This window comes from Elgaria multicarinata, chromosome 7 (assembly GCF_023053635.1).
Source record: "Elgaria multicarinata webbii isolate HBS135686 ecotype San Diego chromosome 7, rElgMul1.1.pri, whole genome shotgun sequence".
Lineage (NCBI taxonomy): Eukaryota > Metazoa > Chordata > Lepidosauria > Squamata > Anguidae > Elgaria > Elgaria multicarinata.
Window position 1 is genome coordinate 82,590,668 of NC_086177.1, and position 125,048 is coordinate 82,715,715.

Consider the following 125,048-nt stretch of genomic DNA (forward strand, 5'->3'; position numbering starts at 1 on the left):
CCGGAAAGCATGTCATTCCCACTCGCCATGCTAATGGCAGCTGCCATCAGCATGGTGGGGGGAACGATGCACTTTCTGGAGGCCCCAGAAAACATGCTTCCCCTGCACTGATCCAATCAGGGCCTTTATGGCCCCAATTGGAGCAATGGGGGCGGGAATGACACATTCCCCTCCTCCACTCCAATCAGGGCCTTTAAGGTGGTGGTGGTGTGGAATGCCATGCTTTTCGGAGGCCCCAGAAAGCTATTCATCCACCACCATTGGGTGTCCTCTTTTTTGGTTTCCCAAATATGGTTAACGTAGATGTACAAAATTATGCATTAGTGTGGATAATGTTGAAAGGGGGACATTTTTCTCCCTCTCTCATAATACTAGCACTCAAGGTCATTGTGTGAAGCAGATTAGTGGAAGATTCAGGACAGATAAAAAGAAGCATTTCTTCACACAGTGCATAGTTCAGCTATGGAATTCACTACCACACGATGTAGTAATGACCAGCAGATTGGATGGCTTTAAAGGTTGTTGAATAAATTCCTGGAGGAGAAGACTATCTATAGCTACTAGTCCTGATGGCTATATGCTACCTCCAGTGTCAGAGGTAATAAGCCTATATACACCAGTTGTTGGGAAACATGGACAGGAGGGTGCTGTTGCACCTGTGTCATGCTTGTGGGTCCCTTGTCAACAACTGGTTGGCCACTGTGTGAACAGAGGCCAGGACCAGATGGACCCTTGGTCTGATTCAGCACAGTTCTTCTTATGCTATTCTTATGTTCAAACCCAGTGCAGGTCAATCTGGGAGAACAGAAACTGCTAGTGAAAAGCATGACACATCTCAGGTGGCTTTGTCCTTTCAGGGGAGCGTGTTGTTCTTAGGAAATTTCAGGACCGCTTACTTGATGGAATAGACTAACCTTCTCCAATGTGGCACCCTCCAGACATTTTGGACTACAATTCCCAGCATTCCTGACCATTGCCATGCTGGCTGGGACACACGGCTGAATGAAGCACCTGGAAAGTACACTTGGTGGCCCTACTAATTTTTTCTGAATCATGAGCAATTAATTCATGGAACTAATAGTGCAACCCTATGAAACTAGCTCCCAGGAAAGTGTGCATAAGATTACAGACTATGCTCCAATGATTTCGATGGGGCTTTCCATGTACTTCTTTTGGAATCAGGATGTCACACACCCACTGCAGTCTTACCCTGTGATCTCTGATTATGTCATGATGTTGACCTCTCCCTGTAGCTTGACTGATTCCAGTCTGAATTAGTAACTCATGAGTGAATTCTTTTCTGTCTTTGCATTTTGCTCACACTTAGCTCTGGCCCCAGGGCCAAAACAGCTGTGTCTAGTAGCTATGTCTCCTCTAGAGTTGATGTAGGGGGCTGATCCAGATCTTACAATCCCCTCTACCCTTAAAAGCTTCTGTTTTGGTCTTAACTTCTGTTCATCGCTCTGAAAACTGATCCGGATTGGGGGCCCTAACTTACATCTTGAGTAAAAATGAAGGGAAAAACAATTTAAAGTAATGTCTGTTTGTGGCCAAAAATTCTACTACTGGCTCTGAAAACAGACTGGTTTTCTTTCCAGCACTCTCTATAAACGATGCCATTGCAAGCATTTCAGGAGCGAGGCGTGTCACGTTAATCTCAATGGTGGTCATGAAAAATCCTTGGAATTTAAAAATAAACCCTGAACAGACTAGGCAGTTTCCTTTGATTTTAGCAAACAAGAGTGCATTTCTAAGAAATCCTGAAAGCAAGGGGCATGACTGTAGCCCTGACCATTTGCTGATGATTAGTAAATTTGAGCTGTTTGGGCGGGGAGGGGGGATGATTTGCTCTGTGGGTTGCTGCTGCTGCTGTTGTGGCTGATTTTGGTTTCTCTGCTATGGGGACAGAAATAGCACACACAGAGAGAGAGAGAGAGAGAGAGGCCATTCATATTCATATCACTTACCATTCCTCATCAGACAGCTGCCTGCTTAGTGTCTGAGCTCACTGTTCCATTCCTGGAGTTACAGCAGTTTTCGCCCTTAAACGAAGCAGGACATCGGTGATATCAGGGTAAGCCTTAGCAGGTCCCTTTTCAATGTTTATTTACTGGTTGCAGGTATGAGTAAAATCCTCCTTTTGATATTCTCAAAGATGGTGGGTTATCTGAAGGATAGACCATGCGTTGATTTTCTTTTCTTTTTTTAATAGGAACTTTCTGAATGTTGTCAACAAGCAAAAAAGCATAAGAACTTTGTTTTTACGTCATTTTTAGGGGTGATGGTTATGCTTATTATACACTGGACAATGAACATAGATTAACATGTTTTGTGGATGAAGTTTTGGGGGCTTGGCTTAGTACAATGCCTTTTGGAGGAAGTATTTCCTCATAACGTCAAACTTTGTTTTGTACATTTGGCTCGTACCTGATTTGGCATGTGTTCATCTAATAAACACTCCTCTTCCAGCTTGTGTTTGGGCATGCTCAATAGCTGTGTTTTGAAGTTTGATACAAGCAATAGGGTGACCATATGAAAAGGAGGACAGGGCTCCTGTATCTTTAACAGTTGTATAGAAAAAGGAATTTCAGCAGGCGTTGTATATATGGAGAAACTGGTGAAATTGCCTCTTCGTCGCAACAGTTAAAGCTGCAGGAGCTATACTAGAGTGACCAGATTTAAAAGAGGGCAGGGCACCTGCAGCTTTCACTGTTGTGATGAAAAGGAAATTTCACCAGGTTCTCCATATATACAAATGACACCAGTTGAAATTTCCTTTTCAATACAACTGTTAAAGATACAGGAGCCCTGTACTCCTTTTCATATGGTCACCCTACAAGCAAACACGACCGAATTTCCAGTACTATAGCTGATGCCATGCCTAATTTAATATAGCTGTTTTGGAAAATATTTACCAGTCAACTATTGCATCAACCATTAAGGGCAGGTGGGTTGTGTTTGGTGTGTGTGTGTGTGTGTGTTACTAGATAAATTATTTTACAGTACTCTCTTCTGATTTATATTCATGGCCGTTTTTTAATTCATCAAACTGAATCATATCAAAAGGAGGAAGAGATCCCAGAGTTGATGATTTACTTCCATTCACTCTTGGAGCAAATGGCTATTTTAAGTGGTGGTTACCTCAGACAAACTTCTCATGGGTGCCAATGCAAATTTACAAGAAGTGTACAGTGAGTGAACTGAAGCAGCCAGCAAACGTTTGTGACTACAGCACCCATTAACTTACCTACCTATTTGATCGAAACAAGAAGATTGATTCAGAGAAACAATCAACTTCTTTGGTACCAATGGAAGCTTTTTAAGAAACCGGATTCCTAGGGATAAGGGAGTGTTGGGGGACACTGAAGCTTCACCCCAAAGAGGAAATACATAATCAAAAAAGAGGACAAAATAGGTTACAGATTTGCATTGAAAAGGCATATGCTAATTTTATGTGTACATATATGTCTAGAAAGAATTACTGTAATTTAAATACATATTCAATATATCACAGCATAGTGGAGAAGATTGTCCAGAGGCTAATAATTGATGGGCAACGTCAAGGGCCCTGCTGTTTTTGCTTCTTATGTGTGTGTTTTTATCTTTAAACCAGATTTGGACTGGACAGCCTTTCAGACAGAGTTAGGCTTCATGCCGAGGCCTGTCGTTTGACATCTCTTCAGTGGAGGATTAACCTCTGTAAAGTAGGACACCTGGCCACCCTTGGGTGTGGGGGATGCAGGTCCCATTGGGAGGCCCCACACCCTGAAGGTCCCCACCACTGGGCTGGATGGAGGGCTTGGTATCTGAGTGGTATAATAAGACTTTTTAAAATACTGGCACTTGCAGGGTTGTGATGATGATGATGATGATGATGATGATGATGATGATGATGATAGTTCTTGCAATTTGGGCTCCACTTTGGCCAGGTGTTCTATTTACAGATGATAGTCCTCTATTTGCAGATGTCCTTTATTTGATGGGCTGTCCAGTCTAAGTGTAGTTTAAAGTCAAAAACCATATGGAGGAAGAGCAGGGACCTTGAGGTTACCCATAGACACTTAGCACCCGGATGACAGCTTGAGCAGGCACACGTCACTTGGTGACAATCTTCTCTACTATGGAGAGATCTATTATGCCTCTATTTAAATTATTTCTAAATGGATTTATTATTAATATTGCATGTGTATCCTGCCTTCTTTTTTCCTCTTGCAAGGAATCCAAGACAGCTCACATGGTCCTCCTCCTCTCCATTTTATCCTCACAACAACCCTTTGAGGTAGGTTAGGCTGAGGCCATGGCTAGATGAGGGGGGTAAAAGGGCTACAATCTCACAATATTTTGATCGCAAGATTGTCGCCCTCATTTACACGCGGCGTGTGACATTGCAACCACCTTTTTGTTTATATCAGAGAGGGAGTACACAAGTGCTCATGCGCAGAAGGTTTTTTTTTTAAAAAAAATTCCCCACTCCCCACCCCCACCCCACTCCCGATGGGCATAGAGCTCCTGAGAAGCTCTGTGCCCCATGCCCGACTCCCAGCTCCTCGCGGTTACTTGTGAGGAGCCGGTACAAACTGCAACGGTGGGCCACACTTTCCATGGTCTCGGGATCATCCTGAGACCGCGGAAAAACCATGAAAAAATGTCCCAGGGCATGGGCAGGAGCAGCGGCTCATGGGGTTCAGGGGGAGAGCAGCGGTGTGAGTGGAGTCACACCAAGGAAACCACAATATCTCACCTGCTTTGGATGTGTGGATTTCACTTTGGATCTTGATCCGAATTGGGTTGGCCATGGTAGATCAGGCCTAATTCAGGAGCTTAGAAGCGGCCTCTGAAGTGTGTGTGTGGGGTGTCCCTACACAGCCCTACTAAAAACAATTTCAGGAAACAATTTTGCCATAGTAGACCTGTTCAAAACAGCAGACAGAGATCCCCCCCAAACAACTCTGGAGCAGCGACAGATGGCAGATACGCCATCGTAGCTTAGCCCCAGAGAAAAAGTCGGGGTAAGTCCACAACTTTTTTTATTTCGGAGCTCCGGGGGAAAGCCCTGGGATGGCTCCACAGTGGCTTCTGCATTGTATAAGCATCACAGCGCCACTGCAGAGCCATCCCGGGGCTTTCGCCATGTATAGACATGCCCTAGCTTTCATCCCAAAGGTATCTTGGACAGCAGAAAGGGAACCAATCTAGGCTCCCTTGTCAGGGAGTTCCACGGCATAGTCGCAGCCATCAAGAATACCCTCTCTTGCATCACCATCAAACATGTCTCTGAAGGCAGAGGCACTGAAAGGAAGGCCTCTCTCAAAGATCTTAAAACTTGGGCAGGCTCATATGAGAAAAGGCAATCTTTCAGGTAGCCTGGTCCCAAGTCATATAGTGTTTTATGGGTCATAACTAGCACTTTGAATTGTGGATGTAAACAGACTGGTAGTCAGTGAGGACGTTATAACAAGGAAGTTGCATGTAAACAGCTCTGATCAATAATCAACAGTCTGGATTAGTTGATGTTTACGAACACTTTTCAAAGGCAGCCCTAGTGTTACAGTAGGTCCAAAGAAGTTGGAACTAGGGTAAGCATGACTGTGGCCAGATCAGACATGGGTGCAGGAATGAATTCAGTTGGCGCATAGCCGTAGCTGTGCAAATGCACTCCTGGCTACTGTGGAAACCCTGGCAACATTCAGGGGGAATATTTAGACACCCTCAGCCTTCTTCAAGGGGGGGAGTGTAAAAATTACCAATTAGTACATACCGTTTTTCATTTTTCATCTAACAAATATTCCTCACATTTTTGGCAGGGTCACCCTGATCCAGGTTATTCTCCACCCTTCTAAAGTATCAAAACAGCTGTCAAATATTTTATCCTAGTAAAATGGTCAGAGAATCCATTTCTGTCCATGTCAGTGTAACATTGTAGAGGCCGAAGCTCTATATATCTGAATATTTTGACAGTGTTGCTTAACTCTTTTGAGTAGTGTCCAAGAAACATGGGCAAACAAGGTTGTGCCATCAATGATCCAGTTACTCATTTGCATTCTTTGGCTTGTTTGCCTACCTCCCATAAGAAGGCAATGATCCTTGAAGACTTTAATTGCATGATTTGAGCAACAAAATGTCCTCTCTTCACACTTTTTTCATGTCGATAAAGCAAACTTGGTTATAAAGGTCAATCCTTGGATTCCCTTTGGTTTCAAAGGGCTTCAGGATGACACCCAGAGAGGGGAAAATGCGTAAAACAGAAGACAACAATAAACTTCATTTTAGCACACAGAAATATTTACTGCAAATAGACTAGCTGCAGTTCCTTCAAAGTATCAACCTTAAAGAAGTTGAAAAAGATGCCACCTTGATCCTGTCCTTTGCTTCTTCCATGCCAACAAACTGTAAGAGAAGCTCCTATTTGCAAGTCTTCTGACAACCAAGTTCTATAGATTTGACCTGATCTAGAATTTAATGTAAACTGTGATGCAAAACTTACATTGGAATGACTTCAAACTTACATTGGAAGTCATTCCAATGTAAGTTGTAGATTCACAAAGGTGTCCTTTTACTCACATGTCTCTAGCTTTGTCATTAAAACAAATGAAGAAGCCTTTACAGGTGAAGGATCAGAACTACCCATGCAAAACAGAAGTCTCACGCCAGCAGTAGAGCACTAAATTGGGGTGATTATGTGGTGCGTTACGTTGGTACTGAGCTACATCAAGTAGTTGCCCTCTACCACTATGGTTCAACAGTAGTAGGCTACAAGTTGAACTTTGCTTATCTATTCTCCAGTTAAGTATCTTTGTTTAGGGATAGACTTGTAGCCTCTTGAGTTAAGGGAAAATGGAGTCCATGTGCACAAACCCTGAATGTTCATAGATGGCAATGCTCAAGAGCAATTTGTAAACAAACATTGAAAACGTGGAGTTTGTAGAATCTGTAAGTGGCTGGGACTGGGAGAATGAGATACTTCATGACAACCAGCTCTTATACCAGGCAGATCATAGGGAATGAGAGGGAGAGCAGAGCCATTCCACCAGCCCTGCTAAAAGTGTGCGCCCCCCTCTTCCCTCCCCTTTTCCTTGTGTGTAGTGCATTTTTAGATTGTGACTTGATTATATGCAAGTCACTCAGCTTTTTTGACTGGGAAGTGGCATAAAAATACTTCAAATAAAATACATAAATAAAGTTAAGTCAGCTCTGTACTAAAAGATAACATGAACGTTGTGTGATATGAAGAGAGAATGAAAAGCGGGACTGGGGAAAACTACGGGCAGCCCGTTCTACAGACATTTGTTCAGAACTAACTGTATTATACAATAGACAGTAATAGCTAAACCACACAGATTATCCATTATTGTTCAGGGTACAAGAATAATTAATCATGAACAGCAAAGAAGTTTTTCGTTTCAAGCCAAATCCCACAAAGCGTTTTCTCTGTCTAGGAAAAAACCCACCCAGCAAAATACAACACAAGAGGAAAGCCTGAAACGGGTAGTAAATTAGAAGAGGTTCTTTTCGTGCAGAATAAAAATCATAATTTTTACTCGGAAATTTATTCTGCAATGAAAAACAGGTCTTCCAATACTGAGCTTCAGGCTTGCCTCCTTTCATAATTTTTCTCCGTTTCATTTTCTGGGTAATCCCCTTCACTTATTTCACTTCAAAAATAAGCCTTTTTTCACCCTGCCATTGCTCATTCCAAGGATTTCTCTGCACCAGGCTTTTTTCCTGCGATCAAGTTTGGTTTATCACGGAAGTTTGTATGTCCTTTACATGACATCATCAACCTCCAGGGCCTCTCCTTTGCTTTGTGATTATTTCCTCAACTATATTTGTAATGGAGAAAATGCAGTATTTTTTTAAAAAAGGCACTTTGAATACTTCTATGTAATTATGGAGTTGTGCTATAACCACAATGCCATCTAGTGGATGTATAATGGAAGGTATGGGGGGAGTTCGTGTGAAGGGCCGAGCTGAATCCCACAAAGAATCCAGAAGAAGAAGCCCTGATAAAGTTGTGAGATAAAAAGGCTGGTGTAGAGAAGCCCCAAGTCCTCTTCAATGGGGGATATAGGTATTTTAGACCCTTGACTAATTTATAGACTGAGCCTTTTAGATGACTGTGTGTATTACTTCAGAGAAGCACGTAACTAACATTTCACTTCTCACCCCACTTGCCACCATCTGCACACCATTCCATGTTTTACAACTGCTTCTATATTCCTGATACGTTGGAACAAAGCAAAAACCTATTTGTGAGCCTTGATTTTTTTAAAAAGCGAAATACTCTGAGCACGTACAATTTCATATTTTAAACTCCGTAAAACCATTGCACTATCATGCCTTCAGGAATATAATGGCGCTTGCTTCTGCTGTCCTGATGTTAGGGATGTACACATTTTGTTAAATCCATTCCGTCTGTTTGATGGATTGTCAGACATCTTTCATTCCATTGTCTCCTCATGGATGGAATCAGATTTTTTTAAAAAAACACACACAAAATTTTGTTCTACATGCACAAATGTGCTAATGTGAATTAGTTAATGTGTATTACAACATACAAATTAGTGCAGATCCTACCACCACTAAAAAACTGAACAATCAGCCTGAATTGGGGTGGGGGAAAGCCAGTCCGCTGCAGAATCCATAGATTGGACTCATAGAAATCCGAACTCAACCAAATCCATTGTGGATTTCTCCAACATCGCTAATCGATATTACACACATTTACTTGGGAATAAGCACTATTTTGTTGTGGGAAAGGATGATATCATGTTAAAGAAAAGTAATAATAAAATGAGCCTCTGTAAACATGGCTGCCCCATGACCATAAAAAAATAATATTAAAAAAGAAGAAAGGATTCTGCAATAAGTAGCATTTGCCCCAGTAGGTCCCGCTTTGCCTGTACCAGCCCGGATCACAGAATCATAGAATAGCAGAGTTGGAAGGGGCTTACAAGGCCATCGAGTCCAACCCCCTGCTCAATGCAGGAATCCACCCTAAAGCATCCCTGACAGATGGTTGTCCAGCTGCCTCTTGAATGCCTCTAGTGTGGGAGAGCCCACAACCTCCCTAGGATGTTGACGCAGGCCCTATTTGCTGCTGCCCTCATAACTTGCCACTGTCTCAGAGGAAATTTGAGGGGAGGCTGGTCTGGGGGCAACCATTGAAAAGAGGGACCTTTTGGAAAGACCAGAATGCAAGTTCTGACTGTATGCTTTACCTCCCCACAAGGGGAATATTTAACCTTTCGCATCCCCTGTTCAACACTGTTGCCACCATTGCATGTGTTTCCAGTTATGAGACGGGCAGGAAGTGCTGGCCGGTGAGGAAACCAAGGGAAAAGTAAGTTGTTTCATGCTCCCCTGCTAGCCAATTGAATGGGAGGAATGTTGCACTAACTGAAACATGGACAGATGGGGAATATGGGTTGCCAGGCAATTACAGAGTGACTTCTCTTTCTCTGGGTGCATTCCCCATCCACCCCACTTTTATCTAATAAACGGAGTTGCTTCTAATATAGCCAAAATGGGATGTTGCACAAATTTGAAATTTGGTAAAGTCTCAGAATTTGAATGACTTTAGAATCAACTTTCTAAATGTGAGGTAGGGAAAACTTGCTTGGCAATTGCTCTCCACACATCTAATTCATTCTAATAATAGCTCCTGTTCCTGTTCCTGTACACTCACCTGCCAGATTACCTGTGTAAATATAGAAAGCCACTTTAAAGATCATAATCATTACAGTTGTTGATGTCTAAGTGCTCACTCATTGTTTGGGATGCAAACACTCGTCATTGGCTGTGAATCTAGGTGGCAGCTGTTCGCTCATCTCATCCTCAAGGTGGAAACAGACACTAAGAATCTCACAAGAGTTCAGCCTTCGCCAACCTACTGATCTACAGATGTGTTGGACTACAACTCCCATCTCACCCAGTCAGCATGGCCTGGCTGTAGGTGATGGGACTTGTAGTCCAATGCATCCGGAGGGCACCAGGTTGGGGAAGGCTGCAGTAGTTGCTTACTGTTTAGCAACGCCAACCGCATGAAGAGGTAGTTGCATATAGCCTCTGGCTGCTTGGAAAATCCTGCAATAGCTCCTTGGCATACGTGGTGCAGCCAGAGACTACGCAGACGACATCTCTTCACATTGCTGCTGTGCAGTTAAAGAGCTACAACAGGCTTCCTGATTGTCTACTTCTACCTCTGTCCTTTGTGACTGTGCCATTCGCTTTTGCGGACGAAATATTCTCTCCTTGTCATTTACAGGTAATGATTAACTGAAGATGACAGGCCCTTGGACAGCATGTTGCAATGAAAGGATCACACCCAAGAATGGATTACATGAATTGGACTCAATGGCAGAGAACAAGAAGGAAAAAATGCAGATGAAACAAGAAATCACCTTGCTGAATGGCATTTCTTTAATAGTAGGGAACATGATTGGTTCTGGGATATTTGTTTCTCCCAAGGGTGTTCTGATGTACAGCGGTTCATACGGACTGTCGCTCCTTCTCTGGGCCCTTGGCGGGATCTTTTCATTGTTCGGAGCGTTGTGCTACGCTGAACTGGGGACATCCATCATTAAATCAGGAGCAAGCTATGCTTATATTCTAGAAGCTTTCGGAGGCTTTATAGCCTTTATCAGACTATGGTCTTCTTTGCTCATCATCGAGCCAACAACTCAGGCGGTCATAGCCATCACTTTTGCTAATTATATTGTTCAGCCGATATTTCCATTCTGTGAACCGCCCTACGGAGCCGTTAGGTTGATTGCGGCTGCCTGCATCTGTAAGTAAAGCTACAGTCAGTCAATGCAACAATTTTAATTGGATTGCCCAGGTTTTCACAACCCAAACCACAGTTTTATTCATTTCCTGGGGAAAAGGTGGGCAGAAAAAGTGTAGGCTCCTGCATTTTATTTATTCATTTGATTTGATTTTTATCCTGCCTTTCTACCAACAATGTGGTACTTCATCAGAGAAAGCATTAGATTCCCATTAGTCCAGGGGTGGGCAGCTTGTGGTTCTCCAGATGTTTTGGCCTACAACTCCCATCAGCCCAAACTGGCATAACCAGTGATGAGGTATCATGGGGGTTGTAGGCCAAAACATCTGGAGTCCCATATGTTGCCCACACTGCATTAGCTCAACAGACTTGGCATGAGGATAAAAAACTTAAATATTAAGGTATTTCTGGCATACTTTGTTAATTACCTGGCTGGGAAAGAAAAAGAAAAGAAAGAGCTGATAACTCACCTGGTGCAATTAGATAATTTTAGACTCTGGCCTTAATGGTTCCTGTAGAGGGTAATTGTTTTACTGTCTTCAAAATGTGGTAAGTCAGCCTTGCTGTATTTGGGGGCACTCTGGCTCATCCTGCTGAATAGGGCCCGGGAATTCTGCTAGAGACCTTCCTGAGACCCTGGGAAGTTAAAACACTGTAGGCAGCATGGACTAGATAACTCCTTAGATTGTAGAGCAGTGGGGTGGTAAATCCACTCCGGGTTTCAGTTGGACTCAGTAAGAACTCTAAAGGAGCTATCCAAGGTGCTTCACGGATTCACCGCCCCAGTGACATCAGAGCCACCAGCTTCCACTGGAGCAAGGGGGACAACAATTGCCTATGAGCTGCGTACAACCCCCCCCCTTTTTTTTACAGCTCCCACCAGCAGCAGCAAAAGAAACAATGATTTTGTTTCAAAACAAGGCATGGGGGAGATCACACCTTATCTGGGAGCAAAGTCATGCTTCTGGGACTTTCCCAGGAGTACAAATTTGCTTCCAAGCAAAGTGCTTCCCATCCATGTTGTTTAGAAGCAAAATTGCTGGGTTTTGCCAGCGGCATGTTGCCAAAAAAAATGGGTGGGTGGGTGGGCAAATTTGGCAGTGGCTGCAATGCAGCCCCCAGAGGTTGCTGGGGAACATGGGCTGCGTATTGATTTCCTGAGGAAGTTGGTTGGCCACTGTGTGAACAGACTGCTGGACTAGATGGGCCTTTGGTCTGATCCAGCAGGGCTCTTCTTATGTCCTAAGGTTGTCCACTCCTGTTGTAGAGTTAAGCTTCTTCTCTCTCCATTGATTAAATTGTATGTTTTTGATTAAATTGTATGATTTTAAATTGTATGTTTTTGTGATTTTAAATTTTTGTATATTATTTTAAAGTGTTTTTATCCTATGTAAACCGCTCAGAGCGGTTATAATAATAATAATAATAATAATAATAATAATAATAATAATAATAATAATAACCCCAGTGGAGACTTGTGGCTCTGATTTTGGTGGGGCTGTGAATTCATTCTGGGTTTCAGTCAGGACCAGCCAGAACTCTAAAGGATTTGGGGATATGGTTTAGCACCTTGGATAACTCTTTTAGAGTTTTAGCTGGTTCTGACTAAAACCCAGAATCGATTCACAGCCCCACATTTGGTGCCACCAGCTTCCACTGTGATTACCAGGTATTGGAGATAAACAACAACAGCAGATCCTGCTTGCAAGCTTCCAGACTTATTAGCATCTACTGTTCATAGCAGACTGCTGGAATAGATAGGCATTGGTCTGATCCAGCAAGGCAACTTCTATGTTCTTAGTTGGAGTTGGGGGGATTCTACTTTTGTACGTAGCCCAATTGCTCACACACATTTCTTAGCATGAAGTATACATACCTCAGTGGTTTCTGAGATATGCAAGTACATTTCAGTTATAAACCCTCAAGTTATATCATGTTGAATTACCAAAATCAAGAGAAAGTTTGTTGGCCCAGTGTAACACCACTTTATCACCTATGATGAGATCAATGTTTCCTCCCGCCTTATTTTACAGAATAACAAATTAGGCTGGGAGGTTGTGTCTTTCCAAAGATCACATAATACGAAGTTTAGCCTTGAGACTGCATCCCTCTAAACCAAATCCAACTCTCCATCCACTGGATCCAAATGGCATTTTAATTTTCTATTTTGTGAGCAATCATTTCCATCATAAAACCTTAAAGGTCTACTGGGATCTCCGTTACAAAATGCTAGTTTTTAAAAGCACTTCCTCTAACTGCTCTGTCTAATCTCAATGGATGATAGTTTTAAGAAAGCCAACTGCACATTCACTGAAGCATCTGTTCAATCTTATACTCTGTAGGTAAATGAAGCACATATGATTTTCAGCACTGAGTATGTTGCTTATCCGTAAAAGCCAAGCTATTTCATAGCAAATTGTAACGTTACCTCTGAATGCTAGAGGGCACTGAAAGAATGAGCATCTATTGACTTTTGTTTTGATCTTTGGAATTACAACAACAACAACCACCTCAAATATCTCCCCCCAAATACCCAGTTTTATTTCATTTGTTCTGCACTACTGTTTGAAAGCATACTTTAGTATTTACCAATTCTACATGGATTTTTTTTAAAAAAATACTGATCCTCTGAGTGTAGCCATGGGTCAGTGACAAGACAGTTGAAACTAGGGTGAAACCTATTGAATTAGGGGTGGATCCTCAAGGAATCTAGAAGGTTCGTACAAACCAAAGTCTGGTTCCTTGGCATCTGTCAGAATCTGGTGTTTTATTGACGGGGCCTGTCAGAATCTCGTTTTACAGCTCCCAGCACTCTGCTGTACAGAATATGGTTTACTGATATAATCCATAAAACACTGGCTGTTTGGCAATCCCAGTATGACCCTAGATTTGTAAATAATAACATGTATGCGCCTGTAGTGCTGCTATAAAGCTGCATTACAGGTGGTTGATACTGATAGATGCATCACAGCTAGGGATGTTCTTCTGTGGGAAATATGGGCTGGCCAGAATTCCGCAGTGTGCTTGACTCAGCTTGCATTCTCCCCAAACTCCAGGGACTTTTTGCGCGCACACACACACATATATATGGTATTGGCCGTAATTTGTACAAACAGATTTGAGCAAATTGCAGCCACAATCTGCAGAAATTTGCATAATTTGCACAGGTGTAATTTGTGCAAATTATGTAAATATGTGCAAATTTAAAACCACCAAAAGTCTGCCAGCTGGCCCAATTCATTGCAGACCGAGTTGGGCCAGCTAATGGAAGAAGAGCCAAATTTCGGGGGCCTGAGCTGATGAAAGCTTGTCGAACTCCACCCCACAAACAAATTCCTCTGACATCCCTAATCACAGCTACATCTTTTTTGGGCTGTGTGAGAGAGGGGGGTAAGCTGAGTGTAACCATCTTGCTCATTTGCCATTTGCTAGGCAAACCCCTCTTCCTGCAGTAAACTAGGCCTCGGCTTGCTCCAATTGTTAGGCCTTTGAGGACACTCAAGTGCCCATTAGGAATTTAAGATGATCTACAAGAGAGTTGTTGGTGAAGGTAATAGAAAGCCAAAAAGTATTGCAATCAAAGACTTGGAGGATTGTGTTTGTGTTTTGTGTTCTTCTTCTGTGGATTGTCCTATGTTCGTTTAGCCTGTGTCAGTCATAGAAGAGAGTAAACATTTTAGACAAGCATACTAATTCAGATTACCTCTATTCCTTAGAGCAGCCTTCCTCAACCTGGGGCACTCCAGATGTGTTGGACTACAACTCCCAGAATGCCCCAGCCAGCTCGGCTGGCTGGGGCATTCTAGGAGGTGCAGTCCAACACATCTGGAGCACCCCAGGTTGAGGAAGGCTGCCTTAGAGTGACTTATAACGCTCTCATAGCTATATCGACAGGAAGAAAGCTTTGTAATAGTGAAATAATTTCAATATGATTATTTTTTATTCATATACTTGATAAAATAACACTAAAATCTCTCCCTTTTTTGTCTGTTTTCTAATATGCAAACCATTTCTGGTAGTTTAGACGTAAGAGCTTTATGTGAAACATTGTTCAACCGTTCTTCTTTTGGTAGTATAGTTGACCTTCAGTTTGCCACAGTTAGGATTTTCGGAGCCGTTATTAAATGTCCTACTAAGTTCATATGCCTTAGACGTACTGCATTCTTAAAAAAAACCAAAACATTGATAGGATATCTGAACCAATCATCTGATTTATGAGAGAGATAATCATTTCTCTTCAAACTGTTAATTGTTTTGTAGTTTTCATCTGCCAGGTGTGAGATCTGCTATAGGATTATCACATTTCCTAATTTTAAGTGTTCTTCCCCTCTAAAATTGGTGAGTCTGTTCAGGCATGCTTAGAAAGTAGGGATCTAGAATAGTTTGTTTTAAATGGATATTGTTGTTTTTATGCTTTTGATGGTTTTAAATTTTTATATTTGTTTTTAACTGTTGTAAACCACCCAGAGAGCATCGGCTATGGCAGCGGTTCTCAACCTGTGGGTCGCGACCCCTTTGGGGGTCGAACGACCCTTTCACAGGGGTTGCCTAAGACCATCGGAAAACACATATTTCCGATGGTCTTAGGAACCGAGCTACATAATTTTGCTACATAACAGTAGAAAAATTAAAGTAGCAACGAAAATAATTTTATGGTTGGGGGTCACCACAACACGAGGAACTGTATTAAAGGGTCGCGGCATTAGGAAGGTTGAGAACCACTGGGCTATGGGGTGGTATATAAATGTAATAAATAAATAAATAAATAAGTACAAATGATCCAGAAAGCAGATAACCTACAAATCAATTATTTGCTTACTGTAGAACCTCCTTTTTTCCAACAGTTCTTCATTCCTGCTTTCCATCAGGAGGCAGCATCATACATGAAATAGGAATGCCTCACTTTTGTTTAAATGGTTGCCTTCCTTGCAAAATCATTTATTTATTTTTTTGGTGTGCATTTGGATAACTCTGATTCTGCCAACCCCTTTAAGTCCTTATCACATTCCATTGATTTTGTAACAAAAGAAAAGAAAAAAAGTAAAGTAACCTGTATTCTAATGAAGTACAGCTAACTGTGCTTATCTTGTTTGTATCCTATTTTCTTATTAGGCTTCCTGACATTTATTAACTGTGTCAATGTGAAATGGGGAACCAGAGTTCAAGATCTTTTCACATATGCAAAAGTTATGGCCCTTATTATGGTAATAGCTGTGGGTCTTTATAAAATTAGCCAAGGTAAGAACATACTTACTATGCGTAAATGATAACAAAACTGAACAGCATATAGAGGAGACCAGATCATTGTCCAGATCATTCCATGATCTTTGGCTGGGTTTTTTTCCATGCGAACCAACATTGGATATGTTATGTCAAAAATATAACATGAACCACCTGCAACACTTTTTACAGTTATGGATATCTGTGCATGGTATATTATGAACAGCCCTTTCCCATTATATGGTTCTCTACATGGTTGTTGTCTTGGGCATGCATTCCTATGGCTGTTCAAGTAGAGAACAAATAGTGACCAAAATAATAATGTGAACGAGCCCTATGGCTGCAGTGCGTAAAACACTTGCTCCAAAACAATTCTATTGATGAACAAATTATACTATATATGGATCTATATCGGCATCCAGTTCTTCCTGGAATCAAAGCTTCATACAATATACCAAATCTTTGGTCATCTCTATTTCCTAAGACATCATTCAGAAATGGCTTTTTGGCAAAAAACTTTGCTGGAGCCACTTTCTGTACTAAATTAGATTACAGTAATGATCCTAGAAAATCCAAGTCCTTTCTAAATCCAGATTCTCATGTGCATTTTTATATGGTGCCACCAGTCCATGTGTTATCTTTGCTGGTTGCACATTTAACTTCTGATGGGAGTGGTCTACTTGTGTAAGCAGTGTAACTCCGTAAGAGAAACCTCATGGAAGCTTGCAGGTCTACTTTAACAAATAGAAGGTGCTCCAAAACTGAATATCTCTGTTCACAGATACTGAACTGTAATCTTCTGTGTCTTTCCTTCTCTGACATTATGCTGTTCATGTGAGCAGACCATTTGCCTGAAGAGTTTAATGTGCAAGAGATGCAATGGAGCTAAGCTATGAATCGACTCATGGTAAAGGCAATATGAACGAATTTTATGCATCATCTTCACACACTGAACATTCTGATTGTGCCCCTAGTTCATATAACCCACATGTAGATTGTCTGGGTGCATAGATGTCAATAACCACAGGCTTCTGACATTTCCACAGGAAAAACAGAAAACCTCAAGGAGCCATTTGAAGGTTCAACTACTGATGCCGGATTAATTGCACTTGCTCTTTATTCGGCCCTCTTTTCCTATTCTGGATGGGATACGTTGAATTTTGTCACTGAAGAAATGAAAAACCCAGAAAGGTATATGCATGTCTCATGTAAGATAATTCTTTATTAGGCACTTACTTTTTATGTAGATATTAGTAGCTCATTTCCAAAATACACGTGAAGAGCTGCATGTACAAATGGCTGTAATATATATATTTCCCCCTTTTCATTTACCATTCACTCTGTTGCAAATTATGTGTTAATTTGTTTGATTTCCTTCTGCAGGAACTTGCCACTTTCCATTGCAGTTTCAATGCCTATAGTGACTATCATTTACCTGCTGACGAATGTAGCCTACTATGTCGTGTTGGACGTGCCTGCTCTGTTAGCAAGTGATGCTGTGGCAGTGGTACGTTGCAAATCATAAGTAGTTAGTGGCATCTGATATCTACTACTAGGGAAAGCTCCCCATGAATCAATCAAAACCACCAATTGATCAGGGTTCTCAAACCATCTTCCAGTAAACTTCCTTAAGACAAGAAGAAGGCAATATTTATTTATTTATTAGATCCCTGACTTTTTTCCCCTTTTGCAAGGAACCCAAGGTGGTTTAAACAGTCTTCCTTCTCTCAATGTTACAACCCTATGAGGTAGGTTAGGCTGAGAGTTAGTGACTGGCTCAAAATCAGCCAGGGAGCTTCATGACTTTTTGTGAACCACCCAAAGAGCTCCGGCTATTGGGCGGTATAGAAATGTAATAATAAATAAATAAATGACTGAGTGGGGACTAGAACCTGGATCTGCCAAGTCCAAGTCTAACACTCTTAACCATTACACAGCATTGTTAAATTCTCCAGAAGAGCAGATTAACGATATAAAAAGCAGGCAGCTTGGCTGCTGGTACTCACACTCATCTAGAGCCTTGGTGAAGGTGATTTAAATTAAAATGATGTGTGAGGAGAACTGGAAAAGTTACAAGCCAAATAAGGAAGAAGGGCAGGAGCTGCAATTGGCTGGTGTGTATATGGGTGTAGGTTGCATCTCCTCTGGTGCCCCAACCTTCTTAAAGCGCCTAAAAATCAATGGGTGCTTCCAGATGAAGAGTTTATTGCACCATTACCCTATCTCATTCACAGAATTTTACAGGGGATCTAGGTAACATGATCTTCCACTCGTAATCTTCCAGGGTTTTTCCACTGCTGCTTCTGCCATTTTTCTTACCAAAGAATATCTGTTAAGGAAAAAATAATTGCAGTGCCCTCCAAGTGGTAGCACTAGGTGCCCTCCGTCTGGAAGAACCCAATGGCATCCCCTTGTTGGCTATAGTAAAAGCTAACAATGCTTCTATCCTGGCTCCATCTAAGTAGTAAGTATATTGGGTAGTATCCAATGCTGCCATTCTGCAATTGATATAATGTGAACATAAGTGACTTCTAGTGCAATACCAATAGCATATGCTGATGCGACAGGTTTTCCAAGGAAATCCGTCGTGCCAGCAAACGCTATTGGAATTGTACTAGAGGTCACTTAAACTAGCACTAACACAGTGGTGTAAATGGAGTGGCAGAGTTGGATACTGCTCATTGTACACTCTCACATATTATGCTTGCTTAGAACTTAGCCTTCATGCACCCACACTTACTAATATAATCTTAGGTCTCCCACTGTTTCAAGAAAATGAACATATGTTGGCAATGGAATCCAGAATATTAGGTAGCAGCTGAATATGATGGACTTGTGATAGTTTTTTGGGGGCAACCACTGAACATAAAGGAATGAATTGTCAGTTGGCCCTCAGTTAATAGTTTAGATCTGGAGCCAGTATTGAGAACTAAATGTCAAATTGAGGATCACCCAGTTTGATTAGCAGACAATCTAGGATGCTGTGGTGAGACACCTGGAATGGCAATTTACGCGTTAGCAACACATGATTTCAAATCACGTAATTTGTGATGAATATAATTTTGCACTAAAATTACCAGTTAGCACATATAGAGTCAATTATGCAAAAAGGACATATTTGCATGCTTCTTTTGGCTTCTGAATCTTTAGTATTGGGGGTGAGAAATTGACATTTTTGTCAGGTATAGCCAGGAGATATGTATGCACAGGAGCAGTGGTCAGGAACTGACGAACTGGGAACTAGACAAGTTCAATGCCCAGTATCTTTGCTAAATATCCATTAAAAAAAAAAAGCTAACAAATTAACACAAGGCCTTTTTGTTTACGTACATGTAAAAATACACATGCTCTAATGTTGAAAGAGGTAAAAAGTGGGTGAATTGGGGGCATGGCATGTGTGGATTGAGGGAGGCTTTGGGACTGCAGGATCCAAAGCCCCAAACGCTCACTGTCCACCCACCCACCCACCCACAAATGCCCCAAACATGGGCAGGGGAGGGGAGAGATTTCCCCCAGCCCTGGAGCTGGTGCAAATAATTTCCGTCCCCATGGCTTGTATCCTGTTCATGCTGGCAGGATGGAGGATGTGGTGGGGATGTGGCATAGACTGATACCCTGCACTCTTCCCTCACTTTCATTCTGCCAGCATGAGCCTGGAAGGGCTTTGGATTTGGTGGTTTATCCACCTTGGGAGCGTCTTTGGCACTCTGTTAAATTGCTCTGCCTGTTTACTAAATGGTGAAGTCTCCTTGTCATTGACCCGCCTACAGGCCCCTTTTCCATCCCTCCCTAGCACCTGTTCCCTGGCAATTTAGCTGTATTGTGATGGATAACTAAAATATCACTTGCTTGGCTTTTCAAAATCTTTTTTTTTTCAAGTTGATGGTGATCATTGTTGTCAAAAACTGGCCTAAAATGACTTTGTGCTTGAGCTGTAAATTTCTGTGACAGTTGGCTGACGTTGTGAAATGAGCTAAATGAGCCTTCCCTTTCTTTCTTTCTTTCTTTCTTTCTTTCTTTCTTTCTTTCTTTTCTTTCTTTCTTTCTTTTCTTTCTTTCTTTCTTTCTTTTTTCTCCTATTGCAGACGTTTGGTAATGAAACTCTTGGCCACGCTAAGTGGATCATTCCTATTGCAGTGGCTATGTCTTGTTTTGGAGGATTAAACTCGTCAATTATCCCAGCTTCCAGGTATGAGACGTTAAGAAGCTCACACTGTGGGGATGAAGTCGGTAGTATTTTGTAATAAGTAATTTCATCACACTGGTATTTAGTGAAGCTTATTTTGGCACTCTTTCCCTTCTAAGTTAAATGGTTAGAAGATTTTGCTGCCCTGCCCCCGTGACCACATCAACAAACTTTTTAAAAATGGCAGCAAAATACAATATAATACAACTTAAGGGCTGTTAGCAGGGGGCATATCAGGACAGAGGGCTCCTAAAGCTAACACTAAAAAGGCCTTGATGGGTTTTTTTTTTCCTGGTAAGAAAAAAGATGGAAGAAGTGGTGGAAAAACACAGGAGGGCTACAAATGGAAGACACTCACTGTCATCTGAACTTCCTGTAAACTTCTGTGAATGAGACTTGGCACAGTAAAAGCCAAGTCTGGAAGCATCCTCGGTCAACTGCTACATCTTAGATTTTATGATGACCCTAGCTAATTTTAGGCATTTTTAATTGGGGTGGGCAGATGGTAAATTAGGATGTATTGGTAGATCTCTGGGTGATTCTGTTGCAGATTGGCAAGAATTTCTGACTCGCAGTAGTCTGAAATAGCAGCAGCAGCAGCAGCAGCAGCAACTCCTTCTAAATTAGGTTGCCGGAAAAAGAAGGCTTGGGTGGTGGGTGGTGGTGGGAACCAGGAGTTGATTTGTGAGTGTAAGGACTTGAGAGCTTGATTCCAGCACTGATCACACATTTCTGGGATGAGTGTGGGCTCAGACGTACCCAGTTCTTGAGCTACTAGGGGGGATTCCACACGTCGTACGGAGGGCGCTTCCATGCGCCCCCAGTGCGCCCCCAAAGCGATCGTGTAGCTTGCCTGTTCGAAGAGACGAGGAAGAGGCGTCCTTGCTGCCACCCACCTATCTCCTCACCGGCCGGGTCGGAGAGCTCGGACGAAGAAGGCAGGGTGGAGAGCTTCCGCTCTCCACCCCGCCTTCTTCCGCCGAGCTCTCCGACCCGGCCGGCGAGGAGATAGGTGGGTGGCGGCGGCAGCAAGGACGCCTCTTCCTCATCTCTTCCGGGCAAGCTACACAGCTTTGGGGGCGCACTGGGGGCGCATGGAAGCGCCCTCCGTACGACGTGTGGAATTCCCCTAGTTTGCACCTGACTCTGGTTGATGGATCTGAGGGTTCTAGTAAAAATAATTAATTAATAGATCCTTGAAGTCTGACTGCTGCCTGCTCCTGCTTTATAATGAAGATGATGATGATAGTAGTTTTGATTTATTGGCACATGTGTACAAAAATACATTTTGTGAAGATGCAGTGCATATTAGTGTTATCTTGTTGGATTCCAAAGTATGAGTTACCAATGTCCATAGCTCTGGGTGCTTCCAGACAAGGCTTGTAGAGTGCCATTGGCCATCTTCATTCGTGGAATTTTATGGGTAGGTGTCCAGACGATGACATCCTACACTCAAAACCGTCCCGTGTTTTCCCAGCATTTCTTTCATCTTTTCTTTTGCTATGGAAAATCCATTAATGTTAAGTGTTGGTGGGGAGACAGAATTCCTATACCATGCCTTCTGGGTGGTAGCTTTAACAGGGTGACCATATGAAAAGGAGGACAGGGCTCCTGTATCTTTAACAGTTGTATTGAAAAGGGAATTTCAGCAGAAGAACCTGGGGAAATTTCCTCTTCATCACCACAGTTAAAGCTGCAGGTGCCCTGCCCTCTTTTAAATCTGGTCACTCTAGTATAGCTCCTGCAGCTTTAACTGTAAAGCAGCAGTTTCTGCAGCTGAAACTCTCCCCATGGCCTGAGTTCGATCCCAGCGGAAGCTGGTTTCAGGCAGCCGGCGCGGGTCGACTCAGCCTTCCATCATCCCGAGGTTGGTAAAATGAGTACCCAGTTAACTGGGGGAAAGGTAATAACGCCCGGGGAAGGCAACGGCAAACCACCCCACTATAAAGCCTGCCAAGTAAATGTCAGCGATGGCTGGCGTCCCTCCAAGAGTCAGTAATGACTCAGTGCTTGCACAAGAGGTTCCTTTCCTTTCTTTCCTTCTCCATATATACTAATGACACCTGCTGAAATTCCCTTTTCTATGCAACTGTTAAAGATACAGGAGCCCTGTCCTCCTTTTCATATGGTCACCCTCAGCTTTAAGAAGAGAGCTTCGGCTATTGGGCGGTATAAAAATGTAATAAATAAATAAATAAATAAATAAGAAGCCCTTCACCCAGAAGCATCTTATTTTTTCAAAAGTATTGCTCCTTAGCAGTTCTGCTTTATTGGAAAGAAACCCCCAAATGAATATAAATATAGTTTAGAGGCAGTATGATTCTAAATGCCTATTCCTGGCTGGCAACAGTGATTGGGTTTGTATGATCACAGAGGGAAAATAAGAGGAATATGAGAACACAGAAGGCAGCCTTATACCAAGTCAGACCATGGATCCACCTAGCCCAGTATTATTGACACTGGCAGTGGCTATGCAAGATTTCAGGCAGGATTCTTTCCTGATCTTTCCTGAAGATGCCAGGGATTGAACCTGATCCTTCTGCACGCAAAGCATGGGTTCTGTCACATGAAGCCAGGGCTCCTCCTTGTGCGCAGCATGTGTGCACTAAAGCGAACCAGTTGTGAACACTGGCACTCTCCACACACCTAGCACAGAATTTGAAACCAAGTTGCTTTTTAATGACACTTAGCCACCAGGGCTATGCGGAACTTCCATGTTCAGAGGCAGTATGATGCTAAATGCCAATTCCTGGAAGGCAACAGTGACTGATCAGGGCGTGATCACAGTGGAAAAAATAAGCCATGGTGGCTTATTCTATCTGCCCATGAGTGCCAGTCGTGAGCCACCTAATTAGCATAACTGCTCTCAGGTGTAGGTTATCATGACATCCAAACCCGGCATCTGAAACCAGCAAACCTGGGGAAGGAAAATAAGCCATGGAGATTCCATGATCATGCAAACCCATCCAGTGTGTGTGTGGGGTGTGTGTGTGTGCTACTGCCTTCCTGCCCTGATGGTGGACTTTGAGGAGGCATTTGCTTGGTCCTTACACCAGATGGATTTTTGGTCTGATCCAGCGTTTGTTCTTATGACAACCAATTCACACAATCTGAACTTCTCCCAGAGAGGCTAATTGCATACCAAAAGCCGTCCAGCCCTACTCTCAGGCAAAGTGAAGCAGCCACATCAGGTGGTAAATGCCAGAGGGGCAGACGTGAAGTGTTGGAGGCCAGAGCTATATATACCATACAATCTACCTTGAGCCTCTAAAGCTAGCCTTCTAGAGGGAATCTACACTAGTATATGAAACGTTGTTTTCACAGGCGTTTTATTTATGACCGATTTAAAACGTAGCTACACTAGTATATGAAACGTTGTTTTCACAGGCTTTGAACGTTTTATTTATGACCGATTTAAAACGGAGCTGGTTTTAAAACATTTACTTGCGTTTTCTGCATGTGTGTGTGTGTGTGTGTGTGAGAGAGAGAGAGAGAGAGAGAGAGAGAACGCTAGTGAGTGAGGGAGAGCGAGAGAGAGCGTGGGGAAGGCTGGTGCTGCTTTCGCAGTTCTCATTCTCTCCCCATTTACTAGTCAGTGTCTGTGGTGCGCTGCCGGGAGTTGCTCGCTTAGCCGCTTCTCCTCTCTCCCTACCTCTCCTCCCCACCACCTCGCTCTCCTCCTTCCTTCCCTCCCTCCATCCCGAGAGAACGCTAGTGAGTGAGGGAGAGCAAGAGAGAGCGGGATGGAAGGAGGGAAGGAAGGAGGAGAGCGAGGTGGTGGGGAGGAGAGGTAGTGTAGCTACGTTTTAAATCGGTCATAAATAAAACGCCTGTGAAAAAACGTTTCATATACTACTGTAGATTCCCTCCTACTCTCAGGTGAAGTGGAGGAGGATGGTCCTTCACTAGTGTCAATTCAATTGCTAGGCTGGTCAGCTTCCAAAAATGGAATTGGGTTGGTGGGGTGGCATTTTGTACTTTCCCTGAAGCAGAACAGCACTGAACAAAAAGGATTGTATGAATAATTTGCTTTGAGCCACTTTTAAGCAGAAAACATAACAATTCTTTTAATGCACTGAAAAGTGTCTCTGGCTGTATGACACCATAGTTTGACACCTGTAACATCCTATGATTTTTTCTACATACACTCAAAGCCAATTTGGGCAATATTAATTGACCATGCATCCTAGTCAAAAGTATATCTCCTGGTCCTTTCAGGCTGATGTTTATCTTTTGGCATGATAGCAACAAATTACACTGGAAGCTTTTCAGGGTTATCATCAATTTATTCATGCTTGTTGCTTGGATCTTCTTTTAATCTGGCATAAAAAGTATCTGGCATGCTGAGGCCTTTTCTTGCCAAGCCCCCATGACAGGGGCCATAGAAAGACTGGATTTCCATCTTGAATATCTTGCCTATTGGTGCTAGTGTTAACACATGTAGCATCACTTAAAAATGGATCCTAACTGTTTTTGTTTTGTGTTTTTGAGCTTAAGTGTTGCAGCAACCTATTACGTAAGTGAGACATTCAAGATGACACTTTCCATAGGGTCCGTGTGCCACTTGGTCCGAAGAGGAGCTAGAACCCCAATTTGGCTAGATGAGCTCAGGATTATACAGAAGGCGGTTGCATCCTTAGTCCAGGGGCTATGTGGAACTGTGTGGAAATGAATTTAGAACTTTTCAGTCACTCATACCAATGGAGGTTTCTGACGCAGTGAAGAAATATGGCAAAGAGCCTTAGATATTTTTAGTGGTGAATACGCTGTTGCAAATTTTTAATAAAACGGTGGTCGTGGAATCGTGGCTGGTCAGCAGCAGATTGGAAAGTACTCAAAGCCACAGAGCCACCTGGTGGTCTGTTTTAGCCATTGACATTCAAAAATCTTTCACTGCCATGTCTAACTCCACTTATACCAAGCATACTGGTCTGAGCAAATTGTGTCCAGTATAATAAGGCTGAATGGTATAAGCAATTGCCTTTTCATCACTATCTATCATGAAGTCTTCCACTGAACAGGGGGTTGGACTCGATGGCCTTGTAGGCCCCTTCCAACTCTGCTATTCTATGATTCTCTGATTCTCTGCACCAGATAGTGCAGAGATAGTGGGCCTTTGCTCTGCTGGTGTAATAAATTGTGGAATGAAAAGGGATGCCCCTCAGCGTACAATGGGCTATATCCAATGTTATTTCTACTTTGAGTAAACTCATTGAAATAAATGGGATATCAGTTAGACTACCACTGGATGTTGTTGTTTATTCGTTCAGTCGCTTCCGACTCTTCATGACTTCATGGACCAGCCCACGCCAGAGCTTTCTGTCGGCCGTTGCCACCCTTAGCTCCCCCAAGGTCAAGTCTGTCACCTCCAGAATATCATCCATCCATCTTGCCCTTGGTCGGCCCCTCTTCCTTTTGCCTTCCACTTTCCCTAGCATCAGCCTCTTCTCCAGGATATCCTGTCTTCTCATTATGTGGCCAAAGTACTTCAGTTTTGCCTTTAATACCATTCCCTCAAGTGAGCAGTCTGGCTTTATTTTCTGGAGTATGGACTGGTTTATTCTTCTTGCAGTCCAAGGCACTCTCAGAATTTTCCTCCAACACCACAGTTCAAAAGCATCTATCTTCCTTCGCTCAGCTTTCCTTATGGTCCAGCTCTCGCAGCCATAGGTTACAACAGGGAATAACATTGCTTTAACTATGCGGACCTTTGTTGTCAGTGTGGTGTCTCTACTCTTAACTATTTTATCAAGATTTGTCATTGCTCTCCTCCCAAGAAGTAAACGTCTTCTGATTTCCTGGCTGCAGTCAGCGTCTGCAGTAATCTTTGAGCCCAGAAATACAAAGTCTGTCACTGCCTCCACGTTTTCTCCCTCTATTTGCCAGTTGTCAATCAAGCTGGTTGCCATAATCTTGGTTTTTTTGAGGTTTAACTGCAACCCAGCTTTTGCACTTTCTTCTTTCACCTTCATCATAAGGCTCCTCAGCTCCTCCTCGCTTTCAGCCATCAAAGTGGTGTCATCTGCATATCTGAGATGGTTAATGTTTCTTCCTGCGATTTTAACTCCAGCCTTGGATTCGTCAAGCCCAGCACGTCTCATGATGTGTTCTGCATACAAGTTGAATAGATAAGGTGAGAGTATACATCCCTGCCGTACTCCTTTCCCAATCTTAAACCAGTCCGTTGTTCCGTGGTCTGTTCTTACCGTTGCTACTTGTTCTTTATACAGATTCCTCAGGAGGCAGACAAGATGACTTGGTATCCCCATACCACCAAGAACTTGCCACAGTTTGTTATGATCCACACAGTCAAAGGCTTTAGAATAGTCGATAAAACAGAAATAGATGTTTTTTCTGGAACTCCCTGGCTTTCTCCATTATCCAGCAGATATTGGCAATTTGGTCTCTAGTTCCTCTGCCTTTTCTAAACCAACTTGTACATCTGGCAATTCTCGCTCCATGAATTGCTGGAGTCTACCTTGCAGGATCTTGAGCATTACCTTACTGGCATGTGAAATAAGTGCCACTGTCCGATAGTTTGAACATTCTTTAGTGTTTCCCTTTTTTGGTATGGGGATATAAGTTGATTTTTTCCAGTCTGATGGCCATTCTTGTGTTTTTCAAATTTGCCGGCATATGGCATGCATCACCTTGACCTGATATTGTAAAGTTGAGAGAGGGGCATGTTCTCTTATTCCTCCATCCCACCCATGTAACACTGGCACAATTAAGCTTATTCCTACATCATGCATAAACAGTGGAAGCTATTTCTTATGAATAGACATTGCTATCTATAGGGAATGACTATAGTGTGGTTCTTGTAAGCAGCTAGTACTTTTCCATCTGCACTAGCTACCAGTTGTTTCCCTGGCCCAATGGAAAGCACTAGTATTAATGTTTAAAGCCCTAAGTGGCTTGGGGCCAGGTTACCAGAAGAATAGCCTCCTCCCACATATTTATTTGATTGTTTTATTTTGTTTATATCTTGCCTTTTATAATAAAAGAATCCTAGGGGGTAATAATATAACACTATATCCACTCAGACCATATGATTATCTCTACTTTAGTTTCCTCTATCAAATGAGGTGCAATGGGTGGCTAAGAGAGAGAGAGAGAGAGAGACTTTTTGGTGGCAGCACCCAAGTTGTGGAATACCCTATGCTATGGCATTTTCAGCACCAGATAAGGACCTTATTATTTACCTGGGAATTTTAAACTTCAGACTTTTCAAAGCCTTTTTCTCTTTTGCATTAATGTTTTGCTACTGGTGGTTTTATTTAATAGTTCATCATGTTGTCACTTTAGGATGTAATTGGATTGTGCACTGATAGACTTTGTTCACATTGTGCTTAGGCTTTTTTACGTTGGAGCCAGAGAAGGACACCTCCCTAATAGCCTGAGTTTGATTCATGTAAAATGTTTCACACCTGTTCCTGCTCTTCTTTTTAATGTAAGTAATTGCAAGGCATAAGACTATCACATGAATACATTTCTATTTCTATAAACACATCTATATATTTTTTGTTTTGAAATGTACATGAATTAGATGCACTCTCCTGGCTAATGCTTCATAGGGCTTTTCTACATGACGCTTTGAACCTGCCGCTTTACCAAGGCTTCTGCTGCCTTCAGATTCTTTGTGGGATTAAGATTGGCTCCTTTACACATGTTGGTTTCCCCCCCCCCCCCGGGAGAGGGTTGTATGTTCCATTAGACAACCATTGGGTGGCACTGTGGTATAGTGAAATCACACAATTATGCTAGAGTTTCATACTGCCATTTAGGGATATACCAGTCTTTCCTCAATAGGAAAAAAAAGCCCTGCTAAAATGGTTGCGAAGCACGGGAGATACCCTGGAGAGTGGCGATATCATGTAAAGCATGCACGAACTATGATGAGTGAGGAATTACGAGCACACAGTAAATGCCTCATGTAGAAAGGCTCATAAACTGAGCCAAGCAAATAAAACCTGCCCTTACTAAGCCTAATATTTAATCAGTTAGTTACAGCACAATTCTCTGCATAGCTACTCAGATGTGAGCCCCACTGAATTCAATGGGAATTACTCCCAGGTAAGTGTGTATAAGTAGCATTGTAGTCTAAGTTAGTTAGTTAGTAAGTTGATAGTTAGTTAGAAGTACAATATAAAAGCACAACCAGTATAAAACCAAGCCGCAATGCAGAGATTTGTACAGATTTAAAATACAGATTTAAAATAGCAAAGTTAAAAACTGAAAATACAAATTTTATTCATGGCTACCCTGAATGGGTTTTAGCCGAACACATATTATCACACATTATTACATAAAAATTTTAAATGAGCCGGACTCTGCACAGCAATTACTCCCATCAGCACACATCTTCTACAGTAAACACATCCTAATTTCTCATTGTACTCTGTATATCTATGGTATATCTATTATTTACAATCATCCACCTGTACGTGTTCCTTCCTAATTTTTGCAGCTCTTACTACAAAATAGGCCAAATTCAGTAGGGTCGATTTCTCTGCCGTTAGTAGGTAGCCTAATTTCGCTTAGTTAAAAACTAAGATGATAAGCTGTTAAAATACTGGGGAAATAAAAAGGTCTTTACCTGGCATCAAAAAGAGTATAACATAGGGAGCTCATTCCACAGCCAGGGTGCCATAGCAGAGAAGGCCCTCCTCCTTAATTCCTTCAGCAGGGGCTCATGGAGAAGGACCCCTGAAGATGACCTTAGCATTCCTTTAAAACATTTACTTAGGTTTTCCCACCTTGCCTTTACATTTCTCTTTTTTGTTTTGTTTTTATCTCTCTATAGGGTTTGATGACTTTGATTTATCTCCTTGTGGAAGATGTCTTTCTCCTGATTAATTACTATTGCTTCAGCTACTGGTTCTTTGTTGGGTTATCCATTGCAGGACTTATATACTTAAGATATACCCAGCCAGATATGCCAAGGCCCATTAAAGTAAGTAAATAACAGAATTAAAGCTTAAAATTAGTATGCATGCATATGTTGTAGCTTTGTCGTTAAGAATGTATAGAAAGTTCTACTGTAAAGTCACATTTTCTCCTGAAGAGGAAACTAAATGGATCTTTCCTGTTATCCATCATCTGCCCTACAGAACACAGTTTAGGACTGGGGTTAGAGTCACATTTCCTGGAGAGTGCCTGTTCATGCCCTAGAAATACTCTGAGTCATAAGTGTAGTTATTCATCTTTTGGAAGCTGCTCTGAAATTAGTGCTTCTGCCATCTCTGAGCTTCCTGGCACTGTTGGAATGCTGTGGTGATTGCTAGTGAACCAATCACTGAATGTTTTTTTTTAATTTCCTCTCCTTAGAATTTAGATAAGTTAAGGAGGGGCTTGACTTTGGCTAGGCAGTGTGGCAGCAGCAAGGAATCAACATTTTCAAGGGAATTATGAGGCAGGAACAGATCTTGTGTCCTCTCAGTTAGGGATGGGCGTACTAGGCTTGCAGAATCTACTTGGAGTTTTTTCACTAGAACGCTGAAGTCTGCTAGCTGGAGAAAAGAGCGAAATAGTGGTTTAGGTAGGTGCACATGGAATTATGGAACAAGAGTGCCAGTACCAGAACGGGAGCTCACACACAAAGCCTTTCATGTACAAATCGACTTCCATTTCTCCCCCAAGCTTTCTTGAATCCAGCAGCCTAATTTTGGAAGGAAATGAGGCTTTCTGTTGTTGCTATTTTTGAACTATGGATAGTTGGAAACCCTTGTTAATTTACTGCAGATCACCTGGAGATCTATCAGTAGACCCTGATCTACTTTCTGCCAACTTCTGCTCTAAACAAAAAAAACAGCAGCCCAAATGACAAAGGGTGTCTCTACATTAAAGAAAAACCCAGTACCCTTACCAGGATTTCTTCTTTCAGAGTGTTTCTGGGTTTCCAATGGGCTGTTTTAGATGGTGACCACTAGGGTTGTTCACGCCTCCCTGATTTGCCTCAGAGGCTGTTTCGAAGCCTCCGAAATGGCCCCGATTCAACTCGGGGTGCTTCGGGGGGTGCCTGTCTCACCTCAGCACCTTGCCTCAGTGAGATTCACCCCCCAAGGCAACCTGGCCTTGTGGGTCCCTGGGTGCCAGCCGTGCAGCCAGCACCCAGGAAAGAGGGGAGCAAGGCTGACCAGGAGTCCTTTGGACTCCCAACTCCCTGCTACTCCCTTCACCATCCCTTACCCCCCCCCCAACCCAGAGCCACCGGGATTTACCTGGAAACGCATCGTTCTCCTGAGAGCCAGGCTGTGATTTCAAGGTATCACAGGGGCTCTGCTTTAGTATATCTATGGCCGCAAACTACGACGGCCACAAAGGGCCATTTTCCCTTTATGACCACCGGAGTTTTCAGCCATAGATATACAAAAAACAGAGCCTCTGCAATATTTTAGCCCGCCTCACCTTGGTTTCAGGGATTCGGCCCAAGGCAGTGCACAGCTCTAGCAACCACATCCCCTATTGGCAATGTTCTATTATGTTTAATGAAACAGCACCATCTAGTGGTTGTATTACAGCAAAATGCCAACTTTACATACTGTGGCTATCCCACAATAATTTTAATTACTGCATTATCTCCAATCTTTTTAAAAACAAGATTACAGGGTGGGGGAAGCATGGGAAATGTCCTGGAGGTTGATGACATCATCTAAAGGACCCGCAAACCTCTGTGAGCGGCCAATCACAGCCATAAATTGCTCATGTAGAGAAGCACTCCATCAGAGCCCACCATCCATCCAAAGGTGTCCAGGCTCTTTCCAACAGGGTAGGAGGCGCTATGGAGGCTTTTTTTTACCTCTCCATCAAAGAACTTTTTGTTAGGCCCAGAGGCCCATCTAACTTGTTTGCTCTTCTGAGGATGGAGGGCACATTCTCTCCCTTGCCCACCCTCTGGCCTACCCCCAGCACACCCATTTCCGTGCATCTCCAAGGTCAGGGTCACAACCTCAGGAAATGGAGCCACTGCTCATTTCCAGAATAGAACAGGTCAGTAGAGCTTGAAAAAAGGAACTCCACTGACTTGTCCCGATCTGGAAATGAAAGTTTCCCATCATTTCTGTGCTTGCTTTAGGCAGCGCTAGTTCCTCATTGTGCTAGTAGTAGGTCCTACTGGTGCAATGGAATGAGTGGAAGTGAAGCAACAATATTGGAATGCAGTTCAGTGTATTTCAGACATTGAAAAATCTAAGTAGTTATCCACTTAGAAAATTTCATTAGATTGTCCTCTGCAATGTATATAACACACACACACACCCTATGTTTATCATTGTGACATAAAAACAAGGCATGATGGCCTCTTGAACATTTATCCTCAGCATTTTGTGATCGGATATATGTAGGTTCTGTTTTTAGGTATCATGAATGCTAGTCACTGACTATATTCATACACTAGATAGGTACATATTTAAAAGAGCAATCGTATGGATCCTGAAACAGAAAAACTCCTAGCAACTCCACTTGCAAAGCTGGCTGGGAAATGCTGGGAGTTGTAGGACTTTTTCTAGCTAAAATCACATAGGATTGCACCCCAAATCAATACTTTACTGGAAGCTAGCATACTGCAAAGCAAGTTAGCAACTGTAGGAATGTTTGCATAAAATAGTGGGGTTTGGGGTGTGATTTCATACAACAATTTCTCTGCAATGTTTCCTTTCATATGAATTCATCTTTTTTTATTTGCAGCTCAGCCTCTTCTTTCCCATTGTATATTGCATATGCAGCGTTTTCCTAATCATAATTCCACTCTACAGTGATACAATCAATTCCCTTATTGGAATTGGCATAGCACTCTCTGGAATTCCTGCTTATTTTTTGGGAGTCTACTTACCAGTTGAAAAAAGACCCTTTTATCTTCAGTGGCTTTCTGGTAAGAAACACAGATTTTATTTATTTATTTTTAAAAAAAACCGTATATAGTCTCCTGTCATTTAATTAGTGTTTTATAATATTCCTGTATACCAGCCTTCCCCAACCTGGTGACCTCCAGATGTGTTGTGTTGGATCACAACTCCCATCATAGCCAGGAGGGCACCAAGTTAGCAACGGTTGCCCTATACATATGCTGTATGTGAAACTGATTTAAACAACAAAATACTTTGTGTTTTAGTGTGTTTTTTAAGATTAAAAATATTTATTCCAACTGTTATTAGTCACCTAATGATGCTGGTATTTCTCATTATACCAGGGGTGAGGGCCCTGCGGCTCTTGGGCCGCATGTAGCCCTCAGCCTCATTCCAAAAGTGCTCTGCATGTGTTCAGTTCAGACCTTTAGAAAGAGTGACTAGACCTTCCTGGCAGGACCTGGGTGGGAGGGGAAAGAGAGAAGAGTGGTAGAAAGAGAGAGAAAAGGGGGTGGTAAAGGAGGTGGGAGAAATAGCAAAAGGGATGGCCCACGTACTTTTGACTCTTGTCCTGCCCATTACTCATTTCTGCCCCACATGCTGTCAAGATACAGGCCTCTGAGAGATTACCCAGGAAGAAACTTATTTATTTATTATTTACAATATTTATGTACCACGTCCCATTCAAGGATTTTAGAGTGGTGAACAAATGCAATAAAAAGAATAAAACAGAATAAAAACACATTAAGGGAAGTCTTCCTGGAACGTTTTCAGGAGGTGGCGGAAGGAATACAAAGCTGGTGCCTGCCTGACCTCTAGAAGCAGGGAATTCCATAGGAAGGGGCCATCACACTAAAGGCTCTTCTCCTGGTGGATTCTAATCGGACCATAGGTCCATGTGCAACCACCAGGAGCATGCCCTCAGATGACCTCAGTGACTGGGCAGGTGGTCAGGTACCCTGGTCCCAAGCTGATTAGGGCTTTGTACACTAGCAGTGAATAGGCAGCCAGTGCAGTTCCCTCTGCAAGGGAGTTGCATGCTGGAAAGGGGACGCTCCAGACAACACAAAAATGGTTGCCCACTGGAGGCAAAGGCTATCACTGGGTACTAGCCCTGATGGTTGTGTGCTATCTCCAGTATTCGAGGCAATAAACCTGTGTGCACCAGTTGCTGGGAAACATGGGTGGGAAGGTGCTGTTGCACCATGTCCTGCTTGTTCATCCCTGGCTGATAGCCACTGTGTGAACAGAGTGCTGGACTAGATGGACCCTTGGTCTGATCCAGCATGGTACTTCTTATGTTCTTATACCAACACTCTTTACAATAGCCAAATTGTTCTGATAACCAGTAGGAATGCCATGATAATGAGGCTTTTAATATTATGCTGAAGTGCCAGGGAAAACAAGGGAGTTATCACCTGATGTCATCACTTTGTCTATTTTATCTTGCAGCTACAACCACAAAGTATGCTCAGATGGTGCTTTGCTGCTGTCTGACAGACCTGGACACTGAAACAGAAACGTCAGAAACCAAAGCCAAGTAGAGTCATGTTGGCAGTCTCTGCACTTGAAGCATCCATGTAGCTGGAACTACTGCTTTGTGCTCTTGGGCCATATACCAAGCCATGCACAACTGTGCTGTGCGTCATTCTGATGTTTCTTACTCTGTGCTACATCATTAGCCTTTCCTTTGCCTGATTACCAGTTTGGGAGGACTTCTTCATGCTGATTCAATAGCTGGTAATTATACGCTGTTTGAAAGAATACAAAGTGCATTATATAGAAACCAGCACTTAATAAGTGCTATGGGTTTTTTTTTTTAAAAAAAAGCTAATTATAAAAGTGACTCAATGTTACCAAGTGAAAGTAGAAGGAAGGAAAATGTAAAACAATGTCAAGAGGAACAACCAAAAAACCTCAAGCCCTTTCCCCTAAGGGTACATGGAAATGCTTCCATTATATACTTTAATTCAAAGGTGCTCTGTGGCTGCAATCCTATACTCACTTGCCTGGAGTGAGCCCCATTTAATTCAATAGGGCTTACTTCTCAGGAGACACAGGGCCCGATCCAATGCTGCCCCTGCACATTCTATTGTGTTGCAGCTACGGCACCCACCACCAGCATGACAGGAAGCTACTGCTCGTTGGAGCAACCCCAGAAACAAGCCAAAATATTTGTTTCCAAAAAGGATCAGGTCTGCAATCTCTGCTCATCTGTTCTGTTCCGGAAGGAAGCATTTTGTCTCATTTCCAGTTGCTTTTGGAAGTACTAGCTGGTACACAGACATCATTGGATATTGCTCGTGTTTAGGATTATGCTGTAAGGGCTGGTTCCTGGTTTAGTCATATCTAGATTAGACCCATTGAAATCAACGGGACTCAAATTAGCCACGATTAACTTCAATCCCACTGATTTCCATAGATCTGCTCTAAAATTTGACTTAAGTCTGGATCCAACCCTAATTCTTTCAGAGAGGGTGCAAAATTGTTTTATTAAGTGGATCACAGTCTGAATCTATGGGGTACAGTATTGTATTGTATTGTATTGTATTGTATTGTATTGTATTGTATTGTATTGTATTGTATTATGGCAATGGGTCACAGAAATCAGTGGAAGGATACCGGTCGTATAGTGAGGAGACATCCTATACTCTTGCACTGGCACTTATACCTAAACCTCTACCTTGCCTTATTCCCTTGCAGAGCAGGATTGAGCTATAAAAAGGGGCACATGTAGTGGACAGACAGGCTGTTACCAGCTCCTTCGACAGAGTTGCAGGAGCTGTTGAAGTAACACAGGAGTTCTGGAATAGATGCAATTCTAAAACATACTTCTGATGTTTTATTGTAGAACTTCTGACTTACATGCCAGGCACAAGATACCTTTTTAGCTACACAGGGTCTACACAACCTCTATACTACCACAGATAAAGGAGCTCATAAGACTGTAAGTGATAACTATCTATGCCAAATTACTACCAGTTTCTCTTCTGAATAAACAACTGTGGGTAGTAAGCACACTAAACATAAAGCACTCAACATTTTTTGCATTCCAGTCAAATGATTTTATATTACAAACAGATACATACTGTTTTACAGTGGGAGGGTGGCAGTCTGTTAAACATTCTTCACTTTAAATGAACCTGGGGGTCTAAGATAAATGGTATTTCTTTTGCCAGTTTTGCCCCAAAACATCAGAAACAGGTGTGCCAAAGCATACACAACGCAAGGATCACATCCTTTTCTCTCTCTCATCAAAGAGCCATTATGAATTGGCCTCCAAAAATTCTCTTCAAAATTCAGCTTTATAAATTTGTTAGTGAATATTCCCTGAATATTTGCATGTTCAGCGAATATATGTTATTTGACAACAATATGGCATCCAGTGGTATTTCATACCGTTGGACCTCCAGCTCAGCTTCAGAAGAGAGCTTTGGTACCTGGCTTCACAGATTAGATTAGATATGGGGAAATAACAAAATGGAAGATGCAGTGCTTTAAAGTAAATCCCTTTCACATCTCCCAGCCAGAAGGTGAAAGAAATCAGTGGCGTAAGTAAATAGTATGTACTCCCAGAGTACCTAAATTAGTCCAGATATGAACCTAGTTAAAATAATCACAGCACTCCCAGATACTGTACCAATCGCCTCAGAAACAATTTAAGCTGTACATTAGCCCTTTATCTCCAGCATCTTGATTTGGCCTGTTAAGGAAACTTCTTGCTTGATGGCAGGACCTCATGCTGGATGTAGGCAGCTGGAGAATTAGGGTTTCTTATTGTCTACTTGCAGGGAGTTTGTGCTCTTGTGTAATCCTCAGTCTTTCTGGGCAGGTATCTGAGTATGCCTTTTCTTCCTCAGGCCAAGGTCCCCTCACGACACAACTCATTTTCTCCTCAGTGCCCTATGAATACACCTCTATGACAAAAATATTCCTTCAATCCATTGAAGGGTTAGATCTGATTCAGGGTTGGTAAACAGGTGTTGGGGGGTTGTTGTTGTTGTTTTATTTTGGGGTGGTTTTTTTTTTACCATTAATAACAATGTATATTAATTGTGGGGTATGGTCCAGTTACAATTCAGCACTTTTCAATCCAATTAGTTTCACTGGGGAAGATTTAAGCATATGCTTAAAGATGCTTCCAGATGGATGGCTCCTAGCCCTAGCAATCAAAAGACATTATGTAGCTATCCCGTGTTTCACTCCTTAATGGATAATTTGCAGTAAGAAAAAAGACAGACATAATGGGAAAACATGGGCAGGTTACAAATGGAAGACGACACCGTCTGGGTCCTCATGAAGGAGACAAGATGATTACACAATAAAAGCCTCGAAGGGCGAACCCACACCCACTGAGATGAATATGAACTGACAGTGCTTAATTTTGCTAGATCGTTTCTCCTTCGTTTTTAAAGGTGTGAGGATGTGCAGCCAATCTTATTCAGAGTTAGTTGAAATCAGTGACTATACTGTTACATTAGTATTGTGGTTAGACCTGGGCACATCTATCTTAATCAAAAAACACCTGCAGAGGGCCCTGATCTGGATCAGGACCAGTGTGCAGGAGGAGGAGGGCTTAACCTCCTCCCCCTACACCCACTGCATGCTGTTTTCCTGTCAAAAATCTCCCCTGAAGCGTTTTGCACTTTGGAGGCACTATTTGTACACTTAACTCTATGCAGTCCTTACTTGGATTAATCTGTTATTACTGTACCAACTGTACGTCCTGAAGCTATTCCTCAACTCCCTTCCCCTTCCTCTGTCAGGCATACTGAGGGGAGTTGACGCAGATTTGTTTGTTCTATGTCCCCATGTTTTGAAGATCAGAGAGCCCTGCTGGGTAGAGAGGCTAGGGAATATGTTAAACCTAGCTAAAGTAAACCTGCTATTGTTTACCTAGAACCAAAAATTATACAATGGGGAAAAGATATAAGAAAGCTGATGAAAAGTTTATTTTAGTTGTTTTCAGAGTCACACTGGAGTGTGGGAATAGAGAATTTTGTGTAATTCTTTGAGAATGGCCTTCCTCAAAAACCTGGCAAGTGGTGAACATTTCCTTTGTAATACAGGATAAGTAGGCTTCTGGGCAGAGATGAAAGACAAATGTTGGCAGAGTGAGAACTGGGAAAATTCCAGATACTGATAAAAACAATTGTTGAGTGGCACTGTAATAACAAATTATAATTCGTGATATTCTGTGGAGGAACTGGGAGGCCATTGTATTGCAAAACAGAGCATTCGGAAAAGGCTTGCATCCAATGGTGATTGAGATTTATAGATCATTTGTATATTAGTACTCAGAAAAATCTAGTTAGCATTTTAAGAAAGATACTGGCAGGTTAAACGAACATGTGAATTCAGAAAATAAAGGGCACTTTCTCACCTTGAAACTCTCCAGTTGCTGTTGTTTTTTGTGTGTATCTTACGTGTTAATGGCAATAAAAATAACCTGAGTCACGTCAGCTTGAGAAAATGTTGATACTGCTTATTTATTTATTTATTTATTTATTACATTTCTATACCGCCCAATAGCTGGAGCTCTCTGGGCTGTTCACAAAAATTAAAAACATTCAAAGTATAAAACAACAGTATAAAATCATACTATAAAATACAATATAAAAGCTCAACCAGATAAAAAAAGCAGCAATGCAAAATTACAAATTTAAAACACCAAGTTAAAATTTATTTATAGACTGTTAAAATGCTGGGAAAATAAAAAGTTCTTCACCTGGCATCTAAAAGCATATAATGTAGGTGCCAAGCGAACCTCCTTAGGGAGCTCATTCCACAGCTGGGATGCCACAGCAGAGAAGGCCCTCCTCCTGGTAGCCACCTGCCTCACTTCCTTTGGCAGGGGCTCGTGGAGAAGGACCCCTGAGCATGACCTTAGGGTCTGGGCAGGTACATACGGGAGGAGGCTTTCCTTCAGATAGCCTGGCCCCAAGCCGTTTAGGGCTTTAAATGTTAATACCAGCACTTTGAATCAGGCCCGGACCTGGACTGGCGTGATGTGGTCTCATTGAGATACCATTCTCAAATCATATTTCCGGTGGGATTTTTAGAGCTGCAATAGATTCAGTATTCCGATTGATTTCCCCTTCTAACATTTTGATGCTATGCACATTTACTCAGGAATAGGTTCCACTGTGTTCAATGCTGTGTACTCTCTATTAAGTGTGGTTAAAATTGCAGCATTATAGTCTATGATTCCATAAGATGTTATATAATGCTGAATATAGTATTATGTGGAGATAATACTGACCTTCCTTATAGTGCTGTAAGGATCCCCAAGTACTTGACATTAAAAATAAACAAACAATAATTTCAGTGGGGCTACATCTATCTCTTCCAACACCAAGCATTGCTCTAGGATAGCATATCCCTCTACCCAAATCCAGTTCCCATTAGGTCATTACAGCTGTCCCCACTGATGTCCACCCCATCATATTCTTCAATGTAATGACAATTCAATGGTCCTTTGCCTGGCTGCATTCCCTGAGTCACGTGGAGCTGATGTGTCTTTGGTTTTACTATCCTTCTCTCTTAGAATCCTCATTCTTCTATTTTCTTTACAAAGTACGTGGTTTTATTTTGTAACAAAACAATTTGAATCCTTTCTTCTTTATTTACCATTGTGGAGATAGTTTACAACTGTGTCTGTTAACAACAAACAGATCTTTTTTCAAATGACAGAAAAGTAGCAGGATAGTGGTACTACTCACCCTCTTTGATTCTAAATGCACTTTTTCAGAGGTCAATTGCAGATGTGAAAATGTCTTACTATTCATTTCCACCAATTTCCCTCTTGTAATAAAAAGTCAATTTGTTAAAGTCAAGCGTGCTTCTGCAGCAATCAGCCTGCTTCTAGTTGAGTCACTATGGTCAGAAGACACAACTGAAAACAACTACAGGACTCTTTAGTAAGTAAACCTGGGTTCTGTCTAAACGTAGTCTTTGCCCTGTTGTGGCTCTGAATTGGCACTGTGTCAGTTATATGATGCAGCCACCGATTCACTGCCACTGTAGGGCAAAGAGATGATGATGCACAGCGGAAAAAGGCAGGGACTTTTCCTGGTGAAGCAAGGTCAGCACGGCTCTTCTGCTGTTTGTCCTCACTCTGGTGCTGCACCAGGAGGCATTCCTGGTGAAAAGCAACCTCCTAATGATTGCTGGAAGCTGGGGAAGGGATGGGCCTGGCATGCCAAACTTGGGACCAGGATACCTGAGAGAGCGCCTTCTCCCCCACCAACCTGCCCGGTCACTGAGGTCATCCAAGGGCATGCTCCTGGCGGTTCCACATAGACCCATCCTCCGATTGGAGTCCACCAGGGGAAGAGCCTTCAGCATGGTAGCCCCCCTCCTATGGAATTCCCTGCCTTTGGATAACTTTTGGGGCCTCCTGAAAACGTCATTATTCCAGGAAGCCTTTCCTTAATGACCAGCCATGGTTCACTGTACATTTTGCGTCTTTTAAAGTCTATTTTAAAGTGTTTTATTCTGTTTTTATTTTATTTTATCTACACCACTCCTAAATTTTTTGGGGGGGGGAGTCCTCAGCAGCAAAGGAAATTCGCTGAAGTTGCTGGGTGGAGAAGTTTTAGGATGAACATCTGGCAATGTCTGGGTTCAAATAGCAGGACCTAGAGGACAGCTGAGACAAGAGGACCTTAGTACAGTCACTGGATATCTATCGATCGACGTCTGGATGGAAGCTGTGGTTGCTGGGAATCAAGTGGGTTCTAGAGCCCGGACTTGCAGGAGATCAGCTAGGTTTTTCATAGCAGACCAGATAGCCGCTTTGGTGGGGCAATTTAAGACAGGGAATTGACAAGGGGGCAAAGGATTAAACCCTCGCCCAAAAGGCCCAATCCAAATCATCCCCCTTCCTTCATCAGTAGCTTGTTTTCTGAAACTATCAGTGACTGCCAGAGCTAGAGAATTGTACCACTGGTGCAACATTCAGCTCACTTCTGAAGCCTTAAATAGCTGACAGCCAGGCCACGCTGCTATATCCTGTTACCAGTTCCTGACCATAGGTTTCTTGAAGGATAGCATATATGCAGTCAACTGTACACATCTGCCATATTGGAGTGCTTCTCTTTGAATCCAAAGATCTCTAGCTAAAAGACTCAATGGATGGAGAGATTCCAGAAATGTCAACAGTAACCCAGAATTTTCTGTCTTTTGCCAGAAAGATGTGAGCTAGTCCCACACACCCTGTTTTCCATGGTGGTCAACCAAATTGCTCCAGGAAGACTATATAGCTACAATGTCTAATAGCCATTGTCTATTGTCTATTAATTTGTTTAGTCCCTTTTTAATGCCTTTAAAGTAATCAAAGGATGGCAGATTTTTTGAAACAGCTATCAAAATGTTCAGATACAATTTACAGTGACAAATGTATAATTTGACCTTCACTGTATTATTAAAATGACTTGTTTGTTATTCATTGGTCATACTTATACTTTGCCTCTTTGCAAAAAGGACGTTGAGCTCATGTACAACATTTACAACTTTAGAAGTTTTATTTATTATTTATTTGATTTTTACTCCACCTGTCTACCCAATTTTTAAAAATTTATTTATTACATTTTTATACCGCCCAATAGCCGAAGCTCTCTGGGCGGTTCACAAAAATTAAAACCATAATAAAACAACCAACAATCTAAAAACAGAAATACAAAATACAGTATTAAAAAGCACAATGAGGACAAAACCACGCAGCAGAAATTGATATAAGATTAAAATACAGAATTAGAACAGTAAAATTTAAATTTAAGTTAAAATTAAGTGTTAAAATACTGAGAGAATAAAAAGGTCTTCAGCTGGCGACGAAAGGAGTACAGTGTAGGTGCCAGACGGACCTCTTTGGGGTGCTCATTCCACAGCCGGGGTGCCACAGCAGAGAAAGCCCTCCTCCTAGTAGCCACCTGCCTCACTTCCTTTGGCAGGGGCTCATGGAGAAGGGCCCCTGTGGGCAGGTACATATGGGAGGAGGTGTTCCTTCAAATAATCTGCCCCCAAACCATTTAGGGCTCTGAATGTTAATACCAGCACTTTGAATCGGGCCCAGATCTGGACTGGCAGTCAATGAAGTTGTAAAAGGACTGGCATAATGTGGTCTCGCTGGCCAGTCCTTGTTAGTAAACGGGCTGCCCTGTTTTGTACCAGCTGAAGTTTCTGGACCGTTTTATTTATTTATTTCATTTCTATACCGCCCAATAGCCGAAGCTCTCTGGGCGGTTCACAAAAATTAAAACCATGAAGAGCATAATAAAACAACCAACAATTTAAAAACACAAATACAAAATACAGTATAAAAAGCACGACCAGGATAAAACCACACAGCAAAAATTGATATAGGTTAAAATATGAGATTAAAACAGCAGAGTTTAAATTTAAGTTAAATTAGGTGTTAAAATACTGAGAAAATAAAAAGGTCTTCAGTTGGCGACGAAAGGAAAACAATGCAGGTGCCAAGCGAACCTCTCTGGGGAGCTCGTTCCACAGCCGGGGTGCCACAGCAGAGAAAGCCCTCCTCCTTTTCAAAGGCAGCCCCACGTATAACACATTGCAGTCATCCAAACAAGAGGTTATCGGAGCATGGATAACTGTAGCTAGGCTATCTCTGTCCAGATAAGGGTGTAGTTCGTATATCAACCTAAGCCGATAAAAGGTGCTCTTTGCCATTGAGTGATAAAAGGTGCTCTTTGCCATTGAGTGACAAAAGGTGCTCTTTGCCACTGTGCCTCAAGTGACAGTTCTGGATCCAAGAGCACCCCCAAACTACGGACCCGATCCTTTAGGGAGAGTGCAGCCCCGTCCAGGACTCAAAGGCTGCTTACAACCATAATTAAAACCATTTAAAACAATGAAGGGATACAGGACAGTGTGAAGTTCCCCCTCTAAGAGAGGGGAGGAGACTGAAGAGGCCTGTCCTAGCAAAATAAATGTAGGGCGGGAGCACCACTCCTCTCGCCCTGCATGGGATGATCAGAAGCCTCTGAGTTCAGGGTTGTGCCTAAAATATGATAGGATTGTGCCCTAAAATACAATAAAAACATAACAATTACACTTTTTAAAAAAACACCCAGCACCCAACCAAAAATGCTTACCAATTAAAAGGAGTGTCTGTGCAGAGAAAGCAATTATTTTGACCTTTCTACTGCTATTGAAAGGTAAATAAAGGGATCTATTGTTGGAGATAGAAAAATGTCTCATCTGTAGTGGAAGGGATTTGTTTATGGAATGGCAGACTGTGTTCATTTCTATTTTTAACCAAGCGTGCTTGTTTTTATGTAACTAAAGGCTAGTTCATGCAACTGCTTTGGGGGTGAGTGGGTTATTTATTTTTATTTTTATTTTAAATTAAACTTGGGGCCTGTTTAGATGTTCCCCCCACCCCGCAAGAGTTGCAGAGCTAGTACATTTTCTCAGCATTACAACCAAAATAATGATACTGGGGAACTGCAATCACCATCCCACAAGCCAGTCTATCGTTGTGTAAAGTGTTGGATGAACTATGGCTGTGCAAGTGGTCACTCTATTCCTCCTGCACTAAAACACGTTAAAGAAGAGCATAGGGCATGGACAGGCAAGGTAAGTGATCCCTTGCACCCAGCTTCCCAAAGCGGCAGCAAACCCTAGTCCAACCCTGGAAGTGGGCATTTATTAATTGCATTTGTATACCGCCCCACAGCCGAAGCTCCCTGGGCGGTTCACATAAGATGAACCAGACATGAAGCAAGACTGAAACTGGTTTCTTTTCTTGCATATCAGCCAAGTTACTCAAACATCCAAAACCCCAGTACAAGAAGCTCCGGAGCAGGCTCCGACACTACCAAAGTTCCCCATCCTCTGTATTAATTTTCCAAGTGCCAATCTTTTTGCAGCCAAAATGGCACCATCCACACACAAGAGGGAGGTATCAGCAGGCTCTGGAAACCTCAAGATTTTAAGAAGTACCAAAAATCCTTAGGGGGGAAAACCAAAGAGGAGGAACCCTATGAGGACTGAGCATGCTGAGTGACCACTGACTCCTGAGTGTCTGTTGGGTGGAGGGATGGCAGTATCCTGGAAAAGGACATGGCTAGCTGGAATAGAGTATCCTGGAAAAGGACATGGCTGGCTGGAATGGAGTATCCTGGAAAAGAACATGAGTGGCTGGCCGGCACCCTGAACAGAAGCACTCTGTACTGCAACATTTTGTTGCAGGTACCTCTCTTTGAACCTTATGCTATATTATAAAACATATTTGAAGATCATGTTTACTTTTGTACTTGAATAGCAGGCAATAGGACAGGGCTATAAGTCTTATTTTCATAAATTACTCAAGTAAAACTCCAATATGAGTATTAATTCTCCTGTAACAAATGGAATGTAAAGGAAATGAGTTAAAGGCTGGGAACAAATACTCTGATTTTTAGGGATTAATGTCTGTTTCAAGTTCAATGTATTTTAGAGTTTTACTGCACAACCCAGACACAACTACTCAGAAGTGAGCTCCATGGAGTTTAATGGGATTTACTCCCAGGTAAGCAGGCAGAGGATTACAACCTAAGAGTATTGTACTACTGTGATGTGTAAACAGTGGGCTGCAAACTTAATTGTTAGCTAATCGTGGGTCAATTTGAAAAGTGTCTTTAGGTACTTTTGAACATTTTACCCACATCTTAATACTTTGAGTCCTATTGCTTTGTCTCTTACATTCAGTGTGATATAAAGATGAACAAATGCAGAGGAATTCACTGAACACAGCATATCCCACAGGAACTTGCATGGCAAACTAAAATGTTGCTGTTCTGTTTACAGCATTAGGAAAGGAACAATTAGACATTGAAACTAATAATCCTCTAGCACATGTGCCAGGAAATCAAACACGCAAGAGATTTATTTATTTATTTTTAGGGGGAAAAGGATAAACTGTACTATGAGGGATAGTAGAATAATGGAATTACTCTCTATCAGGGAAGCATTTATATTCCCATAACTTATTTGTGTTTTTTCATCCTGAATATAGCTTTGTAAAACATTTAATACCATCGTTCTTTATTTTTAAATAAAACGGGTAATAACCCATTCCCATTGTGCTACAGTGGATCAGCCGGCACCCCTCGGATGCTGGCCACCGCCATACACACACTTCTATTTTAGAACTATAACATACAATATAAGGAAGGAAGTCAGGTGGTTGGATTGCTGCATTTCTGAGATGGGGAAGTGAGACTTGTTGAACTACCACCTGCATGATAAGAGAAATGGACTATGTCAGTGTTGAGAATAACATAGCACAGGCAATTTAAACATTGTTAGGATGGCCCCCTACAAAATTACCAGTTAGACTACTCCCTGTAACCCTCTGGCACAGGACCAACTACACGTCAGCCTGTGAGTGAAAGGCAGACCAGGAAGGGCAAATAGAGTCCCTTCCTGGTACTTTTCCACTGCCAGCAGGGGACTGCCTATAGGGCATAGCGGGGTGGCTAATCCTGATGCAGAGGGAGGGCATGGAGTTTCCGGTGGCCATGTGGCTCACTGGCCCACACCCTGCTTTCTGTCTGGGCTTCCAGTGACCAATCAGGTCCACCTACCGCTCGGGAATGTCTCTGCATCGACGCTGGAGCGAGGTTAGGCAGCGGAAGAGCTGCATTCACCTTGTTCCAGCCTAAAAAGTCCCCGACTTTTAAAATCCAGAGCTTCGCAGGAAAGCCCCTCATGGGCTGCCGCATCTTATAACCAAAACAGCACCACCGTGCACCCAGATGGAAATCTATTTTCCCTGACTGCTTCTACCAAACAGGCTTACGATCCTATGAATTACACCCCCATTAGATGGAAGCCTCTGAACTTGGAGGCTTCCGAATATCCAATGCCCTTCCAGGCTGCTGCCAGCAGGGCGGGAAGAGCAACGGAGGTGATTTATGGCTCTCTGTCTGTGGTAAGAGCGGGAATGGTGTTCCCGCTCTTACCACATGTCCTTCTGCTGTTTCTTTTTCCTTTAGAGGATGCACACTGGCAGGGCTGGGCCTATGGCTGGAGAGGCCATATGATTCTTCATAGCCTGGCCTCTCCCCTCCTGGAACAACCCCTTTCAGACCTTTAGCTTTTGTGACCTCAGGAAACAGGTGCCACAGTTCTTTCAGAAATTGCTGTGAGGCAGTGTGGGGAGGGATCACATTTTGGAGTCCCCCTCCTGAATTCTTAGCAGTGTCTATGGCTATGGGAAGAGATTTGGAAAAATCCTATGGCCCTGAGATACTCTCTCTTACACTATTAAGTAGTGTGGATGGCATTTAGGCCTGGGGTGCATAATCCTTTTCATCAAACCCAGGTGAGGCAGTGGCTGTTTTGAGTCAGTGCCTAGGCATGGTAATGGACGGGATGAGGGCCAATAAACTGAGACTCAATCCAGACAATACGGAAGTACTGTTAGCAGGTGGTTTGTCTGTCTGTCTGGGTGATGTTCAACCTGTTCTGGAGGGGTTTGCACTCCCCCGAAATGATCGGGTTCATAGTTTGGGGGTGCTATTGGATCCAGAACTGTCACTTGAGGCACAGTTGGACTCGGTGGCAAGGAGCACTTTTTATCAGCTTAGGCTGATATACCAACTGTGCCCTTATCTGGACAGATATAGCCTAGCTACAGTTATCCATGCTCTGGTAACCTCTCGTCTGGATTACTGCAATGCATTATGTGGGGCTGCCTTTGAAAATGGTCCAGAAACTTCACTTGGTACAAAACAGGGCAGCAAGATTGTTAACAGGGACTAGCCAATGAGACCACATTACACCAGTACTTTTCCAGCTTCACTGGCTGCCAGTCCAGGTCCAGACCCGATTCAAACTGCTGGTATTAACATTTAAAGCCCTAAACGGCTTGGAGCCAGGTTATCTGAAGGAACGCCTCCTCCCATAAGTACCTACCCAGACCCTAAGTTCATCTTCAGGGGTCCTTCCCCATGAGCCCGCGCCAAAGGAAGTGAGGCACAAGGCTACCAGGAGGAGGGTTTTCTCTTCTACGGCACCTGGGCTGTGGAATGAGCTCCCTAGAGGGACTCGCCTGGCACCAACGTTATACTCTTTTCAATGCCAGGTGAAGACCTTTTATTTTTTATTTATTAAATTTATTTATTTATTTATTAAATTTATATACCGCCCCTTAGCCGAAGCTTTCCCAGTATTTTAACATTTTACTCTCTTAGTCTTTTAACTTTGCTGTTTTAAAACTGTATTTAAATCTGTATTTTAAATCTCTGTATTACTACTCGGTTTTTATTCTGGTTGTACTTTTATATGGTGTTTTTATAATTTGGTTTAAGTTTTATACTTTAAATTGTACTTTGTGGTTTAATTTTAGTGAGAGCTTTGGCTATTGGGCAGTATTATTTTTTTACAAAATTTACTTGGCACTTAAAAGCCATTAATGCAGTCACTAGGCAAGCCTCCATCGGAAAAAGAAATCCATTAGCAGGGTGCCACAACTAAGATGACCTGCTCTCATTTTTTCTCACCACACCTCAGATGGTATTCAAAGATTAACACGTTATTCAGGGACCTAGGCTTATGCCTACAACTCCCAGCATGCCTTGGGTGGGAAGGAAGCTTTATGAGGCTTTGGTGGCCATCATCTGGAAGTGGCTCACCATCCTGGTCCTGAAGGGAGAATGCCCAGAGAGAGAGAAAAGAAACTAAGTTAATTTGTTTTAAATTTACCTCACAGGTCTAGGACCAGCCTACTTTGCAGGGCTGTCATGAGGGTAAGAGAGGAAAAAAGAAATGAATTTAATTTGTTTAAAGGTTAACTCACAGGCCTAGCGCCAGCCTGCTACTTTAAGATGATTACTTCACAGACATATATCTAAGGGGGCTGGGTAGAAACTTGAAATTTGGCACGCTGGTAGATCTGGCTGTACTGTACAATATACCCGAAAAATCTAAAAATGTTAAACTTTGGATTTAAAGTATTTCTAAAGAATGTAATACAGATCTGAGGCTTATGCCTACAACTCCCAGCATACCTTGGGTGGAATTCCAAAGAGTCTTCTCTTGCCACCAAACTATGACTCATGGTCATGACCAGTACAAATTGCTATTATTCCTTCAGGACATTCCATAAATAAAATTTATTCAGCAGGAGATATTGAAAATATAGTAAATTATGCCAATATTCTGTGTTCCGGCTGCTTTCCTTCCCACCTACCCCCATAATAATAGCTTCAGTGTGGGAAATGTACTAAGTTCTTGAACTACACAGATGTAAGCAAAAGCTAGAAGTATCATTCTCTACTGAGAAAACTTGGCACACCATGCCTTGAAAGGAATAGCAACAAGATATTGCTGAAAGATCTAATGTGTATAAAATAACTGCTGTAACCACAGAACGGGGCTCATACTTCCTTGCTTGTATGGGCTTGAAGCAATTGCATCAAATGAACATGTTTTTGGAATCTTACCTGCTTGTCCATCTCAAAATTGACTCTCGACTGGACAACAAACTCCCTCCAAAGGGAGGAGTGTTTTCCACTCTTACCACATCAGAGCACATGCATGCAACATTTCCCCGCATCCACTGAGATCCACTTCCCTACTATATGTTATTCAGATATCTGGGCAATGCTAGGTATATTTTGAAAACATATTCTTAGGTTTGCATCTTTTTTAGCTGATAAAAAAGGTGTTGTGTGTCCTGATTGTTTTTGAAGATTAGACAGCTGCTCCAGCCAAGGTAAGATGGGAGATGTAGACATTTCAGGTAAAGCAAAAAAGGTGGTTTATCACTAAGCTGTAATTTAAAATACAATTCTTATTAACAGTTTTCTATTTATTCTAACAAAACAATTTACTAACTCAACCAAACTAAAAAAAAGCACTCAACCTAAGATGAATAAGTTGCAGAGAAATTTATTATTTATCAAATAAATGTTATAAACATTATTCATGGACCCAAGCAACACCGGGCATATCAGTTAGTCAATGAATATTAAAATACTGCTCCAGTACAAAATATTGTTATGTATGTTTAAAAGAAGCATTAGCTGTATTGCACCACCAGCAATTAGCTGAATTAAGCAATCCTAAATTGATTGAATTGTAAGGGTAGGATCGTAAGGAACAGGCACTCCATCATGTATTCAAGACAATCTTGAAATGTTTCTGTCTTCCAAGGTATAGGCTATCCCTTCCAGTTTAGTATTATCTGCCTCTACACCTCTTTCCAAGTAATGTTTAAGTTTGAACAAAACTGTGTCCTAGACAAAATCCTGTGGCACACCACTTGTCCCTTCTCTCTCACAACCATATAATACGATTGGGATGAAGCTGTGCCCTACTGAACACATAGCATGCTATTTTGATTTCTGAGTATACATGCAACGGAGTTAAATGTTCCTTTAACACTTACAGCCCCAAACGAGGCCCAAGATGTTTGGCAGACAAAAATCAGCCAGTCTCGGAAGCTCAGGAGCACCACCATGAACACGATGCACCTGCAGACGACAACGGTAAGTGTAAGCTTAGACTTTAGTCCAAGGTGTCTGTTTTTAATAAGGAAAATTATTTCAGTTCTCAAAGTAGGCAGAACCGTGTTTAAATTTCAGTGCCATCCAGACGAATTTCAAACGTGAGGCCTGTGTGCGTGTGCTGTTGTTGGTGAAACCCCTAGACTGCTGTGACTAATATTAATACTGGATCGAACAAGCGTGTCTTCGAGTCCTGCGGGTGGTTTCCGTCGAACTTCTCGGGCGCCTCGTGGCTTCTCAGCTTTCGGTCGGTGCGGGGCCGCTTGTGTGTGTGAGGAACTGCGTGCTCGGCTACTAGCCAACCGTTTCCCACTCAGAACACAATGCATTTACATGGTTAAAATGGTGCATCTTGGCGGGTGACCGTGTGGAGTAACACGACCCTTCCCGCCCTTACTGTAGGCTGAGGGCGATGACCGCGCCACCGCCTGAGGCGGCGGCGGAGGCGGCGCGCCGCCCCACCAAGCCCGTCTCCCTTCCTCCCTCTCCTCCCCGCCGTTGCCGGTGCCAAGCGAGGCTCCTCCCTCCCGTGCGGCTGGCCTAGTGCCTCGTGTGAAGCAAGAAGGCGGGAGAGAGGAGAAAGACCCGGCCGACAGCGGCCCCCAGTGCGGCGGCGGCGGCGCCGCTGGCGGCAGAAGAAGAAAGGAGAGCGGCGGCAACAGCAGCAATTCCTCCATCTCTCGATGCCGCCTGGTGACCTACTGCTGCCGCCTCCCCCTTAATCCCTCATGACGGTTTGGTGCTGCCGCTGCTCCCTGGCCAGTCACTTCAGGTAACTTAACGACAGCCTCGTTTTGGTTCCCGCTTTATGCGAGGCCGGCCGGGGGAAAATGGGTTTGTGGGTCAAAAGCGGGATGGGGATGGCGGGGGGGGGGAGGAGGAGGAGACGCAGCGGCTGGCGGCGACGGCAGCCTCCATCCTTCTCCCTTCCGGCTCCTCCTCCTCTTCCCGCTCCTCCGGCCGCAGGAGCCCCCCAGCTGATGGGATGCGAGAATCCGCCGCGCCGAGGCCGGCGTCGTGTGTGGCCGGCTGCCGGCCGGCGTTAGAGGAGGGAAGGAAGTCGAGCACGGCGGCCGGCCGGGCGCGCACGCGAGAGAGACCTGGGTGGCGAGTATTGTGGTGCGAGAGGAAACCGAGGGGAAAGACGCGGTCGTGTGTAAACGGGGTGGGTGGTTGCCGGGACGATTCAGGACAGGCGGAGCGGGGTGGGGGGAAGCAGCAATCCCCCATGCCTATACACGCGCGCGCACAGAATTGCCATCTTCTGAAACGTTACGTTTCTGTTAATGATAGCCTGCGATGGATTTCCTAATGGCCCAGATGTACATGTATATATTAACATTTAAAAGATTTATGACAACCTTATTTGGATCTCCCGGAGACATTTTTTCTCCCTCTCATAATACTAGAATTCAGGGTCATCTGGTGAAGCTGACTGGTTGGGGTTCAGGGATTCAGGACAGATAAAAGGAAGTACTTCTTCACACATTGCATAGTTAAACTATGGGATTCACTACCACAAGATGTGGTGATGGCCACCAATTAGGATGGGTGTAAAAGGGGGTTGGATAAATTCCTGGAGGAGAAGGCTATCAATGGCCACTAACCCTCATGGCTATGTGCTATCAATGGCCACTTACCCTGATGGCGTTGTGCTCAGTATCAGGCAGTAAGCCTGTATAAACTAGTTGCTGGGCAATATGGGTGGGAGGGTGCTCCTGCACCATGTCCTGCTTTGTTGGTCCCTGGTCGACAGCTGGTTGGCCACTGTGTGAACAGAGTGCTGAACTAGATGGATCCTCAGTCTGATCCAGCATTACTCTTCTTATGTTATATGTGTGTCACAATATATGCATATATTAGACACATACAAATCATCTGTATCATACATACAGATTATGTATATGGGTGGGTGTCATGATTTTTATGAATTATATTTCTATCCCTTCTTCCCTAATCAGAGACTTGCAGCATCTTAACATATTTATCATGGCATACGCTTTCATAGACTACAGCCTACTTCACGCCAGAAAATTATTTTCTGAAATTTCAAAATTCTCCTGAAAATTCTGAAGATGGGAGTGGTCTGCTGTCATCCAGGCACTTGACCACCCAGATCTGCTTAGCTTCAAGGTTGAAGCCTCATGAACCAAGGGACAGCATATATATATGGACTAGGTACTCAGACTATTCCCCCCCATCCCCTCCAACATTAAAAACACCCCTGTTATTAATAACGGGTGTTTTTAATGTTGGAGGGGATGGGGGGGGATAGTTCTGACCCTTTCCTAGGTTGCATCTTGATTCATTACTGCATTTAAAGGCTGAATTTGTAGACTCTTGGTGTGGGAAGTGGACAAAAGATAACAAAGCCATGTTTTATTTTCTATAATGGGATAAAATGGTAGGAGAGAAAGTCTTCAGGAAAATGCCCAGCGTTTATCAGGGATGCTTGACGTACAGGATATTTGGTCTTAGCACCAAATTTTACTCGTACTGACAGAAGTCTGTGGTGGTTTTAAGTGCTTCACAGTCCTCATTCATCAAACCCATGCTACTATAATTATTTCTGTCTCTTGAGTTTTGTGTCTGTGTAGAGTTGTGGCAAGTATTCTGGTATGCAGTATTATGGTGTCCACTTGACATGACAGCAAAATGAAAATAAGTACAACTTAATGGAACTAAACTAATTTCTAAACCAAAGGACAGTTTCATACATTATGCAACAGCAAATGTATATTTGCCACTGAATCTGCCAATGGTAGGGATTGATGGCCAATCTCAGTAGGTTGATTGTATGATGCACGGAGTTAAAATGTCATTTGCACATGTTACACTTTTAAGACTAGCCTTAAAAGTGTAACATATAGTTGATTGGTAGTTGTGTGTTTGGCAAGATAATCTTGAATCCTCTTTCTGTCTTCTAAGATATAAGCTGTCATTCCAGTTTGGTGTTGGTACATGGTATAATGTACTATGTGATTTTTAGACATAATGTAGTAACTGTTCGTCAATTTTCTTTTCTTCTTTTAATTTCCCAGTACTATCCTTACCTGTGGAAATGTAAAAGTGGTGGCTAAATAATAGTAGAGTTAGATGCATCCTTAGATCTCCCAACATGTCTTACTGAGTTTGGACAAGTTTTTAGGAATCTTCCAGATGTCATTTTTAGTAGCTGGTAGCACCTAATATGAATATACAATCATTTCTATTGTGAGATCCAGTGAAGCCTTTGCAGTTTTGCCTCTGCTATAATGGCTGCTGTCATTTAGTGTAAACTCAGTGCCGGCATATTTGTTAATGCTATCTCACTCTAACAAACATCTTGGAATAGGCAATTGTACTTAACAAACTGTTAAACAAATGTGTTACTTGCCATATATATTATTTATACATTTCCTTTAGAGTTATGAAGATACATGTTAACTGGTAATAGAGAATGGTGTAATGTAGACAAAGTGGGTTAGATCCAGATTTAGTCATACTTCAAGCAGAGCCATTAAAATCACTAGGTGTTAAGTCAGTCATGACTGACTTAAGGTCCATTGATTTCAATGGGTCTACACAAAATATGATTAGGACTGGATCCAACCCAATGTTAATGCTGGATTTTAAAATGCTGATGTTAATAAAAAGAACATAAGAAGAGCCCTGCTGGATCAGGCCCATCTAGCCCTATATCCTGTTGTCCATAGTGGCCAAACAGCTACCTTCAAGAAGTTCATAAATACTTGCTTATCTTTTTCTTTGGCTTGTTAATGTAAAACTCTATAGAATGGAAGAAAATTATACAAAACTCCCCACCTTGCCTTGGTTTATAGTCAGACACACTTCATTCTAATTGCTTCAGTGTCTTAAGTTTCAAGTATTCACTGAGGGTACCTTTTTTGTGAAGATGAGTACTTGCATTCTAAAAGACGATTTTAGTAATCAGGGACCATAATTATCAGTGTTTGGTGTCCGAATCCTGGAGAAAATGCACAGATGCAGTTTGAGAGGATGTGAGAAATAAACAAGAGAAAGTAGCATTATTTTGGTAGAGAACAACTGGTCTATTGGCACTTTCCTCTTATTTTAGTTAAATCCAACTGCTCTAGACATGTGCGAGTCTGTGCAAAATCATTTCCCCCAAAAGAAAATGAAAGTAGGATGAATAGTTGTACTGAGAAGTATTTTGCAATAAATAGTTTAGTACATTTTTTCAAGTTTTTTGTGACTTAATGCTTAATAGTATAGCAAGAGTTTCAATATGGTTTCTATTATTTTCACCATGTATGTTAGTATGTTCACATGTACATCTATGCACCTCCTTAGTTGACCTAAACTTGCTCCTAAATTTCATCTGTGCATTTAGTTGCAGATGAATGTGTTTTATGCTTGAATCACACCTGTGTGATTTTGGGTGGCAGAGAAGCAAGCAACTACATTCTGGGACAGGATGCTTGAATTGATACCCAGGAGAAGACAATGGACAGTTCTGGAGGATGATATGTTCTGATTCAAGGGCTATGCAAAGGCAGCCCTAGAATTAGAAATGTGTACTTAACATTAGCATGTAGGTGGACTTGGCCCAGAGCTGGCTGATTCCTGGGCTGAAGGAGGAGGGAGGGAGAACAGTACATCTAAACGCACGTTCCTGAAAAAGTGTTTGCATTGCACTCAGATGATGCAATGGCTTGCTCTTTTAAGAGATTAATCCCTGTAGTATTTTGAAATGAATTCATATTATCTGATTCATAACTCCTTTGGCTTGGATCAAAAGGCTGTGAGTGGATCCTGACTTGCTCTTCTGCAAACAGAAAGACTCCTTCTATTTGCAGAAGGGTATTTGATACTACAGAGGTCGTGGCTTTCGCTGGTATAAGACGGATGGCAATTTTCAGTCCTCGGTGCCCCCTCCCATGCTGGATCAAAGACACTTTTGCAAATGGAAGGAACCCTTCCGTTCACAGAAGAACAAGCCACATACATAGTTTCTTTAATTTACAACCTACCTATCCTCCAAGTCCTGCAGATATTTATCAGATTCATAGATACTTAGATGTATGACCTGGTACTCATTAATTTTGGAAATGAGATCAGGCAATTTATAGCTGAAGAAATCTGTGCATCACTGAAAACTACCCGTATCCATTTAAGAAAAGCTGTCCATTGACTAATTAGTGTGCATTTTTATTTAATGTTGACAGATTTTCTGTGTTTATATATCTTCAAGGCAATGACTTGACATTAGGTTAATTTTAGTAAGAGTGTATTATAATGGTGAACTGATTTATTTCCCTTTAAACAGAAACTACTGTAGCCCTGAAACTGAAGGACACTTTTTGAATTCCTTAGTGCAGTATTTTGGTGACAACCTTGGGACAAATGTTAAAACAATGCCCTTACTAGAAGAAAACACTCTATCTGTGGACCCACCACTGACTTTGCCAGTGGTAGTAATAGGTGAGTTATTTTCAGCAAAATTCAGCACTCATATGATTAAGTATCCGAAATATTACATCTATTTAAAATGTAGTAGTAGACATTTGAAAACACTACCCTATGTTAAACTGCTTATTAAATTGTGATACAATTGTTAACTGACAGTCCTTATTATCCTATTATACTGGTATACTATGATTAAATACTGTTTAAAAGGATATTTGAACTATAATAGTTTACTCCAAGCAATTTGGGAAATGATGTTCTATAGTAATTAGGAATTGCTAAATTGTACCTCCTTCTTGCCAAATATAGCTACTTGGGGTATGTCTACCCATAATGTGCAACTTGGTCACATCCATCAGCTTGGGAAGGAGCAGGTGATCATTTACAATAACTCACCTAGTTCGGGGAGGGAGGAAGGAACACTGCATTGGATCCAGTTTGGCTATTATATTATTTATTTATTATATTTATTTTGTATCCCACCTTTTTCGTCAATCCTGGGACTCAAGTTGGCTTTACAAAATTAAAACATATACAATTAAAACATGTAAATAGAAGTATACAAAAGTTAAAAATATAATTAAACAAGCTGCAATATTAAAACAGTTTTTTAAAAAATGAAAAGCAAAATGAAAACCAGATTATTCCCAAAGGCCTGCTGGAACAAAAAGGGTTTTGCCTGCCTCTGGAAACATAGCAAGGAGGCAGCCAGTCCTACCCTCCCTGAGAAGGGAGTTCCAGAGCCTTGGAACAGCCACTGAGAAGGCCTTCTCCCGCATCCCACCAGACGTGCCTGTGATGATGTTGGGACCAAGAGCAGCCCCCCCTCCGAAGATCTAAGGGCACGGGCAGGCTCATAAGGGAGAATATGTTTTTCCGGATAACCTGGACCCGAGCTGTATAGGGCTTTGTAGGTCATAACCAGCATTTTGAATTGTGCCTGGAAACAGACCAGAAGCCAGTGGAGCTGTTGTAACAGGGGAGTTGTATGCTCCTTGTAACCTGTCCCAGTCTGGCTGCAGCTCTTTGAACCAGCTGAAGTTTCCGAACACTCTACAAAGGCAGTCCCACATAGAACGCATTACAGTAATCTAGACAGGATGTAACTAAGGCATGTGTCATGGCCAGACCAGACATCTCTAGGAATGGGCTGGCAATTTTATAGAAGGCACTAGTATCCATTATAGACACCCTGTTTTACAAATATGTTTTCTGTGTTTATATTGTAAAGGCCATTGGTTATAAACAATAATTTTGAACGAACAAAATATAGACACCCTGCTGGAGGAAAAGGTGGAAGATGATATTTGCCAATTCCACCTACTTCCTGCATTGCTTCTCTTGCTGTTCCACGGGGTTCCCCGACCTTTCAGAGCAGATTTTTAGGAGGCAAAGGGTGACAGAATAGTGAAGACAGACTCCCTGCCCCCAGCATGAGTGAAACTCTGATAACTGGGTCCAACACATAATAATTAGTAACACAGTTTTTAAAATTAAATTACAAGTTCAAAACAATGGGTAGTATCCTAGTGTGCCGTGTGATCGCGGGACCCACCACTTGCGCAAGAGGGCTTTTGCAGTTCTAAAAATAATCCTAAAAATAATAGGGCAGGGCAGTGGAGCTTGTAGAAAGGAGCTCCATTGACCTGTACCAATCTGGAAACAAGTGTTTCCTCTCATTTCCAGGGTTATTTTTAAGAAGCACAAACGCCGTGTTGCACAAGCAGTGGGCACAGTGGAAGCAATGAAGGTGGAGTGGTCCTGCTGCATACTGCCTAAGAATCACATTAATTGCCAATTAATAATTAAATACAAAAGAATAAAAGCTATATTCTGTGGTAAAATAGAACCTAATTCTGTATATACTGTAACCATAGCTTTTTTATTCTTGTTACAAAATCTGTAAAAACACACACACACACACACACACACTTCTTGTTCCTATCTAGCGACAAAAGTCAAACTTTTCCTAACCATCTAGTCAAAATATGTGTGGTCTAGGAAATTTTGTTTTCTTCTCCTAGCACTGTTCAAATATTTAGCAAGCAATGAACTGATCATTATTGGTATTGATTAAAAGTAGGTAGTATTTTATTGGCAAATATAATTCAGTGATTAGAACCCAGCCAATATATTTGGCAAAGACTATTCTAGGATATAACTGCAAATATATTAGGCATACTCTAACAGTTAGAAAACCAAAGTTAAATATTATTAAATCCCAATGTTTTCAAGGGGAAGGAAATGTATTTACTTAATTCTCAATAGGGCTTTAAAGTGCTTAATTTTGGCTTGATGACGGCCATTATTTTGGGCTAGATTATGAAATGTAATTTTAAGCATTAGTAAACCTTTTGTGATTTTTTTTAAAAAAACAAAACAAAACAGGTAACGGACCTTCAGGAATTTGCCTCTCTTACATGCTGTCAGGATATAGGCCATATTTGTCTCCTAAAGCAGAACATCCAAATCCTATTTTGCATAATAAATTAAAAGAAGCTAGTCATCTTTCTCTTGTTGATCAGGTAAGTCCTACTAACCTTATATACACTTTCTTAATATGTTCACCAATCAAAAACAGGCAAAACATTTGATCTTCTTACTTATGAAATTATCTGTTTAGCTGTATGTCAGAATTGGGAGAAAAGTACATTATGTACTCACCCTGAAAAACCTTATATTCATTTTTCTGGTAAAAAACATGGTAGAAGCAGGATATGATTCTTTCCTCCCTTTTTTGTAAGTGTAAAGTAGGACTTGGGGATGCAAAGTGCCAGTTATGTTTTAATGAAACCCTATTTATTAAAAACATACGAACTGCCCAAAGATCCATCTAGACTGGCAATTTGTCTTCAGCACTGGCCTACCAGCACAGAGCATAATGGCCTCCTCTGATATTTGTCCCCCAAAACCTGGCATTGAGAAATATACTATCTCTGAAAACAGAGGTCCAGTTTTAGGCATCATGGCTAATTTATTTATTATTTATTCAATTCATAACCCAACTTTATACAAAGTACTCTGGGTGGTAAAACTCTCTGAATCACATAACCAGCAGGATTCAAACCTGCACAGGGAGACCCCAATGGGTTTCTAGTCCACCACTCAGCCACAGCAACAACATTATGTGCTTATTATGCTCCATGATTTTGTTTAAATGATTTGTACAGTGATTTAAGCTAGTGGGATGTATTATGTCAGTGGTTTTCAACTGGTGGGTCGTGCCCCAAAAGTGGGTCGTAAAATCAGTCCAGATGGGTCATGGCAAGGCTGTTGCCACCATGTTGGGCGATTGTGAAATTGTGAAAGTGGATCCCATGTTACAGGTTGGGAGACCGAGGTGGGTCTCAGGTCTGGACCAGTTGAAGACCACTATATTATACTATCTTGTCAGTGATATGATAAAGAGATGAGCTTACCACTAAAAGTGGTTTTGGGTATCATGGGTCCCACTAAATACAACATGAGACCTTCCCAAAGCTACTGCTAAAAGGCTGCCCAACCATCACGTTTGAGCAAGATGTATCTATCCCTCACATAGAATATAGCTAAAATCTTGATTCCATTAAAATAGTTCCCAAGAATGACCTGGAAGTCTTACTGACGCAATGAAGTTGGTTTGTGTCCATTGCAGTCAGGAAAGGCGGGAGGTAAAAACCAGTCAAGAACTAGTGCAAGGTTGGGACATCTCCTGACAGGAGCTGGTGAAGCTGAGAAACAAGCTGGTCAATCCTATATCCTTAGACCCAGGGGTAGGCAACATGTGGGCTGCATGCCCCTCACCCTCACTCTAGTGCAGCCCTCAGTGCTGCACTGTTGAAATAGGCCAGCACAGTGGCAAAGTAATAGGCAGTTTACTGCTGAATTTCAGTGGAAAATTGCTACAGAGGCTTAAAAGGGGCAAATTTCGCTTTAAAACAAGACAACTGTCCCTGATAAAGTCTTTGTAATGATTTGCTGCTGAAATTTGGCAGCAGTCTACAGGGCTTTTCTTCTTCTTTTTTGCTGCCGCCAATGTGCTGGCAAATTTGGGTGGGAGTGCTGCCCACATGGGGGTCCAGGAGGGTGGAAAGTAGCCCCTGGAGACCCCAAAGTTGCCCACCTTGGCCTCAGACAGTTGTTCACTCAGTACAAAGAGAGAGAGAAGCAAGGCACTACCCAATCATCCTGATAAGAACGTGTAGGGAAGTTGTGATGAGAGTCATATACGTAATTTGGAGGCAGAGAGACTGATGAGCAAGGGAAGTGAAAGCTGTGTTACTTAGACATTTTGCATTCTGGGGGAAAGTTGCATGGCCATTTAAATCTGTCTTTTCAATTCAGGACTTAGAGTACTTGGCCGAAGGCCTAGAAGGACGATCTTCAAATCCTGTTGCAGTCCTCTTTGACACACTGCTTCATCCTGATGCAGACTTCGGGTTTAACTATCCACCTGTTCTTCACTGGAAACTGGAACCTCATCATTATATCCCTCACATAGTGCTTGGCAAAGGACCACACGGTGGGGCTTGGCATGTGAGCAAACTTTCATTTCTGCTACTTAGAATCGGTTTTGATCAGAGAACTTCAGGTTACACATACAGGGTTCCTGATTGGTTGCAACTCCTGTGGTGTGTACCCATTTGGGGAGGTTCATATTTGGGGGCTGTATCATGTGGAGTGTCTAATATTTTCAGTGAATAGACCATTTAAAAAAAAACTTGAAAATGTAGTGAGACATATTGCATGGCTGTTTTGTACTCTGTACTCTTTCAGAGGCTTGGCTTTTTGAGCTTGCTTTTTCTAGGAAATAGATATGCGTTACTTTTCTCATGTTAAATTTTCTACAGGAGTGTTTTTTAAAAATAATAATAAACCGCTCTTAGGCACATCCTGATAATGAAGTTATTAGTGACTTGGTTATTTGGACCAATAGCTGTTGATTATGAAGCACAGAGCATTTACCACAACCTGCTGTTGGAGCCTAAAACCCTTTTTCTGGAAACCTCTATCACCTTGCACAATCAGTTGAAGATATTGTGCAGGGACTGAGTAGTTGGTAAAATGGCTGAAGAATGGCTAGAAACATGAGGGAGCTTAAAGCTGAGCAACAGGCCATCATCAAATTCTAGCAGGAGGATTCCTAGTAGTGATTCCCCCCCACCCTCTGGGTCGGTAATGTCTAGTGCAGCTTGCTATGTAGATCCTCTGGAGAGTTCCCCTACCAGCAACAGATTGTAGATGTAGAAACTCCATTCTGTCCTAAAGATCCGCATGGCAAGAAATGCCCAGACATTACAGATGCAATAAGGAGAGCCACCATATGGAAGCCTTCCACCAGGTAGATAATTTAGCATATAGGTTGGCAAGGAGATAATGATATGTGGTATTATTATTTTTCCAATTTCTTGTTCCTCACAATTAAATCTTCACAATTTAATTTTGTGTTGTTTTTTTAATTTGTTACTGGATATGAATAAATGGAATGAGATAACCTTAAGCAATATTTTGAATATATTATCCTGTCATGATTTTATTTTTTAAAGTCTATGGAAGGTTCTATGCTGACCATTAGCTTTGGAGACTGGATGGAATTACCTGGATACACATTTAAAGACTGGGCTGCTACGAAGCGAAGGTGAGGACAATAACATTTTTAAAGTGATTGATATGGGGAAAATGCTACTGTCAGTAGATGGAGAAGTCAAACTTCTATGTTTTCTGTGATGTATTTCTCAAAACACAATAGGCTGTTGGATAGGTAATTAAATAATGTTAACCTCATATGAACAATGGCCACTTTAGTGACACTTGAGCTTTGGTTTATTGTATAAATAATTTGGTTTATTATTTATTTATTACATTTATATACCTCCCCATAGTCGAAGCTCTCTGGGCGGTTTACAAAAGTTACAAAATTATGCAGGCGAGTTTAATTCATTCATTCATTTATTTTATTTATTTATTATTGCATTTATAACCCAACTTTTTTCCTCCAAGGAACCCAAGGCGGTGTACATAATCCTCCTCCTCACAACAACAACCCTGTGAGGTGGGTTGGGCTGAGAATGTGTGACTGGCCCAAAGTCACCTAGTGGGTTTCCATGGCTGAGTGGGGATTAGAACCCGGGTCTCCCGACTCCCAGTCCAACACTTTAGCCACTACACCACATTGGCTCTCATAAATGAGATAATCAAGCATGTATCTTTCAAAGCTGGTGGGAGGCAAAGTGCTGATGAAAAAACAGGACACAGGAGACCAGCCACCAAATGCTTCCCTGCCCGTTTGAAAAGTTCACCTAGTCTTCACATTGACCTCTGCTCTGCAGAATTCAGTGATCAACTTAAACCTGGGCGAAAATGAGCTAGACTAAGTGCTTCTGACAATTGTTGAATCAATTCAGCAACTTGATGCTTTTTGGATACCTTTTTCTTTAATCATTAAATGTATGCTTTTAGAAGGAGAGCGGCTGCTTAAAAATGACAAGCTTGTTTCTTTATCCCTTTTTAAATATTAACAGTTGTAATCTTGTCAATCAACTCCTATAAACTTCTCAGGTTCAACTGTTGTCCACTCGCTTTTTTATTCTTTAGAAATTGGAAATGCCCATTTTGGAAATCCCGTATCAAAAATGTCTTGATTCAAACTATTATAGGTATGCTTTTGTAACTTTTAAACTTTATCTGAAAATGTAAGTTACATAAAGCATCATACTAAGTGATCTTGCACAGATGGCAATGTAATTGCTTCTACTGGATTCTTCTTATGTTAATGAGTATTATTCACAAATAAGCTTACAGATAATGTGAAAATTCATTTAAAATTTATTTATCTGCAGCCTTAAAGTCTCGGGTTTTCTGCTAGTATGAAAGTTTATTTAAAATTTATGTATCTCCGGCCTTAAAATTTAAAGTCTCGGATTTTCTGCTAGAATTGAAACATTCTGGATGAAACCATCCCTGTTTGGAATTGCTGTTGTGTTCATTACTGTTTAATTATCATCACATTTACGCTAATATTTTTAAAATATCAATTAACACACCGAGCAGTTTGCAGCCACAATAATATATAGTTAGGGCTCAAATAATAATATTGCACAAATATTAACATACATTTTAGAAATTGAAAGAAAATGTATACACTTACATTGGGAACTAGCAATAGGGTCTCTAAGAATACCTAGAGAATGAAACAGCTTTTTGGTGCCTCTTCAAGATGAGAAAATAGAAGACTATATGAAGAGAATGCTTAACAAAGGAACAAGTGCCCACTGATTTAAAGCATGATGGCATTATTACTGATAATAACTGGTGTTCTTGTTGAAAGCAGCCATGCCTCAGGGTTACCAGGCGAGGAGGAGGCTAGTGGCCAGCATCATAGCTACTGTGATACCTTTTGGGGTCACTGGGAGAGGAAGACTTCCAAAGCAGCCTTCCCCACACCTTAGCAGTGTGTGTGTGTGTGTGCACACATGCCAGAACCTGATCCTCAGGACCAAAAAAAAGTTGTGCACTCTAATTTGAGGGGTGGTGATAGAAGTCCTATTTTATTTCTCTATGAGATGGGGTGAGGCGATGTACTCATAAACTGAAAGTTTAGGAAGGAGTTTGAGCCATTCTTTGCAATTGTCCACGTCTTCCTTGAAAAGTCCATCTCGTGCCTTGATAGCTACTGTCTAATATCTGAAACATTGGTCAGCGATTACATTTGGTAGTAGGTTATATTCCAGCAAGAGTGGGTCCCTGGGTTAAGCCAGACCATTGCCCAACACGGTATTTTCAAGACTGCTTTGAAATAGTAAAGCTTTATCAATGGGAGCTACTGTTAAATTAATCTTATTCAGAACTTTGCTCTTTCATTACAAAAGGCTCATTTTTATAAGCCTTAACAGTTGTAAACTGAAATATTTCTAACCCAGTATAAATAGTGCAAACACTCCGGTGCTGTGGAGCCCATAATTCCCCTTGCTTTCCAGAAGATGTACGGGCAATGAAACAGGCCGGATGATGGCCAGAATGCAGGTGGCGCAGGTCTTGGAGTGAGTACAACGGAAGTTTTGGGAAGATTCTTCATTGTGCCTATTATTCAGCAGGGGGGATGGCAAACAAACCCATTTTATTATGCCTCTTCTGTTTCATCCTCAAAATGCTGCCGAGCAGAACTGTTCCAAGTGGTGAAGAGTCTGTTGGGACGAGGCTCGGGCTCAGAGAAACGGGTTGGAACCCTCAGTCATATGCTGTAATAAATTCACTCGGCACTTCAAGGAGAAAGTTGCTTGTATTCACTCAGAACTTGATGCCAAAGTTATCAAAGAGCCAGGGAAGATATCCAGTGCCCTGTCTGGTCATGTTTCCTGGGATCAGTTTCAGTTGTTCAGCCTGATAATGTGGACAAGATGGTTGAATCAGTCCATCCCAACACATGTAAGCTTGACCCTTACCCATCTTGGCTAATACAATCCAGCAGAGATGGATTGATTGGGTGGGTCCAGGGGGTGGTAAATGCCTCACTCTGTCAGGGGGTGGCACCTGCTGCCTTGAAAGAGGCTGTAGTGCACCCTCTCCTGAAGAGGACCTCCTTGGACCCAGAGGTATGGGATTGGGAGAACTACCGCCCTATCACAAATATCCCCTTTTTGGGCAAGGTGCTTGAACATGTGGCTGGGCAGCTTCAGACATTCTTCGAGGAAACTGATTATCTGGACCCATTTCAGTCCGTTTTCAGGCCAGGGCACAGCACTGAAACAGCCTTGGTTGCTCTTAGCAACGACCTACTCTGGGTGAAAGACAGGGATGCTACCCTGTTGATCTTCCTGGATCTCTCAGTGGCTTTTGATACCATTGATCATAGTATCTTACTGGATGGACCGACTGCAAGATTGGAGTAGGAGGCACCGTGTTACAGTGATTTCAGTCCTACTTGCAGGGCCAATTCCAGAGAGTGATATTGGGGGATTCCTGTTCCATCCCATGATTATTAAGCTGTGGGGTGCCACAGGGCTCTATTCTATCCTCCATGCTGTTCAATATCTATATGAAGCTGCTGGGAGAGGTCATTTGGGGTTTGGTGCCATCAGTATGTTGATGATACTCAGCTCTACTTCTTGTTGTGGAGTCAGCTGGGGCGGTGAAGGTGCTGGACCAGTGCCTGGAGGCTGTAATGGGCTGGATGAGGGCTAATAAACTGAAGCTGAATCCTGATCAGATGGAAGTTCTGTGGATTGGTGGTTCCCGAGTCTCAGAATTGGGTAAGCAACATGTTCTGGATGAGGTTGCACTCCCTCTGAAGGAGCAGGTGCGTAGCTTGGGAGTACTCCTGGTTCCCTCCTTGTCACTTGAGGCCCAGGTGGACTCGGAGGCCCGGAGTACTTGGGGTCAGCTTCAGCTGATTCGCCAGGTACAGCCTTTCCTGGACAGGGACAACCTAGCCACAGTAATCCATGCGCTGGTAACTTCCTGATTAGACTACTGCAATGCACTCTACGTGGGGCTGCCCTTGAAGATTACTCAGAAGTTGCAGCTTGTGCAAAATGCAGCACCTAGACTATTCACCAGAACATCCTATAAATACCATATAACACCAGTTTAAAAGAACTGCATTGGCTGGTTATGTTTCTGGTTGAAATTCAAGATGTTGGCAATGACTTTTTAAAGCCCTAAACGGCTTGGGACCTCCGTACCTGAAGGAACGCGCCTCCCTATATATGCCTGCCTGAGATTTGAGATCTATTGGAGGAGTTGTCCTCTGCATCCCACCAACGCGAGTCATACATTATGATGGGACATGGGAGAGTGCTTTCTCTGTTGTGGGACTCCAGATGTGGAGGCCCAACTGGCTCTTTATCAAAGTTTTTGATGGCTAAATTCTCCATAGTCACACATAGTTTTTATTGTTTTGTATTGCTTTAATAAGTTAGTTTTAATTTGTTAACAATTAATACTTTTTCGCTGTGTGTATTTCTGTTTACGTTGTTCTGATTTTACCTGTATGCCGCCCTGAGATCCTAGTGATATAGGGCAGGATACAAATGTTTTAATGTATAAATAATAAGTTTCAAGGAATAAAGAAAAAGTGTGTCGTTCTAATGACAAAAGCTGAAACTCCTTTCTTAAGAATGTGCCCTGAAAGTGCCAGTATAGCCACATTTGAGCTGAGGGAGATGCTTCTGTAATGAATGTGAAAATTAAATGAATAACCAGAGTTCTGATCTTGTTTCAGAAATATAAAGTGTGACAGAGTTCTGCCAGAAGAAATTGCCAGCTACTACAAGCACTATGTTAAAGTCATGGGCTTACAGAAGAACTTCAGAGAAAACACCTATATAACATCTGTATCAAGGCTTTATAGAGAGCAGGACCATGAAGATGAAATCCAAGTGAGTGCAGATGTTTTGCCACAACATTTGCAACTGGAAGAGCAAGGTGGGCAGACTGCACTGATAAAGAGAAACTGGGAGATCAGAGGTTATCAGAGGGCAGCAGATGGCTCTCAGGTGCCATTCTGTTTGTTTGCTGAGAATGTGGCTCTTGCCACTGGAACTTTTGATGCTCCTGGCCGACTCCAAGTTGAAGGAGAAGACTTCCCTTTTGTGCTCCATTCCATATCTGATTTTGGAGCTACCATAGACAAAGGAATATTACGTGTGAAAGCAGACCCTGTCTTGATCATAGGTGGTGGACTCACAGCAGCTGATGCAGTTCTGTGCGCTTATAACAATAACATCCCTGTAATCCATGCATTCCGAAGGAGGGTTACCGACCCAAGTTTAATTTTCAAACAGTTGCCTAAAAAGCTTTACCCAGAATACCATAAGGTCTACCATATGATGTGTACTCAGTCAGTTACTACGGACTATAATTTGCATCCTGCTTATACCAGTTTTCCTGAACATCGAGTAGTTTCATTTCAGCCAGATATGAAGTGTGTCCTTCAGAGTGCCTCTGGATTGAAGAAGATCTTAAAGTTCTCTGTAGCCTTAGTATTAATAGGTTCTCATCCTAACCTATGCTTCCTAAAGGACCAAGGCCAGGGTATAGGCCATCATCCAGATGAACCAATTACGTGCAAGGGTAACCCTATTGAAATCGACCCATATACCTATGAGTGCACAAAGGAGCCTAATCTTTTTGCAGTAGGTCCGCTGGTTGGAGACAATTTTGTACGCTTTTTAAAAGGAGGGGCACTGGGTATTACACGACACTTGGTTACAAAGCCGAAGAACCATCATCAACTGATAGTTGAAAGAGAAGGAGATGGAGTGCACTAAAGCAACAGCCATAGACATTACTCTTAAGGAACTACAGGCATATGCTAATAAGTGGCCCATTAACATCTTAAGTTATTGAGAGCCCTGTTTTTGTTATACATACCAGTTCTTCATGCTTGCACTGCCTCGTAGAGGAGGATACTACAGTGTTCCAGCCTTTGCAAAATATAAAAATATTGTCTGTTTTTCTGGAGTTGCTTCCACTTAAAACAGTAAATCATGATAACTTGCGCCGATTTGCTTTGGTTTCATACCCTAATGAGAGCATGTTACCTCTCGAGAAAGTTTTTGCCCACAAGCTAATTGCTTTACTATACAAAGCTAGAACAAGATCTAACAATAGAAACTTCTCCTTAAGATAAATTAAAGCAGATATAGAGTAGGGTATTTCATGCAAAGTCTTTATTTTATGATGGTCATAGCGGCAACTCTATAAAACTTAGCACTTTTTTAATGTCCTGTAAAATAAAGATTTTTGCTAGCAGAGATTAAATTATACCCCATATTAATCCTTCATTGATAATTGGAAGCAGACATAAATATGCAGACATACTATCAAAGGAATGCTGAAGCGATTTAGCCTCTACTACAGTGGTGTAAAATAAAGTGCTGCTGTAAGTGCACTTATTACAGCATCATTATGAAGGTTATAATGAATTTACTACTGTAGTTTTAATGGTCTTGGAAGCAGAGAGTTTTGGCTTCCTCAGTCATGGTAAGCTGACTTGTAAAAGATCTTTCTGTAACAAAGCCCACCATGGTAGTCTGGCTCACTGAATGTCACAAAAATCTCAGCTTTTAAGATGTGCCTAATCTCATGTCTGAAAGAACTATCATTGGGATCTGACTAAGGCCCCAATTCTTGATTTAGCACACACTGCACAACCCAGTGAAAGTAAAATCTGAGGTGTCAATACACAAATCATGATATGTGCAGACATCTGTATTTTACTGTTTTCGTTACTGAAGTTCTACAATTAGGCAGCAGAAATGGATCCTTAAAGATGGGAGCAACACCAGTAGAAACCATAAGGATAGCATGTAGTTCCCTTAGGAAAGTGTGACCCTCCAGAGGTTGTGGGACTGCAACTCCTATCAGCCCTAGCCAGTACAGTCAGTGGTGAGGGATGCTGGGAATTGCAGACCAATAACATCTAGAGAGCCATGCAGTCTCCATTCCTCCCTTGAATTTTCAATGATTTCTCTAAATAACCATAGTTCTAAAATCCCATTGATTTTAATGGGTTTTAAATATGCTTAACTTTAGATTTGCCGACTGGCTGCATTTCCTGTGCATACATGTTGTGTCTCCTTGTGTAGTAGATTTCTCCCCACCATGCCCCAATTACTCTTCCTTTAGTAATTTCCTTTGTTACGCCCCACCCCCACACTTTTTAAAGCAAATTTATTTGCTGGCAATTGCGCAAGTATGAGAAGAAGTGGGGGGGGGACAATTCAACTCTAATGTGTTACATTTATGGCACTAGGATTGTTAACCCTTATTATGGATATAAATCACTTCTATTAAGAATGGGAAGCATTTACTCCCATTTAGATTTTTTTTCCTTTTAGAATACATAAGATAGTAGCTCTGGGTCCAAGCTGCATGTGGGATTAAAAGAATGTTCAGTACTCCTAAGGTCACAAATATCTTCTTTTTTCTTTTGCGAATCTGCCTGCTTTTCATTTCAGCAGTTGAACAGAAAAAATGAAAATTCACGTTCATACAGAAACTTCTGGGTTTGCCAACATATTTTGAATAAAAGCATGGCGTTCCTTAGCGCTGCCTTCTCTCTTTCTCTCTCACACACTTTCTCTTTTTGGGTGCTTACACTTTGTGCCTATCAGTGGGAGTCAACTACTAAAGTTATGCTTACTCAGGTTTTCAGCCTTAGAGGCACACACAGGTCAAATTCATTTTAAGCCAAAGAGGCAACTCACTGTACAAAAGTGATTTTTTTGTGTACGTTAGGGTTCATTGGACCATTTTCTTTTTTTGCAAAGGCCCCATCCAAGTAACAGATCACCTCTTAAACCTGGGCAGTTTAAAACCCAATTGGAGGTTTGTAGCTGCACATATGTTTGAAGGAGCCCCAATGCATGTATGCACCTGGTTCATAGCCAGTGTACATTTTAAGGCCGCAAATTGCCTTTTTAAAATATTTTGTGAAGTAATTTAATAAATGCAAAGCATAAGGAACGTTAGCTGCCCAAAGCTAATTTTTGCAACATTATCTGCTTGCAGTTCTTCCATAATACAGCAGAGTGGTTAATTCTCCCCCTTCTAAGCACTTCGTTCATTCTGAAAGGTTTAGGAACCAAACAAACATTCTTACAAACACAGCAGGAATGTTTATTAGTTCACATGATCAGAAACCCACAGGATTTGAATGTAGTCATGCTACTTTGTTTCATTAACTTTTACAATAAAGTACAAGCCATTTTTTATATATTTGGCTGAGTTATTGGCTTCAGTGATTTTCCTAACATATAGCATATCAAAACAAACACCCCTTTTTCAGGTTAAGGAAGATCGTGGTCCTTTGTAACTTCTATGAGGTAGTTGTGAATATACAACCAATTCAGGACTAGATTTGAGATCAGAACTGGATAGGCAACAGTTTAGATTGACACTTAAATGCACAAAGGCCCTTGTGTGCATTCAGGTGGAAGTTACTTTTCTAGTTCTCTGCATTGTAGGTATTTGTCATTCTAGTATGTTGTCCAGGCTGCGTAAGACTTGGCGCAGCCCAGTAGAAAAATATAATTTTAATTATTTTGTATATTAATTGGCAAACATGGTCATGGCATCTTAGAGGATGTGCTTCATGAAGACGTCGCTTCCACGTTTTCTTAGGAAAACTGAGATTCTTGGACTTTGAAATTCTACAGCAGACATCAAATTCTCTGCTTTCACAGTGCAGTCCTAGAGGCAGAACATATAAAACAGTGCAGCTTCAGCCTATAACAGAATGTCCTTGTGGCTACATTTTCCATAAAGTTTATCTTCAGTGCAATGATTTACATGAGCAAAACTGCCTTGCAGTGCTGACATATTGTGTGTTGTGTTGCACTGAACAAGTAGTTGGTATGTCCAACCTATATATAGGTTGAGGATGGGGTGATGAAGTGGTAGCTGGAATGATGAGGCTAACATTCAAAAATAAACAATCGAGCTTCTTTGACTATTATACCATCAGCTGTTTTGCAACTCATTAAGCAGCTAAAGTTGTTCTGTTACATGAGCTGCATTAACGTCTTATGCTGGTACTTCTCAACCTTGAACTTTGAGCTCCATCCAGACATTAATGCTAATCTCTTTTGCTAACGTGCCTCACTATAAAATTAAATGCTGAGTAAAGTTTATTAAGCTAGTGGTATTTTTAAAGATAAATCTCTAGATTTTGTGTAAATGTTGAGACAAGGCTCAACCTTTTTTACTGACTGAAGTGGTGCCAAGAAATTACTGAAGCATTTTTATGCAGGTGAAAATTAAATTGGTCAGAAAACTGTCAATTGCCTATGGTATTTTTAGTAGGATTTGGCATTGCAAATTGACGTTGCTTGTTCTAATTGCAGCTAATTCCTTAGAGGCAATCCTGTAGCATTAATTTAAATTGTGTGATAATGAAAGTTACATGTGTGTCGTGAGACCTAATTATACCTGAAGGACAAAATGACATCTTTAGACTCCATAGATCACAGAAACGTGGCTAGAAAGCTGTATCTACTTACCCCTAGCAACAAAGGTTACACAACTTATATATTCCTAAGAGAACATTTAAAGGTTATCTAACTGAAAATGTGCAAAGATTTGAAAGAGTGACTTGCTTGAATCTTAACATGAGAAATTATTTCCTACCCATGTTGAGTGGTACAAGAATTTCCCTTCCTCCCACCCCCTGAACCTCTATAGAGAGGAAACAGCTCATGATTGGATGCACAGATCCCAAAGTTGATGCAAGGGCCAGCATTACTCCTTTCCCCATGCAGCTTAGCTGTACCACCAAAAGGCCTAATTTAGCCTAGGAACGAGTGGAGAATTTTGTGACGCAGCTTAAGTATCACATTAAAGACTGCTAGCCCCAAAGCCAGAAAGAACAATTTATCCCATCTCTACTTCTTAATATCAGTCACAGTGTTTTAAAGCTGGATTGCTGTACCCTAGTTCCCAGCATGCACATGGGGCTTTACTTCCTGCACTTGAAATATTTTGTGGGGAAGCAACTCAAGATGTTTCATTGCACTGGATTGGGCTGGTAGGACATCCATCACAAAATTAACTATTTTAAGGGCTTTGCACTGCAATCCTAGATGTGTCTGCTCAGAAGCAAGTCCCATTGAGTTCAGTGGTGCTTACTTAGGTGTGTATAATACAGAATTGCAGCCTTAATGTCTTAAAAACCAAGCTCCTTAGACAAATATGCATAACGGGCGGGGGTGGGAATTAAGATGGCAATGCCTAGCACCTTGTTTCCACAAAACAATTGCTCAAGTGATTTGAAAGGATGATTAGGCTTATTGAGGTTTTCAGAAGTGCTTGTTCAAAGCTGTATAAAAGACTTAAAATCAAGTGGCTAAATATGTGTTGGCACTGGAGGAAGAACTGATTCAATACAGGAAGCTTGTTAAGGGGGTACTTCCAAATGACTCTCCATATATATTCACAGACGTTTCCTAATTCCAATCAATTCTGACAAATCGGATAACAGGCATGGGCCCCCAGGTTTTCTGCTGTTGGCTGGGATTTGTTTGTAATGGTTATTTTACAATAGTTTTAAAATCAGCTGTCTGCCACAATACTCATGAAATGGCATTGACACTTAAAAAGTCTGAAATGTAACCTTTCCAGGCTTGAATATGGTATTAGCACCTTACTCTGCGGATCAAGGCCACATGCAGGGCACTGTGCATGCCACAATTCAAGATGTTGACAAATCAGAAGAGATTTAGCCATTTCTGCAAGGAATGCTGTGCTAATAAATTATGCAACTCAATTCAATTTATCTGGCTTACTTTTGTTATACTGGTGCTTGATGTGTTTTATGTTGAAATAGATGCTCACTGACATAATGTAAGGTAATGACTGGCAAGGAAGGTGATGTAGCAGAAACAGGGGTAGGATAACAAGTCCTAGTAGTCATGTATTGAACTCTGGGACTTTTTTTTTATTTTGGGGCTATATTCCCAACAATGGCCACAAACAAATTATGCATTTTTTAAATGTCAGGATTAGTTCTACATATAAGATTTTGCCTGCATGCTAGCTGGAAATTAGCAGTTATTACCATGGGGCTGGAAAAATGGAAAATTAGACACTAGGGTTTCCTTTCAAAAGATTCTACATATATAAATATTATCAACTTGTATAAAAACAGATGATCACTTTAGTTTCCAAGCAGGAAACTATAATAAAACAAAACTTAAAAGCATTACTTTAATGGTAATGAAAGGGTGCTAATTTCAGAAAACCTGCCTTTCAGTGGAGAAGGAAGACACTGATTTCTTTTTTCTTCACAATGTTGACAGATCTTGAATTAAGACACATTTTACGTCATAGGTATAACTTCCCATCTGCTTGTGTATCCATGTATTTGTACAGAATCAACAGATCTCTCTGTGTGTAACTAGTAATAAGAAAATTCTGCCAGCTTTCAGACGCGTATACCCCTCCCCCACACACCTCATTCTCTAGAAACCTTTTGACATGGAATTTACCCAAATTTACTTTTCCAACAGTGGTCAGAATAAGAACATTAGCTGTGAATAAGATCATTTTCCAGTAGAAGCCCATTGCAAAAGAAAACTAGATACATACTGTCGACATTCCAACTACCACTTTAAAAGGATGTAAGAAGGTCTTTTAAATTATGGGAAGATCAGTTTGCACAAACTTTTTTTTTTTGGGGGGGGGGGGGCGCAATCCCCACCGAAAACATTCCTTGGGCTACTACATAAATGATTACCCACAGGTTCTGGAGGCAGAAATGAAAGGAAGTATGGAACAAATGTTTAGTCTTTATAAGCATGATCCTTCATCTTCTTGGCCAAACTTGTAGTGATGTGGACATGCAGCCTATACTAGGGTTTCTTAAAGTGAGATCCTGATCTTGTTTGACTCCATAACATTGATGGTATACAGTAGGAGAAAAACACCTGTTTGACTTTCCTTAGGTATCTACAGAAACGTGATAGATTGTATGGCACAAGATGCTGATAAAAGACAAACTTAGTGGAACCCCACAAAATAAGACCATTTTGAACATCTACCCTCATGGCTTTTCTTGCACCAATCAGAAATTCTCTTGGCTTTGTTAGCAACAAGATTATGAGAACCAAATAAAATACTCCCCATTCATCTCCATTCTAGAGCATAATAAAGTATAATTTACTAAAATGACCAAAGCTAATTTGAGTGGTGAAAAATGATACAGAAATCAGCAGTACTGGATCCATGCTACAAATTCCATATCATCATTTTAAAAAAACATTGGTAGTCTTCATTCTTAAAAACAGTAAAACAAGAGCCCTTTTAAAAAGAAAGTGTGACCTTCCACTGACTTCCTATTATAAAAACAAAGGCTTGGAAATAGTAATAATGCTCCTAAAATGTAGCTTGAAAAGGGTTTTAAATTATGTGCTGTATTTAGTGATGGGAAACCAAGCTCAGAATTGGCATTAACCACCCTTCCCCCAACCAAACTGTTATTGCAAATCTCTGAAAACAGAGCTGGGCTTTTTCAAATACCATTCCAGGCCTATTTGGTATCCCATACCATCCCTGACGTCACTGGGTCTGACCTTTCCATGGGCATCCAATGACCCCCACTACACCCACTTGCCTACCTCCTCCCATCCCCCCCCCACTTACTCTTAACTTTCTTACTGCTCTGACAGCAGAGTGATGGCATGGAAAATGAGGATGGCCTCCCCCTTCCCTCTCTAATCTGTTTTTAAAGCTCAATTGAAAGCTTTTCTTTTTTCTACAGCTTTTAGAACTTGAATTTGTTTTTACTTTCACACTGTTAGTTTTATTGTCCCCTGTACCTATTTGGTGCATTCTCTTCCCTCTCTTATTGTTCTATTATGATTTTATTAGAATGTAAGCCTATGTGGCAGGGTGTTACTGTTTTATTCTATGTACATGTTTTATTTTTTTATTTATTTTTGTACATTTCTTTCCCTAGGTTTAAAATGTATGTTTTAAATTTTGTAAGGCCGCCCTGAAGCCCAGTATTGGGCAAAAGGCGGGATACTACTACTAACAATAATAATAATGATAATAATAATAATGATAATAATAATAATAATAACGATGATGGATAATTTCATTTTCCCAGTGCCACAGACATAGGTCAGAAAACTACATTTCCCACAATGCCTTGGATCTGGAATATAGGCCTCTACTGCCACAACAGCAAAAAGAAAAAGAAAAAAGTAAGACTATAGGAAGGGGCTTGAAGATGTGTGTTTGGGGATAAGTGAAGGGCCAGGGGCTCTTTGGCTTCAATGTCAATGCTTTTTTCATACTGAGGTGAGCATTACAAAAACTGCCTGGATTACTCTAACAAATTGTGGTTTGATAATTTTTGGATCCATCACTAGTTGTAACTACTTTGAAGTAGTATTAAGTGTTGAAGACAGAAATGTCCTTTCTTCAACATGAAAATCAGGTTTTTAGGAGATATGATCAATGTGAAGTTAACATTTTGATGCTGCATACAGGTAAGGGAAGATTTTCTTCTGCTATACATTTAGTTCAAGGCACAACTATCTTCTTTTTATACGGGGATCATACCTGTAAAGCAAGGAAAGGAAAATAAAAGTATATAAAAGCATGATTTAAAAATCCAAAGTCAAATGGGAAGTACATTCACATGGACTAAGCTGCCTTATTTATTTTAAATATAACCCTCAAAGTGGCTAACAGTAAGAATAAAACAGCAAGAAAATTACAAAACCCACAAGTATTAAAAGAGCCAGTATGAAGGTACAGTGAGTACTAGACTAGAATTGAGGAGAAGCAGGTTCAAATTGTTACATATCCATGAAGCTAAATGGGTTATTTTAGGCCAGTCACTCATGTTAGTGGCAATTCCTAGGTGATTTAACACAGAAATTATAGTTTCCAGGTTCACACATCAGAAAACACTGCAGGAATGGGGAATTAAGTAAAAGTGGAAATGATTCATGCACAGTTCACATGCTCCTCATCCCCACAATTATAAAGGAGACACTGAATCTCAAATCAGAGAGCTTCGGCTATTAGCTTGGTAGAGCAATATGTGTTTCACAAATTGACTTGGGTATACAAGAATTTCCCCTTTAAGAGTTTTGAATGATTTTCAAGGAGGAAAACCTTAGGCAGAAAGCTGTCTAAACTGTATATGTTTGCAAATTAATTAAAATAGGATGTAAAATAAAGCTGAAAAATCTTCTTGCAACCAGGCTGAATGCATTTAAAGTAACAGTACAAGCTGTAATTCTAACAAAGGTTCCATTATGCAAAGATGTTATTTTTGTGAACATGCTATCAGTTATATTGTAAATAAAGATTATACAGTTGATTCTGTAACACAGGATAAATGCCTGCAAGATATATTCTGCTGCTTAGTTCATTGCATTTATTAACCCAGAAGGAATCTATTTCTAAGAAAAGCAAGCAGCTAATGAAGATCACACTTACCATCCAGTCCTTACAGAGATGGTTCTTAAAAAACACAACCCAAATTTGTACTTTACACGGGTCCTATTACAGTTCGGTCGCCATAAGGAATTTTAGGTCAAATAGTGAAGGCTGGAGATGTGTAGCCAACATTCAAACATATTTTGTTGCTGATTAAACTGCCTTGACCTAATCTTCTCCAAGCTGGATTCTGTGTCCACTGCCCATGCACAATTCAGGATGGAATAGCATGACAATTTCCTTTATGGTGACCACTTTTACACTCTCTGAACAGAATGGGTTTCCACCTAAGTAGCCAGCCTATTGCCAGACAGCAAACCAAGCCTTACCAAATCTCCAGATTTTTGAGGAGTGCAAGAATCGCCACCATGTGGCCTAAGTCTCACTGTCCATAGTCACCCAACATCAAGGTAAGTTTGCAAACGGCAGCAAAAATTAAGGGATTAGTGACTAGTGAAAGGAAAAATATAGGGCATTCCTCCCAGATTCATGGATGGGGCAGAAGGCTCTCTTCTTAGACATGGTTTTGGTCTGCACTGAAGAGCCAGCTATGAATTTGGTGAATTTAGTTATATATTTACAAGCTGCCTATATCACTCCTGTAGTTTTGTATTTGTGGGGAAGGAAGATTGTGCAGTTAGACCAAACCCGGCAGAAGAATACTGATGCATTACCTCACAAAATAAAAGGCCTGCAAATCCATTACTGAAAATAATGCCCTCACCTGAAGAGGTCATCTGCAAGTGACTCCTCTCTTGCATAGCGACTCTGTTCCTAGAAAAATAAAACGTTTCTTTAAGAGCCTCTACCAAGGATGAAATTCTCCATACCAACATTAAATGGTTGCACTAATTCATATATAAATAAACATTATTCTAATTCTGTGCAAGCACAAGGGGAATTACCCATCCCCCATTTACTGCAGCCCATGTGCTTCTCCAAAAGTCTTTCTTGAAGGTCTGGAGTCCTAAGGAAAGGCTTGGGATATGGAGAGAGTCAGAAAATCATGCAGGTTGCAAGCCGTCTCTGCCTGATTTTCCATAATCTCCCATAACTTCTGCAGCCCCCCGTCTACCTAAAGTAAGAAACACTGACTCATAGGCCTAATCTACACCAAGCAGGATATTGCACTACGAAAGTGGCATATAAAAGGCAGGAGCCACACCAAGCAGGATATAGCAGTATGAAAGCGGTATATGTTATGTGTCAAAAGGCCCCAACAGTTGTCAGTGCACTTCAATACAGCTATAGAGCAGTAGTGTGGCTCCTGCCTGTAATATACCACTTTCATAGTTGAATATCCTGCTTGGTGTAGATTAGGCCATAGTTTATGGTTATGACTGTGACTTGGCTCCACTGCACCCAATGGACTGCGAAGTGTGCCAGCACTGGAGACTACATACATGACTTCCTGGAGGATCCCTGCCCATTATACATATCTACAGAAGAACATCACAATAAGCAATATTAAGAAAGCCTGGAAAACGGTGCGCAAGGTGAAGATGCCACACTGTCTTATACACTGAGTGGATGTGTGTTATACTGCCTTTAACCTTGTATCTTCTCTTCTTGATTTATTTATATTTGAAACACTATTTTATTTTATGCATTTATATGCTGCTTTTCTACTTGAAAATACTCCAAAGCAGCTTACAATAAAACATGTGAAAGCAACCCTCACAATCACTCAGTTCACTTGTACCTTAGCTTTAAGCCTTCAATGAGCTACAAGCTAACGGCCCTGATCAGAAGACACCTTAAACCATGGCTTTAACCATCACCATGGTTAAAGCCATGGTTTAAGGTGTCTTCTGAACAGGGCAAACATCTTTCCAAGCCTTTCTGCCCAAAGGCTAGCAATTAAAAAAATAACATGTAAGCAGATATGTTAAGTATTTTGAATTTTGTGCCTATGGAACATAGGCAGATGCATGGCCCAAAATAAATGTTAAAACATCCTACAACTAAATCTAGGCAACTTATTTTACATAAAGAGGCCACAATGTGAACAGCATTTATGTTATTTTTTTTTAAAAAAAAGCTTTAGGGGCACAAAAGCACAATTCTCATAACTGCATATTCAATATCCTAGAATTAAGGTCTTCTTTTTCATTTTTATTTTGCAAACTTCATGGCAAAATTCTGGGACCACAGTATAAAATGTTCTCTCTTTCTCTCTCTCTCTCTCACACACACACACACGCACGCACGCACAGAGACTTTTAATTCAGTATGAAACACACTATTTTATAATTGATCAGCCAATGGTTATTCAGACACAACACAAAATCTACATTGAGCCATAGGGGCAAAGCAAAGACATGGTTTGTCTTTAGGGAAAAAAACAGTGGCAACATCAGGTTCCTGAGCTCACCTCCTAATCTTTCCGTGTCTTTTATGTAAGAGAGGAAGCGATTATAATTTGGGGGCAAACCATTCAGCAGTATCCAATGCAATACTACTGCTAATCTAAATTGCACTGCACTCGCGCACAAAGGACAGGGGACAGTAAGAAGAGAATGCATAAGCCAAGGTCTGCAACCAACCATTCACAATCCTTCAAGACCTACTTTGGAGGATTATCTGAACTGAACCAACGGGTATTAAAGCATTAAAAAGCTATTACTAGGGGCAAGATACATAAAGAAAATAGGCAAACTCAGTTCTGTACTGCAAAAAAGGGACATGTTTTAAAGAGGAAAATAATGTAATAGTTGCTTTAACAATTGTTTAGTGTTCTTACCTCCATTTCTTGCCTCAACCATTCTTCCATCTCAGAATTCTTTCTAGCATGATGAGCAATCAGATCTGATCCCCCAATAATATGTGGAAGCTGTCCGGCTCCAGGATAATCTACCTGTCAAACAGAATATGTATATTTTAAGGACAAACTCTTTTCAGATTGTATCCAAAGTTCCATGAGTGGAAGGTAGCTTGCACAACTTCCTCTCCTCCCCCAAAACACTCTCCAACTTGTCAGCCGCCTTTGCTCAACACAACTGGGCTATTCCCCCCCTCACAGTGAAGACCCACATGACACAGCCCCCACTGTTAAGGAAGCCCCCCCCCCCGACCCTCTGAAGAGCATTAGCATGTTTCAAGTATTTAAAAACCATCATATTCAGAAGGGTTATCAGCGTATTGAAGTCTGCTCTTACTGGAGCCTGGCAGCAAAATCTTTAAGAACAGATTTAGTTGGCAAACAAAAGGGATCCTACCTTTGATTCCCTCCCCTCTCCAGATCACTCATTTACCCTTGCACAGCCATGCTAAATTCTGTTATGAATTTAAGATTCATTATAGTTAGCAGCAGAAACTTGGTTAGCTGGTTGGCACGTCAATCCATTACTTGCATTGTTGAGGTTCAACTAAAAACAGAGAGCCTTGGAGCATTTTAATTATTTAAAAGTGCCACAAGACACTGTTGTTTTTCTTGAAACAAACTATCACAGCTGCCTCTGAAATCAGAGGCAGTACAGCACATCTTTAGATTTAAACACACGCACACAGGAAGAATAGCTGATTTAGCAAACATTTTTATAATTTATTCATATTCAAAGAACGTACTCTCATGACAGCTGAGAACACATACCAACCTTTTTAAATTTTTTGAAGTTTTTCAGTTGCCCATAATCTGTTTTAGCAGCAGAACGACCATCTTTCCTTGGCTGACTAACAACCAATGATCTAAATTCAGTCAGCAAAAGTCTGCTGGGTAGACTGGTAGAGTCACTTGCAAATTTATCAGGATTCTTAATCAGGATGGGGAAAAAGAATGAGAGCACAATTACAGAGGTCATTCTAGCAAACTTTCTCAGTTACAATTGAGCCACATTGATTCTTCAACTTTAAGATGGTAATACTAACTTACCTATTTTCTGAGACTATTTTCTAAGACATTTCCAAAATATTTTAACTAAATTTGTTTCCTCAGGGAAAACTAATATGACCTGCAACACCCTATAGTCATTTCATAAATCTGCAACAATTTATTCATTTTATACCCTCAAGTCATTTATTCTCTTTGTGTACTACAACGACAACAACAACACTATTTGTTTAAATCTTCTTATTGTTGTCTTTCAAAACGAAACATAAAAATAGATCTACTTCTCCAGTTGGGCTTCTCAGTCTAATAGGATAATCACATTGTGACAGTCTGTGTAATTGCAAGAGCGACATGAAAGGGAAAGGGGAAAAGAAAAATATTGCTAACAAATAAGTTGCAATGTTCCCTTTAAAGTTGTTTTACTTTCAGTAATTTTTTAAAAATGCTAAATTTCTTACGGATTCTGGTGGTTCTTCTTTTGTCTCTTGTTTCTGGTTCAAAGCTGGAAGTGATTGCTCATTTTCTTGCTGTTTGACAAAAAAACATGGAGAGGTGTGCAAATATGTAAAACAAAATAGTCTACACAGTCGGATTATATGGCTAGAATATGACTGAATTAACGCTAGCATCTGTTGATTCTAGCATCTCTCAAGGGAGCATATGTTTATTTCCTCTTTATTTGAGGAATAGTCAAAGTATGTGGTACTTCCTATACTAGAGAGAGAAACCAAGAGGAAGAACCCTTCTATGCAGAGTAATTTATTTATGGTTATAGCATGCTAAAACATAATTTGTTCTTGGCTTCCCAAGTGAGATACCTTAAGAGCTTTAGGGTGCAATCCTATGGCTCCTAGACAGCATCTGAGAGGTCGTAGGATAATTTTAATTTCCTGAGCCGAGGTGAGAGACAGCGCTCCGACCTTGAAGGGAGGAATCAGAGCTCTGACCACCTTCCGCTAGTGCAGGAAGAACCACACTGGCTGCAATCCAAGATCAGGAAATCAACTACAGAAGGAGATGTTCTGGTGCGTGGGGAGAGAGGACGATTGGAGAGGCCAGGATATGAGTTATCCTGAGGCCTCTTCAGCCTCTTTTTCTCCCCCTCCAAAGCACCCCAGCTAGTCCAGCAGAAAAGCTGATCTAGTAAAAAAATGCAGGGTGGGAGAATGGAAATGCAAAGATTGATGCTGATCCTCCCATCCTGCATTGGGTCATGATCATCAAAGGGGCAACCCATAGGATTGCACCCTTAAAGCATAAAACAGGAGTGCTAATTTTCATTAATGAAAAACTTTAACATTACTGTAATTTTCTGGCTGATTTATTTTGACAACACAATAAAGTACAAAGTTTACACAAAGAAGTCTAAGATAATACTGGGAAGTTATTCAGGGAAATAATTATGACACAATACAAAGAGGCCCAGATCATTTGTTTCAATAAAATGTTTTAGATATGGAACCAGAATCAAGCAGAGGGACAGGCACACTATAGCTCGTTATTTTTACAGAACTTAAATGCTTGAAATTGTGCACTGGAGTATTTTTGTTTGGAATTGTTAGATATACTAATCACTGCACTTCCACATAAATATTATAAAAAGAATAAAAACCTGGTCCCATACATTTCTTCCATGAAGTAGACATGATACCTCCAAAAAGAAGCCAAGGAAGTCAAACCTTTTAAAATTAGTGGAAACTGAGACAAAACAGCAGCTCAACATTCTATTTTAATTTTTGTAAATACATATCTTCCTTCCCTATCTACCAGTGCATTTTGACAAAACATTTTCCTTGGGTTCCATTGTTAAATAACATGATGCCAAGAATGCTCTTGTGCAGAAAAACCTTTTGTAGTAGTTCAACTAACAAAATACTTGACCGCTGCTGACAATTCATTGAGTATTTTTAATCCAGCAATGCACTGGCCCTATTTAAAATCACATCTATGCAACTGAATCAAGTGTTTAGACATAGGAGGTGTGAACCCCTTATCCAAATCGAATACTCCTTCCTGTATTCAATTAGGAGTAGCTCACTTTTCTTTTTTTAACCAAGACTGTCAAGCAATAGCTCTTTTTTAAAAAAGTTTTTATCAATCTGAGGAGCAGCTTTATAAAGCTCACCCTCTAAAACGCAATAATTCTGAATACAGATATACTCATGCTGTCATCCCATCTGTAAAATGGTATGCATTATTCAATGTTTCTTTCCATCCCTGATATCAGTTCAAATATTTATTTCAACATTATGATAACAACCTAATATTGGGAGGTGCAGCACATGTATGGTTCTGCACACACACGTGGTTCTGTTGCAATTTGAAGGACACAACATGTATATTAGAGCAAAAGGAAAAAAGACGGAAACAAAAACAAAATGACAACCCAAAGCCACGTACCAAATGTCTCTGGGCCTCCATGCCTGCTGATGTCCTGTCTTTATTTTCCAGTTTCCTTTTCTTCTTTGCACCCTGAGCACTTTCTTCACCATCATCTCTTATATCCTCTTCCCAATCGAGCTCTTGGCTAAAGACAAGCTCCAATGAAGCTTCATCTTCTAATGAGTCATCCAATTCTTTTCTCTTTTTTGATGTGGACTTTCTATCAGGAATACTTTCAGTTGCAGTTTTCTCCATTTTAGTAGTTTCTATTTTAGACTTTCTACTTGTGTCTATATATGGCTCATTTGTTTTCTGGTCCAAGACACCCTGTCTCTTTTGAGTTCTTTCTGCACCATTGTTTTCACATAGGGAAGTTACAGGCTGAGTGAGACTGGAAACCTGTGATGACTTCTCCTCTGTCTTTGCATATTTAGATACTGACGTTTCTCCAACCTCGCTCCTTTCTCTTAGGACAGAAAAAAGGCATTTCTCTCTTTAGATAAATAGAGCACAAACACACGCATGTTCACTTCTAAAATTGATAAGTTAATATGAATCTTTCAGTTGAGTCCAGACTAAGCCATGCCTTAGTCCCACTAAAATCAATGAGACAAGTTAGTTATGACTTATAGCTTCATCCCACGTACCCGTCTCCCTCAAATTATCCCCACAGCATTAAGCTATCATCGTTGTTGTTGTTGGGTTTGTTTAATTTGAAGTTTAAAAATCATCCTTCTGTGTCTCCAGTGGCCACTCGGAGAAGGACAAAGAAGTATGTTAAAATTAGCCTTGGGACTGTGGGGGAGTAAGAAGAGTCGTTTCTTCAAAGATTCTATTTTCGGTGCATCTTTTAGGGAAGCAGCGGATTCATAGCAGGACAGATCGGAGCACTTCACAGTAAAAGCACATTATAAGGTAGAAAACTTCAGAGTCCTTCGTATACAATTCACAGTGATTGCACAGCATAATGCTGGTGTGATGAAGCTTTGAGTCTGTATCCAAGCCACTGGTCACACTCAAATATAAACCAAATGGTACTAGAAATAAAATGGGGCAAGCATTTAACAGTGTATGTTAGTTTCACTAATCTCAAAGGCTTTATCATGTACAATCTTTCATTAAGCAAACTTGCAGGAAGCTCATTAGCTCTACAACAATATCTGATCATAGCTTTTGAGCGCTCATATGTTATCAGGATTTCAAATGAAGATTGCCCATATTTTCAGTTCCTATGAAGCTGGAATATTTGAAGAACCCTAGATCTTTGAGAGCTAAGTGTATTATTCCATAAATAGATTTACAAAACTTAAAACGGGGAAGTGGTGAATAATAGTTATTTGACATATTACCAAGTGTAGGAGATTTATGTGAACATACCTTTTTTTAGTAGCTGTCTGGAAGTAATTTTTAATTGAATTTGTTTGTTGCTGTGAATCTCTCTCTCTGCTTCTGTTATGCCCGAACATTTTAGAGGGAGAGAATGATAGGTTATTTTGGTCAATCCCAGTCCTTCTGTCCACGCTTGGCAATGCTTCCCCTAAGTTTACAGTGCCAGTTTCTGCTGGAGTCTCCATTACGGTAGTTATATCATATTGATTGGTTTTTCTTCTTCGATCCCTTACATGAGTTTCTTTATTTTTCTTCTCTCCTGTTAATTCCATACTGTATAGTCAGGAAAAAAAGTACCAGAGTCAGCAGGATATACTAAGTTAATAACAAATAGCAGTACCAGGAGGACACATGCCCATTATATAGCCATCCATAAACGTGTGAGAAACATCGCAGACTTCTGATTATCCTGGCATCTTAAAAAATGTGGCTGATACCTAGAATTGTGAAGGGTTTTTTAACCGAGACTCGGGAAATTAACATTTCCTCTGCTATCATCTGGCATAGGGGCAGTGGAAAAAGCTAAACTAGTGGCCACCTGTAGTTTTGAGGAATTGCAAAGCATACCCAGGCCCATGTATACATGACTCAGTTGCATATTTTGATTTGCATCTACTACAACTTTGATGAGCAAATAAACTAATTTTAAAATGCTAGCTCCTGTCCGTATGAATAAAACACAACTAGCAGCAACAGCAACAACAACAGTAATTTAAAGCAGCCCCAAACTGTATCATTACAGATCCTTACCTTCAAACTATTATTTTAAAATTGGAGCTGAAATCACACACACTCTTATCTTGGGAATATACTAAACCTAGACTTATTTACACCTCAGCAAACATGCATAGGATTGATATATTAAAGTTAACCAGTTGCAATGAACAAGTCTAGCTAATGTTTTTAGATATGGCAGCCTACATACAGAATTTTAATATACAACAATAAATCCACAAGGTTGACATTTTATATAAACACACTTTAGGGTATAATCCAACACATGTTTAGACAGAGTAAAGTCCTACAACTTCCAGCATTCCCCAATCACAATGGCTAGCTGGGGAACGCTGGGAGTTGTGGGGCTTTTTTGACTAAACATTCACAGGATTACACCTGCAGTCACTTTATTTGTATGCTACTTTTCTGTGCACAATAAACTCAAAGCTGGTCACAACAAAGCAGTTCTAGTTATTTCATCAGTCACACCCCACCTTCCTGCATCAAACGGATGCAGCCCAACCGCTGCCATTGTAGCCTCTGCTAGATCAGTACCCTGAGAATCTCAGCTTCCATTTTTGAATGTTAACATGACTACTACTGCCTCATTATATCTTTGGAGGATTTTCCACTGGTCACACAATGAGTCTTCGGTATCCTTCCCTATAACTAGCAAAAGCAGAATAAATAATCCAAGCAAAAAGATATATATGCAAATGTTTATGGAATTTATGCACATCTTTTGACGTGCATAAATTAGGGTTACTTTGGCACAGAACATTCTACTAAAAGAAAGGACATACAGTCTTGCTTATACTTAAGTTCCTCAGGTAAATATTCTCAAAAAAGCAGTGCCAGTACAGCTTATTACTAAAGAGTGACAGATATAAATCTGTGCCCAGATATTGCCATAAATAAATAAATTACTGATTGAAAAATTCTACAATCTATGTTTACAAAATAGTTCGAGAAGAGCAGGCAGGTTCCGTAGTGTATTCCCATCACCAGGATGTATCTGGCTTTAGTAGGAAGCTGAAGAATCTGTCCATCCACTTCCTGGACCTCAATGGAAAGTTCCATTTGAAAATAAAGGCATCATAGTCATACTGACAGTAGCATGTTCATGAAATCATTTTTATAAACACCAATTCAAAAGAGATCCCAACAATAATTTACCATGTGTCCATCAGTTGGTCCATTTCTGTGTCAGCTACATATGCAGTGATGTCGCCTACGATGGCAGGCATTACAGTTTCATCTACGACTGCACTCTGAGAAAGGCTTGGTCCTCGAACAATTGATGTTGAATAAGCAGGTTTTACATCTGCAGCTTAAAAACATCAAGGAAGAATGAACGTTTGGATTTAAAAAACACGCATACTATTTTTTTCATCACTGTTCCTAGGCACAACATAAAATCTAAATCAATCTTGTAGTTGTCTTAGATTTTGGATACACTGCTGGAGAACATGACCAGGAACACAGGACGGTACTATGAACTCATGTCCTAATTGTGGGTTTCCCACAGGCAGCTGGTTGGCCGCTATGTGAGCAGAATGCTGGAATAGATGGACCTTTGCTCTGATGTAGCAGGACTCTTATGATAAAAGTTCATATGGTTGCATTATCCTATAAAGAAGCACTTTACACAACATGTACCATCTTTAGAGCTATCTTCTGAATGCAGTCCCTGAAACTAAAGATCACAGAGGTAAGATGCAATAAAGACTTTTTTTTACCTGCGTCAATTAAAGCTTCAGGATTACAGTATCTTTTTGTAGATGCAAAGATAACTGCTAACCCAATTTCTGCCTCTGAAATTGTCCTATATTTCTTCCTATTAGAAATAAAATACAATCAGAAAAACAACTGAAAATCATTCACCGAACATTATTCTCAGAAAAATTGTTTTTAAAAGTTACATCAAAGTGACAGATGCAAAACCTCGCAGCCAGAACTCAGGGAGCAGCACACAAGCAGCACACTGGGTCTTCTCGGGTCATTCCTTCCTACTGCAGCTTGACGTGAAATGTACACAGGAACGCACAAGTCCTCCTGAATTGCAGCCTTTATGTGCTAGCTACGTAGATAGGCCCAAGGGAATCTGCCAGTGAAACACTTAGTTCTATTAAATCGTGCTATTTCCTGCCCACAAGTCTTGTATCCAGAATACCGAGGAGCTCCCATCTGTGTATTTTAGGCACCATTCCCAAACTGCTTAACCCTCAATCAACAAAAACTGTTTTACTGCCTCAATCTGCTTTGTGGGTCAAATGTAGCCCAAGAAAGCCATCAAAATAAAATACATGACACCATTTGTTAGGGGGAAAACACATTTTCATTGAGAACTTTCCTTTTTAAGTAGAAGGGGATCAATAATACCCTGCAATATAAAACATGTAACAGACCCCACCATTAAAAAAAAAAAAAAAAAAAACGTATTATGTTATACATGTACATAACTCACATATAACAGTTATATAATTCTAACAGTGAAATAATCAGGAGTTGTGAATAAATAAATTCTAACTTGGTGTTTTAAATTTGTAATTTTGCACTGCTGCTGTTTTTATCTGGTTGAGCTCTTATATTGTATTTTATATTATGGTTTTATACTTTGAATGTTTTTAATTTTTGTGAACCGCCCAGAGAGCTCCGGCTATTGGGCGGTATAGAAATGTAATTAATAAATAATAATAAATAATAAATTACCTGTAAGAACAAATTTCACAGAACTTGAAACCATGGCAAGAAGCCTATGCACAATTACCACACTTCGCAACTGCTTGAGTCGGACAGGCAAAATGGTTACATGAATGATATTGTTGCAGTGATTTTCTGTCATCATATCTCCTACAGTGATGACACCTGCTCTTCTCTTGGTGTTAGCAGTATCAGGCCCTACCAGTTTTGAGGCTGCCACTTGACATCTCAGACAGGTGGTTATTTTCCTAGATTTTAATCAAGTCTAGACCTAGATACTTTTGGGGATGCTCACAGAATTGTAGGCTGTTAGTTTTAAAACAATGGGCCTCTTTGCATATTATGACAACCCATCCAATGGGTGACAAACAGCGATGAGCAGATGTTTTTACCCTACAAGTCATGATTAGCTCCTTTGTTGATTGCAGATCGTGCAGTCTACACCCAGACCAGGGGCTAAACAACCAAGCGGTTAACCCAGCAACAAAGCATGGGTTACTTTTCCAATAAGGGTAGAATTGACCCCAAAAGCTATGGGAATAAATACATAATACATCATAATTGTAAACCACTCAGAGCTTTGGCTATGGGGTGGTATAAAAATGAAATGAAATAAATAAAACAAGTAGTCAATTGTTCATTAGATTTAATAGAGGGGAGCATGAGAACACCAAACGGCAATTCCAACCTTATGATGGTTGAGGAATATCTGGAACATGGAGCTGTGGAAGACCTGAAATTGCCATTTTCACAGCACTGTCACAGGACATTTGAGTTTGCATACTTATGATTCAGCCCCTATTTGAATTATTGTATCCTTAATGATTTTGCAGCTCTTTCCTCCAAAGAATAGTATCCAGTTACTAAGATCTCAACAATCATATTTTGGTCAAAGACAATACTACCACACCTTTGTAAGGCAGCTGTGATTATATCAATCCATTTCCTCTCCGAGTCAGAAACCGATGCTTGAAAGTTTGTTAATTCTACTTCAATGACACAAACATCAGATGCTATTAAAGAAGCAACATCCTCTGCTTCTTCGGTCATCAGCTTTGCTTCTCCTCCTCCAAGTTTAATTGCTGGCCTCAGTTTTGCATGCTAAAATTAAATACAAAGCCAATACAATTAAAAACTACAACAGAGCTTACATTAATATGGCATCTTTCTCTAATTGTATAAATATACATATCATTTCAGAATTTAAAAAGCAAAGGAACCATAGTGAGGGCTCCCCAACGCTGAACAAATAAAAATTACACACAGAAAATATTACAAGAGTGATTGTTAATTATTTCAAAGTTTTCTTCTCTCTATTTTATCACATTATATTTCTACAAAGTTAACCTACCATATAAAATCTTGCATTTTGGACTCCTTGTTCTAAATAGGTAAAATAGTTAGAGGGCTTCTGCAGTCTAATGAATGCGGAATCACCTAATTTCAGCACTGCATTGCACACACAATAATGGGAATGGGAAAAGACGTGGAAAGAAGGGTGCAAGCCCAACACCCACTTCTGATCTCCCTGCTCATGGAGGAAAGAGAACAAGCCCTTCAGACAGTGGTCTTTCAGTCAGTTTTCTACTCACTTTTAAACCTGTATGTCCATTTGCCTTGGTTGGTATGAATGCACCTCATCAGGTGACTCTAAATAAATTAAGAGTACAAGATTGACTGAAAGGTCAAGTTCTGATGAGTGCAGGAACTCTTCATTTGGATTACAAATTCTGTGTAAGGAATCAGATTAATTATCTACCTTCAGAAGGAACACAGATTAAACATGGCTTCCCATCCATTTTAATATGCATCAATCAAGGCTATCAATAGCCTGCTTTCTATGTCAAACACATGCAGGGGCTCTACCCAAACAACAGGTAGCGGGATCATACTGCTGGCCCACCCACAACGTCATGCCCATCCTGGCTCTACTTCCTTGTCCATTTCTGAGAATGGACATTTGTCATGGGGCATCTCCACATGAGTGGGTGGCCTATATGGGTTCCCCATTAATCAGGGGTCCCTGTGAACAAGTGAATGCCCTCTGTGGTCATCTGTGGGCAGGCCAGCCCCACAGCCCCACTTCTCATTATTCACATGGAGCTTCTACATAATGAGCGAAGAGAGATAATGAGCAAAATTAATCTCGGCTTTAACCTCTATAAATTATCCTGAAACAATTTTTGTCTGGCCAGTTACCTGCTTAGCAGTCAGAAAAACAAATGTTTTTCCTCTGAAGATGTTTTTTCTTTGAGGACAGATGGCCAGATCTAATTTTTCACTCTTAATGCTTGGCTCATCAATCGGAGGATAAAATCTGCAAATGGAGGAGACAGCAATAAAAATGTAACTTGCATTTTGAAGTGCTATTAGCAGGCTTCCATTTCTATGTTGCTTAAAATAAAATCATTGGAAGACATGAAATGAATTTCTTACTATTATAGGCATGTTTACAACTGCACAGCAAGGAGAAGGTGATTCCACCCCACCCACCCCTTTCCTTAGTTTGGATATCTTGTAACCAATATCTATTTTGCTTAATACATTTATATTATGAAATCTTAGGTCATGAGCCCCCTGCATATGGGCTCAGCAATAAAACCCAGCTTCTTCTCCCCATCCCACTGGGGGTCATGTGTTACAGGTAGGCATTACTGAACGTAAGGCCCATGAGTGTTCCCTACATTTCAGTCCAGCACTTCCTCTTTGCTCAGTGCAAGTTGTTAAAATAAGCTATCGACGACTGCAAAGACAACTACTATATTTATAATGTGTTCTAGATATTACCAAAAGTCTTAAAAAACAACACTACAGTTGTCTTTTTATATGACCTACCCATGCTTTGCCCACCCTGTTTTTAAAAAAAATAAGAGGTTTTTTTTCTGCTGATGAATGAACTAAGAACAACTTCATCTCAAACTGGAAATTGAGTTGTATTCTGGAGAATGTTATTTTACTGAAGCAAGCATTAATTATGTAATTTCATTTAAAAGCCATGTTTTGTTAATGTACATAATCCCAAGAGTAGAAGCACCACTTTGAATATATTACCATAGAGATCTCTATAGCAACCTGTGAAAATGAATCAGATACAGTTCTTAAAACATCAGAGGATACCTTGCAGTTTCTGAAGAACTCACATAGACAAATCTCAGTGGTAGCACACACATAACAGATTATATTTATTATTTAACTGTATTTAAGCAGCTTCACTGAGGGAAGACTTTGTTCCACCAAGTCTGAAAGAGGCAATAGTTAAATCCATTGTTAAGAATCATTCCCTAGGTCTCCCGATTTGGGAAATTACAGATTAACATGTAACCTTCCTTTTTTGCGCAAAGGAATAGACTGGCTGAACAGCTCCTGGTATGAATAAACTGCCTATTTCAATCCCGCATCTGACAAGGGTTTGGGACAGCTATGCCAGCTGGGAACACCAGCCATGACAATGGGAAACTCCAAGAGCATTCAGTATTCCACTGAATTCTATAGGTGTTTGGCACATCTTAACCCTGCAGTGGAAAACGGCCAGTACAAATCTGCCAAGGTGTTAGTCACCAAGATATTATAGTTCCAGTTTTTCAAGAGCTGACTTCTACTGACTTCCAGATTGTTTCTGGCTAAAATTCAAGATGCTGGTTCTTTAAATGCCTGTATGTCCATGATTCGTAACAAGTGAGGAAGGCCTTTCCCCCTGTGTATCAGCCAGCAAACTGAAGCCCTGTAATAATCTGTTGCAATTATCACTTCTGCCAGGGACATTATTATCACTGGCATTGCTTTAAATTATATTTTGATGTTCTATTGTTATCCACGTTGAGAAGGAGACGCTGTATGAACTGTTACTCTTCAATATATAGCCCCCCACCCCCCCGGGCCAGAAATATACAGCAGAAGGTAGTTCCTTATGCCCTTTCTTAAAGGATCAAGAACAGCAGCAGCATTTTACAAGTGAGTTTCTGCTACAGTCAAAACATAATTTTTGTATGCATTAAAATGTATTTAATATGTAATAACATTTGATATTATCTAAGTTGATAAATTAAATTTCACTGCAGCATAGACACCTACAACACACGGTTTATACATCTTGGTGAACATGCATGACTTGAATACAATGGTTATATCCAAGCACAGCATATTTCGGAAGTTTTTATGAACCTTATGTAGTATTGGCATGTGCTACATAGTAGAATGTCATAGCCCAAAATATAGCTATCACACTGTAGGTGTTTAAAGGACTTATCTTATAGCTCATTACCTTTCAGGTATTGGTAATTGTTGCTTCGCCTGAATGGCTTTTATTAATTCAGCAAAATATTCTGGCTTCATAATTGGTCGACCACAAACCAATGCACATATTGTCTACAAATAAAGCAGAAAATTACTATCGTAATTCACAATAGTACAAAATCAGTGCTCTCCGTCTGGTCTTATTTCACTTTTCATACCCTTAATACGCCCCCATCCCCCGCCATTTATTGGTTGCTCGTATTCTCTTAAACAGAGGCTCTGCAGGAGCAAGTACTGCAGTATAAAAGTATTTTAATACACATTTTATTTTTATTTATTTATTACATTTTTACTACTATTTACTACTATTGTACGAGTACCATTCTCACTGCTTTATTATTTCATCTAATCAGCAGCATAACTCTCCCAATACCACATTGTCTGTAGTCTCCCCAAGTTCTCCCAACTTCTTCCCAGTTCTGAAGTACTTATCTCCTTTACTCATGTGCTCTTCAACACTTCTCCCCAGCTTCCTTGCTGACCCAATTCAACCTGACTTTTCATCTCATTCTTACACTTGAAACTACTTATTACAGTAATTCATTATCTCTTTATAATTCAAACATTTGCAATATTTTATCCTTCTGTATCCTAGTTTCATCCCAATTATCTATCAAATTGTTCATTATAACACCTGTCTGTGGCAGCTCCTGGTATGCTAAAACCATTAGATTTCTCCTCTCCTCCTTTCTTACTCCACTCCGCAATGGCTACTTGTGTAATAGGCTATTTCGCTGGTTAAGGATGCAATCCTATGCCCACATCTACAAGTGAACCCCATATACGGGACTTGTATGAGATTGCACTGCAAGACACCTGTCCCTACACAGAACCCAAACCCTGATGCCTCACAAAAAGAAGTTACAATACTCCAGTGCCTGCTGTTAGGAAGCTTTGATTTTCAAATCAAATATTGAAGTGAATCCACGGAGAAGGATCACAGAAAAGTTGCTACACTTACTACAAGAGACAATTTCTTGTAATAAACCATTCAGAAAAATCCATGTTATGTTTGCATAAAAGTACCCACACAAAAAACTTACCTTCACAGTAACTTTGACTGTGACCATAACAAGATGAGTACATTCTTCTTTCCACTCATTCACTACGTGACCTCCCAGTTGCAGAATATTTTGATTTAAAGCCCTTTTCTGTGAAACATCTAAGCATGAAGAGCACACAACCAAAGGCTCATATTTTACTCTGAAAATACAATTAAAATATTAATATTTATATAGCACCATCAGTGTGCATAGGACTTTACAAAATACTAGAAGACAGGAGCTTACAATCTTTACAATGTTTACAGCTTTTAACTTTTGTAAACCGCCCAGAGAGCTTCGGCTATGGGGCGGTATATAAATGTAACAAATAAATAAACATTCAACACAAGGGGGAAAAAGGAAAAGGAGGCAGAAATAAACAGGCAAGAGGTATGTGTTTACTTCAGTTGAATGTGCTTAGGCTTAGTTAGTTGCATGAGATTGTCAAACAGTAGAAAGCAGTATAGTTGCAGAAGTGAAGATCAGTGGCTGTTGTGGCCCAGCTCCAACACTGCAGTGGGTTTTATAGTTACTAGCCAGAATCTGACGAATTAGTCCGGAAAAGTTTGGCCCTTTTCAACCTGTGAAATGTCAGAATCAATGTGACCTTATCTGTCAGTGTTCTCAGAAGAAAGGAGGTGGGAGTTAAGATGCTGCTAGCATCAGCCTTTGCAGGGAACAAAGCTTACAGTTTCTCTCTGAGAACCTAACACAACAGGTTACATCAGTCCTTTGGTTTCTGTTCACCACTCTGCTGCTAAGATCATCTTCTTGACTCGCCGCTCTGACCATGTAACTCCACTTCTGAAATCTCTTCATTGGCTTCCAATTCACTTCAGAATCCAATATAAACTTCTCCTGTTGACCTACAAAGCTTTTCATTGTCTAGCTCCTTCCTATCTCTCCTCTCTCATCTCACACTATTGCCCCGCTCGTGCTCTTCGCTCCTCTGATGCCATGTTTCTCACCTGCCCAAGGGTCTCTACTTCCCTTGCTCGGCTTCGTCCATTTTCTTCTGCTGCCCCTTACGCCTGGAACGCTCTTCCAGAACATTTGCGAACTACAAGTTCAATCGCAGCTTTTAAAGCTCAGCTAAAAACTTTTCTTTTTCCTACAGCTTTTAAAACTTGATTTTGTTCTGACTTTATACTGCTAGTTTTACCCTACCCTGTGCCTGTTTGGTGCATTCTCTTCCCCTCCTTATTGTTTTATTATGATTTTACTAGAATGTAAGCCTATGCGGCAGGGTCTTGCTATTTACTGTTTTACTCTGTACAGCACCATGTACATTGATGGTGCTATATAAATAAATAAATAATAATAATAATAATAATAATAGGTGGGGAGTTTAGGAGGTGTCACACAGATTGAAACATCACCTCTGAAGGGCAAAATGGAGATGCCCTGTTAGGGCAGGGGCCTTGTTTATGGGCCAAATCCCCTCATCTGTTAGTTGTTTAGGAAGAGAGCTGTCATAGCTACACCTTTCTTTTAAGCTGATGACCAGGCTGGGAGCCTTTACTAGAAATATTCCCATCTTTATTGTCCCAAACCTTCTCTGCTTGGATTTACTACAATCTGAGCCTCTTGAGGCACTCTTCACATGGACTCTCCATCCAAACTAGACTCTTGTCTCCTTGAGCTTTGTATTGTTAAGAACCTGCAATGAAAGTACTGCTATACTTTTCATAGACCTTGAATTCTTGTTTGCTATGGATTTGGACCCATGTAGTGTTGAGATACAAGTAGAAGCTGTGGTTGCTGAAATCTCTGTATGTGTGGGATTACTCTGGACTTACTCTTGAACCTGTCTTGATGCTTGGGTTTGATAGGCCGTTGAGATTCCAATGCAGATTGCAAGGCTGGACCAAACCTCTACATGTGTAAATTTGTTTATGTCTTTTTCTAGAACCCTTGTTTTGGACTGCCTGGAATGGATTACACCAGGGATCTGTCAACCCCTTTGTCCTGTATTCTGAGCTGAAGAGATTGCAATGGGGAAACCCAGTTGAATGGATCTCAGACATGGTTAAAGTTATTAGCTTTTGAATGTTCTGGAATTACGAAGTGTATAGCTAATTACCACAAGATATATGATTTCTGAAGAGTGTAACTATTAAGCTTTTATAGTGGGATTTGCTGCAATAAGAGTCTCACTTGATTTGGGGTGCCCTGTCTCACAATGCCAGAACACTTGTGCCCATAACAGTGGTATCAGGAAATGGGGGGGGGGGGAGAGAGATAAGTAGGGGCAGGAATATGGAGGGCTATGAAAGCAAGGACAATGAGTTTTTGCTGGATCTGTGAGCTGACTGGAAGCTAGTGCAAGGATTTAAGGAAAAGGTGTCACATGATCAGGGTGATAAGAGAGGTGAATGATTTTGGCACCCCAGTGCTGGATAGACATGAAGAGACCAAGTTAAGGCAATGGGAGACCAGGGAGAAAAAGATAGCATTGATGTAGGTAAGAGATGAGCAGGAATGGAGTAGATTTCTTGCAGAAGGAACAGAGAAAAAGAGACATATTTTAACAATGTTACAGACTGAGTATGAAGACACAAGGAAAGAGAGGACTCAATAAAGCCAAGACCACATGGATAATAACATTGTCAATGGGTAAGCAAAGTGTATGGGGAAAAAAGGACTTTGGAGGAAAGATGGGGGGGGGGGGGAGAAACAGTCTTACTAGACAAACATTTCAAAGTTAATTTAGTCTGGAAGTACATATATATGGATCCAGAGTTTTTATTCCTAAAAGGGTTCCCATTCAGAATGCTCCTGCAGGCGGAAAGTGTGGGAAGGAGACCTTCACTGATTTCTCCCCTCTCTCTGCAGCTGCCAAAACTACCTTCTCGCTCCTGGAGGGTCCTCTAATCCTCTGAGTTTTTTGGGGGTGGTGGTATAAGGGACTGCATGATGAGTCTGACTATCCCCGCCCCTGCCCCCATTCAGCAAGTAGAATAGTCTACCACTGACAAAAGGAGTTCTGAATTTATACAAATAGACATTAAAAAAAAGCATTAAGAACATAAGAAAAGCCATGCTGGATCAGACCAGAGGCATATCAGAGCTTCGGCTATTGGGCAGTATAAAAATGTAATAAATAAATAAATATCTAGTCCAGTATTCTGTCTCCACAGTGACCAACCAGCTGTCCAAAGGGAGTCCACAAATAGGACATAAATGCAATAGCCCCCTGCTGCTTCCATTCCCCAGCAACTGGTACTCAGAGCCATACTACCTCTCTTACTGGAGATTACATATAGCCATCCAGACTAGTAATTGTTGATAGCTTTAACCTTCATGAATTTGTTTAATCCCCTTTTAAAACCATCCAAGCTGGTGGTCATCACTAACATCACAGTCTTTAAAGTGCATACACATAGGGTGCCTTTTCCACAAATAAATTGTATGAGTTCTGTACTTTAAACGTGAAGAGTATCTACTTGTAATATAAATCTAAAAACACAATGGGGAGAAAACCTCCCAACTTTTTCTTTATCTATTTCATATACCAAAACAAGATCTCAAAAAACTAACAACAAAGGTCCATTATAAAGAAATTCAAGTACCATTTAACCATCAGACTGAGATTATAGGGACTTCTTTCCTACTAAGGCTGCAACACTAACTTCATTAGGGCTTATACCCAAGTAAATGGGACATACTCCTGAGTTAACGTGCATACAATTGCAGCTTCAATTATCCAATTATATTATAAAAGAGATGATCAATTAAGAATTACAATTAGCAATTAACAATTAATTTTTTCTCCATTTTTAATTCTTCTTTAGAAATACTCCATGACTTTCAAACTCATGAGTTTTCTTTTAGCACAAATTGTAAACCGCCCAGAGAGCTTTGGCTGTGGGGCGGTATATAAATGTAATAAAATAAATAAATAAATCATACCTATATTTGCTTTCAAAGACTCCAAAAGTGACTCTGTCACCCGATTTCAATATTTTGGCAGTACCATTTGGCAGTTTTTCTTCATTGACAAAAGTACCATATTTAGAGGTGTCCTTTAATGTTAACTCAGGAAATGAGGAGGATTGACTCTGAAAATGATCATTAAAAACATAACATTTCAAATACTGAAAGCAGCTATCCAGATTATTTTAAGCTGGCTATGCCACTTTAATTTTACTGTACAGTAAAAAGAGAATTATCACACGTTGAACGTGATGTAGTTTTGAATGCTCAATATCTTTTCCCTATCAATAAAAATCTACTTTTCAGGAAACAATGTAGGAATTCCCCCTTATATCTACACATAAAATATTAACTTGCTGTAACAGTTCAGAAGGATGCAACAGCAGACTGTTATTCTGCAGTAATCATTAAAGTGAATCAGATTTCAGCTGCACAGCATTTACTATGAAGATTTTGCTTTTACTTGCAAATAGTCCAAAAGTTTTTGTTTTAATGGCACAGCATAAAATTCCCTTTAAAATTTTATGCTGTGTTATATACATCACTTTTGTGACTTTTACTAGCAGATATGTCAAACAACACTTGTCTCTCTATGCTTCTAGCATTAGTCCTCTGACAACCACCTTATTCATTAGATATATAAATGGTGAAGCAAAGCATTTTCAAAATAAAATCCTGTTAAACTAGGAGGCCAAGTTCAAACATAAAGCTAAATCATAATTTCATGTGACATGCACAAGTCTGGTCCCCACCCCCTTTCTGCTTGTTTAGCATGGCTGCTTCAGTTTTCAGCTGACAAATCAGTTTGTTGTATTGTCCAAACCTAAAACTGTGGTTCATTTTAGTTATGGTTTATCTTAGTAAGTCAGCATCATAAACCATAAATTGCAGTTGTTTGGACAAACTATAGTTAAAATTAGCCAGTTTGTCCCAGTTCGAACATTTAGTTGAAAATGGAAATTAAGGCTTCGGATCTCATGGCAACAGTGGAGGTGTAGTATTACCTTCCACATAAAGCCATCTGGCCTGTTTGCAAGTCAAGACAAGCCACCATGGGTTAATTCACCTGCAGGGCTTTTTGAGACATGTTGGCTGCCACAATCTATGCAAAATGGTGCCCCCCACAAACGAGTTAATCATGTCTCATGAATTAGGTTATTATTATTATTAATTTATATAGCACCATCAGTGTACATGGTGCTGTACAGAGTAAAGCAGTAAATAGCAAGACCCTGCCGCATAGGCTTACAATTGTGTAGCTCTGGTAAACTGTTATACACACACACACAGAGTTTGGAAATCTAGTAGTGAAGGAGTAATTTATGCCTTTTACCAGGTATTGCAACTTGATGCGGTTATAGTTGGCAAAAGAGTTATTCATACTTACAAGGTTCATTTGCGGATGTTTAACTGAAAGAACTGCATGACTTCGGCTGATTGATTGATCTTCTTGAATTAAAATGGCACAGTTCTTACGTCCAACAACATACTCCACACCAACTAAAAGCCAATATGGCTGTCCTGGAATTGAAAAAACATTTTAATTTAAAATCTTCTTTAAAAGGCAAAAGTAGTACCTTCCAGGGTTATAAAATGTAATGGTAAAACACCTAAATAAATTAGCCTAGACATTTACATTTTAGAGTGCAGTTGAACGAGGCTATCTACGAACTAGAATTTGACATTTCAGCTCTTCAAGAAAATCATATGAATATGCATTAGTCACAGTTATTTCACTACATGCATTGGTATGTCTGTCACTGCTGGATTGTTGCTGAATTGCCCTTTTTTCAACCCAACATCAGAGGAGAGAGGTTTAGCTATTTTGTTGGTTATTTATTTCCTGTCTTGTAGTAAATGTTCCCAAGGCAGCAACAGCTTCACACTTGAAAGGAACATAAAACAAAAGCTGGCAAATATTTACCAATGTTGGGCTCACTAAATAATTTTGTGTATAAACACAGAAAAGAAGCAAATTGGAAGGATGTGATTTTATACTGGCATAACTTGCCATTTAGATTTTTGGTTTTGTTTGAGATGTACATTACTTGTTTTATTTGGGGCAAAACGCCATTCATTAAATTTAATGTAATGTGGCCCAAGAAAGAGTAAAACTTTTAAAATACAATGTAACATATAATATAAAACCCATTTACATGCAAAAACAATTTAAAACAATCCGCAATTAAAAAAAAACCCCAGGACTGGTTAAAACCTTATCTTATGCTGTAAAATGTCTGACAGTAAAGACAGCCTTAACCTGGTGCCAAAAGGATGATAATGTTGGCGGCAGGTAGAACGCACTGGGGAGAGTATGCCATAATCCCATAGCTGTTCCCATAGCTTCATCATTGCTCCCCATAAAGAAATTCAAAGAATGAGGAAGGATGGGGGCACGGGAGGGAGGGGAAACAGCCTCCACAAACCAGGGGGGGGGGGAGGAACGAGGCTACAGAGGAAAAGGAACGAGGCAGCAGAACATGTCTCCTTCGTCTGGCTGCCCATTTCCCCCGCATTGTTTTTGTGAACTGCCCAGAGAGCTTCTCATATTGGGCGGTACAGAACTGCAATAAATATATAAATACAGGAATAAATTTGTTTTAAGAAGCTTTCTCTGCGGAGCTCCGGAGAGAGACTTCAAACTAAAATCAGCGCAAACGAACAAGGCAGCAGATTGGTGCAAAATTGGGAACTCGGCCAATCACGTTGTCCTACCCTGAAATCTCCACCCACATGTCAAAATCCGATTTAACTCCCCCAAAGACACATAGCCATAGCGGTGCAAACTCGGATGTGATCTAAGAGTGACGGTAAATCGTGAACGCGAAGATACGCATTATCGCGGCTAAAGCCCGGCACTGCGGCGAATGGACAGCTGCGTCATGTAACCTAAAAACACAAATATGCTCATTTAGGTTGGGGTAAACAAGCCATATAGACAAGCCCCCACGCTCTGGGATGTCTTGCACCACAGACTGTGGTACCATTCCACACCACCGTTGTGTTTCACCACTGTGAAAAACACATTGTGGTGTGTAAGTGTTTTAACGTAGCCTACGTACATACGTCATCAACAGTAAAGAAAACCAGCAAGTCACACATCACGTGTGAACCCCGCCCCCGGACGTGTGCGTGCCTTTGAGGTTTCGCTTACACCGTTTGTCCCACTGCTTCCCTAACGGTAACGAATTGGCGACTGCCATTTCCTCATCGGGGACCAACGAACTGGATTAGTCCAGGCTACGCCAACCAACGCGCAAAGGCGGGAGAGCAATTAAGTGTTAAACCAGAGCGAGACCAGACGCAAACACGCCCACTCCCATCCCCTCTCACCTGGCCCAGGCTCGGCTGCTGGAACCAGTTTCCACATCCTGAGTTGGAGGCGAACGGAGGCTGCCGCTCCCCCGCCCGCCGGGCCTTTCCGTCCTCCAAGGCGCTCTCTTCCCCCTCAGGTCAGCAACCCAAAAGCAACACAGGGCTTCTTCCCCACCCACCACCCCTGCACGCATGCGCACTGTCCGAATCAGTGCTCTTGGAAGCTATTAGGAATCAGGCTCATGATGACGCACCGCGGAGGTCCAGGCGGAGAGAGCGCCGCCTACAGATAGCGAGGGCGGAAGTTCTTGAGGTGCCTAATGTTGTGCGCATGCGTATCTTAAAATAAAAAGGTTGTGGCAGGAAAGCCTCCAGAGAAAAAAGAGATAAAAAGGCTAAGGGGCATCTCACCGTATGGATACACAACTTCGGGTTCTCTCTCCCCGCGAGGGAAAAAAATTATGTCGAAACTGAAATCCTGACTTACGTCTCAGTCTATGGTTGCAAGTCTATACCCAAAGTTTTACCTATCGTGTGTGAATAGGATAAAAAAAGAAAGGCTGCAATCCTATGTGCACTTACCTAGAAGTTAGTCCCATTAAACCCAACTTAATTCTGAGTTGACATGTATATCATTGCACACTATTAATGTCTGTGTGCTTTTAGTGCAGACTTTCTCAATTCAACAGGCAAGCCCCAGTGTATTTGCCTTTTAAAGTTTTCCCGGCAGCAATCCAATGTGGATTGAAGGAGTGGTTGGTGATGGATATTCGGTGGGATGCGAAAGACTACACTCTGTACATTCTCAGAGGCACTGCTCCTCTTCATGCGTTTGTACTATTGATCATATTTGAAAAAGCCGATTCTGGGGAGCATTGGACTCCCATAAAGCTCTGAAGAAAATCTGTAGCCAACTGCAGCCGAAATATATCACCCAGCGCAGGCTGTTGGTTTCACTTTTGGTGGGTCTGTGAATCCATTCTGGGATTCAGTCAGAGCCAGCCAGAACTCTAAAGTGCTGAACTCCAAAACAGGTTTGACGCCTTTGTAGCTGGTTGGTTCTGACTGAATCTCAGAAGGGATTCACAGCCCCATGAAAATCGGAGCCACCAGCCTCCACTGATAACATCACCGCCTGGACTGTGACAACTTCGTCTTCCGGAATAGAGGCGTCGCCCCCCCCCCCTCCCCCGCGAAATCCATCCCTCGGGGGCGTGGTTCTGCCGCAAGGGGCGGGGCCAAAGTGTGGGAAATGAGTTAAGCCCCTCCCCATGGCGGGTCGTTCTCTGCAACTGGTTCGGGGGGGAGGAGCCGTAGGAGGGCGTGGTCTTTCGCTTGTCAGCCTGAGCCTGAGCAGGGGGACATGGCGGCGGTCCTGGCTAAGAAGTGCGGGCTACTACGGACCGGGTTAGTCCCGCAGTTGCTTACTACAACTGTGCGGGTAAGGTGCTCCCAGCGCCGTCTGGACACTTTCCACATTCAGGCACACAGATGGAGGAGTTTTTCTCACCTTCCCGCTGGGGACGCTGTATAGCCTCGCTTCAGAAACATCCCCGCAGAGGAAACACTCCGCTTGTTTGTACACGCGCTGCACAATGCGGTAGACACCTTCGGGCTACGGAAGTGGGGGCGGCAGGGAATACCGTTTTGAAGAGAGGGCGGAAATCTTCCCAGCGTGTAGACAAACTAGCCATTTCCCTTCTTTGCTAGTTTTCGACTTGCAGGGAGTGCTGTTCTGAACCGAGCATGCTTCTACCACCTGGAGTCTTGAAGTGGTATCGTCTGTTCCTGACCCCGCCACCACACTGTTGTTTGTCTAGATCCAGCGTAGCTCGCATAGAATAGAGTTCTGCCTTGATTGCATACAGACACTAGCCCTGTTCAGAAGACACCTTAAACCACCGCTATAACTACGGTAAATAAGGCTTTTTGCCCTATTCACTGTGCTTAAAGCCACAGTTTAAGGTGTCTTCTGAACAAGGCCAGTGTCTGGTACTCTTTACAACTTACGGAAGTTATTTGGGAGCTGGGCTTTTCCCCACTTCAGGGCTCTACACAGGGTTCCTATAATTGTTCAAGGTTAGCAGCCGCATTAGTGGGACTGATTATATAGAACTTTCCCACAGAATTAGTATACACACATGAGTTGCAGCAGGGTGGTATTTTCATGTGGCTGCAGGCCTTTCAATGTTACAGGAGCATTGTGGGATAAACTCATTGAAACACAGCTCCCACATTGGTCTTGTGGTGCAACACCTTCCCTGTACATAATATAGATGTGGGGAAGCTTTGACCCTTCAAATGTGATTTGATTACAGCTCCCATCATCTCTGACCATTGGCCATGCTGGCTTGGGATGATGGCAGTTCTCGTCTAACAACATCTGAAAGTTCCTCACCATTGGCAAGATATATAACATCGTTTCCCCCTGTCTGCAGAATATGATGTACTCCTAATCCTAGGCACACATCACAATGCATACGCAGGATGCAATCTGCCTATTCTCTCTTTATAATTTGCCTCAGTTTACCAGTTGCTAGATAACAACTTTCTACTGCATGACATTCAGTAAGGCTAATTCACACAGCAACAAATCCAGGTTTTCCACAGAGTGTAGTTTAACAGAGCTGTAATCAACCCTATCTATCATTGTGATGGGTGGGTGGGTATTGTAATATACTTCAAGCATGTGTTTGTTGTAGTCATACTTTGTTAGATGTACACTTTTTAAAAGAGAAAGAGTTTGTTGCACCTTAAAGACTAACAGTGTTTTATTATTAAGGCATGAGCTAACCCCACTTCGTCAGATGTTCCATTCCTACATCTGATGAAGTGAGTTTAGCCCACAGAAGCTCATGCCTTAATAATAAAATGCCATAAGTCTTTAAGGTTGTACAGACACTTTTTGTTTTCATACTACAGACTAACATAGCTGCCTCATTTGAACTTTTCAAAAGGGAACATCTAAAAACCATAATGTGCCAAGAGGCCCTTCACAACAGAACTTTGAGTTGAATTTCTTTCACATGCACGCACACACACACGCACCTTTAGCAGCTGGCAATTTCCAAAAGGAAAATCTCTTAGAGTGCTATCTTATACATGTCTACTCAAAAGCAAGTCCCATGGTGTTCAATGAGAGAGAGAGAGAGATAAAGCTTTATAATTTCAACAAGTGGTTACAACAAGCATGGTAAAAATAGTGGTAAAATGAATCATACATTCTGCAAGGTCAGAAATCTTGTTCAATGGGGCTTACTCCCAGGAAACATGGTTAGGATTGCAGCTTACAATTTTATCTCACAAAGCAGTGCATGTAGTTCTCTCTATTTTGTCCTCACAACATGGAATCGTTACTAGTACTCAAACTTCAAACTCTGGTAGCAGCCCTCCTGTCACCCGTTGGAAAGGGAGATGTAAGGCTACGCTCTTCCATAGATTCATTGTATGGCAAAGGGCACGCTGCTGCAGTGTTTTCTATAAATGGGAATAGTTTCTTCAAATGGGAGCCTATGTCACAGTGTTGTGATGGTGTACATACGATGAAGATTGTAAATCACCTTGCAGAATTGTGTTTTATAGTAACTTAGTCATTCTGATACTTTCAAAATGCATATATGCACACTTAGGGTCTGTTTGGATGATTGCTTTCAATATCAGCGGTATTGTGCATTACGGCTTAACTAGAAGTGTATGAAGATGTATTTTTCTGGGAGTGGGTGAGATGTGAAGTTGCACAAAGGAGAGGAGGTTGTGTCACGATCCCAAAACTTAGTGATGGATTGGCACAGTCCTAGTATACTTTGATGATGTCAGGAACATTGGATCAGTGGTGGACAATACCCCAGCCCTGTAGTATTGCATGGTACACTAAAGGGGCTTTCCAAAACAGTTTGTCATAAGTCATGGGGAGGGTTATGATGTCAGCCATTCAATTTATTAAAAGTCTAAAATTCCAAGATTGCACAAGCTCCTTATATAAGTCTAAGCAGCTTTTTGAATCCACTGCTGCTAAGTATAAGTTACTTATCTTATCATTTCCATAGTTCTCCAGACTCCAAAGCTCACTGGAATGTTGTTCATTTGTTTCAGTGGGCATTGGTGTCAACATTGAAGTTAGCAAACTTTGAACAGTACCAGGGCATTGCACTCAGTCACTCATAATCCAAAATAATTCGTTTGAAGCCTGTGCCATAAATGGGATTTTCTACACAGGTCTAGGACAAGACTGCTTGAATGTGAACCTTGATCCCAGTGTTTGCGAGTAACATTTTTCTTTTTACAAAGTGATCTTTCAAAGCTGCATTATACATTTTGAGATGGCGTCTTATTTGCTTATACACAAGAATGACTGTTTAGGAATTTTGGCATTTGTACATAGAGAACTGGTATAGTGTAGTGCAGCCTTCCCAAACTAGTGCCCTCCAGTTGTTTTGGACTACAATTCCCAGGGTACCTGACCGTCGGTTGTGCTATTTTTGAAGTCCAAAATATCTAGAAGGCACCAGATTAGAGAAGGTTGGTTTAAAAATGTTTCTCCCCCCCCCTTTTTTTTAACCATAGTTCTCAAGGTGTCAAAGAACTGAGCTAAAAATCAAGAAGTCCCAGCTTCAAATTTCATATCTGTCATGAACTCACCAAGCATCCTTAGGCGAACCTCTCTCTCTATGCCTCAGTCCCCGCCCCCATTTGCTATATGGGGGATAGTAATACAGAACTACCTTACAGGGTTGTAAGGATTACAACATGTGAAACACTTTGAATACTGGAAAGTGCGATGTAAATGGGTTTCTAAAAAAATATATTATTGTCTGATAGTTATTTAAATATTGTATTGGTTTTATGCACTCTTTTAACTAATTTTATGTATTGTATTTGGTGTTGTTTCCCCCCTCAATCCAGAGGGAGAGACGGGTAATAAATAAAATTATTACTATTATTATTATTATTATACTGCAGTAGTAAATTTTCTTTAGGCTATATTACCTGAAATATATAATTGTGCGTGTGCGTGTGTGTGTGTGTGTGTGTGTGTGTGTATGTATGTATGTATATATATATATATATATATATATATGATTATCTCCTTTTCTATTTTCAGCTTTTAAGCCATGGAACAAAAGCAATGTATCAAAGTGACAAATCTCAAGCTGGCTTCTTTTCACCTCTTCATAAAGTGATGTTGCCACCTGATGCTTTTCACGGGAAAGTGGCCTTCATCACGGGCGGTGGTACTGGCCTTGGAAAAGGAATGACAACTGCACTTTCTAATTTGGGAGCAGTGTGTGTAATAGCAAGCCGGTAAATACTTCAGTTTTGTATTTTACAGAACATGGGCTTTTCAAGTTAAGGCTACAACTCTCAGGATGCTTTCATGTGTGCACTTACAATCAATCCATCACAGATTTATTATACAATCACAGACACCGTTCAAAAGAAATCCAAGTTCAGTCATTATTGTGTTGTGAATTGACACTTAGGAACCATTCAGACTGGACTATATTTATTACTGGATTATATTTATTTATTATTACATTTCTATACTGCCCCATAGCTGAAGCTCTCTATGCAAAATTTAAAAACTCATCACAGCATACAGCTAAAACAATTTTGAGGAATGAGCTTGTTAAGTATATGAAAAGAAATACTTGCTTAGTCATTAAAATTGTGTGTGTATGGCTATCTCAGGGTTAAACAGAGAAAGACTATCTGTGAGCAATTACCTTGAGATAGAGGCTGTTCTGGGAACCTTGCCAAGATTCTAAGTTAGCCTCATCACAGCTGTATGTAATGTAGATAAGAATTGTGTAGATCTGTATATAGTTTCTCACTTGTGTAAAATGGAACTGATCACTGCTCTACGATCACTGCTCTCTGTGTATGCCTCAGTGTGCTGATCTGAACTGACCTGAATAGGACTGCACAGAAGCCTGAAGGAAATAAACCAGCTCTGCTGTGTAAGACCTGCGTGATGTGTGTTTGTTTTCTGAGCACAAACAGAGTTCCAGAGGGAGAAAAGTTCTGGCACAATAACCCAACAAAGGTTATGGGCCCAGTCCAGTCCAGGAAGCCTACGCCAGCCTAACCCAGGCAGAAGAACCAGAACTTGGTGGGAACGGTGCAGTATCAGAACCAGAACCAGGAGTCTGCTAAAACAGAAAACTGTTGATGAAGGAAGACATCAAGCTAAAGCCAGTGCTGCAAAGTGAGGAAAAATCTCAGTCGGCTGACTCTGAGGAGGACTCTGAGCAGGAGGACGGTGAGATACAAATTCCTAAAGCAGAGGAAATGGCAGGAGCTAATATGTCTGGTTTGCATCAATTGTTAGAAAAGCTGAATGACTCTAACTATGCATTATGGTCTTACAAAATGCAAATGTATCTGATTCAGGCTGAACTGTGGTATGTAGTCACAGAGGATCCACCAGATAGAGCAGATCCACAGAATGCTAAATGGTTTAAGGACGATGCAAAAGCAATGGCAGTTATTGCATTAGCTGTGGAAGACTCTCAAATTTCCTTCATTCAGTTTTTGAATACATCAAAAGAGTGCTGGAATGCACTACAAGCTGTATATCAAAGAGAAACAGCGGGCAGTAAAGTAATTCTAACCCGGAAGCTGTATGGAATGAAGCTGAAACCAGGGGAGTCTATGTCAAACCATTTGAAAAGCATGAGAGAAATCTTCAATCAACTCAGGGCACGAGGGATGGAGTTTACAACTATACACCAAGTCTATGTGATTTTGTCAAGTCTTGATTCATCGTACGACGCGGTTGTCACCATGATGGAAAGTCAAGAGGAGAAAAATTTAACCCTCGAGTATGTAGCTGGAAAACTACTGGAAACCTATGAAAGAAGACAAGCTTCAAAACAACAGAGCCTTAAACTTCCTGTGGCTGAATTTCAACAAAGCCATAAATCTTCTGACGTGGTGGCTGCATTAAAGGCAAGGAAATGCTTTAATTGTGGTTCCACAGGACACTTAAGGCGGGATTGCAACAACAAGAAGAAAAAGCAGTCGACAGCAAAGTGGAGAGAAGAAAACAACATGAATGAAGCTGAATCAACAAAGAAGTGTCTTCTAGCAAGAGTCAAAGAGACAATGAATCCTTGGTTTTTGGACTCTGGGGCTTCAATAAGTATGGCAAAAGACAAACTTTCATTTGTAACCTTGGAAACTTCTACTTCAGAGCAAAAGTGTGTTACCCTTGCAAATGGAACAAAAATCCAGATTTGTGGTGTGGGTAATGTATATTTTGATTGTCTGGGAGTTGAACTACAAAGTGTTTTATATGTACCAGAATTAGAAACAAACCTTCTAAGTGTGTTTCAGTTAACAGAAATGGGGTATGAGGTTTGTTTTACTGAAGAAAATTGTACTATAAAACAGGGAAACAAGGTGTGTGTGCAGGGAATAATGAAAGAATCTTTGTATATAATTAATACTTGTACAGAAAATGAAGTTGTAGCCAGCAAAGTCACAACAAAAACAATAGCCAATTGCAAACCACACCAAGAGTGTATCCATTTAACTCATAAAAGGTTTGGTCATGCTAACTATAAAATAATTTCTAAGATTCCAGAATTGTGTGAAGGGGTGAAAATCAAACCATGTTCTAACTATGTAGAATGTAATGTATGCAGTGAAACCAAGTGTCATAAGTCAAACATTCCAAAACATAGTGAGAGAACAACAAAAAGAATTTTTGAATTAATTCATGCAGATCTTGCAGGTCCTTTTGAGACAAGTCAAGGAGGAAACAGATTTTTCTTGTCTATTGTTGATGATTACAGTAGATTTGGATTTGTGTATGTGTTAAAACAGAAGAGTGAAACTTTTGGAAAGTTTAAAGCCTTTGTTAAGTGGAGTAAAAATAGATTTAAAGAACCTATAGCTAATCTAAGAACGGACCGGGGAGGTGAATTTCTCAGCAACCAATTAAAAAAATTCCTCAGTGATGAGGGTATACAACATGACCTTACTGCTCCATATTCACCATTTCAAAATGGAGTTGCAGAAAGGAAAAACAGAACCTTGCAGAACATGTTAAGAGCTCTATTGAAAGAGTCAGGATTGTCTAATCTGTTCTGGGCAGAAGCTTTGTCCACTTCAAATTATTTGTTAAACAGGCTTTACCACTCTGTACATGAAAAAACCCCATATGAAATGTTTTACAAAAGAAAACCTAGAGTGTCACATATACGGGTTTTTGGAAGTAAATGTTTTGCTCATATTCAGAAAGAAAACAGACCAGGAAAGCTAGCTCAAAGAGGTTTGGAATGTAAACTGTTGGGATATGATACACAAACAAAAGGCTATCGTTTGTGGTCTCCATATCACAAAAGTGTAATTGTGAGCAGAGATGTAGTTTTTCATGAACAAATGCAGGAAACAAAACAGTATGTAAGTTTGCCTGTAGAACAGAAAGCTGTAGAAACAGAAGAAATTCCTGAACAATCTCAGCAAGAGAGGGAGGGGGAAGAAACTGTGGAGGAGGAAACTATGCCTGTAACTATGCCAAGACGATCAGAAAGGGAACGCAAAGCTCCAATTCGTTACTCAGATGAATACCAAAGCAAACAGGTTTCTCATAGAGCTTTACTAATAGCCTATGAACCTACTTCATTTGAGGAAATTCAGGAAATGGAACCTACAGAAGCTCAGGGCTGGCATGAAGCAATGTCAGAGGAAATCAGAGCAATGGAAAAAAATGAAACGTGGGAGCTAGTACCTTTACCTGAAGGTCGTAAAGCCATTACCTGTAAATGGGTATTCAAAGTAAAACAAAATGAGAAAGGACAGGTGGAACGTTACAGAGCAAGATTGGTAGCAAGAGGATTTGCTCAAAAATATCTAATAGATTTTGAAGAAGTTTATGCACCTACAACAAAATACTCAAGTGTAAAACTTTTGTTAAAAATTGCAGCAGAAAAACAATTGAATGTATTTCATTTTGACATCAAAACAGCTTTCTTATATGGAGATTTAACTGAGGAAATTTACATGACTCAACCAAAAGGTTTTGTTAAAAATCCAGGGTTAGTTTGTAAATTGAAAAAATCCATATATGGTTTGAGGCAAGCAGCAAGGTGTTGGAATAAGAAACTGGACAATGTATTGATCAAAATGGGTTTTAAACAAAGCAAAGCTGATCATTGTTTGTACACAAAACAGGATGGTTCAAATGTAGTGTATTTGCTGATTTATGTAGATGATTTGTTACTGGTTTTTAATGAAGAAGAACAGAAAAACACATTTGTAAACCAGCTGCAAAGACATTTTGAGTTAAAAGACCTTGGTTCAGTGAAAAGTTATTTGGGAATGCAAATTTCAAAAGATTCTAACACAGGGTCATTTCTGATTGAACAAAGTGGCAAAATTAAAAAATTGCTGGAAGAACACAGCATGGAGAATTGTAAAATTGTTGCCACTCCTATGGTCACTGATTTTCAAAATCAGACAGACAGTACTGAAATGGAAGACATACAGAAATATCAGAGTGTGATTGGAAGTTTACTTTATCTAGCAAACCTAAGTAGACCAGATATTACATTTGCTGTAAATCTTTTAAGCAGAAAAATGACAAAACCTTCTGTAACTGATTGGACAGCTGTAAAACGTGTATTGAGATATCTAAAAGGTACAATCAATTACAAATTGGAAATATCTACACACAAAGATGGAAATTTCTGTGTTTATGCAGATGCTGACTGGGCTAACGCAATTGATAGAAAGTCTACCAGTGGAGCTGCATTCTTTTACAATCAATCCTTGATTGATTGGTATACAAGAAAACAAAATTGTGTAGCAACCTCTAGTGCAGAAGCAGAATATATCAGCTTATCTCTGGCTTGTAATGAGATTGAGTGGTATAAACAATTATTTGCTGATCTAAGGTTGGAAATTGAGACACCAGTAACCATATTTGAGGTTAATCAGGCATGTATTAGTATGGCTACATCTGAAAAGTGTAAACCAAGAACTAAACATGTGGATGTTCGTTATTCTCATGTGAAAGATATAATTCAGAAGGGCTGGATTAAGCTTGAATATTGTCCATCTGAAATGATGTTGGCTGATTTATTCACAAAACCAGTATCAATGGTAAAACACAAAGAGATGCTTTTAAAGCTGGGTCTCAGATTGTAACACAATTTAAACAACATGCGCAAGAGGAGGACTGTTAAGTATATGAAAAGAAATACTTGCTTAGTCATTAAAATTGTGTGTGTATGGCTATCTCAGGGTTAAACAGAGAAAGACTATCTGTGAGCAATTACCTTGAGATAGAGGCTGTTCTGGGAACCTTGCCAAGATTCTAAGTTAGCCTCATCACAGCTGTATGTAATGTAGATAAGAATTGTGTAGATCTGTATATAGTTTCTCACTTGTGTAAAATGGAACTGATCACTGCTCTACGATCACTGCTCTCTGTGTATGCCTCAGTGTGCTGATCTGAACTGACCTGAATAGGACTGCACAGAAGCCTGAAGGAAATAAACCAGCTCTGCTGTGTAAGACCTGCGTGATGTGTGTTTGTTTTCTGAGCACAAACAGAGTTCCAGAGGGAGAAAAGTTCTGGCACAATAACCCAACAGAGCTGAAGAATCAAATCAGTATTTCATAGCAGTATTGTATGAAGTATATTACAGCCATTTTTTTTGCTTGCCTACAAAAATCCTCTAATCTTTTATAATAAATTGAAGTTAAGATGGTATAAGTATGTAATGGAAACTCAGCTATAACATTTAATTATTTGTAGGAAACTTGATGTATTGAAAGAAACTGCAGAAGAAATTTCTTCTAAAACAGGAAATAAGGTATTGCTTAATAATTGTTATCAACGTTTATGAACATGATCTTTGAATGTAAGAATTGTATGTGTGCATAAAACAGCTTTTCCTTTTTTGTTGCTGCTGGTAGTGGTGATACTGATGATACTTTATTACACAGGTTCATGCAGTTCAATGTGATGTGAGAGATCCAGAATCAGTTAGCAGTGCAATTTCTCAGTTGATCGATGTGGCTGGACATCCCAGTGTAAGTACCCTGAAAATTTAATTCATCCTTGCTGGAAATATCCTGCATTATATACAGAAAGAAAATCGTTTGTAATGCAAGAACCTAATTATTTGAAAACGATGCTATAATATATTATATTTCAGAAGTAATAGTCACTCTCACGTCTATAGCAATTGATAATGCCCGTAAAAGAACCCCAGAACAGTGAGTTGTTCAGGGGTTGTTTTGCCAAGCAACAGAGGCAGCAGGCAAGCATGGTAAAAACACACCAAAAGAACAGCAGCTCTGCATGCCAGTATTATAGTGCCACAAAGGCATTAGAGATACAAGAAGGGAGCAGGTGAAGGAGCAGGGAAGCAATCCATCAATTCATGGATTGAGAAAACAAACAATGGTTTGTTCAGTTGTCTGCCAGACAAGAAGCCATGGCTTAAATAAACCAGGGGTTAGCATTACATGTCAAGATGTCAGTTTTACTTCACACCAGTCGTAGGGTGCTACTGCACTCATGTTCTGTTTGTGGGCTTCCTGTAGGCATTGGTTGGACACTTTAGGTACAGAATACTGGATAGGGTTTGGATCAGAGCCAGCACAGCTCTTCTTACTTAACTGTCACTCCTTATAATGCATCACTCCTTATAAAGCCTAAATAGCTTCATCCATAGAGGAAGGTATCAGCAAGCTCAATACAAAAACTATTTAGAAGAGAAAAGCAGCACTAAGGCAGGAGTTGGGAACCCCCAAACACTTTGTTGCAGGTCCCACTTGTAGTTTACAGTTGTGTAGGTCCACAATTATTTAATTAAATAATTAATTAATTTAAAGCATTTATATCCCGCCCTATATCATTAAGATCTCAGAGCGGCGTACAATCCTATGCATGTTTAGACAGGAAAAAAGTCCTGCAACTCCCAGGGTTCCCTAGACACCCATGGAGGCTGGGGAATGCTGTGAGTTGCAGGACTTTCTCCTGTCTAAATAAACATGCATTGGATTGCGCCTTAAATTAAGTTGATAAAAAAATATGTAAGTAGTAAATAGGAACTTTGTATTCCACCCTCTTTCTTAAACGGAGAGTTCATCCACTCTCTTATTCTTCACCACTTACAGGGAAAAGGAGATAAATATAAAGTTAGCAGCTATCTAAGTTTTCATGTTCTGTGATTTCAATAAGTAACTTTCAGAAGAGGGTTGTGCACTTGACTTGCATTGTTATAGTTGACTTGCATTGTTTAGGTATGTGTGTGTGTTTTAACATGGCTTGACTTTCAAATTGGAAAATTGTGTTTTGAAATGGGTACAGAATACATACATGCCTTTAAACCCAGAATTTTGAGCTGGATGATTTTTCACTTCCTTTTTTCTCTACACTGCTGTTCTTGCTTTTATAGACATTGTTGTTGTAAGCAATGTTATTTTTTTGCCTACTTGTCTGCTGGAATCTCTGAAGCCATCAACAAGTATCTTAAGTGCACTGAGGGCTAATTTCAATATGGATGTAAGCTTCCTGTTGTCCTTTTCAGGTTATAATAAATAACGCAGCTGGAAATTTTGTCTCTCCCTCTGAACGTCTTTCTGCAAATGCGTGGAAGACCATCACTGATATTGTTCTCAATGGTACTGCCTATATAACTCTAGGAATTGGGAAAGAACTGATAAAAGCACAAAAAGGTGAGTTCATATTGATGGGACTTGACCATTGTGCTGCTGGACAACAAATACTGTCTGAGCATTGTTGTTATTTAGTTCTTTGCAGCCTTATTAGAGCCCTGGAAATCTTTGTTTAAATAGTATTTTTCATCACTGCATAGATGAACCTGATAATATGTTGGCAAAAAGCAGAACCTTAGTGAAGGTTGAGGAAAGCTTCTCTAGTTTCCTGCCCCTCTAGAAGAAGGTGGGTCAGAGCTGGAACGGAAAAAGAGAGCGTTCCCTACCTACCAGATTGCAAGTTGCAAAGCAGCAGAGAAAAACTGCTCTTCGCCTGCTAAATATAATAAAATCCCAGAGCGGTTCACTTTAAACTGTAATATCACATTTAAAATACAATATTAAAAAAACACAACATTAAAAACAATTACAAGAAAACCAATACAAGGAGCAGCATGATTAATTTAATTACAGACTTGGGAAATCCTGGGTGAACAAGCCTGTTTTCATGAGGCGTTTGACAGGTGCCACATTTTCTGTCTCCCAAACTGCACGAGGGAGGGTTTTCCAAACAGCGGGCATTGCTACCGAGAAAGCCCACAGTTGAGGTATTGCATGGCGGCATTCCATTAATTTTTGAATGACCAGCTAGGCATCTTCTGATGATCTGAAAGGGCACCTGTGTATGTATAAAGAAAGAAGGTCTGGTAGGTATCTTGGTCCCAAGTTGTTTAGGGCTTTGTATGACAATAGCTGTGTTGAGATGGGTTCTGGTTCTGTCAGGGCCATGTCATCAATCAGGTTCTTTTAGTTAGCAAGATGAAGCAAGCCATTTGTGCAGAAAGATGACAGTTTATTAATAGAAAGTGGATGCAGAATATATATATATATATATATATATATATATATATATATGTGTGTGTGTGTGTGTGTGTGTGTGTGTGTGTGTGTGTGTGTTCGTTCGCACCTCCTTCCAGCAAATCAAGCTCTCATAGTTGAGTCCCCCATGATAGATTCTCCAGGCTGGTTGCATGGTTCCTCCTGAAGCGAAGCTGAAGCATGAAGACTGTGCGTTGGATTTTATGGGCTCGCCTGCTAGATGCCTGCCTCTCTCTCAGGAGCTGACAGGCTGCATCCCTCCCCACTCTCAGAAGAAGTGTGTGGGGGCGGTCCCTCTCACAGGTTCCCAGAGCATCTAAGCTTGGGAAATTAACTACTTTCTAGTGCCTCGTTAGGAGTGAAAACCTCCCAGTTCATCTTGAGATAAGACTTTATGAGAAAAGGATGACATAACTAGGAGAGGCCCATCCAGAATGAGGCCTGCTCTTGTCAGCTAAAGCCTGCTAAAATGTACTCACTATGTTAAGCTACATAGGTCTCTTAGAAGCATTTTGGAACACTAACGTCCATATTCCTGTCACTAACAAACTCACTACTTATAGTGGCTTGGTAGCAAATAGGCAGCCAGGGCAGTTCTTTTAACACAGATGCTATAGGAGCATAGCTGGGTGTTCCAGTGATATATGTCTTTAAGGTTTGGTGTCTAATTGATAACACTTTTGAATGACATGTTTCTAAACTCCCACAAGGAAGGGAATAGAAATAATTGTTTTACCTGCTTATATAAAGTATAAAGATATACTGGATCTTAGGTTTGAGGGTCTGACACCTAAACACTCCTAATTACTGTTTCTACAAGATACAAAAGGAAAGGTAAATCACTTGTAGGGTCAAAGCTATGTGTTGTATTCAACTCTTATTTTTTCTGAATCTTTCAGGGGCAGCTTTTCTTGCCATTACAACAGTCTATGCAGAAAGTGGGTCTGGGTTTGTATCACCAAGTGCGTCTGCCAAAGCAGGTGTGGAAGCCCTGTGCAAGTGAGTATTTTGTCTCTCCTTAAGGTTAAAATGTGTTTTATTCTTAGTCTTCCCGTACCTACGTAGCTGCATCATGCAAGACGAATGCTTCATTCTTTCCCTGTTGTTGTTGTTGTTGTTGTTTTAATGGCAAGCTTTAAAGACTTTTTTTACTTTAATCCCCCTTTGGGTAAAGGGGAGTTGGTTTGATTTTAACATTTGTATTTCTCAATTAAATTGTTTTAAAATACTGCGATTAATTTGATTGTGAAGTGGTTTTCTGCAAGTCTGAGACATTTTTCCTGCTCCATTAGCTTTTTAAAAATATTTTGTTTATTTTAAATATGTTATTTTAAAGTGTTGTTTTAAAGACATTTTTTAATTTGATTGTAGGCTGCCAACCGAGTAGAGGCTACTTATTTTTTAAAAAATGTTAGCCTTAAAGGATCTTGTCTACTGTTTTTCATTTTCACGTGATAACATCAGTACTAGGTTGCCCAGGATACATAGTCTACAAACATGGTAGGGTTGTAGCTTGCAAATTGGGTTTCTCCGTATTCACAGTCCATTTGCCCCTGAGTGGCAGAGTCTTGGGATAAGCAAAATGGGATATCGTTTGACCTGCTTGTGAGCTTCCAGAACCATCTAGTTGGCACTTTTGGAACCTGTTTGATCCAACAGTGATTGCCCGCCATCGGAATGGAAACTGCTGATGAAATGGATTCCCCCTCCCCGCAGATCCTAGTGTGCCCTGCAGGTCTGCTCCAGCGTGCTGGGGGACCCTCCGGAGCGGATTTGGGGTGGGCACAGGCAGTTGCAGGGGAGAGGAAAGCAAAGGGAAGAGCGCTTGTGCAGCATTCGATTGAACTGTATGTTGGATCTTAGTCTAATCCAGAAGGACATAAGAAGAGCCACACTGGACCAGACCAAAGGCCTATTTAGTCCAATGTTCTGTTCCCACAGTGGCCAATCCGAGGCTTATGAGAAGCCTACAAGCAGGATCTGAGTGCAATAGCACTGTCCTGCTTGTGTTTCCCAGCAACTGGTATTAAGAGGCATACTGCCTCTGTTGTTGGAGGGAATATGCAGCCATAAATGCTAGCCTTATCCTCCGCGTATTTGTCTAAACACCTTTTAAAGCCATCCAAATTGGTGGACATCATTACATCTTGTGATATTATTATTATTATTATTATTATTATTATTATTTATATAGCACCATCAATGTACATGGTGCTGTACAGCGTAAAACAGTAAATAGCAAGACCCTGCCTCATAGGCTTACATTCTAATAAAATCATAGTAAAGCAATAAGGAGGGGAAAAGAATGCATACAGGCGCTGGGTAGGGTAAACAGGCACAGGTAGCCCCTTTGACCATTTTGGTTGTGCTTTCATACACCTTTTCTATCTTTACAATATCCTTTTTAAAGCGCAGTGACCAGAACTATACACAATATTACAAACGTGGTTGCACCATAATTTTGTATATTTCCTAATAATCCCCAACACGGAATTTGTCTTTTTCACAGCAACCACACACTGGTTCGACATATTCATTACGCCACCCTGAGATCCTAGTGATATAGGGTGGGATACAAATGTTTTAAATAAATAAATAATACTACATCACACTCTCCAACACAACCCCAAGATCTCTTTCCTCTTCACTCACTGACACCTCAGAGTCCATCAGCATTCAAACAAATTCTCATAAACCTTAGTGTTTCCACCCATTTCCATGTAATGTTTTTGTTGCTTTTTCCCTATATGGTTTGATGTTACATGGTGATCTGTCAGTGATTGAAAACCTTCCATTGATTCTCTGATGAAAGGATGTATAAAATCTCAGAATAATAGACCCCAGGTCTGCAAATCAGCATAAAGGAAGATCACCCTGGAATACCTTATGAACTTTCTTCTTAGCTGGATTTGTATTGTTGATCGACTTCCATATCAGCTGGTTATGTGTTTCGATCCACTTCCATGCATCACTTTCATTTGTGAGATTACAATAGAAGTTACTCTCATTACTTGAAAATAGGAGGCTGTGTGAAGAAGATATATAGTACACTTCTTACTAGGAATCCATCCAAAAATCTGCACAATACTCCAGTAAACAGAAAACATAGTGTCTTCAAGCCCAAAATGTGTATATATGTATGTTTATATTTATTTGTATTTAAATTTATTTATTTATTTATTAAATGTGTAATTTAATTGATTTCTCTAAGCATTGTACAATAAACAGTAAGTGTAATAAAATCACAATGAAAGCGACAGTATAAAACAAACATACTGACATAGCATAAAATAATATAGATGCAAAATCTAAATTCAGCATCAGTTGCAAGAGTTAAAATCCACGACGCAGTAACTAAAATAATATATTTCTTTTTTTAAAAAATAATTTATTAAACTCTATTTAACAAAGCGGTTTAAAAAAGTTAAATATATATATAAAAACATACGTCAGACAGCGTTTCTAATAAATACACAAACACAATTTCTGTAGATGCCGAACCGAGCTTGTTTTCTTCAATTTACTGTGGTCAGAGGAAGATTTGTTAAACCAGAGTTGGATGCCACATCTGTACCATTGATATAATCGAGAAAAGGAGACCATATTTCATTGAATAGGTCATAGCTAAGTTGGCCCGACGAGACTCTGCGGTGGTAGGTTAATTTTTCAGAGCAGGCTATATCCCACACTTTCCCTTTCCATCCAGTGAGTGTAGGGCCCTTCGGATCCTTCCAGTGTTCGGCGATTTCTAAATGAAATACATTTCTAAATAATATATTTCAACACAAAAAAATACTTATATATGTAAAATACCTGGGAGAACAAAAATGTCTTAGACTAGCACTGAAAAGATAGCACTGTAGGTGCCAGGCAAGCTTTAACATCTATGTTTTCTAGTTTTATTTACCATCTGTATATGCTGAGTACTTATAAAGTCTGTTAATGAATTTCTAGGTCTCTTGCTGCTGAATGGGGTAGATATGGCATGAGATTCAATGTGATTCAACCAGGTCCAATAAAGACAAAGGTATGGTTTTTAGCCATTAAGGAATTACTTTTGACATCAGACTGATTTCAGTGATTTGTTCTCTAGACCTAAATACAATTACTTGGAAGGCAGATCTCATTGATTTAAATGGATCTTAGAAGCACATATATTCAGTGACTGGGTTTGCAGGGTCGGAGAAGGAAAATAAGCAATTGTAGCTTATTTTCCTGCTCCATGAGTGCTTTTGGTGCACCGCATCATTACCATAATTACCCTCGCCACAAACAGTTTGTCGGATCATCTGAACCCAGCAAGGGTGCGCAGCTGGTGGGTTTATAAACCGTTCTGCACAGCCTCTGTTGGGGATATTTTTATCCACAGAAGAAAGAGAAGAACTTTAAGGAGTTAAATGTGTGCTTGGCAGAATTGTCTCTGGAATGCCAGCAGGAGTCCAGACCGGAGCCTGGCAGTTTGGTCTACGTGCAAGACCTGGAATAGAGACAATTGGTTAATTGAGCCAAGGGGAAAATGTATTTAAGATGTCCATGTTTAAAGACATCTTGTTGTCAGGTTGCTGTCAGGTTGTTGTCGTTATTATCTTTGTTTGGTGAAGTATGCTGTAAATATTCTATGACCATTTGTAAAGGAAATTACTTCTTGTCAGTAAAGTTTCTTACTGACAAAGCGAAGTGAGTATTTGATTTATTCCTCAAGTAAGACTCTAAAAGCTAGTAACCAGTGTGCTTCCAGCTATTCGCAGTCAGCACGCGCTCTGAAAATTAATCAATACCCCGACAGCCTCGCCAGGTTCAGACAACACGACAAACTGTGCCTGGCGACGGTATTTATGGTAATGACGTGGCACACATTCGGCACACGCGGGGCTGCAATGTCAACTGCAATGGCTTACTTTCCTTCCTGGATCGTGAAACCCCAGCCAGTATCTAACCTCAAGCATTTGTGGCGCTTACAAGTATAGCTGCTTTTGGTCAATAACAAAAATCAAAATTCTGAAGACTAGCTACAAAGCCTTTCCTAGTTATAGTCTCCATAGTTGTTTGTATTTTATCTAAGGGATAAAATCAACAACAATTCCAGGTTACTGCAGATTCACAACCGCTCTGTTTCCGCATATCTGATATCCTGGGCTTATACAAATTCTCTCTTCATTTGACTCCAATGATGTGAGCTTTTAGAAAATTTCCTAATGCCTTAAATAGAGTGTGGTCTGATAGAGCATTTTTTAAAAAAAATATATTTTGTAAACAAAACTAAGTAGCCCATGTTCATTTGATTCTCCAGTAACCATAAGTGTTTGAACTGAAATATTTCGGGGTGAAGATAAAGCACACTTAGTATGACTGAATGTTATATTCAGACAAATTCAAAGCCTTATTTGGAAATGCTTATTATTTTATGCTTGTAAACATTTAAAGACAATGCGGTATATCCAATATTAGTCCTACTTAGAGGAGCCTCATTGAAATTGATGGGACTTAAGTTCCACTGACATTGAAACAGCCTGGAAAAAAAATAAGGAAAAAAATGCAAGCACTGAGAATTATTGACACACTAATTTTAGGACACTGAAATAACTCTGCATAATATGTCATGCAGATGTTAACGTTTTATCTATTGAGGTCTTTGGGGCACCTCTGTTTCACTGTCACTATCTATAGAATCACTTTCACTACTTATGAGTTCCATTTTAGATTGAGATCATTCTGATTCAAAGCTACTTGAACTGCATACACTTTCACTAAAGCGTGATTTTACCAATGATTCTATGAGCAAGGGCAACTTATCACAGGTCATCTTCTTGATTGTGCTTGTAACTGCTTCTCCAGATGCAAGATATTTTAAGAAATAAAAACAGGCTTAGTGGTGCATTCAGTTGTTAGTAGGGCTGTTCTCTTCGGGTTCATTACCAGTTACTAATGAATTTTATAGAACAGTGGATATTTAGAAATGGGGGGAAAGGGGGGGTAGGGAAGCACGGGAAATTTTGGGAAACTTTCCACCCCACATAATGTCTTACTATTCCTTTGTTATGCAATATACAATGGAGTTCTAAATTAACAATTTTCTCAATATTTTCCTTTAGGGTGCTTTCAGCCGTCTTGACCCAACTGGTGTATTTGAGAAAGTAATGCTCGAGAGGATTCCTTGTGGCCGCCTGGGAACCGTAGAGGAGATTGCAAATCTTGCCACCTACCTCTGCAGTGATTATGCAAGTTGGGTTAATGGAGCAGTAAGTTATGTTTCTAGTGGTTACAGGTGCATGAAACTCACTGCAACCTAAGCTAGAAATTCTGATTCACAAGCCAATTAAACCTAACTGGCTTGTGAATTGGGGGTGGGTGGGTTGATGCAAATTCTTTTGGAATCACCCTTTAATTTCTTTAGACCACAATCCTATGGTCCCTGGAGAGTGTCCCAAGGACCATAGGATTCTTCTGATTCTCCCCTCCAAGGCAGGTATTTTAGGTCAAAGGCTTCTATCTAAAATATGAATTGATGGAAGGTATATTGGGCATATACAGCTCACTTCAACAAAGCAGAGAATATTAGTGCCTTAAAAACACTTTTTGTTGTTGTTGTTTTTGGTCATGTTGTTTAAACTTGTTTTAGCATGTTGTTTAAACTTGATACTGAATTAAACCACTTCAACTTGTTACTGGAGTAACTTAACGAATATGCATTAAATCTGCAGGTCATTAGAATGGATGGTGGTGAATATGTGTCTATGGCTGGAGAGTTTAATGAACTGCGCAAGGTAATAACTTACAAGTAGGACCTATAACAAAAAGTTGCAGCGTGGAGTGCTCCTGTTCCGTGTCCTGATCATTCAGCCATGCCCTCCTCCAGGATATTCCATTCTATTACACTATTTCTTCGATTCTAAGACACACTTTTTTCCTCATATAAACATCTCTAAAAATGGGGTGCGTCTTAGAATCACGGGTGTGTCTTAGGGTTTTTTTTTCTGTTGGTGGTACTGAAATTAGTGTGTGTCTTACAATCGATGTGTCTTACAATCGAAGAAATACGGTACTTCTTCCACCCAGTTTGCCATTTCTCCTCTCAACTTTCAGTGCCTAATGGGCACCCTCGGTCTTCATTGGCTGTTTGAAAATTAGGGCAAAAGCTTAACTTTCAAGGGCGCAATTCTATTGAGTTTCTGAGTTTCCTATGCCCTGCCAGGCCAGAGCCTCTCCATCCTCCAATCTCCTACATTTTCACTAGTCAGGCTTTTCAGCTTGTCTAGCGTGGGCACTTTGGACAGAGAAGGAAGGAGGCTGGAGGAGCCTCAAGGTAACTTGTATCCTGGCCTCTCCAACTCCTCCCCTCCCACCAGAACACCCCCTTTCCTGAGGCTCTGGGATCATTTTTCCAGCCTTGTAGAGGCAGCCGGGATGGTTTATTTATTTATTTAAAACATTTCTTGGCCGCTTTTCAGAGCAGAGGCCCTCACAAGGTGGCTTACAACAATGAAATATTTAAAATATTAAAAGCAATAGAATAACACTTAAAACAACAAAACCAACAGGAACAGCAATAGCAGCAATAACAATAATAACAGGAACAACAGTACTCATCATGGGAAGGCCATGATAGAATAAAATGTTTTTAAGGCCTTCTTGAAACCCTGCAAGGATGGTGCATGACGGACCTCCAGTGGGAGTTTGTTCCAGAGGTTTGGGACCACCATAGAAAAGGCCCTCTCCTGTGTGGAGAGTCATTTAATTGCCCTCACAGGTGGGCAAATGAGAAGGGCCTCTCTTTCTGATCTTAAAGTGCGGGTAGGCTAATATGAGTGAAAGTGGGCCCTCCATTAACTTGGTCCCAAACCGTTTAGGGCTTTAAAGGTCAAAACCAGCACTTTGAATTGGGCCCAGAAACACACAGGTAACCAGTGCAGCTGGCGCAGTATAGGTGTTATGCGCTCAAATCGCCTTGCCCCCACCAATACTTGGGCGACCACATTCTGCATCAGCAGAAGTTTCCGAACCGTCTTCAAAGGCAGCCCATCTCCAAAGGCAGGTTCTCTCTCCATGGTGGCTGCAAGAGGGAGGGGTCTGGGGTCGGACCTCTGACTCCCCCCTCCAGCCTCAGAGCACTGTCTCTGACCTCAGAGGTTTTTATGAACCATCCTACAGTCCCTAGAACACTCACCCAGGGACCGGAGGATTGCTATTGATTCGGTGGGGAAAGATTTCCATAGCTAACACTGCTATTTCTATCAAAGTGATTTAAAATGTTTTGTCATTAGCTGGATTTTGTCCATTATATCTCCAGATTACTTGAAGATTTTTTAAAAAACAAAAAACCTTGCAGTCATCAGCTGAACTAAAATATTTTCTTTTCTGTGCTAGGTTACCAATGAACAGTGGAAAATGATGGAAGAAATAATAAGGAAAACAAAGGGCTCATAACTTGCTTTTTAGTGACATTTTTTATACAGAAGATATTTCTATAAGTACTATGAATTACATAGATAATGATACTACCAAAAGATTGACATAACCAGCCAGAGATGAATAACTGCTTTAAATTTACATCAAGCACAATGTTGGATGCTATGCAAACAAAGATCATAGCACAAATACACACGTTAGTTGATATTAATGATACATTTGTGTTTTTATTTGTTGGTTGATTTGGCATATAATTTTGTGTTGTGCAGTATTTTGCTATTTTGGATAACAATCCACATTAAGAATGAGACTTCCTATCTTGCCTGAACTTGACCCGAAACCTTTAGCGTACAAAGCATGTGCTCTACTGCCGATCATTTGTATTTCCACTGTTCTGCTATGTCTTAAGGGAAAGGGATGCAGAGAAGAGTTAGTGTATGCTTCCCTGCTTCAGACGAGTGTGTTGAAGATCTTTTCTTTTCATCTGCTCTTTTATTTATTTCATTTATATCCCGCCTTTTTTCCTCTAAGGAACTCAAGGTGGCATACATAATCCTCCTCTCCCATTTTATCCTCGGAACAACAACCCTTTGAGATAGGTTGGGCTGGGAGTCTGTGACTGGCCCAAAGCCCCTCAGTGATTTTCCATGGCTGAGAGGGGACTAGAAACCCGGATCTCCCGACTCCCAGTCCAACACTTTAGTCACTATACCACATTGGCTCTCCAGTGTTGGATAATGTCGCAATCCTCAGATTGTGTGCAACATGCAAGGAGCTGTGTCCTTATGTAGCACACAGGGTGTGTATTGGGTTGGGAAAAGGGCCCAAGAAATGTGATTGAGCTTAGAAGCAAGTTCAAGACACTTGAGAATTCTACATGCTGCATTCTACAAAACAGGGACATGGTGATACCTGTTTTCCTCAGTTTTGATCATACGCTTATGACAACTGAAGCAGAAACGGCCACTAGGTGGAACCATATCACACACAAAAATGAATGAAGCAACATTCTGGTTAGAAAGTCTTCAAGATATTACACAGTTTGTGTGACTTTCCATCTCCCCAGCTTAAAAACAACATGCAAGTTTAATTACTGGAGAAAAATGAACACAGTTAAATGTAGATTCCATCTTGAGTCGGCACTGGCATAATTCTATTCTAAAGGAAATTTATAGATGACGTTTTTGAATTGAGATTTGTGAATTGTTGCAGAAGCAAAAGGAACACATTACTCTGGTGGCCAGCAGAACCTAGATATAAGGGAGGACTACTTTGAGCAGAAATATTGCGCTAGAACCCAGTCCTCTGCCCTTACGAAAGAGAAGAGTCAGCAAGTCCCATTGCCACAGCAACATCCACACAGTTCCTGTGCCTCTGGGCTGGTATTCAGGGGATGGGGAGCAATTTCTAGAAGTTTGGGTTGGGAACTGCAGTTCAGGGTTCTGACCGTTGCGTTGTACTGTGACCAAGAACAAGTTGGAGCTATACAATTAGGAGCAAACTCGCTTCTCACTGATGCCTGCTGAATTGTAGGGGGTAAGATAAATGAGCTTCATTCTTGTATAATGTGGAACTTTACTCGTACGGTAGCCCCAATGGGTGGACTAACATGTTTAATCCCTACTACTTCATTATCCTTGAGTGCACAATTTACTTCCTCTTAGGTAAATGAAATCCCCATTTTTACCCACACAAGGAAAAGCAAGCACCAGGGAGGACAAAATCCGTCTGCTGTCTTTGGATAGCCTAGACATCCCTGACAGAGATTACGTTGGGATGCAGTGTATCCCTTTTGTCTTTATCCTCTAGGATGCATTCTGAGTTGATTTTGTTCTTAGACTGGGGGCATGTCTACACCAGCCCTATATCCCAGGGTATCATAGATTAGTACAGTTGGAAGGGGCCTACAAGGCCATCGAGTCCAACCCCTTGCTCATTTGTAGGAATCCACCCTAAAGCTCAGCCAACAGATGGTTGTCCAGCTGCCTCTTGAATGCCTCTAGTGTGGGAGAGCCCACAACCTCCCTAGATAACTGGTCCCATTGTACTGCTCTAACAGGAAGTTTTTCCTGATGTCCAGCCAGAATCTGACTTCCTGTAACTTGAGCCCGTTATTCCGTGTCCTGCACTCTGGGAGGATCGAGAAGAGATCCTGGCCCTCCTCTGTGTGACAACCTTTTAAGTATTTGAAGAGTGCTATCATGTCTCCCCTCCATCTTCTCTTCTCCAGGCTAAACATGCCCAGTTCTTTCAGTCTCTCTTCATAGGGCTTTGTTTCTAGACCTCTGATCATCCTGGTTGCCCTCTTCTGAACACGCTCCAGCTTGTCTGCATCCTTCTTGAATTGTGGAGCCCAGAACTGGACGCAATATTCTAGATGAGGCCTAACCAGGGCCGAATAGAGAGGAACCAGTACCTCACGTGATTTGGAAGCTATACTTCTATTAATGCAGCCCGAAATAACATTTGCCTTTCTTGCAGCCATATCGCACTGTTGGCTCATATTCAGCTTGTGATCTACAACAATTCCAAGATCCTTCTCATTTGTAGTATTGCTGAGCCAAGTATCCCCCATCTTGTAACTGCATTTGGTTACAATTATGCACAGTGGCATAATTGTATTGACCAGGGACCCTCCCCGGGATATAGGGAACCACAGAAAACCTGATTTTTCCACGGTCCTGGGACCACCTCGTGGACCGTGTGGCTGCTGCTCCCAGGTTGCCCCTACTTGTGGGGTGCTTAAAATGGGCACAGAGCTGCACGGGGGCAGTCTGTGCCCATCGGGTGGGGAGCGGGTTCAGAGATTTTTTGTGTGAGGAGGTAACTTTTTTTTGCAGAGGAGCGCAACTGCACTCCTCTTGGGGTGGGGGGAAATGGCGACTGCGGCATCTTTCTGGGTGGGACATTGCACGGCCGTTAAGATGCTGGGGGAGAATCGTGGAAGCCAGTAAGTCTGTGTTCGTTCCCCTCCCTCCCTCTACACCCTATGGGGTAGACATACCCTGTGCATCCTTCCCCACACCTACATGAGTCTATTTTCATCAAATGAGTCAGAACCCTCTAGTAAGCATTGTGTGATTTGCATCCTTGCAGTTTAATTTGTAGCCATAAAATACAGTCAGATAAAATGATAATTGATTTGCATTGGCCTGGTTTCCAAAGATTCACAGCACAGGGCTGCTCCAATGGATACCAGTGGGATTTGTAGCCACATAGATGCTTTGGAAATTGGGGCACTTATATTTAGGCGTTTAATTATGGATGTCTTCCTGAACAACATGTCAGTTACCCAGGAATGATCGCTTTGATCAACATGAATATTCATGTCAACCTACATTTGCTAAATGTTTATGATGAAAACATGCGATGAAAAACCACGTAGGATGAGCTTCCTCTAATGTCATCCACATATGTCCAGTCTCTTATTGATGTCTTACGTAATTATCAGCTTGCACCATGGACAGTTCTTCCTTGCAGTATTAAATACAAAAAATCAAGCAGTTCCAATGGCTCTTCGAAGCCACCTCAGCCTGAATTAGATTATTATTCTATCTAGTGCAGTGCTACATACTCTGGCTGGCAGTACATCTCCCAGGTCTCAGACAGAGGTCTCTTCCAGCCCCTTTACCTAAGAGAGAAAGCCCAGTCCTGTACTACTGAAGCCTGAATAGGGTGGACACTTAAGCATCATCAACAAAGAGGAAATGCATCTCTTAAACAGAGGGCAAAATGAGACACAGATTTACATAGGATGTATATATAGAGATGAAAATTTAGAAATGATATAATTTAAATAGAAATACATTTCACAATAGTGGGGAAGCCTACAATGATGTGACCTGTGTGCCTTGCTCAGACTGCTGCTTAGGTGCTGTTGATGAGCAATGTGAAGCCCCCTCTGCTCCCTTCTTAATGGTTCTTTATCTTTAAACTAGACTTTGACTGTACAGCACTTCAAATAGAGAATGCCTTCAAATAGAGGACTGCCTTCTGTAAAGTAGGGCATGTAGCCACCCTAAGCCTGAACCTCTTAGCTTTTGTGACTGCCCAATGAGCTACTGTTTTGAGAAGGCTATGGGGGGGGGATGATTTAGCTAAAACTGGGTAACTTTATGGTTATGGGGTGGGGTATGTGGATTTAATTTAGGGGGCCCTTTCCTTTCTTCTCTAATTCAAGTACTGTAAGAGCCTCTGTCTGTGGTAGCATGTTAAAAGCCAGCATGGCCTAACTTTAAAAAAAGGGGGGGGGTTATGGTGGTTGTCTAAAGGAGCAATCCTGTGCATGCTTACTCAGATGTAAATCTCACTTTGTTCATCAGTGGGGTTTACTCCGTACTAAGTGTTTAGAATGGCTGTGAAAATAAAGTGGCTTCCTTACACACGTTACGTGTCCATAATCAACAGTAACATGTTCGGCCTCTGTTTGTGGGAACAATGTCCAAGAGTCCCACTTTCAGGTTTCTCTAATAATTGTGGCTATCGTAGATGACCAAAGTACCAATTTTTCAGCTGTTGGGGCAATATGGAAACATCCTAACAATTTGGATATCCCCGTGAGACAGTGAGGCCCAAAGCATCCTTTACACAGGAAGGTAAAATTGAATTTTCAATTATGTTTGGTGGGAAAAAATTTATACCTCTTTGCCTCTAATCAATCTAACAAGCAGGCATCTTGCAATCCAAACATTTATAGCAAAAGGATTCCCCTTTTCGGTCAAGTATGAAAACACAAATCAATGGTTTTATTGACAATCTAAGTTTTTAATCATTTGTCATTCATAATTATGCCTCCAGGCAGATATGCAAATCATTTCCCTCTTTTAAAATACACAAGTCATATTTTACATTGCATAGAGAAATCGGAGATGAATGAGAAGGTGAAGAATTAGATCCCTATGCTTAAAGTAGAATTGTCAGAATGGGCCATCTGATCAGACAACTGAGAATTGTAGGACTTTTTTCTGTCTAAAGATGCCCAGGATTGCACCTTTAATGTATTATGCCTTTTGTCATCAAGAGACACTCCTAATTTAGTACAAATTTCAGAAATGAAGCAAGGCACTTGCTTGTTGGAGGCCATTTGTATTTTTGTGAAAGGAATGTTAGCTTTCAAATGACAGGATGAATGAGCACCTTTATTTTACATAAAATAACTAGCCTTGCACATATTTTTAAAGAAATAAATTTAACCCGGATCCGTTCATTAAAAAAATGCATATTCTAATGGATATAAAAGTTCTCGTCTCCCTCTCACAGTTAAGTATAATGGAGACATGTCTACATCTGTTTAGGAATTATGCTGACTTAATGGGGTGTAGTGAAAAAGGAACCAAATCCCAGAGTGCAACCCACCCCCCGCAAAGCTATTTTCTAAAATTAGTTTCACTTTTTCAACCCAAGGGGCTGAACACAACGCAGGCTTGGCTTTTCTAGAAGTCATGTAATTTTAAATGCCGATACAATTTTTCATGTGAAATGTTAAGAGGAATCACTTTATCAACCCGTTTTGGTTGATATATTTGGATAATAGCCACTGTAGTCCCATTTGCAGCCAATGGACACAATCC

General features: G+C 40.8%; 4 protein-coding genes across 4 annotated transcripts; 3 read left to right on the top strand and 1 right to left on the bottom strand.

Annotated features, from left to right (window-relative positions):
* The first annotated feature begins 1,978 nt into the window (after window positions 1–1,978).
* On the top strand, window positions 1,979–33,819 carry LOC134401728 (Y+L amino acid transporter 2-like). Its single transcript, XM_063130920.1, has 10 exons — window positions 1,979–2,074; window positions 10,265–10,786; window positions 15,896–16,021; window positions 17,050–17,194; window positions 17,387–17,510; window positions 20,089–20,192; window positions 27,543–27,639; window positions 28,993–29,142; window positions 31,875–32,058; window positions 33,485–33,819. The coding sequence occupies exons 2-10, from the start codon at window positions 10,282–10,284 to the stop codon at window positions 33,574–33,576; spliced, it is 1,527 nt and encodes a 508-aa protein (XP_062986990.1). The 5' UTR covers window positions 1,979–2,074; window positions 10,265–10,281; the 3' UTR covers window positions 33,577–33,819.
* Window positions 33,820–49,277: 15,458 nt separating this feature from the next.
* OSGIN2 (oxidative stress induced growth inhibitor family member 2) lies at window positions 49,278–65,627 on the top strand. The gene is made up of 6 exons (XM_063130918.1): window positions 49,278–49,321; window positions 53,840–53,994; window positions 56,368–56,504; window positions 58,303–58,494; window positions 59,505–59,596; window positions 64,178–65,627. The coding sequence occupies exons 1-6, from the start codon at window positions 49,278–49,280 to the stop codon at window positions 65,223–65,225; spliced, it is 1,668 nt and encodes a 555-aa protein (XP_062986988.1). The 3' UTR covers window positions 65,226–65,627.
* Window positions 65,628–71,589: 5,962 nt separating this feature from the next.
* On the bottom strand, window positions 71,590–97,663 carry NBN (nibrin). The gene is made up of 16 exons (XM_063130916.1): window positions 97,537–97,663; window positions 95,591–95,724; window positions 94,180–94,328; window positions 90,268–90,427; window positions 89,193–89,296; window positions 87,131–87,248; window positions 85,842–86,032; window positions 83,968–84,065; window positions 83,405–83,558; window positions 81,500–81,784; window positions 80,141–80,588; window positions 78,199–78,267; window positions 77,508–77,663; window positions 76,655–76,768; window positions 74,636–74,685; window positions 71,590–73,023 (listed from the first exon to the last, which is right to left on the bottom strand). The coding sequence occupies exons 1-16, from the start codon at window positions 97,571–97,573 to the stop codon at window positions 72,996–72,998; spliced, it is 2,295 nt and encodes a 764-aa protein (XP_062986986.1). The 5' UTR covers window positions 97,574–97,663; the 3' UTR covers window positions 71,590–72,995.
* Window positions 97,664–98,856: 1,193 nt separating this feature from the next.
* DECR1 (2,4-dienoyl-CoA reductase 1) lies at window positions 98,857–119,694 on the top strand. The gene is made up of 10 exons (XM_063130921.1): window positions 98,857–98,959; window positions 102,620–102,819; window positions 108,284–108,341; window positions 108,475–108,561; window positions 110,067–110,214; window positions 111,972–112,071; window positions 115,027–115,099; window positions 117,165–117,311; window positions 117,774–117,836; window positions 119,437–119,694. The coding sequence occupies exons 1-10, from the start codon at window positions 98,882–98,884 to the stop codon at window positions 119,494–119,496; spliced, it is 1,014 nt and encodes a 337-aa protein (XP_062986991.1). The 5' UTR covers window positions 98,857–98,881; the 3' UTR covers window positions 119,497–119,694.
* Window positions 119,695–125,048: the final 5,354 nt, after the last annotated feature.

Bases quoted from the DNA above. Each gene is read 5' to 3' on its own strand.
- DECR1 (XM_063130921.1), top strand. From the start codon at position 98,882: ATGGCGGCGGTCCTGGCTAAGAAGTGCGGGCTACTACGGACCGGGTTA. The intron at 102,820-108,283 runs GTAAATACTTCA...AATTATTTGTAG, and splicing joins GTGTGTGTAATAGCAAGCCG to GAAACTTGATGTATTGAAAG. The intron at 112,072-115,026 runs GTGAGTATTTTG...ATGAATTTCTAG, and splicing joins GGTGTGGAAGCCCTGTGCAA to GTCTCTTGCTGCTGAATGGG.
- OSGIN2 (XM_063130918.1), top strand. From the start codon at position 49,278: ATGACGGTTTGGTGCTGCCGCTGCTCCCTGGCCAGTCACTTCAG. The intron at 56,505-58,302 runs GTAAGTCCTACT...TTTTCAATTCAG, and splicing joins ATCTTTCTCTTGTTGATCAG to GACTTAGAGTACTTGGCCGA. The intron at 58,495-59,504 runs GTGAGCAAACTT...TATTTTTTAAAG, and splicing joins CACACGGTGGGGCTTGGCAT to TCTATGGAAGGTTCTATGCT.
- LOC134401728 (XM_063130920.1), top strand. From the start codon at position 10,282: ATGACAGGCCCTTGGACAGCATGTTGCAATGAAAGGATCACACCCAAG. The intron at 17,511-20,088 runs GTACGTTGCAAA...CTCCTATTGCAG, and splicing joins CAAGTGATGCTGTGGCAGTG to ACGTTTGGTAATGAAACTCT. The intron at 27,640-28,992 runs GTAAGTAATTGC...ATCTCTCTATAG, and splicing joins TTCCTGCTCTTCTTTTTAAT to GGTTTGATGACTTTGATTTA.
- NBN (XM_063130916.1), bottom strand. From the start codon at position 97,573: ATGTGGAAACTGGTTCCAGCAGCCGAGCCTGGGCCAG. The intron at 95,725-97,536 runs GTGAGAGGGGAT...TTTCAATTCCAG, and splicing joins AGCAGCCGAGCCTGGGCCAG to GACAGCCATATTGGCTTTTA. The intron at 77,664-78,198 runs GTAAGAAATTTA...ATCCTGATTAAG, and splicing joins AAGAAGAACCACCAGAATCC to AATCCTGATAAATTTGCAAG.